The sequence below is a fragment of the Hoplias malabaricus genome, chromosome 6 (assembly GCF_029633855.1).
Source record: "Hoplias malabaricus isolate fHopMal1 chromosome 6, fHopMal1.hap1, whole genome shotgun sequence".
Classification (NCBI taxonomy): Eukaryota; Metazoa; Chordata; class Actinopteri; order Characiformes; family Erythrinidae; genus Hoplias; species Hoplias malabaricus.
Window position 1 is genome coordinate 22,789,735 of NC_089805.1, and position 113,773 is coordinate 22,903,507.

Genomic DNA, 113,773 nt, shown 5'->3' on the forward strand with positions numbered 1-113,773 from the left:
GATCAAATTTCATGAAAAAAAAAATTAAATTGATCAATATGAATGGTCCAATATGACTCTGGGGGAAATCCATCCATCTATTTATCTGACTGTCTATCTATCTATCTATCTATCTATCTATCTATCTATCTATCTATCTGTCTCACTTTCTCATATATGCACACAGTCATTAAAACTCCAACAGCACTGCTGTGTCTGATCCATTTGAAAATGATTCATACCTACTCTGTAGTGGTCCTGACCATTGAAGACCGGGGTGAAAAGGGGCAAACAAAGTATGCAGTGCAGCAGATGGACTGTCTGGAATTGTAGAATCACAAAGTGCTTCTGTTTTTTCAGGGGAGCTGAGATGGATAGTGAGTGTAGAAACAAAGAGGTGGTCATATATATATATATATATAAATTCTTTATCCCCTGTCAACAAATCAGTTAAACTATAAAAAGCCCACTGTCTATTAATATACAGGCCTACATAGCACACACTGACTTAATTATCTCTGGCATTTCAAACAAAGCTTGACGCTCAGGCTCCGGCTGCATCGCAAATCGATTCTTAGTTCTGTGGGTAGTGAATTATCTGCTGAACTGAAGAGAGAGTGAGCTGAAGAGGTGACACAGTTGAGGGAGCTGGAGGTCCAGCCCCCAAGGAAACCTGTGACATCACATGTAAACAATCATTCAATCGCTGCTCAGTCTGTAAACAAACTGCTGAAAGGGGGCTGAGAGCATATTACACACACCTTCAACACATTCCAGCCAAAAACTAAACCAATATGTTATTTGTCATGTTGTCAGTATCTGTACAACAAAACATTAAAATGATCTTCTTCTTATTAAAGTTAGGGTCCATATAATAATATTCATTTACTATATAGTTCTACAATTACACACTGTAGTCCATCTGTCTTCATACTTTATTTCTCACACTGTTCTTCATCAGGACCTCCACAGTACCACCACAATTTGGCTAGAGGCTCATTCTCAGAGCTGCAGTGACACTGACGTGATGCTGGCGTCAGACACAGTGGATCAGACACAGCAGTACTGCTGGAGTTTTTGAACATTGTTTCTACTCACTGTCCACTCTGTTGTTCCACCTTGTAGTCATCCAACAAAATAAAAAAGAATATAGCTATTTTTGAAGAAACCAAGCCTAAAATAATGTATCTATAAATTCTGGTAGCTTTGCAGACTTTAGCCTTTAGATTGTTATCCTCATTTAATGAGTCCATTCTATTTTTTGAGTAATCTATTCTCGACTTCTCGTCTTGTAATGATGATCTGAAAAAACAAAAACAACACTTATATGCCTTTACACTAATAGGCAGATAACAAACAATAAACATTTTAATACAATGTCTCATCCAAAAGCGACGGAGATTGTTTTTTTTCCCTTTATAGTTACAGCATCAATAGTTTTCCAAGTCTTTAAATCAGAAAGTCCCACTAGACTGGTTCAGCAGCATTGTAACCTCAGGAAAAAAGGCTTTGTCTACTGAGGCATAAAAAATATAAATGTGCCCACAATTTATATTTATAAAAATTATTGAGCCAAGACGGGATATAAAATGTAAAATAAATAAATAAAATAAAATTTGTAAATATTATCCCTGAAGACATACCCTTGAGTGAACCCCTTCAAGTGACACTTAAGTACCAATTATTTTGAGAGTTTGGGCAAAAGTCTGTCTGTGTGTGTGTGTTCGTGTGTGTGTGTGTGTGTGTGTGTGAGAGAGAGAGAGAGAGAGAGAGAGAGAGAGAGAGAGAGAGAGAGAGAGAGAGAGAGAAAGAATTTGTGAGTGTTATAGTGATAAAAGCAGCAATAAAACTACTAACATAAATTCCAGCTTTCCATTTGCTGAACAGAAAGGCACATCCATAATTCCTCTCCCTGCCCCGGCTTCCATCTTGAAGGACAGTGCAGTTCTCAAAAAGAGCGAAAAAAGTTTCAACTGGCAACTCCTCTAAAAAAGTCTGACTAGAGAAAGTTAGTCTACAAATCTGTGGAGTTCATGTAGCACAGGGAAGTACATCACAGTCTTTCATCACAACTTCACAGCAAGGATGTACTCAATCATCGTCAGAACATTGTACAGGTATATATTTATTCATCAGTGGAACAGTGTCCCCTCAGAGATGACACAGTGACTTTAAAGTCTAATTATTTACTCTGATGGTCACTGAATTCTCTTTTGAAGGAATATTGGTTAATGTTTGTATTGTTTTAAATACACTAATCAGCCACAACTTTATAACCACTAGCCGGTGAAGTGAATAGGAAGGAAAAATGGAGGGAAGTATAAAGCAAATTTGCACAAATTTGACTAGGTCCAAATTGCGATGGCTATACACAACTGGGTCAGAGCATCTCCATCTTTTTGTGTTGTGTTCCTGGTATGCTGTACACTAAACAATGTGGTCCATTGAAGGATAACTGGTGAACCCAAGGCTCACTGATGTGCCTGGGGAGTAAGGGTTAGCCGGTAGGGTCTGAAAAATGTTAATGCAGGATTTGATAGAAGAGTTTCAGAACACGTGGTGCAACGCAGCTTTTGGCATACACACCAAACTCCTCACAGACAGTCACCCAGAGCAGGACTTGATCCCACAACCTCCAGGTCCCTGGAGTTGTGTGCCTGCGACACTACCTGCTGTGCCACCGTGCCATCCAGATTTCACTATAAACACAGCACAAAAATTAAGGAAATTTGTGTTTGTGTCTTATTCTGCCACTGACTCGTTTGGTGTTTGGTGACTGAATGATTGAAGTTTGAAGAAACAAGACATGTTGGCAATTTAACAATTTATTAATTTAACTAACAGGGGCCTCAATAGTGTGTGGAAGAACCATACACAGCCACAACAGCCTGGCACCTCCTCCTCATGCTGGTCCTCAGCCTGGTCACACACTGCTGTGGGACGGCACCCCATTCTTCAACCAGCATTTGTCACAAGTCAGCCAGCGTGGTTGTGTTGGTCACTGTGGCACCAATAGCACCCAAGCTGATCCCACGAGTGTTCAATGGGGTTGAGGTCAGGACACTGGCAGGCCATTCCATCCTCTCCACTCACAAATTCCAGAGGTAGTCTTTTGATAAATCCTGCTCCATGGAGGCAAGCGTTGTCATCTTGGAGAATAGAGTTCAGTCCCAGACTGCGGAGATATGTGATTGCTACTGATTTCATTTCTCTGCATTGAGATTGCCTCCAATGTTGATAAGCCTAGTTTTTCCAGTGAGGGAGATGCCGTCCCACACCATCACACAAAATAAGCTGTTTGGAATCGGCAGTAGTAATGTGTCGTTCGCGAACGAACCGGTTCAAAGAGCCGGCTCTTGCAAGTGAACGATGAGAGCCGGTTCCCGTCTAAGACCGAGCCATTTTTTTCTAAGGCTTGTCATTCAACCAATCAGAGAACAACAAGCAATCTCCAACCCTCCAAGCTGAGACACTTAGTTTTCCTGAATGCCAATCTGCCTTCCAAAAAATAGTTGAAGAAAATGTAAAATCAGTTAAATGTTTGTTGACAGTTGTGGTTGTTTTAATCACTACCGAATGTTGCTGTTTTGCACTTTGTATTTGTTTATTTTATTACCCAGAAATGGATGGTTATTTAATTTAATAAACTATTTTCTAATACCTACCTTTTGGGTTCCATTGGCTATATTTCAGAGTTTACAAGTGATTTTTTTTATTAAGGTGTTTAAATAAAAATCCAGTTATTTATATGATTGAATGTGTGAGTGCAATCAGTGAGTTATTACAAGACAGCCATAAAAACAATTGGCCATTGCAACACTATTTATTATTTTTAATATTGAACAATATTTTTTTGTCCATATAGTCATGTAAAATGTAGGTAATATTGTTCTGTAAAAGTGGAAATAAGTGGTAAAACAAAGAGCCATTTAGGAGCCGAAAGAGCCGGCTCTTTATGAAGAGACGAGCCAAAAGAGCCGAAATTCCCATCACTAATCGGCAGAGAGGATTTGGCAAATTTTACATGGGACCAACCCACATACTCAGCTCTACTGCTCCTCCCACAAATGCATGTTCCTCATAAATGTAAATTTAAAAGGGAAATTAACAGGCTTTCCAATGGTATAAGATTTATTGCCAAGAAGCATTGTTACAACAAAAATAATCTACCAAACACAAATTTCCTTACTTTGTATGCTGTTTAGAACTGTGAAAAATAGAGGAACATAATATCCTGGAGATGAAATTAGACATATGAAATATACATTTTACATGAAATCTAATTTTTTAAATCTACAATTATCATAGAATAAGTTACAATTATGATCCCTAACTAAAGGTACAAATATGCACTCTTGTGCGTACCACAAAACTGACAACAAAAGGCACTACCACAATGATTGTTTTTCTGCCAGTGTATAGGGCTGTGCAGGTGCAGACTGGTCAGAGTGCTCATGCTGACCCCTGCCCACTGCTGAAACCTCTTACATTATGTGTGTGAGAATTAGAGCTGGACAATGGAGCAATGGCACAAGGGCAATGGCCCCTATACATTCCATTATTATTATAAGAATAACACATCCTCTGGTGAGTTTTCCAAGTCTTTACTGTGGAATATATTATGAGACTTCTGTTTTATACGTTCTTAGTAATTGGTATTGTGCAGGTACATTTGTGTGCATTAAGATATATGTAATGTAAATGTGCCCTCAGATAAATAACAATGGTTTGGTGCCTTGGGTAAGTTACATGTAGAAGTCGAAATGTCCGCAGAGTAATAAGAAACCACATTATGTCTTCTGTAGGCTGTATTATGGGAGCAGACCACCACATGTGACCACCATTTGGTGGCTGCCTTCTTTCCCGCAGGGGGGAGTAACATCCATAAGGCTGGTGCAACGCTCCATATCACCCCCATCTAACTCTTCCATCTCCACACCAGCCTGCTTCTGCCTGTTTCATAAGTTCAGAGCCATTTTGTGTGAGGACTTGGACACATGATGAGGATTTTGATGAAGGCCTGTACAGTTACAAGAAACAAAAATGAACAGCATTCTATGAACAGCATTAATTGTTGAACACCATGGAGTGTTAAATGAGCAGTGTTAACTCCTGCAGTGCTGAATGAACAGTGTTACGTACTGAATATGTATCCTTCAGGGTACCACCACAGAGAATATTTTTCTGAGTGTAGCTAGCATCACTAGTAACAAGCATCAACTAAAACGATATAAAACAGCCTCAGCACTGGTCTGTGGGGCAGTAACACTGGCGCCCCCTCCAGGGTGTATTCCCGCCTTGCGCCCAAAGATTCCAGGTAGGCTCTGGACCCACCGCGACCCTGAACTGGATAAGCGCTTACAGAGAATGAATGAATTACATTGTTATATTCTGGGGTCAAAAATGATGAAGACTGAGGTAAGGGATACTCTTTAACTGAAGGCAATTATAATGTCTTTTTGACAAAATGGCACCAAACAGCACAAACCCCAGGGAGGTCACTAAAGCTGCAGTCAGTGGAGACTACTGTCAGAAACCCTACCACAATCCCTGACTAACAACAATGAAACACTCCTACACTAAATAAAACAGAATATTTTACTAAATGCACACACTATAAAACATAATCTCAAGTAAATAACAATATAAACAGCCCTGTTAACAATATATGGTAAATGATATTATTTGGGGATTTTAGATTTGCGCGCTGTCTATCCCCTCAATATTATAAAAATATCATGCAGAAATGATTTCTGCTCACTATTAAACAGCGAAAACTATTTTAATGAAACATAACAGACCCGCCTTGATTTGAATGAATTGATTTGCAACCCATAACTCTTTACTTCCCTCTTCTGTTACGACTCAGCTACTGCACCGCCAGCAATTTTCATAACATTTACGGGCGTTAAAATTATGAGCGTTATTCGAAAGTACAATGCCATAAATCTAAATCACACGACTTTCCTGTAAACTTAAATTCCTTTTTTAATATGCATCTAGAACTAATTAGAATTAACATCTAAAGAAATTCACCCACAGCCCACGCAGCCCACCTTGATCTAAATAATAGTCCATGTAGCAAAACACCAAGAGCCCATCTTGAAATCAGCTACTCCATGTTCGAAACCATGTGAGGTCCAACAAAGTGTGCTGCCTGGATACTTTTTTTAAATGTAAGTAAATGTGCAGGTTTGGTCATATTGTGTACGAAAATTTTACTTTGATTTTAGAGAATGTGTTACTGCTCAAATCCTGAAATGAGTCATTTTCATGGAGTTGAAGTTGTTTGTGATCCAGAACTATCCTTGTAACAGCAGTACCTGACCTCACGAATAGTCTTGATGCTGACTGCCATCAGATCCTCACAGCTATGTCCCATTATCAAAGTCTAAAACCTTTACAGAAAAGTGGAGGTTTTACTGCAGCCGGAGTTCATAAACATTTGGATGTACAGTGTATGTATCGTGTGTCTTATATTGTCATTTAAACTTTGCTCAAAGAATATTTAGCCTCTTAAATATCTAGGAATGGCAATTGATCCCAATTATATGTATAGCACTTAAAAGAGCCTTGCAAGAAACATACTTAACCACATGATTATTTTGTATGTCCTTAATTCTTTCCATAGGTTACTTTGTTAAGTTGCCATGGAATTTCAAGGAGGAGTGATTATGCAGCCTTCAATCAACATGGTGCTTGCCACAGTGCAGGCTTCTGTTAGCTAACATAACAGAATTGTGCAGTGAGTGTTCTCCAAGTGTGTGGAGCTGTTTTAGCAGGCATTTGATAAGAAATGGTGGCTAGCTTCATGCTGAGTGAAGAGTCAGGGCTGTGTTTGGACGGCTGCAATCACTCCTCCATGATCTTATAGGCCTTGTAGAGGTGACAACTGCCAAGCACTGCAGAAGTCCTCTGAGCCGGTCAGAACATTGACTGTCTGAGGCATAAAAGCCTTGTATTTATGTTTATGTGGCAAGCATATTCAAAGGCTTATGCCCTCCCAAAAGAGCAGAGACTTTTCATAAAGACAGACAGAATGCATTATTAGAGCTCAATTTGTAAATTTTATAAAAAAAAATAATAAACTTCCTATTAATTTAAAACCCGCATAAATAACTGATATCTCATCTCGCCTAATTGTCTGTTTAATTCATTTCGGGGTTGCAGGATATTTTACATGTTTGCCTTCATCCAGCATGCACAGATTTTTGAATATGGTGCTCCTCACCCACCACTCACTTGAAGCTCGAAAATCCTGTTTCAGAATATTTATATTTAATAACTGTGGTTTAAAGGCAGAAATACTCAGCCATGGGTATTACATTGGGTGTGTAATTAATGGAATCTTAGGCTGTGAATTTGTACAGTGCTTATAGGGTACTTTTATTTTGTCTGCTCGGGTCGCTGTGGCGTGCAGTGCGTGATCTCGTCACGTGAGTCTTCGACGGAGTGTTTACATGCGGAGAGAGAGAGAGAGAGAGAGAGAGTAGGAAGAGAATGAATGTGAATATGAAGAGCGGGACTGAGGCGGGTGAGTTTACACCGTTCACTCTTCACTTTCGCTGTGTGAGAGAGGAGTGCGAGTGGAGACATGAACCGTTTTTGCAGAGTGTTGTGTGTGAACGGAAATGTGCAGTCGGCTTTTTAGGGAAGGCCTGCAGTCAGAGAGAGAGAGCAGTGGGATTTGATGGGCTCCCTCGTTTGTTCTGGTAATTCACGCTCAATATTAACACTCTCCTACAGCGACAGTTAACGTTTACAGTGTAACACTCCTATGTGTTCAGCGGTTTGTTCTTGGTTTCTGTCATTATGACATGCTAACAGTAGCATTAGCAGCAGTAAGGTTTTACTGCGCTGGTGCTGCTCGTGGTGTTACTTATACAACGTCGTATAAGTACAGTGTCTTAATATATGTTTTATTCAAATACCTTGTTTAAACCTTACTCTTTTTAAATGGCATCTGTCCGATATCCGTTGTAGGGTTGGGGTGTATGTAATATTAAGCCAAATTTAATTGCTCACGTTAATAACAAATGGCAACTTCCTCCCTATAGTGTGCCAAATAGGGCCTTTTACTGTCAAATAGTGCGTTAAATGAGTAAGGGATATGCAGCCTATGGCTAAAGCTCGAATGTGTCTCTGAGACCAGATAAGTTTATATATCATGAACCAAAATTATATGGCTGAGCATTTGTCACTAAAGTCTCTCAAATGGGCAGATTCAGATAACCAGGGCTTCTGATGTCATAAACCTACTGAGCCAATCCTGTCAGCTCACGGGGCAGGGCTATTGAGCTGCAATAGCTTTGGAGATGTAAGTGGCAATAGAGTCTGGGGCTAACTGCGTATTCATTGATCTGCTTGTATTGAACGGTGAAGTTGTAGAGTATTGTCTAATATGCGCTAATGTGCAATGACTACAGTCTGACACACTGACGAGCTTTAAGGCAGACTATGATTTTACAAGGAGCAGTGATCATGTAGTGTCACTGTTTGCATGAGCCTGGAATAAATACATGATGATGTTGTCTGTTATCTAATTAAATATTACCAGCTCTGTTATAATAATCAAGATGGTGGATTTTGTCAAAACGTCATGCCTAGTGAAAGACTTGATATCTGATGGGGGCATGCCACAATTCTAGCAAAACTCTCCCTATTCTGTACAGATGTTTGATATTTGGCAGCGACTGTGAAGCCACTTGAAGGGCCATTGGGTGTAAGGCTGGTATTTGCCACTTTTAAAGCCTTCGTGAGGAAGAGGAACAATTTGAGATTCAGCCATAACATGAAATCACTGATATTTATATAAAAGATAAAATACATTATCAAAATATATTTTTTTTACCTGGGTTTTATAAGCTAAAAGAAATGGACCACTTTTGGCATGTACAAAAAATAAAAAGGGCATAGACACATTTTGTAGTTAGAAAGTTAAGGCAATTTCACCTGTAGTTAACACAGGCATTCAGTTGCACACTCATAGATTGTATAATATCAGTTTAACAACTAAAGGGGATGTTCTCATTTACATAAGACTAATGTCAGTATGTCCAGTGATAGAGCTCTTGTAATGAGTGTATTCAGTGTATTACTTTAACCTTGGGTGAAGATCATGAAATAAAATGAGACACAGAGCTGCAGCATATGAGTTTAAGTCTCTGCTCAAAGCCAAGTGTTGGCTAGAGGGCAAAAAGCACCCACATCAGGGTGTGAAGCACTGAAACAGCATTCCCTGGAGTGATTGAACACCATGCTGTACCTTTGGGATGAGTTGTAGTGAAGTTTGTTTTCTACATGTTCTTGTCCAATAGTGCTACCTGTTTTCACTAAAGCCTTAAGATCCTCATAGGAATGTTTAAAGTGTAGGCTTCACAAAATTGTAGCTGTTAATCAGCAAAGGGGACAAACTAGCTATACTGAAAATAGACATAATAGATGAGCAGGTGTCCTTAAACTTATGGCAGTGTGTCACTGCAGTGGGTTTGCATCACTGCTCTGATCTAAGTCCGGTTAAACAGGACGGTGTGATGAGGAAATAAGCACTTAGTTTTCTTTTTTAAGTACTGGCCAAATATGATGTAATAGTGTAGATGTTCATATTGTACAGGCCTACTGCTTTTTTTTAGACAAGACAAACAGGACTGTTGTTGATGTTCTTCAGATTAGATTTTGTCAAATGGCAGATTTAGCTATGTCTTAATCTTTTGTGTGAGAGCAGGTCTCAACTAAAATTCTTTCCCATTGATGAAACCTTTCCATATCCCCATAATATCTGAAATTTCCCTTCATAATCTTTTGTTTTTTCAGGGGGGTTGCTGCCTGTTATCAGTGTACAGATGCTCCATATTACATGCTGTGCAAAAGTCTTAGACACTTAAAGGGGATATATTACATACAGGCTTTGGTACCACAGAATAGGATCAAACAAGGATCTAAAACGGAGCACCAACTGTAAACCTTCTTCAGTCAAAATGACAAATAAATCTGCACAAAACAGAACAGCTCATTTTATGATTTGGCACACTAGATCCTCAAATAGATAGGCGTATTATTTCCCTTCCATAATATATCTCTCTTAAGCAAATATTTGAAAGTTTTCAGACAATAAAATTTGTATTTAATATTTAAATAAATGTAGGAAAATTGACTAGTGTTTCTTGTTTAAAAAAAATACACAGGTTTAGATCCATTTTACCTCCAAATATTTCCAGTGATTTTTAGATTATGCAAAACAGTTACATGACGATTACTGGAATCTAATACTAGTAACAACAAAGACAGAAATGGTTAAATTAATGAATTTACATAAGTGCTTCTTCATTAATATAATTCACCACTTATTTTCATTTATTCTAATATTAGTGTTTCTTAAACACAGTCCTCAGTTAAGTAGCTCCTCTAAAAGGCCTTTCACCTGGGTGTGTAAAACATTTGCACAGTAATTTTCTTTGTTGTGCTTCTTCATGGTGCATCATTGTCTTAGCTTCAGTCACAGTGAAGTGGCTCTTGTAAGCTTTTCCTGGTCTGTTTCTGACCTCAGGGTTTAGAGTCAGAGCAACAAAACAATTATGGCTTGTAACTTCACCATCATAAGACCAGCCTCTGAGAGACACACACTGCTCACAAGGGATCAGAATAGATGACGTCTCTGTTGAAGTACAGTGTACATAAGAAAAAGCTGCTTGTTTGTAGGGGTATCAGAAAATATCACAATGTTTTGGGTGAGAAAATAGAACTAAAGACATCACAGATATTTACATCACATGCTCATATGATCATTGAAGGGTTAATCCAGTTTCACCGTTTGCCCCTGCCACTTAGCCCTCTCTGTTTTGCCTAGAGGTATGTTGTCTTAATTCTCGTTGTGATATAGGGGGTAGGATGTAGTGTTAGGGCGACATGGCCCTTTACGCAGAGGTTTTTCAGAGGCACATGGCTATGGCTGTGTTGTGAATGACAACCAAAAAAATATTTTAAAAACTATGATCACCCTTCTGTTATCTTGTAGTTTTATATAGTTTTGACATTTGTGACACTTCATAACAACATAAAACATCAGCGATTGAGAAGCTGAATTCAGCTTCATATCGCAGAAGAGATAGAAGTGGGTGATTATATGATTGTTGAGTGCTCCTGGAGGCATATGATTAGCTGAAGTCCAGCAGCAAGGTTGCAGCACTCTACCACATCTCTGATATCACTGGGGACTAGCAGAGCTGCTAATGACGTTTAAGGTTGAATGGTCATCCCATAAATAGGAGTCTATTTATCCAGTGCACTTTTTATTCAGTTCCATGGGGCTAGCTGACCAAATGGAGGGCTATATGTCAAAATAAGAAATGGGATTGGGCCAAAATATGAACATTTATGAAATGACATATCCTCGTCTCCAGAGAAAAGCTTTTACCCCCGTCAATTTTCTTCTTGATTTTATGTTTACTACATCATTTGAACACAGCAGCTGTCTTTCATATTGTGAACATTTCACAGTGAATTGACCAATAGAAATGCTTTGGAATTAAATCTTTGACATCGATTGAATGTTAAGGAGGTTGATTCCTTTAGGAGATACGTGTATTTTTTTAGAGAGAGACGCTACATGGAAGGCAGTTGCCGTTGTCAAATGCAGACTGAAGACACATTTCTTTCAATAGTACTTAAATCAGCACTTGTCTTGCACTTCTTAAGAGACTATAATTATACTTGAGGTGTCATTTAGATTCTAGCCTTTACAAGTTAGCTAAGAAAAATCAATTTGTTCTGAGTTGACACATAAGCACTTTTGAGAGTCGCTCTGGATCAGATCATCTGCTAATATCCCTAAATATAAGTGTAAATACTATATACCAGTAGCTTTCCTTTTAATCCACCTGCAGGATCTTGCATTTCTTATTGATTTCACGTCTGTTATCTGTAGAGAGGGAATTTAGCCCATATTCCAAGGATATGTTTGGGAAAACCAGTTTTGAGACCCATCATTTTGTGATTTGCAATGTGTTTAATGTAGATATGCGTGCTAGGAATGCATTGAATAGCAGCAAACAAAGCTTTTCCAGAAATGACATCTGTCTAGAAAATCAGAAAGATATGTCATATTAGCCTAAATTATTTGTGCAGCACTGAGTTTGGGCAAAAAGTTAATGTGATTTTTCTGCAGAAGGAGTACACTAGACCTAATGTAATTTTATACCTGTCCCAATAAGAGTATTGTCTGGTGGCTATTGAGGTACAGTTTTATTATTTTACACCAATGGTACAGACAGGAACTTCCAGACTTACATCTGCTTTTTACACTTCCCAATGATTGCTTCAGGAAGAAAGCTTGAAAAGAGATGAGCAGAGGACATATTCATTTGGTATCAGTTCACAGAACGTCATGTTTCAGTGCTATAATAAGAAAAATATTATTACTTATATAAAAACACATGTTAATTATTATATCATGCTGTAGAGGTGACTTCCCCCTCTGTGTGTTTAGTATTATTTCTTGAACTATTCACAAATTTACCCATGCAGACATTCTTTGAATTTTCTCATCCAGCAAACCTCCTGAGATTTTGGAAGGAAGTGCTGAGCCTTGGCTGTAGGCCTCCAGTACTGTGTGATAGACATAGTAGGGCTGTGAGGATTAAAGCTGGAAAATGGTATTACTTGGCAGTAATATTGTATTAATCGCAGGATTCATCTTCAGTTCTGACAAAAAACACATTTGTTTTGTTCAATGTAAAAGAAGAAGCGTAGGAAGAAGGTTGTGTTAATTATTATGCTGCACATTTTGCAGTCTGTATGGCATGAGTGTAATATTGGCTCCCAGAAAACTGCTACCAGTTTGCAGAATTCCTCAGGGTCATATGATTGGTGTGGGTGCCCTGCTGTCTAATTGGCTGTTGAAGTGAAGGCATGTGAGGTTATTTAAGAAGATTTAGGCTTCTACAATCAGAGTCCCTCTCACTTTCAAGCTGTGTGTTGCTACAAAGTTGTAGAGCTGTGATTATTTTATTTAAAAAATAGAATTCATAAAATGATACCATCTGAACAAATGAGAAATTATTAGTTTGTTACAGTTTTTAAATAATAGGTGAAATGTTCCTATAAAACTAAATATATATTTTTTAAGGTCTGGTGGGACACATTTTGAAATGATCAGAATTGTCATATTGATATCAGCTTGAGCCAAACAATAATTTGCATTTATTTCTATAGAAATTTATATTGTTCCAAATACCTTTTAAACCGTCAGGTTCACAAGAAAGCCCAAATAAACCAGCCTTTTTTATTATAGATTGAAGAATGTTATATTTAATCAGTGTTAATTTTGTAAATAAAACTATGACGAAAATTTATTTGTTGACAACTGAATTTTCACAATGAATACTAGACAAGAACTTAATTTTAAAAATAATGAATGAATTAATTAATTCATTCATTGTCTGTAACTGCTAATCTAGTTCCGAGTAGCAGTGGGTCCAGAGTCACTGGATGCAAGGAGGGAACACACCCTGCAGGGGTGGTGCACCACCATGCCACCCACTAATTTAAAAATAAATTATTAAATGATTAAAATGTCACTTAATTACTCAAATTACTAGAATATTCGATAGTGATCTCCTTTTTTTGCAATATTAAGTCAGGTTTTATTTATTTATTTATTTATTTATTTTATGTTCTTTGTATTCAGTTCCTCTTATTGTAGTGTCGGAGATGCTCATTTTCTCACGCAGCCTCATGGGTTTAGAACAAGCATAAGCAAAGTAAATGAGAACTGAAACATGGCTGTTGTACAGTGTAGTGTTAGTCAGAATGAGAGTTTCTTTGAGAGGAAGCTAATGGCAACCTTAAACATAAATGCCTCACTCTGCGGCCACCTCCTTTTTCACATTCCCCCAAACCTACCCAGTTTTGGAGCGTGTCCCAAAATTGTTGGCTGCATTTAAGAGCAGATCAAACCCTAGAAGCCAGACAATGAAGAATTTTTATGAGCCACAGTTCATTGAGAGCAGACGAGTTGTACGATTATAAACACACATATATTTCTGTGCAACATAGTAATTTTTACTGCATGTTGAAACATAAACAAATGTAAGTTTTACCTACGAACATTAGTTAATACATTTTTAGTAACAAGCCTGCTTTTACAGAGCACAATATCATTAATTATTACAGGGCAAGTGAATCACCATTTTGTAAGAAAATATAGTAATAAAATTTAAAACCAAAATTAGGGATCAATGATGAACAAAACACCTATATATTGCAGATGATATGGGCTTTTTTCTAGGCAATTTCTCTCATTTTTGAACACACTGATATTTTACTAATGTCTAAATATTATAGAACCTATTTCTAAATATTAGCAAATTATTATTAAATATTGTTTATAATTCATTCTAAACTTTAGAAATTCTGTTGCCCTGTAAACATCTTGGTTTAGTAAAGTGTGTAAAGTGTGAGATTGCTGACTCCCCACAAGGCAGACCAGGGTTCAGTTCAGAGTTATGTTCAACAGGGAACTGTAAAGTCTCACAGTCCTCCCGGAATTATAAACCCCGCCCACACTCTTTTGCAGGAAGTTTAGTTTGTGTGTGGCTGTAGCAATGACCACAACACCACAATGGTGACATATCAACCACATAGTGACTGTAGGATGATTAACTCAGCCCATGAATCAATGAGAATCTGAGTACCAGGTTTATGATTTGGTTTTCTAATGATAATATGAAGAAAAACTGAGTGAAAATAAAGGATGACACTGCAGAGTTTTTGACTGACACAGACTGTTTTAAAACATTGTTTGAAACAGTGCAGTTTCATTGGATTGTACAATTAGCAGCTTGTCCTTTCTCGCCAATGCACTATAAACGAAAAAAAAAAAAAAAAACAGGTAAAATCAACTTGAGGTTAATTGACCTATATCCATAAGAGGCATTATATAGACATTAAAAAGTATTTTGGACATTATAAATAGAATGTAACAAAATATGTGCAGTGAGTATTGTAAACATAGAAAGTCAAAGTCAATTTTGACTTAGATAAGCCTAGCACCTGTAAGATGCAGCAAACATTGTAAAAACCTCTAAAACTCAGGAAAATGTGATAAAATGTAAACTCAGTCAACTTAGTGGTAGAGTAACCTGACATACAAACACAATAGACAATATCTTCATAGAACCCACACAAATGTATAAAAATAATTCTTATGTATATCATATTGTGAGACTTCCTGTAAGGAAGACAAGTCGGCTCATTGTCACTCTGGTTTTAGCGTTGTTGTATTCCCGCATTTTGTTGAAATTATTGTCCTGCACAATTCACACAAAGCAGTGTTCTAATCTCAGATTTAGAAAAAAAATATATATGCAACCTTGTCACGTCCAAGACACAACTAACATGTTCAATAAATTTGGTTAAGGCAGGGTTTTTTCATTGTGTTTTCCTGGTGGTTTGCCTTTGCAGGAACATGGATGATTCTGGAGAACTGCTGTTCTTACAGCAAAACAAACTTCTCCTATGGCTTGCGTTCATTTAGAAACTATGCGTCTTTTAAGGTGGGATGGTATGTTTGAATAAGAAGCTGACTGTACCTGCTTTGTGGTTACACTTCAATATGTCTAAGTTTTTAGTCACTGTTTGAATAACCACAGAAACTCATTTGTAACTCGAGCTGTTTAATTTTTAGCCCTTTTGGTCTGTGTTTATTTTCATGTAAAGTTAGTGGTCAGAGTCAGTTCCAGTCAGTAATACACAGGAAACAGCACAGATAAATCAATATTACCCACCTAAAACAGATTTCTTATCGATGTTGATGATGTATCTATTGTGATGCATACTGTTATTGTTTTTTTGCCCAGGCCTAAAATACAGTAGTCAGATCCATCACATTACATGAAAACATGGTTAAACAAGTCAAAAACATAGAAGAAAGTTAAACAGTGAAAAGTGAACTGTATAACCTTTCTTCTAATTTCTCATATATTGTGTACATCTCTGCAATGTTTTATATCTTGATGCATTGTTACACTGCTACTATATGAAATGAGCTGACTTTAAAAACTGTGGTAACTGTGCTGTAGATGACCAGTTACAATTGCCTAATGCAAAGATGTGAACTCTCACCCACAAGCCCATCTTCCGGTGCTAGCACATATTGATAGCACCACAGCTTTATACATGTTAACGAGTTTTCACTCACATTTCCACCTAAGGGCAGGCAGGTTCTAGTATCAGCAAGACATGCTGGGTCTGCGGTGGTGCTGCCAGCTTTCCTCAGGCACATTTTGTGTTAAATTTCTTGCATGGGTTGGAAAGAAATTTCAGGATTGGACTGGACCATGTTCAAGTTCAAGAAGTTTATTGTCATTTCAGCAGTATACAGTGTTTACAGTACACAGTGAAACGAAATAGCGTTCCTCCAGGACCAAGGTGCTACATAAACCAATACACAACATTAAAGTGCAACTAGTGCAAGGCTAGTGCAAACATAAAACAGTGCACACACACATTAAAGTGCAAAAGACATGGCTAATACAAGACAATACAAAAACCGTAAGTAGTGGGGGGTGGGTTGGAGAGACAGGTTGTTGACTTCACACCAGTCAGTTAGCCGCTGCACCTCCTCTCTGTATGCAGACTCGTCATTCTTACTGATGAGACCCACCACAGTCATGTCATCAACGAACTTGATGATATGATTTGAGCTGTTCATCACTGCACAGTCATGGGTCAGCAGTGTGAACAGCAGTGGACTGAGCACACATCCCTGGGGGGCTCCAGTGTTTAGTGTGATTGTGCTGGAGGTGTTCCTACCAATCCGGACTGACTGAGGTCTCCCAGTCAGGAAGTCCAGGATCCAGTTGCAGAGAGTGTTAAGGCCCAGTATATTCAGCTTCCCGATCAGGTGCTGAGGAATGATGGTGTTGAATGCTGAGCTGAAGTCTATGAACAGCATTCGAGCATGTGTGTCTTAAGAGGAGTCGTGTCCGATTGCACAGTCTGTGACTTCATTTGTAATCATTTGTCAAATCGACTCTCTTCAAAATCTTCAGGAACCAAAGTACATACTTACATTAGTACAGTGTGTAGCTGAAGTTCTCCGTTGTCAGAATACAATTTAATCATTTATTATAGACTGTAGAAAAAAAAAGTTCCATTAACACACCAGGCTAATACATGACTAAACACACTTTTATTTTGACAGACTTGTTTTCTGGTAATTCATAGATGGACATTTGATTTAGGTTTTAGCAAAAGCATCACTTTATAAATATAAATATAAATTGGCAAAGCATTTATGTATTCTGCTGCCAATGCATTTATGCTGCCTCTCTCTGTTGAAGCTTATAAACTCTGTGTTGTAGCTTATCTGTTAAAGTTTAAAAAAAATCCTTTTATCCAACTTATTACTTTGCCAAAAGGGGGCACTTTTCACTTAATCAAGTGCCCTTGCTTTGCTTTAGGAATTAAACAATGGAAGCGTTGTTGTTGTTGTGGCTTTGAAAGAGCCTCCTCCATTGTTGAGAGACTTCCAGCAGTGCCAGGCACTTATTGATAACTTTTGTTGAAACATTTGGAACTGCAGTTCTGTATAAGACTCCAGTAAATCACTCATTTAGTTAATATCTAAAGAGCCATGTGACTATCCTGTGAATGTTAGGTGCTAAGATTTTAATGTATTGTTATTGCTTTAGTTTGTTTTTCCCCTTTTTGGTACTTGTGTGTGATTGTAGACTATAAAATTAGAGGTCGTTTAATGATCTAATAATTGTTATGGTTTTATCGTTGAATGAGGTATCGGCCTTTTTTACATGTTAACACTCCTTCCCTGTTTACTGTTAACAACGCACCCTGTGGCCTTAATGAAATATTGGTGAATACTTTAGTCAACTTATCACAAGGTTCAAACACCACAGTACCATTCTCACTCTGTCTAAACATCCCTGTTCAGAATCACCAGTTTCACAGCTTGTTCCTTTTTAATGATAATTAGCCGCACACAGCTCACCCCTGCCCCACCCAAGCAGCAGTGATAGGTGAGGCACAGAAGCTTTAGTTTTGCCGTTCTTGCTCAATTACATTATTTCTCCCCTTTCGTCATTTTTTTCTTCACATGGTTTATAAGGTCATGCCTTTGCACTTTCACATGAAAACAGGCCAGCCGCTCTGACTGGAGATGCCCAGATGAGGAGTGGGTACAATCTGATGATGTTATGAAGGAGCAATATCAGAACATCTCATACTTTCTGACATCAGGTCAAAACAGATTGACTTGCTTGTCTTATTTTATATTTTGCCTGTTAATAGGAGCTCCAGATAAACAAATGTATGAGCAAATTGTAGTGAAAATTATGTTTCCATAGTATGTCTCTTTGTATGAATTCAGAAAGGCCAAAGAAACCTGTTGGGAGATTTAAAATTGTGAATATTTTTAAATCAAAATATTTTTACAAATATGCAAGGCTATACATATCCCAATATCACAACTCAAGTGCCTTTCAGAAATAAACTTTAACCCTTCTGGACATTACCTGGAGGTGTTGTATGTTTGGCTGTAAACGTCTGAATTATTTGTACTGGACATTACCCAGACATAATAATGCCAGCCACCTTATACATAGTCCATTTCCTAAACTGCAGGGAATGTTGCCTGTAGCAAGAACATGTCTGACATGGACAATCCCCAGCTGTATGCTACATGTGTGAAAGGGCAATTCCTGAAAATATTTGGACCTGATTCTTCGAATTTTTTCAAACTTTATATATGAAAGCAGCTCAAGTTTGATACAATACAGTGGAGTGTCGTTTAAATGCATTTTCTTTAGAACAAAAATAAAGAGTAATGTGCAGTGTTGGAATATGATGTTTTGTGTTCTGGTTTATTCAGGGAGTCAAAGTTATAAACATAATACGAGACAGAGTTTTTCCTAAACAATTAAGACCGATAGTGTGTGTGTCTGTGCTTTTAATTCCTTGGTCTAACAGGCTAGCCACAAGCTTGTATATAGGAACGCTAAAGAAATATTTCACTTTTCAAATAGTAGCATGATATACACGATACTGTACATTGCATTGTTACCCCCTTAATATATTTGTTTCCACTATATCACATTGTTACAATTTTTAGCATTCTTGTAAATACAGTGCACATTATTATACATATTAATTGGACAGAAATAAATTTCCCTACATACTGTACATAAAAAAAAATACATACTGTAATTTTTTTTAATCCATCATTCAGTATAGTCCAGTGTACTATTAAAAAAAAAAAAGTCTGACACAGCAACTACTTTCTGTTAAAATTAAAATAAAAGATGAAGTTTCATTAGCAACCATGGTATAAGACAAAGAAATGGGCGTTATTCTTTGAACAATCATTTATTTGAGCAAGTTGTGAAAATCAATTAGTAATTTAGAACAATCGGTTATATGTAAATTAGATTTTCTAGCTTTCTTTTATGAACTGTACAAAGATCTCAACTCTTTACTCCATAAAGGGGAACTGTAACATGTAAGTCTTGACAGAGGCTATAGTCTGGTAAGCAAAGAAGAACAGAAACCTGGTTAGCTCAGTTAGCAGGTTTGCAGCTCCATACAGCTCCATTCTCCTCTGTATCTGGCTAACTGAGCTATAACTTCAAAGTCAACAAAAATGTGGGCCTCTAAAAAATGACTTATCAAGTTTGAATAAAATGCCTGATCTGCAGCAGGTACTTACTATTGGCACTTTTCAACTGCATGGTACTTACTCATCTCTGCTCTTCTGACTGACCAAAGAGACTTGTCAATCAGAACACAATGCAGGCATCCAGCACAAACTTATTTCATTTGTAAAATCTCCATGCTACAATAGAGATCATTTTAGTTTTTATCCCACTCAAAATTGCTGTTTGTAAAAGTACACCATGTTTTTTTTGAAGCAATACAAACTCTCCTTGTGTTTGTGGCAGACAAATAACTCTAGAGAGAGCTGGACATGTTAACATGCTAATGGAAAAGCTACCAGGTACCAAAAAGTTGAAGAGGTTCTGTAGATTGACACGGTATATATATATTGATTTCAGAAGTGTTGTCTTCTGTTAATTTGTTTCTTCATTTTAATCATTTGTTGTTTCTTGTTTGTCTTCAGACTAACAGTCACAGGACTGTGATTTCCACTGTGGCCAGGTCTATGAGGAGAACTACTGTAATCTAATAGTGAGTATTGGGTTAATTCCCTATTTTTATTTTTTTATTTTTTTAACACTTTCTCTGTGACATTTGCAGTCATTTCATTTCAATCGTTCAGTTCCTAGTTTATTCTTTGTTTGTATCTTGTTGACCTCCCATTTCTCTGCTCTTTTTGAGCAGTTTTTGTTTTGGTCCTTCACTAGTGATGTTGATTTATGCTTGTGTTACTAATGTTTCGGTTTTATGGACTTTCAGGTCATGCAGCACCCTAATTTTGAGACGAGACATCCGCTGCAGCCGGAAGAGCAAGAGACTGGCTACGACCCTTTGCACAACTATAACCGGAACAAAACTCGTAAGTTAAAGTAATTGTTTCATTACGAGTGGCCAGTATGTGAAATAAAGCTCCTTTTACCTCAGATATTTTGGTAGAGTTGAAGTTTAGCCTGTATATGTCATTGAAACATGTAGGTTTACATATCTATGAAAGCACAATTAAATGAAATACATAATACATCAGAAGCAGTAGGCTCAGCTTTCACTTCTGCACTGGCAGTGTGATACTTTTTTTTTTTTTTTTTTTTTTTTTAATATATAAATATATCAGTTGCTCACTGCTATGTCACATTTGGACTAATCCCAGATGAATGGCTAGTGTATGCTTTCTACATCAACTGTATTTTAGTCATAGGTTGCGGCACAATCAACAAAACACACTCCAAGATGAGGGAGTTAACATCTTGAAAAACAAGTGAGGGTTAATTACCACATAGTAGCTCACTGAGCAGGCAGAGTAAGACGCAAACACCCCGTAGTGACATATGGAGCAGGCAATATGAGATTTAGTCGTCCTGTGGAAGTTCACAGAATGATGTTTTATTTCCACATGGTATCTTACTGAGCGAGGTTTAATCGCCCCTTGGTAGCTGGCAGATTGAGGTTATTCGAGGTTTAATCACTCTGTGGTAGTGAAGTTGTATCACCCCATTTAGGGTTGCCAAATAGCTTTTCAGCATTGTCATCACTATTGTTGGATGTGCAAGTAGCAAGGTAATTGCTTGATAAAAAGGGACATTTATTTTATGTTGACATAAGTGGTACATGCAGACTTTGTATGCACAACAAAAACATCCGATCATATTTATTCTTTATCAGTTGACTTTTGACTTGCTGACTTTTGATTAATGGGAGAGTATTATATGAATGCAGTGGTGTCAAAGTGTAATAAAATACCAAATATCCCCTTCTAAAATCACCTGCTATCAAGCTACCAGGCATTCTGCCTTTTTTGCGAGAATTAAATATATTGCCAGAAATTGTATCGTTATATTTATTAATATAAGCCATGGCACTTCAATGTGTTTGGCAGATTGGACTAAAATGGTTAGGCACGCCAGAATTAACAGAGCAGAATTTAGTGCAAATTAGGCCAAATTTGTCCATTTTGAAGATCAATAGCACAGCACTTTATCTCTAGCCAGGGCTTCAGAAGTAATGCCCACCAGGTGGCATGCATATTGGCACTACAGTTTCAGCTTTTAAAAGACTTTCAAAATCAGCATGCAGGCAGCATCTGATGCAACTCTAGATGGAACTGGGACAATGCCTCTTGTGGTGTTTTGATGACACATGTTTGACTCCTGGTCACGTCATTCAGAGTTATTCTTATGGACATTAGATAGCTGGCTTATAAGAATGGTATTTGTTTGTCTAATGCTGAGAAATTTACAATAGTGGCATGACTTTCAGCTGTAGAAATGCTCATGCCCGTTCTAGGAAATCCTTATATGATGCTCTTTTAAGGAGTGGTTCACTTGTGCTTGAACAAATGGCAAAATCAGGGCACACAACCATTTTGATTTGGCAAGCTAGTGGTTTTATGTGATCAAATGTGTTTTTTGTTTTCCTAATTTTTTTTTTTTTTGGGGAAACGTGGGGTAAACAATGATTTTCACCTGGTTTGTGCTGAATAATGGTAAAATATGCGCTGGATATTGGGAATGTTATATATAACTGCACTGTAGATTTTACAGTGCATTTATAGGATTATTGCAGCTTGTTGCATCATGTTGTCAAAATATTGTTCTACACCTCACCGCTGTGCTGGGGAAGATTCCTCACTAGCGTTCCACATTTATTTGGAGGGACCCAGGAGTAATTCAAATGGAAAATATTATCATAGTCATAGACACAGTAAAGTTTAAACATTGAAGATGAAATAACAGAGAATGAAAGATGTAGTGTGTGTGTTTTTGTGAGTCGTGACTGCACAGTTCCCATCTATAGCTATTATTAACTCTGGAGTAAATGGGTGGACCTGTCTGTCATTCACTCAATCATTCATTCTGACACTCTCTTTCTCTCTCCCTCTCTCCACCTCACACACACACACATGCACACTTTCTCTCTCACTCTCTCCTGGTTACACACAGCATGACGATGAAAAGAGGTAAAGGTTAAAGACAAGGGTCAGCATCTTATTCACATTAAATCCTTATTTCACATAGAGTCTTTCTTTCTATTATAAACCTTTTCTGTACATTTTTTTCAGGAGGATTGTCAGACAGTGCAGTTGAGTCAACTTTCCAGTCCTACAGGTTCATAAATTTTACTTCTCATAAACCACTTTTATGTAATTTGATTTTGTGGTCTTAAGGGTGGGCGAGATATGGCAAAAATATAACCATGTGGTACTTAATATGAAGACATATGTGGACATAATATGAAGAAACCATGTAATATAGTTTAATATAGCCATTCATTCATTCATTCATACATACATTCGTTGCCTGTAACTGCTTATCCAGTTCAGTGTCACTGTGGATGGGGCGCCAGTCCATCGCAGGTCTTAATATAACCATGTGGCTCTTTTTCACAGTGTTATATTTTCGCCATGTCTACAACCCTTATTCAAAAAGCCCACAAAAACGAATTATTTTCACTGTGCTTTGTATTTTAAAGATGAATTATAATTGCTTGATAAACATCAGTGGTTTATTGTGGGCAGCCATGGCCTAATGGTTAGAGGGCCTTGAGCAATGCACTGAACCCCCCAACGCTCCCCAGGCACCAGGGATGGCTGCCTGCTGCTCTGGGTTTGTGTTCACAGCCCCTAGTGCATTTCTGCTTGTGTGCGTGTGTTCACTGCCACAGGTGGGTTAAATGCGGAAGACACATTTTGTGTCAAATAATTGCACGTTATCATCATTATCATTATCATTATAATGCATGATTATTTTATTCTACTGTAAAAGATTAGGTATTGCTGGACTTTGGATACAATGTCTGCATTTTATTTTAACCTCTAAAAATAAGTAAGTGTCTCTGGAATTCTCTTCAAAATACATGAAGACCCTGCTCCTGCCTTACCCAAATGTTTATTTATCAGCATTGGCAAATATTTATATAAAAATATCATGTATCACTGCATCTTTCTAAATTTATATATTTATTAATTTTTTTCACTCACTATTTGACATGTTGTTTGTTTCCTGAGCTTTTAATACACAGTATGGCAAGAAATGCCACATTTTAAAAAAAGACTGTAAAAATGTTAAATATCAATCCTTTTTTTTTTCCATTTCCTTTTCTGTAACTGCTTATCAAGTTCAGGATTGCGGAGGGTCCGGAGCCTACCCAGAATCACTGGGTGAATAAACACACAGGCGTGAACACACCCTGGAGGGGAGCAATATTAATACATATTTTATTAAAAATAAAAATTTAAAGGAACAGAAATTCAAATTCAGATATTTCGAAGTAATAAAACATAGGCCACTATTCATTTAGCAGCTTGTTACTATAGAGGTTATACATTTGATCTAAATCTTTATTTTTATGATGCAAGCCATTCTGGAAATGTTCTAGAATTACTGACCCATGGTTCTGGGAGTACTAACCCATATAGAGAATAGTAAAATACTTCTTTGCATGTTGCTTTACAGAAACGAGTGGGATGACTTGTTCCAAAACAGTAACTACTTGGCACGCATCAAGCAGGCAGGCATTAATGGCCATTTACGGAGCAGCAGATTTCGCAGCGTATGCTGGAAGGTGAGCCAGTAATAATGCCTTAATTACACATTTGAGTACTGTGCACAAGCTGAGAACCATCCTTAAAGAAGTACATTTCCAGCTAAAACACCCATTAAGTACAAGTTAAAAATATGTCAGGATGTAGTCTGAGATTAGAAAGAAGATGTAATTGAGAAAACCAGCATTAATACCGGAACTCAAAGGATTAATAACAGATATAGGGAAATTGTAACTCATAACAACCCTGCAAGATTTGGTAGACTTGGGGGGAGAGAGATCCATCGATTCTTGGGCTGCAAGGATAAAGTTCATGTAATAAAAATGATTTACACATTTGCGTTCACACATGCAGCTCTTCTGGGTAGTGTCTGTGAAACTTCTGTGTCTGAATATCAGAATGGGCCTTGAGGTATCTTTGCAAGTTTCTGTGAAAAGCAGAAAACATGTCTCCTGAAAAATGGACAAAGGGTGGAAAAACGATTTAAAAAATTTATTTAAAGGCACCTTTGACTGGAAATGAAGTAAATATGATTTTTACACAGTACTTCATATCTGCTTTTGAACTACCCCCAGTAATGACATTTAACAGGCAGGTATTGGTTTGACGCCTACAAATTGTATTTAAGTGTATCATTGGTCTCTCAGCTCTATATAGAAATCCTGCCTGAGGATAAGAGCAAGTGGATCAATAAGACCAAGCAACTCAGAGCTCAGTACGAGAAGATCAAGGAGACGGTGAGTGTGTATGTGTGTGTGCATATTTTCATATCATATTGTGCTGAACACAAGTGTACAAAGAACAAAATTTCTAAAGCTACTTTTGAAATTCCCTCCTCTCTAGCATATTACTAACCCACGCAAAACTGCTGGCCAGCAGGACCTAGTGGTGAACAACCCTCTGTCTCAGGATGAAGGGGTGAGTGATACAGTAGTTCTTATTTGTCAGCTGTCTGATGGCAAAAACCAAATTTGCCAGAGTAATTTCCACTCATTCAATGCCAGGTCCGTATCTCTTTAAATGCAACATTCACGATTTTGATTTAAAAAAAAAAAAAAAAACACACAATGGAGTTTCCTCACCATTAACTGCTTTCCAGTCTGTTTGCGTGCTTGAAACCAGTCTAATATGCCTACAAAGCCCAGTGTCTGTAAATGGGTTAAAAAACAAAATAAATAAAAAATGGGTCTCTGTATGCTAAACCTCCTCTCTCTGCTCATGGAAGGACAATGAGGAGCTCTCCAAAAGTCAAAAAAGCATGAACTGAGATGAGGATATTGGTCTGTTCCTGCTCCTTAAATGTCTAATATTGATGCATTTTTGCTGTAGATGGACCTGACTCTAAATTTGGTAGTGTGTTATCTGCATGAAAGTAAACACAGACTGAAAGTAGTACAAAACTAAACAACTCAATTACCAAATATGTGTGATCATTCAAAATGTCGTTTTTCACCTCAAACTTACTGTTCCACCTTAAAAGATGCAGAACTTGAATGTAAACAAAGTAGAGAACAGCATTTCCCCACAATCATAGATATTGCCTTTATTTTCCCATAATTTTTTTTGACCAGTTACCATTTTCCTCCTTTGTAATGTCCTTTACTTTTTTTAACCCACAGCGTCTTTCTTTCTCTCTGTGCAGAGTCTATGGAACAAGTTCTTTCAGGATAAAGAGTTGCGGGGTATGATAAAGCAGGATGTTCTAAGAACGTAAGTTCACATAATGCATCCAGGTACACACATGTTCTCATTCATTTACTAAGTAGGGGACATTATTTTTTTATTTATTTTTTTATACATTTATTTTTTGAGGTGTTAGACTGCATGATTATTAAATGTTGAGTTAAGTGTTAAAAGGTATGGACATTTAAAACTGTATCCTGGAACTCTCTGTTGCTTCCAAAAGGAAAAAATAAAATGCAAAAATATTTCAGTGTTGTAACACCTAAAATCTAATGACTCTCCACTGCAATATTGAAAATCATATGTAGTCTGCAAATATGTATATGTTTAATTCTGGGGTAGAGGTGCCAGTGGAAAGAGAGGACCACAGAATCCTAGGTTATGAATTTTGCTTTCTCCAGCCTTTAATTAACTCTGCTTATATAAGGCATATTAGCCCTTTATAAGGTCTTCAGTTTTGAAATTTTAGCTTAATATAAAATTATACAAAAAATATTTTTTAAAATTTTAAGACTTAGCTCATTTTCTGTGAGGAATATAAATCAGAAAACATTTTCAATAACAACCCCCTCGTATACCCCCACCCACCCCTTCACATTTATATTACATACAGGGTTGCAAAATTGTAGCACCCAACATTATCTGAAACCACATTCCCAACACACATTTCACCCTCTGTCTTGTGGGAACAAATCTTGGGCACCTGACACTATAAATAGCTCTGTCAGTGTGCTCCCATAACACAACTGATCAAGATGGCAAAGCTATTCTCTGTTCAGACTGCTTACGGTTGATATTGGAAGAGAGGATTTTGATGGTGATGCAGAGGAAGAGGTTTCAGAATGTGAGGATCACATTTCTGAAAATTCAGAGTTTGACACTGATTTTGAAGAAGAGGATGAGCATCGGCTAGTTCCAAAGCGTAAAAGACCCATCAGCCAGCCCTGAAATGCAAGCGTGCCTCTGGACCAGCCTACCAGCAGCCAGCTCCAGTGCAAGAACTACATATGTAATACAAAACAGTGAAATTCTGCCCCTTGTGTGTGTGGTATAGTCTGGTGTGAAAATGGCCATGTTCAATGGGGCTAATCTGTCTGAACAACACATGTTATGTGTAAACCTACCTGAGTAAGTTAAATTTCTAATGAAATTCAAATAAACAATACATTGTAGTTTTGGAAAAACTTGCTTCATTTGTATATTTGTTGATTATTTTCCAGTTATGCCTGTTATGATTCATTTCCTTATTGTGCTACATTTTAATAAAAAACAAACAAACAAAAATCAGTGGCATTTCTATGCATAAATGTAATTTAACAAAGGTAAAGGGAACAAATCTAACATGTGTATTGTTTATATTACTTGGGATGTTGGGATGAAGTAAATATTTGCTGAGTATTTTAACAAAAAAAGTTAAAAAATGATTATCTTGAATTATCTAGACCCAGCAGGATTCCCTGTGTAACAAAAAATCTAAGACCCTATAAAGGTTAAAGCTGTCTTGTCTTCACACAAGGTATAATATCAGTGCCCGTTTAGAACTGAAGTTTGTGGTATTAACATTAATTGATAAATATGTTTACATGCTCATAAGTATGTGAGTGAACTTAGTTTAAAAGTTTCAGCTGTTAACTTATTATTTTGGGCAAAAAATAATAATTCTGAATAGTATGATGATGACAACAATGATTTGTATTTGTTACAGTTCACTTAAAATTCAAAATGTTTATAGAATAATTTATAGAATATAAGGAATATAAAGATAAACACAACTTTTTCTTTTAAATAAAAATATGTGCTTAAATACATAATACATTAATCATTTAATACAGTTTGGTATGTGTCTGTGAAGTTGTTGAACTGTGGTGTGGTTTCACTTCCTTACCAGCAGTTAACACTAGTAGAATGACATGGTGCTGGTATAATTACCCCTCTGATTTTGTGTCAATATGTTTATGGTTTTGGGGCTATGCAGGTTTCCAGAGATGCGGTATTTCCAAGAGGAAGATGTTCGTAATAAACTGACTGATATTCTTTTCTGCTATGCGCGAGAGAATGAGCAGTTACTTTATAAACAGGTAATTCACACAATTTCTCAAAGCAGCTCTTAGTGTTCAACCCTATATATGAGCAATGTGTTAATCTTTTCTATTATAAAGTAGTAGCTGTTAATTAATTTCACTTTCTCTTTGTCTGTTTTTTGTTTTGTTTATACTATGCCCACTTCTTTCCTCCTGTGTTTTGTAATATTTTTCCCTTTTTTCCCCTCTCTCTTTTCTTCTCTCTCTTTCTTTCTTTTTCTCTCTCTCACAATCTCTCCCCACTTTCCTTTCAGGGGATGCATGAGCTGTTGGCTCCAATAGTTTTTGTCCTCCACTGTGATCATCAGGCATTTCAGCATGCCAGTGAGACGGCCAATCCCAGGTTATTTCTGCTTACTACACGCTCCTCTGACAGCTTCATCTTAAACCTTATTTGATTTCCAATACTTGCACCTTAAAACCTAAAAGTCTGGAAACCCCAGAATGAAGGTTTTGCTGTTATATATATAATCTTGAGTTTTTTGTTGCTCATGTTCTATAGCTGTGTATTATCTGCTCCTCTTTGTTGAGGCAGTGTGTAGCTCCTCCTCTGGTATATGTAGAATTTAGCCAGCTGCTGAAATGTTTTATGCTACTTTCTCTGGACCAAAAAAAAAAACAAAACGAAAGGTTAAAATACATGTGCTTTAGTACAATCTAGTAAAGTGCAGAGTTTGGACAGGGCATGATTCTTAGAATGTAAACTAGAGTCAAGCTAAATTGCTTATCCAAAATAATACGCTAAAATATTTGTTTTTTGTTTTGTGATTTTATTTTATTTTTTTCCCCAAACTTTTGAGACTACTTCAATTTTTAAACCATTGGACACTTCCACATGTAATGTGCTTTTTTGTGTAGACCACTTATTTAATGTGTCAAAATGGGGTAAGAGTACTGAAAATGCTTTTTATAATCACAGTTTACAGCTAGAGGAACCCTTTAAAATATCCACACATTCAAACTTAATAACACCAATCAGTTGCCATTGTTGTGAATGCTTGATTTAAATGTGTACATTTTTCAGTGAGGAGATGAAGGTGCTTCTGGATCCAGTGTTCCATGAGCATGATGCATAGTGAGTTAAAACAATTAATTAAAATTATTTGTATTGTGTCTTTCCTTTTCATTTCACTGATCTAACATGTAACTCCTTTCTCTGTATTATCCTCCAGTGCTATGTTCTCACAGCTCATGGAGACAGCTGAGCCTTGGTTCTCCAGTTTTGAGAGGGAGGTACGGAGGGTAAGTCCCATATTCACTTAAAGTTTCTCAACTACACTGTTTCTTCATTCTGTATCATAGGATTGATTACCAGAGATTTTGTAAAATGATGGAAAACCATTGTAACATGGTTTAAATAAAAGATAATGGGTAATGTTTCAGATTTGGCACTTTTGCATCAGATTCTATTGTAAGTGTGTTTAGAATCAAAGTCTTGTTAATTTTTTATTTATTTTTTTCAAAGCGAAATGAAGTTGTATATGACTGTATGCAATATGATGACTGGTGTATGACTATGCTGCAGAGGTTGATGTTGTTTAAATAGACTTATATAGTGTGACTGTCACCTGTTATGCTTTTTCTGTAAGTTATTTTGCTTTTGCAGGGTAAAGAAGAGATGCTGACCAGCATGCCTTTTGCCAGACCACAGGACTCTGGCCCTTCTGTTGCCATAGTAACCAAAGTAAACCGTATCCAGGACCAGTTGGTGAAGAAGCATGATATTGAACTGCACATGCACCTTAACCGCCTGGAAATTGCTCCGCAGATATATGGCATGTGAGTCGCTGTGCATGTGTGTCTGATTATGTACATTCTGTTTGATGTAATTTGAGTGTAATGTGTACTGTGTGCTTTGTCTTGGGTTGCAGTCGTTGGGTGAGGCTGTTGTTCGGTAGGGAGTTTCCTCTGCAGGATCTGCTGGTGGTTTGGGATGCACTGTTTGCAGACAGCATCACTCTGGACCTGGTGGACTATGTATTTGTGGCCATGTTGCTCTATATCAGAGATGCATGTGAGTTCCATGTGTTTGCCTCTCTGTAAGTCCCAATGTGAGAAATTTAAGCAGACCTTTTCTGGAATGGTTCCCCCCACTGAAAAACTGTCACTGTGGTAGTACACCCAATAGTACATATTAAGTATATTTAGTTAGGGAACATGTTTGTACCATATTCTATAATAATTGTAGATTTAAAATTTGGGTTGATTTCTTTATGCCCCATCCTATCTCCAGGATATTTATTATGTTTCGTTATTTTCTGCCAGTCTATAAGGAAATCTTACAAATATTCACCCTCTCCTTCTAGAGAAGAGAATGTAATGTACCTTTAAGGAACACAACTGCAAATTAAAACCACAGTGACAATAATGTGCCTGTGCCATATATTTTTCCTGACAGTGTAGGCCCAGATAAATGAGGTAGATAAACTGTCTTAAAAGTTCTAAAAAAATTTTTTTCTTTCTTTGTTCTTCACCCCATCATTGAAGGATAAAATATTTGAACCAAAGTAGTGAAGATTAAAGTTTCAAGATGCCTCAAATTGTGGTAATAAATATTATTTTCTGATTCATATCTCAGTGATCGCAAGTAACTTTCAGACATGTCTTGGCCTCCTGATGCACTACCCCCCTGTTGGAGACATCCACTCACTTCTGCAAAAAGCACTATTCCTAAGAGATCCAAAGGTATTCTCATTGAATTTTCTCTGGTTTCCTCATTTCTATATTTTTCTAAGGAAAGGCATACTGTGTCCCAATTGTGCACTTAATATTAATTCTAACTAGTGTTTATGTATATGTAGTGTGTAGTATAGTTATAAGTGTCAATGTTAAGTGGAAAAATCTGAAAAATCCACAGTGTAAACTTGGAACCAATCAGTTCTCAAGTATGGTAATGATGGAAACTAGTGTCCCACAGTCCAATGGGAAACGTAAAGGGAGGAGCTTCTCATGTCTGGAAAATTTTGGCTCAGTCCCTACATAGTGCATGTCACAGATGAATAAACTAATACTACTACACACATATAATGCGCTTAATATTAGACAGAGGGATGTGAACATAATTGGTTTTATTATCCAAAATACACAGCTGAAAAAAAAACTTTAGTTTTCAGTGGAGATCAGTATAAAAAGATTTTATTCCAAGTAATTTGGAAACATTTCTATTGGTCCATTCATCATGATATATATAGTACACACACACAGTTGCACCAAACTTTAATAATCAGGGTTACTAGATACTATAGTGGTTACTAGTCAGGTCCTTAAAGTAGTTATCCAGCTTTGTTTGTTAAAATATGATAGATTTAATCAACTTCAAACTCCATCATGACTTCTGAGTAAGAACAATATCAAATTTGGTGTGTTATTGTTTTCTTTTTTCTTTTGCAATTGGCAATCCCAGTGCAGCCATTTGGAAATGGAATAAATCATCATACAGTAATTTCTCTCTAAAATCGATTCCATGAATGGAATACAGCAGAGTCCATGTGTAGCTGATGGTTTTGTTGCTGTTTTCATTAAATCTTTTTTTTTTTTTTCCTCATGATACTCACATTCAGAATAACCCAAGGCCAGTTAACTATCAGTTCCAGCAGAACCTTGACTATTACAAAACCCGTGGAGCTGATCTTGTCAACAGGACACGGTATGTTGGACCTCTCTTATTTTGTGTTGGCCAGTATTTATTTGCCCTTCTGTGCTTAATTCTGTATGTCTTTCTCTCATTTTTTAGGGCTAGCTCTAAAGCACAACCTCTCAACATCAACAAAGTGTCTAGCTCTCTGCTCAGCTTCGGCAGGAAGCTCATTGCCCCCATGGGGGTTGGCTCCAGTGGCATCTCTCCCATCAACAGCGAGGTGCTATCAGCGCCTCCCCCACAGCATCAAGTGCCTCGGGCTTTGGTGGAGCATGCGTCAACCACGACCTCGTCTAATACACAAATGCAAGCACAGACTCAGCACCGGCTGCTGAAGTCTGAGAGTATGCCTGTGCACCTTAGTAAAGGTGAGCTTCTATTTCTGCGATTATTACAAAACAAGCACGTGGGCCTCTGGCACATGCTCTCACAGATTAAACTGTTTACTACTTGGTATTCCCTTAGGCCTTGCTGAGACAGCTGTTCAAATCATTTTTCCCGACATGTCCCATTTAAAGAAGGAAGATTTTCTCAAGCGTGAATATCAAGAAATTATACGAAATTTCACTTTTTCCAAATTTGTTTCAAACCTGAACATGCAACTTGACGAATCTGTGTCATGGCATTTTTGACATCAGAATGTGCGACAAAGCAGTGAATATTACACACAAATATTTTCTGGCTTTAACATGGAATGTTCAATATTTTAATAGACATTTAGGTAAAATATGTTTTGCATCTAGAATTAAAACCTGTCTGAAAAAGACTGAAAGTGCCTACTTTCACCTGTTAGCTAGATTTTTTTTTCTTTTTCCCTTCAAGTTCTGATGAAATAAGAGAATAATAGGCAAACAATGGTATTTAATTCCGAGTCACTCATTGGTATACGTTAGCATCTATAATCATAAGTGTGAACAAATGCCACTAAACTCTGACTATGTAATCAAATGTGGTCCTTGGACAAATCTTGTGCTCTGCTGTGTGAACAAGGCCTAAATTTCTCTATTAAGTAAACCCTATGGGTGCATCTTGTGTTTCGTAGCCTCACTGTCCTATCTGTTAGATATAGGTTCTACTGGAGTATCTCAGATCTCTCTTCCCACCCAAATACTCTCTGACATTCAAGGTAACAACTTGCTTAGCAGTTGCATAAGCTCTGGGGTGTGTACATGTTCAGCTGTTTGCACCCGTGCTATTTAGCATGCGCATGCATGTTGTCCCACCTGTGATTTTGTGTGTCAGTGCTTGTTTCCGAATGATATGTTTGCATGTGTATTGTAATCATGTGTTTCTTCCCTTGGATTGGGGATGTGGAGGAATCACATTTTACTACACAAATGTGCTTTCATGTAGCAACACATGTAGCAACAATAATAATATACACACTATTGCTATAGTGTAATAAGCTACTGCATGGTTCTTAAGTTCAGCACCGTTCGATTTCACTGCTCAATCACTCTTGTTTCAAACTGTCAGTTATTGACTGAGTTTAGGTGGTGTGTTAGAGCAGAGAAATCCCCAAACTGTGGTGAACTCTGACCATTAAGAATCTGTGTTGATGTGCCATAGAACTACATTATACTAATAACTTCCTCCATTCTCAAAAAATGCATTTTGCTCTATCTCCCCTACAATAGTTTGCTCCTTTTGCTTTTTGTTTCTTTTCCAATCTAAGCATTTAAACAGCAATATATAAAGTTATTACTTAATTATGAGGTGTAAACCCATGTTAATCTGATGTTCACTGTTGAGCAAAGGCCTACTCCTATTTCTCAAATGTGGAGGTGATGGAAACCAGGGCTCATGGTGTCTGCAAAGCAAATATAACAACATTCGTTTATTTTTTTTAAACAATGGGTGACATTCCATTTTTTGTGAGATTTACATATTCATTATATTAAATATTCATCATATTTGCAATGTCAAATATGATGGAATATGTGAAAAAATACATTTTCTTTGAGGAGGATTCTTCCTACAAAAAAATATAAAATACCATAGCAAAAAATAGCATTAATAGCATTAAATGATGCTGAATTTAATGATTTCTGATTGTTAAAATGAGGTTTTGATATAAAATATATTTTTAACATGCATTAATGACAAAAAGATGCATGAAGTGTGCATGAACAGCCATAACATTTAAAATGTATTTTTCTACCAATGAGCCAGTGCAAGCCCCCTTGCACACCGTTCTTTAATGGCCAGGACTCCATGCAATTAATGAATGTTAAATATATGTTATAAGCAAAAATCTTATATTTTTTTATATTTACACAATAATATTTCAGGCATTCAAATATATTTTATATAACTCTTTGAGCACTAGATTTTCTGGTTGCTGTCATCACCACTGTAAGCCTGTCTGCGCTTGTGAATTTTAGAATAGATTATGATTTAGAACCATGTAATTCATTCATATGTATTGAACTGAAATCTTTGCATTTTATACTAATTGACAGCCCAAATGATCCAGTTTTTTACATTTAGGTACCATAATTCAGGAAACACCAGCCAGGCAACGATAGTGTAATCTTCTAGTCAAATACGTTTTTTTTACATTATGCACCAGCCATAATTTATATACTCATTTATGTCAAATACATCAATTGTTCTGAGAACACACCTTATTTCTGAACACTGAACAGTGTGTATTTCTAGCATCTCTCTCTCTCTCTATATATATATATATATATATATATATATATATATATATATAAAATTACATTGAAAAAAATTATGACAGATCATAAACTAATTGAGTGTAGTATAATTGGTACAATTGTGCCCCTGAATCAGATCAGGGCTTCACTATTTTAAATCTGAATACATAATCTGAATAATCTAACTGTCCACTGCTCTTTTGTCTGTGCTTCTAAATGTTTGTAATTGTACACTAGCATTTTTGTTTTTAACACTGCACTTTACATTTACGTTGATCTGATCCCTGAGTTGCTCCTTTTAATTCTCTGACTTACATTTGCCATTTTTAGGCCCGAGTTCCAGGACTGTAAGCTCCTCCCCAAGTACAGAGAGCTTGTCTGGCGGAAGGGATCATGCAATGTCCTCCCCTCCTCTTTCAGTCTCCAAGGGACCGGAGTCGACCACATCATCTCCGCCACTTTCAGCCACTAAAAAAGACTCATTCTTCAACATCAGTCGCTCCCGTTCACACAGCAAATCAATGGGCAAAAAGGATATAGTAAGCAGCATTTAGCTTTCTAAATTCTTAGTCTACTAGTTATGTTTTCTTTGTCATAAACCAAATATTTTACCTTGCTCTGTATGTCTCACAGCCCCAAAATCCAGCTTGATCCTTTATGAATCAATTCAGAAATTGCACATTTTTAACAAAATCGCATTGCATCTAAGAATTATTTATTAATTTATTTTATTTCCTACTTCTACTGTTTTAAATGATTATACTAGGTCACATTGGAGCATAACAAATATGTACCTAAACTACTGTAAACAATGATGAAATCACAGTGAACTATAAGCAGTATCATCATATGCAATATTTGGTTAAGCGTCCAATTTCCTGGATCACAGACACGATTCAGATTACACAATCTCTTGAGTTCCTGTAAAAAAAAAAAAAAAAAATCATCAGTCCAAATGGGAGGTATCCAACCCTGCTGGTGTTATTAAAGAAAGGGAGGGAAGAGTCTAATCATAAATGGTCATAAATAATTCTAAAGCACTGTTGAATATTAACATAAAACTAATTTTTTCCAGTGGCAGCATAATAGATTTAGTATTACAGAATTTTTAAACGAGCCATTTTGTAGAATGTTAAACATCACATAAAATAATGCAATCTGAAGGTATTGAATTGGTTTTTTTTGGGGGGGGGGGGTTGTTCTTTTCTCAGTTGTAAATGTCTCTCTCTCTGTTGATGTAGGAAGAGTTGGAGGCCCAGGTTTCATTCCTGCAAGGGCAGATCAATGATCTGGAAGCCATGAGCAAATACTGTGCTAAGATGATGAATGTGCATATCTGTAAGTCATTCTGTTAATCTGTAATGCCCTTGATGAAAAGAACGAAAGCAATAAAATAATTTCATTGAGTATAACAGTTTTTCTAACTGACGGACAGGCAAAATACAGGATGTGATACTGCAGGAGCATCTGGAAAAGGAAGATGAAGTTCTTGTGTCACTCGCAGGACTCAAACAGGTGTGACACATGCATCACTGAAATGCAAAATTTTCTAAATTAATTTTAATGTTGTATTAACATTTTACTTTTTAATTAAAGCATAAAATGGAACATTTTGTTTTGCTGTGAAATATTTTCAGTGAATTACATAAACATTAAAAAGCTTGTTCATATAAAAGCCACCCACTTTGTTTTATTTAGCTATAAAATTAACATTTGCCAAAGGTATGCATTTGTCTTTTTTTTTTTTTTTTTTTGGATGCTGTCAAAAATCTATATAACTTACCTGCTGAAGGATTTACACATAGCCTTGAATATGATTTCCTCATTCATGCCTCTCTCTAGATCAAGGACATATTAAAGGGGGCTTTGCGCTTTAACCAGAGCCAGCTGGAGGCTGAGGAGAATGAAGAGATCACTATTGCAGATGATCACTACTGCTCTACACACCGAAAACAACAGGAAGTCTCCACAACTGCTGATGTTGGTGTTCCTGAACCCACTCCTCAGCTGGACCCCAGCCACCTTCCAGAGCAAGATAAAGAGTTGAAAACATGGGAGAAGTCTGTCCCAAGAGAGGGAGCACACACAACACAGTCACAGGTTAGAAAAGAATGAAATACATATATCAGGACTAATGAAGGACATTTCTGGTTACTACTGCATGTTTGATTCATGACTTCTATTCAGGCTATTTCATACAGATTTGTGGGTAATTGTCAACAATTAACATGGCCTGTTAAGCCACTGCTAATTGTTTGAACAAAGAAGCATTTAACAGCGTTATCCTGTTGTGAATTAAAATACATCTTATCTCTAAAGGTTATCCAAGTTTTGTTTTGAGGATTTATTACCTGGGATAGAGGTGGGTGTGATTTAAACGTCGGCTTTGGTTCAATCAAAATGAGCGCTGGTGGGATTACTTTGTTAATGTGGTTAATTTGAGTAAGTGTAAACACGTTCTTTTAAGTTCTGGTGTGCAACACACAAGCAGACAGAGACCATCTGAGCAGGTGGGTATTGGTCTGTTTCTAAATTAATTCTACTGTGATTCATTTCAAGTATGAACACAGTACAAACCAAAGGCATCTGAACGAACCTAATACAGTACTTTCCAACACTGCTTTGACTCCTTTATCTATTTTACCACCACTTCTTGCTGTGTTTCCAATTGGTATAACACCATGTATACACAACCCGATGTACATTGCATTAAACCTTGTCTGTGATTAGGTTTTTGTGCATGTCAGCCAAAGTAAGTGGTTCACGGTCATCTTAAAGAAGAAAGAACACTGTAAAATAGTCAGTAAAGAGGCCTGGCTTGTGAGACTTAAGCTAAAAATGTAGCCATAGACATGATTTATTTTCAAAAGTATTCACATTAGTGTTAATGATGGTGCCAAGTATGCCAGATAAGGATTACATAGGTTAAGATTTCCTGTCCATTTTACCCTAATCTCACAGTAATGTTGGGCTTTATATGCCTGGGCAAAATTAGGGATATTTCCAGATTCCAGCAAACATGAAAGAACACTGCTATATTTAGATAGCAGACCAGTTGGCATTTTTTAATATGAAACAGAAACTGAAATGCTGAAATAGGCACACACAAACTCTAAAGTGCTTCCTGTTTGTAGATAAGAGTGCTATTATAAGATTTCTCAAGAGTCTTATAATACTTTTTACATAAAAGGTCCTGCTTTTATAGTAAGGGAGAAAAGTGATCCTATGAGCTTAGGAACATGTTGCAGGTTTCAGAGATTCAAAAGTATAATTGCCAGTAATGGCTTATTAGAAATTAATTTCTTTTCTTTCACATTAGGCTGCTGAAGGCAGGAACTGGGATGATTACATTCTTGTCTCACAGGATGGAGAGCTCCAGCCAAATGAAAGCGAGGAGCATGGAGGTCCAGCTGTCAACCCCACCTTTAAGAATGGCCAGCCTTTCAACAAGGCAGAATTTCAGGATCCTCTTATGGGCGCCACCTCTGGCTCATCCAGTCCTGATGAGGGCAGTACTAACAGCAAGGACTCTGATTTTACCATCGTCAACCCTACTGACATTTGAAAGATGCAGTTCAGTCAGCCTGTCCTGTCTTTGACATTTGAAACCTTTGTGGTGGATAAGCCACTCGGCTGGACTTTTGCACATATGAACTCGGGCTGATTGCCCCAAGAACCCATACCCCATAAATCCCATTCCATAACCTTTTCCTTTGACCCTCTTCATGTTTCCTGTAGACCTATATCCCAGATCTTACCTGGATTCTATACAGCTGTATTCTCCAACCCACAGCCTATATCAGCACCCATGATCTAGCTCTTTGGTTGCTCTGTACTGTAATTTACCTTAAAACACATTTGCACCCTAAAATTAGGATCTTAAATTTCTCTTGGTGATTCTTAAAACGATGACATATTCTGCACACTGAACTTACTATATTAATAACCCACTCATGGACATGCCATACATGCAGTGTGGATCTTACTACTGCTGTACTCTAGTAAGGCCATTATGCTTTTCCCTGACTCTCTGTAAACTGACTAATAGTTAAAGGCAGTTACTTAAATGAACTATATCTCTTTAACCTGACAGAAAAGGGGGCCCATAATCATCAAAATTAACTGCATCAGTTACCTCTAGCTCTCTCCAGCATTGATTGTTTATTATCCAGTGCCTGAATACAAGTCCATTGATGTATAAATCAGGTTCATCTGTTTATTTCCCTAAGTTTTTAACCCATAGATTTGCAATTTATGGTTTTGTTAAATTGTGTTTTTTTTTTTTTCTTTTTTTTTTTTTCTTTTTTTTTTTTTTAAATCAGTGATATGTAAAAACTCTATGTTCTACTAGTTTATGTTCCTGGTGTCCTTTATCTGATTACTCTATTTTCCCATGGTAGCTGTGTATGGCATTGCACACAAGGGATGTCCTAATATTGAGATGATATTAACTCCAGAAAAATAAAAAAAGGCATTAATTCTCTTGCCAAAATCTCCTGTAATGTGCAGTAAAGTTATCAGTATTCACTGTTGTAGCCTTTGTGTAAAGGACTTGAAAATGTTTTGTTATTTTGTAAAGATATGAGGCAACTATTAGGAACACCAGGAAAATCCCTGATGCCAGGACTTGCACAATGTCTAGACCCAACATAATTTTACTCTGGAACTAAAGATCTTGGTTATGATTCTTCAAAACAGATTCTTAAAAACAGAGCTGAAATCACACTAACCAATCTCTCTACTAGGTAGGATCCTTTGATGGAAACTGGGCCCTCATTTTGTGGATTTATTATTCACGAGGGAAGAAGGCTGGTAATCTAAACAAATATTTTGCTTGGAAAATTAGAGTTGATACTGTGGAATCACCATCCACACAAGCCTCATTGTCTTTATCAAATCTATAACTTGCCACTTTTCCTCAAATAGTTTCACAGTGATGAGATATTGAATTTAGACAATGTAGAAATCTAGACGCCTGAGAATTCCTGCATAGTATTTCAATCACATTTGCAAAGGGAGATGTTTACAGGCTGTGAACACAGAGCCAAATTGTAAGGCCCACCAGGTAAAGTCTCCATTTTACTACCAGATTTTGGCAGTATATCACTGTTAGTTCAAATTTGAACTACAGGGTGGGGTTGGCTTTCATTTCTTATGTATTTTTGGTGAACTAGGTAGGTAGAAGATACAATCCAATAACATTTATGGGTTTTTTTATTTATCCACCAAAAACAATTGGAATTTTGTCAACACTGGTTTAAATTTGGTTTCAAGTTTGCTCACATGGCATTATTCACTCAAGTAATCCTTAGACTATGGCTGCCAAATTTGGCCTGCCAGAAAGTCACCTAATTTCTATACTACATACAACTTAGTTAGTTTCAGAAAGCTTTTTTCCCCAATTTAAATTATATTCAAAACTTGTTTCTTGGTTTATTCTGGCCCACCATTTTGCTGGTACACATAAACAGGTATGGTACAAAGCAGCCCAGCTGGAGTTTTTAACCATCTGCAGGCCTGAAAATAGGCCAGCACAATTATATAGCCAACAGTATCCTGTGACCATCGATGAAGTACTAGTGGATGTCCAACACAAACTGTGCAGCAACAGATGAGCTTCTGTCTGTAAAGGAGCACTGCATCATATTTTACCTTACATTTACAGCTTTAAAACAATTGTGATGGTTCACTGACCTGTAATAGGGATAACAGAGCCCCTGTCACTTCTATTCTGGGTTCAGCACTGCAGATGCTGCACTATGTAAAATAGGTAACCACTGATTTCAGTACAGGGCTGTAAAACTGAACTAGAATAGAGGAGCTCCAGGAGCAGAATACCTACGTCTTACATATAGTTCCTTTAACTTAACCTGTAATGTGGACCACAAACATGAAATTTAAAGGAGTTGACAGTGAGCAAGCAGTGTTTTAAAACTCATACAGCTTTGCTGTGCATGATCATTTGTGTCGGCACAACACACACTAGCCCACAAACACCACCACCGCTGAGAATAAACCAACAAAATAATACCTGCTCAGGGTGAACGCGGTTATACTGAGCAGATGGACCACACTCTGTAAACGCAGAAGTACACGTATATGGTAGATGACACTAATAAATTGGACAATGAGTGTAGAAACAGCGACGTTTTAATGTAAAGGGAGATACCTAGCTCCACAGGGAAGTGTGTTTTTTTTTTCTCCCCCAATTAGTGCTGAACGGAGGCGTGGCGTTTCTGAGTTTGCCTTGTCTTGGCACCAGTTCAGGTTTAGATGGACAAGTTCAGCTGAAACGGGAAGGGTTTTGGGCAGATATTAATTTATTGTGATATTTTAGAGGTTTTAGACATGGTAAGTTTAATGAAGATCCTCTGGTCTAAAGTACAATTCTTTTCCTCGGTGACTTTATTACCTTTACTTAGAATTTTAAAGTTAAAATAGGCCCCTTAGAATAATTATCTTTGGAATAGGACTGACAAGCTGCTTTTAACGGTGTCAGTTTTTTGGCTATTTGGTAATTTTTTGATGTGCTCAGTTGTATCTTGATGTAGCTACGTGGGTCGTGTCGCCGTTTAGTTCGTTCGTTTCAACTAGAGTTGGTTGAATGTGAGGCTAAGCTAGCTAGCATACCACTCTCGAAGAAGATGGTTGTACCACCGTCGAGTGGGTTAGTGAAAAAAAACATGGCTCCTTTTTTCCTTACACGGTGTTCGCTCAAATGATTTTCTTTCACCAGAGTTTAGAGTTGACATGTCTACAGTAGTCACATATCCGTGAATATTTTGACTAATTTTAAAACTTCTTTATATGGAAAAAAGGGTTTAATTTATAGTTCTGAGAGCGGAGTTAGCTTCACGGCTAACGAGCGCCCCTGTGCTCCTGAGGAAACGATAACGCACTAACCTCGAATTACTCTTTAAAAATACAATTTTAAAGCAAATTGTAATTCATGCAATGCAAGCTTTGAAATGGTGTCTTGTGTAAGTCAAGTTTCAATGGTTTGGTGCTCACAGAGCCACAATTACAAATATATTTGCAGCATTAAGGATATTTTCTTTTTATCGCTAACGGTCATTGACTCTGGTCACCCTGGAAGGGGTCGCTAGATTTCAAATCAATTTTAAAAATCTTGTTTTATTACTGTTTCATCCAGTGATTTACTAAAATATTTCACGAGTAAATTTGAACAGAACATGCTGAATGTATCTAATAATGTACACTGGTCGGCAATAATATTAAAACTGCCTCATTTCTAAATTTATTGTCCAAATTTGATCTCGTCCATTTTTTATTTAGGTAGCACAGTTCTGCATTTACAGACTAGACTGTTTGTTGCTCAGCATAATGTTTGTTCCCTTCACTCCTCCACTTTTCAATGGCGTGACAAATCAGACACGGTACTGGATGATTCTCGGCGCTGCAGTGACACTGGTGTGGTGGTGTGTGTTGTGCCGGAAAGACTGGATCAAATCCAATAGTTCAGAAGGGGTTTAAAACACACCAGTGTCACAGTTGGACATAGCGAAGTCCACCTACCAGAAATATTCAGCCACCATAACGATGTCAGGGTCATTGCAGTGCTGAGAATGATCCACATATAAAAATAAATAAATAAACACCTGCACTGGTGGTTCTGTTAAGGACATGATCATACAATAATAGAGAGAAAGTTGGAAGAAGCTAAGGTTATATGCAAAGAAGTAGGTGAAATAGTATGTAGAGCTGATAAATAGGACAAGGATGTAGCTTTTAATGTTATGGCTGGCTTGTGTATAGTATAAAACTGTTTTCCCCTTTGTTGAAGAAGTGGTAGTTACTTAATGTTATTGAATATCAAATCTATTAACTTCAAAATACATTTTCTGTTCTTCAACTGAATGACTTTTGAAAAAGTCAATAATGTTATAAGTTTTACTGTCTATAATGTGTTTTTGATTGGTTTGTGGACCTTTTTGGACAACCCAGGACACCCAGAAACAACTCCATGGATTTCAAACATCAGCTCTAAAGCTGTCTAATGGTTACGTTTTACCCGAGGGAAAACTGACCCCCAATACACTGTTTGTGGGGGGCATTGACATGAAGGTGAGCCCAGTCCTGCAGAAATGAAATACACAGAAATTAAACAGATGTTAATGCTGAGCCTGTGTCCCTCTCATCAGGTGGAAGAGGATGAGATCCGAGACTTCTTTGCTCAGTATGGTGCTGTGAAGGAGGTGAAAATAATCACCTACCGTGGTGGCATCTGTAAAGGGTGTGTGTGTGGAGAGTTAGAGGTCAAGCAGAGCCACTTAGACTTTGCACATCATCATAATTATGGTTATCAGAAGTTCTGTAGTCATTAAAATATGTCATTGCTAATGGGTTTCTTTGTATTGATTTCGTTTTTGTATAGGTATGGTTTTGTTTACTTCAGCGAGGATGTTGATATCCAGACTATTGTTGAAGTAAGTTCACTTTTAACAAAAAATATAGTGTATTTTCTTCATGGTGCGATGAGTTATGAATCTATAAAATGAGTGGTAATGCAGGTACTTATTTGGGTCAGGTATTCCTTATCTTGTCCTCACAGCCCTAATGTGTGGCTGCATGTGTGTGTCTATCTGTCACAGCAACAGATCACTTTCAAAGGGAAGAAACTGAAACTGGGCCCTGCCATCATGAAGGAGCGCACGTCTCGTGAGTCTGTTTTGTTGGTTTGTTTCCCCCCTTCCCTCTTGTTTTAGTAGGCTTGTATGCTAAACAATAGTGTAACAATGCCAACATATTCACTAATAGTTTTGACCTCAATTGCATGTGGTATTAAAGGAAAACATTTTCATGCAAACAGAATTTACTCTTGTAATTTTGTTGGTATTTCTAAAAGTGTCTGATGTTAAATCTGAAATTTAATTTAAATTTTCTTTCTATTTCTATTCTTCCATGCATATATTCCTGGATTCTTCTTTATATCCTTATTATGTGAAGGAGCAGATTCGAGGGCAGTGTGGGTTGGATGCATAGCTAAAAACTATACTTGAATGTTTGAGATCACTCATGCTTGTCTCCATTATGTATTAAAATAGCACAAACTTAATATTTGTACCATAGATTTACAGCTTTTAAACTGTTGTGATGTTCTCTGAACTGTAATAGTGAGAATAGAGCCTGTCGTTGCTACTCTGGGCTTCCTGTCCTCCTTCAACTGTTGAAGAAGTGTAGGAATATATGTGCATTTGTGTGTTCATTTGGCATGTTCATGTATTGACAGTTCTTTCTCTCATTAGTGTCGTTTCATAATCCAGGTTCTGTCCAGTCCCCACTGCTTGGTCCATCTCAGTGGATAAGTCCCTCTCCCTACATGGTCTGTTCCTGTTGCCCTCCTGGTCTGGCACCACCTTCACCTGTGCTTGGTGGAGGTGGTCAGTATCTACAGGTAAAAATACAGTTATGCTGTTCCTACTACATTGACAACATAGGGTTTTTCCCCCATCCTGGTTAAGGTATTTAATATTATAATATTTTCAGTGTGCTATAATGCATTTGTTAATTTTTATCTACATATTTTATAATATTTAAAACATTTTAAAAGATGTATACACTATGAATATTGTAAGAACAATGTTTTAATTAAATCTGTAAAATGACTGTATTCTGTTTAGTAAGATGCATTGACATATCTCATATTCATATTATATTAGAATGCAACTAAAAGTTTAGTGAATAGTGCTGGGTGATATGGCCAATAATGTTATCAGGGTAAGTTTTTCTATATTGATTGAACTTGATATTTATCACAATATTAACATTTTGTCACACTGTGCCAAAGGACTTCCTTCTAAAAATGTAAGCTGAATATACCAAATATGTGTTACTATACAATATTTAAGTTTGTGTGATTTGCGTGCACACACATTACTCAAATTCACAAAGATTTGACTGGAACAATAACACATACCTACCACTAAAATGTAATGATATCCAGGTCTTGTGTCATGAAACATTCTTAGGGCATTACCACCTGAAGTGTTTACATAAGCAGAAAGAGTAAATATATAGATTAAGAAGAGTTTAATATAATAAATTACTAAATAAATAAAAACTCCCTAGTGTTAAACTGTAAACATATTACACTTAAACCATTAGGAGTCTTGGAGCAATACTTGTAACTGTGGGAAAACCTAGAACGCTTATCCAGTTCAGGGTCACTGTGGGTCTGGAGCCTACACAGAATCACTGAGTGCAAGGCGAGAACAGTTCACCACTTGGCAGTGTTTATTGAAGAGAAGCAGCCTGACATATTGCTTCAGATCTAATACAAAACCCGTGACCAGAGAAAATAATTTTGTGTGAGGAAAAACATGTCAGGCAATGAACTGTGATTTCGCGGATGGGAGAACTTTTCCTGTGAGAGAAAAAAACACTTTGAGTGAAGATAAACCCACTTTGTGCGAGTTAAAATTGTGCCATGCAAACTCTGCTCTTGCATTCTCCCTGTGAACGAGGGAAGGATTCTGCGCTGGTTTGCTGACAAGGGGTCTCCATTCCAGACAAAATACACCCCAAACCCCCAGAGGGAACAGGAGACTATAACTTATTTAATACATACTCACAAGCACTTGAATTAAACTCATTATAGTCTTGTTTACATTCTCACATTCTTGCCATCTCATGCGTTCATTTGCCGTAATAGCATGTGTATAGGCGTCTGATAGTGTACGGCTCGCACAAAACAAATCAATGTTGTTTTATCTCCCAGCACTAAGCCTCTATACATTATGAAGTCTTAAAGAAAAAAAAATATATAAAGTAATTTGCATTCAGTGTATATAGCAGTGTATAGTCTAAATAGGCATTTACTACGGTTGACACTAGGCCCAGCGATGTCTTCTCTTTTCACTCCTAGCCATATTCTTACTCCGGCTTTCCAGGAGTAATGATTCCTCAGGTGCCTATGAACTATACACAGTCATCCTATGCATACCCGGTATGTATTGACACCTTCAATTCACCACCAGGTGGCCAGCATTTATTTTTGTCTTGTTATAAATACATGTATATTTTTCACATGTAGTTCTTTGACATCACATAAATGGGAAGGAATTTAATTTGTGTGTCTTTTTTTTACTAGTATACCATTTCACCCCAATGGTGTGATCAGCGGGCAAGGCTTGTCAGTCAGGTCAGTCTTTTGCCTCATTTATTCTGCATCTTATTTTAGGCATTGAAAGAAATATGTTCAGTGATGATATGTTGCAGTGAGGTGTTTTTAAATCCTTGTACATTTTTGGTGCAACTGAAAACCAATGCATAGCTAGATGTATAGTGGCCTCTGGTTCATATGTTGCAACCTGCTATAGAGTTTCCTTTTTTAAGTTTTGTATTCACTTGTTTTTAAGGAAGTACATAGACTGTTAATCCCGTCAAATTTCCTACCTTGTCATTCATTCATCACAAGTTCAGCAAGTAAAGCTAGATTTGGCTGCCAAATCCTGTGCAACCATTAGATGGCAGTGCTGCGTTAAATTAAACATTAAATTGAATTGTTTTGTTTGTTAGTCCTGTAAGTTTTGTACTGTTATTGTTCAGTGCTAAAAGGTGTAGAATAAGCAGTTTAACAATTGGTTTATCCACTGCTTTGATATTTATTTGAATGTGTGTTTCAGAATTATGTGGATTGTGGGGTGCAAACTTTGCTGACTCTTCTGTAGACATTGACTATTTCAGGTGTGATCTGTCTTATTGGTAAGAATCCTCTTTTACCTTTTCTGATAACTACTACTAAGGAGAGTTGATATTTTCAGCTGAATTTTCTCCAGTTATCCATCTCAGCATGAGAGGTGGAAACATATTAGTTATATATGTTTAACATATTAGAGTGCATATAAACTTAGGGTGTACTCACACTTGGCCTGGTTGCCTTGTACCATGCCGCTATGTTTGTTTACAGTGAATGTCACATCATTGACATCATATTCAATTACATGCCTGGGCACAGTGACTTCACACTACAGGAATACTTTGCGGGCACGATACTGCAATATCACATTACTCAAACAAACTGGACTTTTAGGTCTAACATGCATGGGCAACGTACATATTACCTAGTGTTAGTACACCTTTATTTTGTTCTTTACCTGGTATATTATAATACCTAAAAAAAAATTGTGGGTTTTATCACAGAAATCCTTTTCTGTGGGTTGGTCTAGTCTAATACTTCACAGTATTATCAGTACTGGGCTCATACAGGGGGCACAAATACTGAACATGAAGGAAAATTTAGCAATATTTTAAAACATGTATTTTTTCAGTTATTTAAAAAAAGATAAGGTCCATTATTTTATTACTGCTGCTCTTTTCAGTGAGAAATTTTGATTTGTTAATCTTACATAGGGTTACTCAGTAGGTATTTTGACATGGAATTTTTCAACATGGTGTTGAAAATAGACTGTATATTTTCACTGTATTTAGTTTTCGAAAATGTGCACTATTTCTACTTTCATGTCATTTATCAACATGTGCCTTGTCAGAAGTTGGTGTTATGGCATATATATATATATTTAATAGAAATTCAAAACTTCACTGTTGGTCTGTTGACTTATAGATTTAGGACATGGCACAGACGAGCTATTGCTCTTTTGAAATGAGAAGTTAATGCCCTATCATACACAGTTAACGTGCTTGTGTTTTGAATTTTGTGGATGTCATTTTTCTTAATGTTCACACAATGTTCTGAAAAGAATGTTTTTTTCCAAAAATGTTCTTGGTGACATTTATTATAGTTTCTTTATGCAAAAACAAATGTGCTGGACAAAATGACCAAAAACAAAACTATTTTAATTGTTTAAAGTCAGTATATTAAATATGTTTGAGCTTGTTTGGGTTTATATTTCTATGCATCTCGTATTTAATGTTACACTTACATGATAACAGTGGTCTTGGAGAACCTACATGCTAGAGAAACAAATTTCTAATTTTTCTCATGGATTTCACCCGTTTTTGAAATTATTTTCATAATTTTAATATAATTTGAGATTTAAATGTTTAAGATTGCTTTGCTTTCCAGTTGTCTCATGTTGTATTTTGGTGTCAGGGTGAAAACGGAAGATGACAACTTCAAGGAAATGGCAGAAAACCTGAAACATTTGTGAGAAACATTCTCAGGATTCTACCTCTGTTGTGCTTTCAGTGTGCGTGTGTGTTTTCAGATTCTTAAAGAGCCTGTGCTCTGTGACGAGTCAGTTTGACAGCAGGTCAACCAAAATCATGGTCATGTGGTCAAACTTCATACTGTAGGCTGCACAGAGCATAAGGGTGCACATGCCCTTTTCTTGAATACCCTTCACGTCACCTTCTTTTGTCAGTTTATTTGTATTGTATATTTCTCTTTTTCATACCAAACCTTTAAAAAGACACTTTTAAGAACACATGTGTATTTATATTTTAGGTTAACAGATTTATGTTGGCTTTGTTTTGGTGCACCTCTGTCGCTCTCCACTTTGTTGATTTTGAGGGGAGATGACTGTTCTCAGGGCTGCTGTAAATTGTTCGGCAAATTCAGTTCAGGTTTAATCAACTTTTGTTTAAATATGCATTAAGGCTAGCAGGGGTCTGTCGAATTACTTCTTATCTCAGATTTAAATAATTCTGGATTTATGTAATTTTTTTAATACATGTATTTACCTATTTCATTTGTTGCAGGAGCTGCTTGGTGTGACCAAGTGCTCAAATCCCTATGTGATTTTGTTTAGCTTTATTTGGCTTTGTTAATCTGGTTATTAGATTTCATTCATTCAAATAACACTAAGGTTTGTGCAGTTATAAGAACAAGGGGGAAAGAAAACAATCACTGCATTAATTCAGACAATCAAATATGTTTTAAACTCTGCCCTGTAACAGTAAAACAGCTCATGGCCTTGGGGTTTGTGATGTTTTAATTAATGGAGTAATGATGTACTAACGCCTATTCACGTTCTGTCACTTTTTGTGGTAAAGTTTAACATGGTGGTGGTTTTCTTGTTTAATTATTTTATTTTTTTAAATACTCAGTTCTTTTTGTATCGCCCTCTCCATCCTCATCTTTACTATAGTTTTTGCACGGAGTTAAAGTTATTGTTATGGAAAAAAAAACTGTTTATATTGGCACTTGTTTGAAGGTTCATGTTTGAACTTTGAAAGGTTTATCAGTTTTTGCATAGTGTTTTCATTCGCATCTGATTTTCTCAATCAAATTTCTCGCAGATTTAAACACAAATTATTATGTATCAGTGAACATTATTTGCCAAATTGGTCAAATATATTATATTTTTTGTTTTGTCTTGAGCATCTCCCCTGATAAATGGGAACAGCAGTTTCTGCTATAATTGACAGCACTTGGTGATCACTGTCCTTCAGGTTCAGATGTAAACTAGTTTAATGTGTTGTAAGGTTTGGTGTCTTGTTTAAAATTAATAAAGTAAATTAAAGATTTCTCTGGTTTGCCTCATTACATTTTGTAGTGATTCTGAAGTAGTTTATGGCTTTGTTTGTATCCCATATTTTTCTACTGTACACCAGCAATCTTCAAACCTTCACAAGGACATGGTAGCGTAGTAGTAGTTTTATTTTTGCAATGTGTTACATAATTCAATTTGTGTTTTTGGTATTGCTCCAATCTTCATCTTAAATGGGGACTCCATCGAATTTTGTGAACTTTTGCAGTTGTTTTTTATGATTTGGTGTGTGTGGCTGTAATTTCAGGTTATATGTTGTTAAGGTTTTGTGTCCTTTTCAGTGTCTGACCTCTCACAGACTATTGAATTATGCATTTGTCTCGCCTGTGGCACATGAAATATAAATTTAATACTGCCCCCCCACACACACACACACAGGCATTTGTGTATGTAGACTCCCTCAGATATCAACAGAACCCACTAACCTTACACGCCCACACAGGCACAGCCCCCAAACAGTTTCAGGTTTATGTGTTAACAGCAAGAAAATACAGAGAATTTTTAGGCTCATAATGGAAACTTAATAAACTCAAGCTTACACAGTTAAATGCAAAATGTACCCAGAATCTGGTCCATCAGCCGTAAAAAGTTTTTACATTACATTTAGGAAGCTTATATGCCTTCTCTAACAGACATACTTCTGGTTACTGAAACAATGTTCTACGGTTTGTGTGGAGCCTTCTTGAGGACAATTTTTTTCAAATGTTTTGCATATAAATAGTTTTATCATATACATGACCAGTAAAGTGTTGCTTTTAAAGCTTAACACACTGAATATATTTCTTCAATATATTTTGTCTTGTGATATACATTAAAATTATGTACCCATTCATTATGTCATGTCAGTTTTTCCTGACTGTCTAACAAAAACTGCGCTGCTTGATCATTTGTTGCTGTATTTATCTGTCTGAGCTGTCTCCACATGCTGCTGTTGGTGTAAATGCAGGAGAAAGCATGTTGGCAGCGCTGGAGTCGGCTGCCTTCACTGTTACGCACAGAGAGGAGGGGGCTTGATTACACACTCCCACTTTATCGCTGGGCAGAAAAGACGACACGCAGAATAGAGTGAGAGTTCTCTTTCTTCCAGTCTACACTGACAGAAGAGGATAGCAACACAGCAAAAACGTAGAAGAAAGTAGGAGGTGGAGTATTGACAGGGAGAGACGTGAAGAGTTGCTTACATCTAAAGCAACTACTAAACCGGTACTGCAGAGCACAAGGTATGTTTATCATTTTAATGTCTGCAGACTCCTTGTATTTGCTTTTTAGATTCACTTGTGGAGCTTTGATTCCACTTTTTATTTTTGCAGTTTGCAGCATGGACCAAACTTTAGTTCTGTAATAAACAAAACAAAAAGGTTATGTTAATCTATTAATATATTAGAGTAGCTGTCTATCATACATCCTCAAATAACTCTTTCCACATTCTGATTCTGGTTGTTTCTCTTTTACTAGGGATCTTTGTGATGCTCTCACCTGTTTGCATTCTGGGTATAATTGTGGTTTAGCAGGTCCTCATGTAGTGCTGATTGCTGGAGTGGACAAAACTTTAAACGAGTTAATCTTTAAACAGTACAATACAAGCAGTAAATGGTACAAAAGCTATATCTCTAAACTGTTTAGGCTCCCGATGTCTTGAAAGATTGCAGCTCTGTATTAGGGTGTGACCAAAAACTTTGATATTGTTTTTCTAAATATATATATTATATCTCTGAAACTTTAGAAGCAGAGGGTTTGCAAGATTTTATTCTAGTTAAATCCGGACCATTTCAGTTTGCCTTGAAATGTTCACTCTCTAAAGGATAGCTGTTTTACGCACATGGGAAATATAGGGAAAAATCATTATATATTTTTCATCATTTTGAATAGAGTAATGCAGCAACTAGTCAAAGTCAAAACCAAGTGAAAGATAATAATTTTGTAAGCAAGGAAAAATGTTCTGCTTAACAGAAAATCACAAAGAAGTCACAACATTTAATTAAATCAAACCTATCAGGTTTTTAACATTTGTTTAACAGTAGTGAGTCGTGCTGTAACTTTTCCATTCCTTGTAATCTTTAAACCAGTGGTCCACCTAACATAAGCATTTCTCAGAGTTGTCACTGACCATGTTACGTCTGGGAGACACTAAGATTCACACAAGCGAATACACAAAGGCACCATGGCTGCCTCTTTGCACATTTTTTAAAAATAGATCTAACATCATTTGTTTACAAAATTTGGCCTGATATGCCCATCAAAGAAGAAGAAGAAATTTAATGGAGAAAAAAACAGGTAATTTCTGATTTCTTGTTAAGTGCTTGTTAGACCGCTTTCATCTTTGAGAGATTGGAGAAAATCAGACTGCACTCTTGTTCAAATCTCAGAAAATTAAAGGGTTTTTGTTCAGTGTTCCACTGGAAGACGTCCTCTTATTGGTATGGCTCTGAATGGATGCAAAGCTGTAAATGTGTAAATTAAACAAAGAAGCTGGTGGTCTTCCCAAAGCATGGACTGAACATCCCACATCACAGACCTCAACATCAATGAATGTTTGGTATTACAACAATTGCAACTTTTAAGACTGAATCTTGTAGGTGCTGAAAAATCTGTAACTTACCTGGAAAGTAAATGGATGGTATGGTGGTCTCTGACTTTTGCACAGTACTGGAACATGCACCACTGTATTGTATGTGGCTTTGTTTCAGAAGGTGAGGGTTCACAGTAATGACAGATGGTGTGCTACCTGTAGTAAGTTTTTCTGAGGTGTGAGTGGGTGCTCATGCATTAGAGGCAGATGAGAGTGACAGAATGCAGTCTGGTTGATGGAGCGACAGGCTTCAAAGAAGGATGCGGAAGAGAGTGATTGAGACGATTGTTGATAAATGTGAGGAATGTTTGCTTTTGTTGCTACACATTTCTTTTAAGTATAATTCTGCTTATAAAGACACACTTCCCTTAGTGGGAATGTGTTGGGTAAATCTGAATTTGAGTGTGTGTAGATGATGATTTTTTTTTTTTTTTTTTTTTTGCCTGATATAAATGAATTATTATAAATGCACTATTTATGTTGTAGTGCCTAAAGTAGAATGCAGCATTAGTCTATTAGAAATGTTCAGTACAATTTATTTTTAAGGGCGGCACAGGTAGGGACCTGGCGGTTGTGGGTTCAAGTCCCACTCCGGGTGACTGTCTGCGAGGAGTTTGGTGTGTTCTCCCCGTGTCCACGTGGTTTTCCTTTGGGTGCTCTGGTTTTCTCCCTTGGTCCATAAACACACATTAGTAGGTTGATTGGCGACTCAAAAGTGTCCAGAGGTGTGAATGTTACACTTCTAGGGTGTGTTCCTGCCTTGCACCCAGTGATTCTGGGTAGGCTCCGGACCCTCCATGACCCTGAACAGAATAAGCGGTTACAGACAATGAATGAATTAATTTAGTTTTAGTTTGTTCTTAGAAATATAACATTTTTAAGAATGAAAAATAAAGCATTTGTTTAAAAAAAAAAAAACTAAATTCATTCGTTCATTCGTTGTCTGAAACCACTTTTAGTTCAGGGTCACAATGGCTCCACAATGGCTTTAGAATCACTGGGCGCAAGCAGTAACACAACCTGGAAGTTGTGCCAGTCTTTCGCAGGGTGACACAGGCTGACATCCGTTCAGATAATTCCTTTACACAGCCTTGGAATATACCCTAGTTTTTGCTTATAGACTTAGTATAGTTTGTCTAATTTTGATTAGTTAATAGTTGATTGGTTAATACCAAAATCACTGAACAGTAAAATCATGTGCCGATTGCACTTGGATCACAAGCTCTTGACACATTGCCCTTCTTTATCAACACACTTATATTTAGCTCTATGTATTCCTTCCCTCACCACCCCACCCTACCTTGTCAGAGTGTTTCTAACTCACCCAAAATTGTAATCTGCTTGTGTGCATGTGGATGTGACAGATTTGGATATGTGAAGGTAGGTATGTGCTTGAGAGGGTGTCCCTGTAATTTTTGTCTCTGTCCAGTCAGTTATTAACTTTCTGTTAAATAAAGGACTTCATTCATTCATTCTCTGTAACCGCTTATCCAATTCAGGGTCACGGTGTGGCCAGAGCCTACCTGGAATCATTGGGCACAAGGCAGGAATGCACCCTGGAGGGGGCGCCAGTCCTTCACAGGACAACCCAGACATACACACAGACACATGGACACATTTGAGTCGCCAATCCACCTGCAACATGTGTTTTAGGACTGGGGGAGGAAACCCACGCGGACACGGGGAGAACACACCAACTCCTCACAGACACCCGGAGCGGGAATCGAACTCCAGGTCCCGGGAGCTGTGTGACTGCGACACTACCTGCTGCGCCACCGTGCCGCCCTTAAATAAAGGACTTGTCATGTTTAATGAATGTGATTTAACCATATTGGTCAAAAGACGACTAAAATTAAGGACAGTTTAGTATGTATATAAAAATGACAGAGCATACAACATACATTTAGGCACCATTTTTAAGGGTGAATAGAATGTTTCAAATAAATGATGAATATTAAGACACTTTATTTTCATTAGTGGTAGTACCTTACACTTACCTTGCCTTTGTCGTTTCTCGCCATTATAAAGCTTAGACATTTTCCTTAACACATTCCTGTTTAGCGGATTTGTGCGTTTTGTCTGTAATTTTTCTGTTGGAACCCCTCTTAAGTGCTGTTTAAGGTCACCAGAAACAAACATTCATAGAAGCTCCCAATTTGTGCTGAGGTGTAAGTGTTTGTCCAGACACTTGCAATCATACCCAAGTGATGCCACAGCTATGTTAGGCAATCCAAGAGAACACAATTTGCCTTATTCTATGGTTGAATAGGATGATCTTCCCACTCACTCAGTATGAGGCTAGCTAGTGCCAGCATCTGTTAGCTAACAGACCTGGGCATAAGAGTTAATGGCTATAATTGGCAGTTACTAATCTGGGATTAAAATTGGGTCTAATAAACAAACTAAAACAAAATTCAAAAGATACGTTCAAATATTTGATCTATTCATCCTAGTTATTTTTGGACAGTATGTATTTTCTTTAAGCCAAAATAGCCCTTTTGAACATTACTGTCCAAATATTGCTGGTTGCTGAAATTTCTTTGTCACTATGCTTGTCCAGCTTTTGTAGCAATAGTCCTGGTTATCTCTGAAACATTAAACTAGCCCTTGATCTGGGTTTAATATCTGTTGCCAGGCCAATTAGTGCCAGTTACAATGTGACCGACAGTTTAGCAGAAAGGGCAGAGCAGAACAGAGTGGTTGACTTATAGCATTAATTTCTTTCCTTCTGGCGATTTTATATATGGATGCATATTCTGTCAGTATTCAAAAGGCTAATTGCATCATGAAATAATTTTTATATTTTGGGTGAAAAGATTTTTGCAAGCAGGATTGTTTTTTGCAGCTGTATTGTCCCTTCATAGGAACCTATGGCCCTTACTTATGAAGACACCTCTTGGCAATTATTTACTGTCAGAGGCCGACACTGTAGACCTCAGGGATCACAAAAATTCCTGCTGATGAATTTCTTCATCTACAGCCATGTGGAAAAACAAAGTAAACCCTATTTGAGTCCTATGGTTTTACAAATAAGGACGTCAAAAAACAGAATCATCTGATATCTAGCAGTTAAACCTCAGATGAACAACAACACAGCAGATTCTAAGGGGTTGTAATATATTTTATTAAAAAGAAGCCAAAATGAAGTTTGCGCGTCTATTTAGGTTAATTTCGGGTTCTCCAGTTTCTTCCCACAGTCCAGAAATATGGAATACAGAACTGGATACCCAAAAAAAAGTCCTGGTGTGTGTAAATAAGTGTCTGTTAGTATGTATTCCCAGATATGGAGTGACACACTATCCAAGATTAACGCCCTGGTTTTCATTGCAGTCCTTCAGGAGGATAGTCGTTTGTAGTTGAGAGTACGCTATACTTATAGTGGCATTTTTCTGCCACTTCTCACCAGTGTGTGTTGATTGAGTGTTGAATGGAATGGCATTCTGTGCATTGTTGATTGTAAAGCATAATTGGGTGTCTACAAAGGCACTATAGAAGTGTATAAATAAATTAGTAATTGTAGACATTTAAGGACTGGTTATTATATTGTATCCTTATACGTAAAAGTCCATAGAATTTAAAATGGTTTTACTTCATAACACATGTCTATTTAAACAAAACAAAATCAGTAACATTTCAAGCATAGGTTGGGGAGCCAGATTAAAATGCTAGGTTTGGTGTTACCCAAATGACACTGGGAACTGGCTGTAATTGCTTTCTGATGATTACCCCAGACGTTTTAAATTACAGCAAAAAAGAAAATGACATGGCACAGCACTGATTGCTCACACTCACACTTACGGACACTTTTGAGTTGCCAATCCACCTACCAGTGTGTGTTTTTGAACTGTGGGAGGAAACTGGAGCACCTGGAGAAAACCCACACTGACACAGGGAGAACACACCAAACTCCTCACAGACAGTCACCCGGAGCGGGAATTGAAATCTGTGTGACTGCGACACTACCTGCTGCACCCCCGTGCTGCCCACAACTACATATCCTGTAATTATAATTAGGGAACATAAACATACCTTATTCTATTATGATTGTAGATTTTCAAATTATTGGTTCATAAGCCCCATTTCATCTCCAAGTCTTATGATGTATTATTTTACATAGTTCTATAATGAAAGTTTACAAATTTTCAGCTCTTTTTTTTTCATGGAGAAGGGAATGTAATGTACCTTCAGGGAACACAACCTGGCTCCAAAACCACCGTTATACCCTTTTAAAGGTCCATTTACACTAAAGTTTGTACCTTTAGTGACAAGTTTGTAGAATGCAGGGTTACTTCTAAAATGTACGCACCACTGATTACTTGTTGCAAAATGTAATGTGTAAAGTAATCTTAATGTATACTATATTGTAATTATGCTGTCATTCATATATGTGATGATATAAAACTTGTAACCATGGAGACTGTAAACAATTTATACAGTTATTGATAGACTTTTTTTTTTTTTTTTTTTTTTTTTGGATTTTAGCAATCTATGCAATAATTTCAAACATAAAGATGACAAACTCATCAACCCAACGTGAGCAGCATGAGGATGTGTATTTATGACCAGAGAAACAGTTTAAAAAATCAAGGCATACAAGGTGAAATTTTAGTGATTGGACAGGACAAAGGAAATGTCTTGGTCATTGACTGTAAACACACTGAGACGTAATGCCTGGGAAATATGTACTTGCTTCTGAATTCAGTCCTTTGAGCTCAGCACATCCCAAATGCAAAACTATACACTAATGCCAATGTAACCATCTGGTTGCACCCACAGGCAACACTTTTTTATGGTCCTATAGAATGTTTGGAAATGTAAAAATATAGATGCATTATATTAACACTTCTAGGAAAGACAGTTAAATGTAGAAATGTCTGTGTAACAAGCTTCAAGTTGGCTTGCCAAAGCACATCACAAAGTGTTGTAGTGCTATAATACAAGGTGTCGTTATTACATTTTTGGGTATTTGAGTATAGCCTGAATATTCAAGATGTAGTGAAATGTGTATGGATCTGTGTAAGGCTCAACAATATGGAGGGAAATATCCAAGTGATTTTTCTGACCAATACTATAACTAATATATATATTTTTTGTCAGTTAATGAGCTTTGTATAGTCAATATATATTCTTCCAATTCATGTAGACTATAAATAAAATATTCTACACATTTTTTTAATTAAAAAAATATGAAATTGTTTATTTTTAGCTGAATGGGGATGAAAGGAGTAAGCAGTTAGCATGAAATACTGTTTATATCTTTTTAGTTGTACGTTATAAAACCCAATTTCCAGAAACAGGTGGGACATTTCTGTAAAATGCAATGCAAACAAGAATGTCACCGTCACACCTGCCACACACACCCTTTAACCCTTATTTAACTGATGAAATGCAGAATAATTTCCAGTGATTTCATCAACCAAGAACTTGAACACACTCCTAAAACATAAGAGTAAAAAATAAATAAAAATATTTAAATTAAATTTACCTTTGCATTTCAGTTATTGAATTTTATAAAATGCCCAGGTATGTACTCTGGGTGAGTAATTTTGATAGCTAGATTAAGGCTGTATCTTGAAGATGAGAATCAGCAGGTTTCTATGAGAATAATAATAATAAAAAAAAAACTAAGGATGCTGGATATGTGCTGAGTGTGAAATTAAATAGGGTGTTGGTGTTTAAACAATCATACTTTATTGGCTCTAGCATGAAACATCAAGAAATTGCAAAACCAGTTGGTTTGGCTTGTATGGACATATAAAGGGCTAAAGTAAAGAACAGCAGATTTACATCAATTAATGTTATCAATATGCAATTTTAGTTATTAGCTTTTGGCCATGGTCTGCAATCGTGGTTCCAAAGCCACTGTCTATAGCTTGAAAAATCATGGTCAATCACAGTGTGAAAATCAATGTGGTCGATTAAAGAAACGACTGAATGCAGGATTAGACTGAATGCAGTCAGATGTATTTGCTGGCTCTAGCTTGGAAACGACAACTTGAAAATCAACAGGTTTTCAAGATGGAATATCCGTATATGTTTAAATATATCACAGTTAATTCTATTTATATTCTAAATATATGGATATCCTTGGGCTGGGAGAATGAAAAAAATGATAGCAAGGTTAAGATGACAGGTGCTGTCAGTAGCTATGAAATGCTTTATGCATTTGTCTAAAACTTATATTGGTGCATTTCTTTGAGGGGATAAAGGGAAGCCAAGTTAATCTTAAAATAAGCTAATCTTAACACTGCTGTGAACCTCTTCTTTCATGAAGTTGACCTCTCTATTTTCATTTTGATCTGATTTGCTAACAGAAATCCCATAGCCCTTTCTTGGTCAAGTGTGTCTGCTTTGTGTTTCACCTGTTCTGCCTCATCAAAGCCTTTGCAGAGGGGAAAAAAAGCTATTGTTGTGCTGGACTCTGATAGTCCAGCAGTGGCACCACTGTCACCTTGTGTTAGGATGATGTTTGCCATGGCCTTGCGCTGGAGATGTAACAGTCATTAGAATTAGCCACACGCTAATTCACCAGCCTCACGCTCAATTCCACTCCATAATTGGATCTGGCCTCACTGATCAAATATGATTTCCTCTGTCACTGTTATCTGATAGCTAATGCTGGGATTGTGTGCGTGTGTGTGTGTGCTGATAGAGGAAAAGTGTAGCTGCAGGTGAAGTGAGGCTTGTGTTGGGAGTGGGGGGGCGAGATTAAGTTCCAGAAAATCTGCTTAGCCATATTATGCATGTGCACATGAGAGCAAATGTCTGAACTCATTTGGCTGTGCTCATGCCCTTCTACTCTGCATATTTATGTTCAGTTTCAATTTGAATGTCAATCAAACTTAGTTAGCATGACAATTAGTAATTGTACTGCCAAGACAATCAGGTAAATCAATGAATAAATGAATATCTTGAACAAATTATACATATTCATTCATCCATATCTATCTATCTCGCTCCTCTTCCTGTTTCTGTGTGTCTGTTCAGGTGTGTAGAAATGGGCTGTAGGCTGCCTAAGCCCCGTGGTTCTGATGAAGCTCCAGGGAAGATCTACTCAACCCTCAGGAAAGCCCAGGTGGAGACACAGACTGGAGTGGGCTACACATACCATTACCTGGACTTTCTGCTGGGAAAAGAAGGTACAAGCAAGTTTTCTGACTTTAATTGATGAATATTTGTGATGCACAGTGTATCAACTGATGATTGTTTGAGATCTAGGTTTTTGCATTTTCTTCCAAAAATTAACTCCTGATTGTGGCCCATATTATAAATAATATTTATTTAATAATAGATTACGTATTACTAGTATTTTCCTATCATGTCCTTGTCATACTCTGGACGCTTGGAGCACTGTCAGGTTCTAAATATGAAAAGCAATAATTACAGTCCTTGCAAACAATGTGATTGACAGTGAGCCAGTAATGCACCATAGCAAATGACTTGGCAATGTCATGGCAATGACAAATGAAATGAAATGAGGAAGACTCTGACATGGTCTAATAAACCATTACCACAAGCTTCAAAGGCCAAACACATTCACCTGGAGCACATATAATGCATAACAAATTCTTTATTTTGTGGTCTTTAAAAACCCTCCAGTGAAGAACTGGTTTGACTTTAACACCATGTCCACATTGTTTATTGTAGATGCTCAAAATCATATCATTTGAATTCAGTAGTCAATGCCAAGACCATCATTTCATTTTCACATTGAAATAGCTGTGTTCCAAAGTTTCAAATGGACAAATTCATATAGCAAGGGTTTCTGAGATCATAAAGTTGATGAGCTGCAAAATGTTGGTTGAAGATGGAGGCGGTGCCTGAAGCAGAGGCAGGCAAATCTGAGCAGTTCTTGTCTCTGTGTAGTTGTGAACAAGCTATCAACTGTTTAATTATTTGTTATACCCATTATATTTGCTCAAAACAAAAAAAAGTTAAGTTAATTAATAGTGGAACAAGCCCATTATTTAGTTCATGATTGTCATCACAATAGGATAAACCAAATTTAAATATATCATGTTCAGTAGGCAGGATTTTTAAGAGAACACAATTGGCCTCAGTCTCTGTCCCCTCCACTAAAATCGAGGAAGGATGTACATACACACTGTTCATCTGTATGACACACAGTAGTACTGTGTACACAAACATAGTATAACGAGTGTCACTCGTAGACTCATTCTCACCCACACACATATATAATGTGTGTGTGTGTGTATATATATATGTGCTCTCAGTCTCAACAGCACCTTGATGTAGCTTTCAGAAAGGCAAGCTGAAGGGTGTCAAAGAAGTATCTGAGGTTAGTCTCAATGTGAAGGGTTGAGAGAGGAGTAGGAGTGTGTGAGAGAGAGGGATACAATCGAATGCATGTGTATTCCCTGAGGGCTTATGTTTCTAAATATATTAACACGGCTTTATTTGATGCAGAATTTTGTCTTGAAAGAGTCAGTAAGTGGCTCGTAGTGAATTCAAAGTAAAAGAGGAAAAAAGCACGGAATATCTGGCACAGAGAGGGAAAACAGACTGTTGTTTAATATCTTAATATTGTCTGTTTTTTGTGCATGTGAGGGAGTGAGTGTGAGAGAATATACTGTAATCAGATTACAGAAGACATTACAGTATGGATGGTACAATACTTGTATACACACATTTGGCTGCATGTGGTGTTGTGGCATGATGAGTTTAGGTTTATATTGATTAAAAGTTTGTTTCCCTTTTCTGCAGGAAACCTCTACATATCTGGGAAGGCTTTAGACTATGTTAGAACTTGTTTTGATAGATTTAATATTGTTCATTCACATAAACAAATCAACCATATCATTATGACCACCTCCTTGATTCTACAGTCCATGGGTTGCTCTGTTTAGATTGTTTGCCCGCTTTCACCCTGTTCTTCAATGGTCAGGACCACCACAGACCTGGTATGATTTGGTGGAGGACCATTCTCCGCGCTGCAGTCACATAGACGTGGTGGTGTTGTGTTAGTGTGTGTTGTGCTGGTGCAAATGGTTTAGACAAAGCATTGCTACTGGAGTTTTCAAAGCCTTCAGTGTCACTGTTTGACTGAGAATAGTCCACCAGCCAAAAACATCCAGCTAACAGTGCCTTGTGTCCACTGATGAAGGATTAGAGGACAACCAAAACAAACCATGTATCAACAGATGAGCTACTGTCTGTGACATAGAGGGGACACAGAGCTGTGTCTGAGCCACTCACACCATCCTTATTGACCAGAATTTTTAATCATACCATTAACCAAATTATGATCAACTATATCATACGGAGGTCGTGACTATTGCAGAACAGCATGTAAGGGAGCAAACAGTCTGTAATTGTAAAACTGCTTAAAAGTTTTTCTGTATTGTCAGTGGAGCTGAGAGAATGGGAAGTGAGTGTAGAAACAAGGTGGTTATAATGTTATTGTTGATCAGTGTTATAGCCCACTAACAAATACATGGCATTGAGAATTATGACCATCAACTAATGGCGGAACAGTTATAATTTAAGGATAGATAACTCGAATAAACGCTTCTTAAGAATAACCTTTGTAATTGCTTGTTTTCTCCCTATGTTCCCTGCTAAAAATAAAAGACTGAAGAAAATTACCCAAAGGACAGTCAGTCTACCAAGATCTAGCTCTAGTGCTTTGTTGGGCTGAACACATTGGTTCTTGAACTTTTTTATCTCAACCTAACTCATCAATCAAGAATGGGTTTCTGCCACATTTGACATAGAAGTCAGTCATTCTGTAGCACTGGGATGTTTTGTGGGCTCTCAGGCTGAATGTCAGGGCAAACCACCTCATAGAAAGAATTATGGTGTGGTTTATTTTAAACTCTTCACTGCTGAGTTTGGAAGAGTAGAGGCAACTATATTTCACTGGCAAAAGAGAGCAAGACTGTTTCTTTCAAGTGCTTATCAGCATCAGACAGGCAGGTCATTTATATGTAAAACTCACTGATTCCTCTAAAGCCTTAACAGTTTGACGGCAAGATGTATGAAATAACTGCTGTGACTGTGCATAAATGTCTGAAGGTTACTGTTTGGTTTGGACAGTTGGTGACCATGAAGAAATAAGTATGTGAACATGTGTTTTTAGAGCACCACTGAAAGAGAAGGGGTGAGGTGAGAGGCAAAAATGGAGATAAAGCAAATGAAAAAGTGGCGAGAAAGGAACAAACAGGCAGCCATCCTTAAAGGATTATCTGATGGCTGAGATGGAGTGTGTTCATTCCTGAGCCACAGGATTTGTGTGTGTGTGTTAGTGAAAGAGGGAGAGAGAGGATATCACTACCTGTCGTCTGAGTGACATTGAGCCGGATTCTCGGTCAAAATCTCACTTTAATTTAATTTTGTCTCCATCAATAATATAATTCCACTCAGTGCCAGGGTATTACACACTAATGAAAAATAGATTAAGTGCTTGCTTACAAACACACCACAAACATACAGGTATAAGAAACCCAAATCTCCCATTTGCGAATCATAAACACACACTTTAATATTTATGTCCTATCAATATTTAGAAGATGGAGGCCATGGTGTTCTAGGATCCAAGATAATTCCTATTTTCTGTGATAGGTAGAATTTTTAGTGGACTCTGGCAAGTTTATGAATGGCAGTTGGTCAGACTGAAGTTTTATAAAGACAGACATAGAATGATATTTCATAAAAAGTAAAGACAATAGTTTTGTGAAATTTTACTGGATAGCAGGTTAAAAAATTGCCTTTTTTTAACGATCAAGCAGTAGTTGACCATCTATTGTCAATAGTTGATCAGTAATGCATTTGATCTTGAAATTTTGCTTTTGTACTAAATGTTTGCGTCTAATGTAGCAGGGTAATTTGCGTTTACTACAGCTGGTACGGTACCACATTTTCTTTTCTAATATATTATTTTCTGTTTTAAAGCTTTAAAATGCTTTTGATTCCAGTGATTCGCAAAGAACCAGGCTCCAACTCATCCACAGACTTATTCCACCTTTTATTGTAAATGAACTGTGCCAACATGTAGTTTGTTCCCTTTTTGCTGCAATAAAGAGGACATTATGAGGGGAATTAAATCACCTTTTCAGTGCATTAGCACATGCATAATTGGGGAAACCGGAGTGCTTACCAACCCATCAACAGTGCCATATCACCTCCTCATCAGTTTTTTGTGGGCTGCCTAATTTAAGTCAGAAAATATGGGATAAAATGTGCCATTCGGATTTTGTGCTGCTTCTTAACGTAGAGTGCAGAAAATTGTCCTAGCCCCTGGACTCAGAATCGCCTATTTACAAGGCTACATAGGGTTAAATGGAGCAAAGAATAATAAGTCCAAAGAAATATTATTATTGATTAAATTTGGCAAGAAAGAGTACAAAAACAAAATGTCTATAAACAAGAACTCCTCACTCATGGGCTATTGCCCTGAACTGAGCATAGGTCTGTGCAATTTGGACAAAAATGTTATCACAATCAACTTTTATATTTTTCTTGATAAAAATCGCAATATACATTTTTTAACATTTTTTCCACAGCAGATCATTTTAATGTTTTTAATGTTTATGCTTTTCTTGTCATTTTTAAAAATATTTATCAGAATACATACATGCACAGTAAGCCAGTTACCCAGAGCCACATCATTCTGTGTGATTCTGAATTAGTGATCGACCGATAGTGCTTTTTTGATGGCCGATGCCGATTTTTAGACAGCAGTAGTGGCCAATGGCCGATATGTAAAGCTGATATTCCCATTCCTCAGGCAGTGAATAAACTAGAGGCATTTTCATGATTTATTTTTACAGAAAACCCTTCAAATTTGTAAAAGAAACCATTTAGAGGTCCTGAAATAATATATATGAAGTGGCCAAAAGCTTATGAAAATCACAAATAAATGTAGGCCCTTGTCTTTTTTTTTTTTAAATGTTAGTGACTATAAACTGAAGAGTTCATGAGTCCCATTGCTTTTTTCTTTTTACAATTGTGTCTCCAGGGGTCTACTTTCATCAGGTAAAATCTGGAGTTGATACCTCCTATTGATTTGAAGTTATTGCAGCTGGAGCAGACAGTGGACAGATGGCCTCTCCAAGTGTCTCTTTAGACCCCAAGCTCTCCATAAGGAAAATATTATTTTACTGCAAAAATACAGTGTATATACCTTGTCTAGACCTAATGTCAACATCTTAGTTTCTTTCTTTGAGAAACTAGTCTCCTGTCCCTCACCAAGTGGCCATTTACCCCTCACCAAACAGTAAAAACCTTTAGTTATGGTGTGTTTTATTCTGATGTACTGATGTGTTTTTTACTGATGTTTACATTTGTTTCTCACTGAGTACAGTGTTCCTTTAAATGACTGACGTGTTAAAAGGTGAGAGCTGCACTCTGATTGGCTGTAGAGCAAGGCAAAAAGTACTGTTTTGAAGGTGACTATATAAGGTAAGCGCTGCTATGCCAACTTTGTGTGTGAGCTGCTTGTGGGCTCTTCAGGCTTCGAGAAGCAGCAGTTTTGTCATTGATGAGGAAGAAACCTGAAGTTTGGAATATCTTATTCTTTCGGCTTTAATTCATTTGTCCTACATTTTAGCGTATAATGATCCTGAGAGTCTGCCCGTTCGATTCGTGTATTATATGTATAATTTCCTGGCAAGTTATTTTTCGACCAAAATTACTTATTTATTGAGTGGGATTATATATAAAATGATTAAATCAATAAAAAGCAGTGACTTGATGCTTTAATTTGATATATTGACTGTCGACTTTGGACCTGTAGTACTTGAGATATACTGGTGAATATAACAATGAGTGAATTTTTTTAGGCACCAGTGATCAATGAGTGAAATAAGAGGCTAAATAATGCTGGGTATCTAGGTTACAACTATCAAATAACTGTGTGTTCATATATTGTCCCCTTAAAACCACACTACTGTGCAGAGGTGATTATGCCCCTTCAATCCACCACATGGGAGCAACTTGGATGACATAAACAGAGAGGACAACAGAGTAACTTATACCCAAAAAAAAACTTTGAATTTAGTGATGTTGACATTAAGCATAAAGAAGTCAAATATAAACACTGACAAAAAAAGAAAATCAAAGTTTCAGCAAACAGAGGTAATACCATCAGTGTGTTTCAACACTTGAAGCACAGTCACATCACCAAATATGAATAGTGCATGGCTCAAAAAAGTAAAAGACTGACAAGCTCCCAGTATTATTGGAAAAATTATCCTAGCTTTAATAATTTTAGCATATTTACAGTACAAGACTTGTCAGTGAACTATGAGGGCAAAAACAAGATAATCATTCATTAAAGGGAACATCTATGATTATGGGGAAAAAGCTGTACTCTGGTTTATTTACATTCAGAAGCACTGCTTCTTTTAACATGGAACAGTATATTTGAGGGAACTGTGGCTGATGTTTAACTTATCTGTACATTTTTTCACAGTTTGAATAATCACAAACTCATTTGTAAATAGAGTTGTTTCCATTTTTAGCATTTTCGGTCTGTTTTTTGCTTTCATGCATTTGGTGGTCTTCTGAATTTAGAGTCAGTCCCTTTTACAGCAAAAATAAGGAGCTGGAACAACAATATCCTCATCTCAGTTCATGCTTTTCAAAGTTTGGGGGGGCTTTTCCTTCCCTTGATCAGAGAGAGAAAGCCTAGCGTACCAGACTGAGAAAGTTTTAAAAAATTGCTTAAAAAAAAATTAAACCTTTTACAGACACTAGGTCTTCGTAAACACATTTGACCAGTTTCGAGCTCAAAACTCGACTTGAGAGCAGCAAATAGTGAGGATTAAAAAATACTTTATATATATATAAAAGGCGTAATTACTTGTCAAGGTAAAATGTTTAATCAGTTGATATTGATTTTTAGTCATATCGCCCAGCACTAAACTGAACACACAATCACTCTACTGGGCTCATCTTTGCCAGATAAACACTTTAATGACATTATTTACCTTATAACATTAAACAGTGGCTTTTTGTAATATCAGGTATATTTTTTATTTATTTATTTATTTTAACACATTTTTTTTGTTTGTTTGCTTATTTAACTCATAGACAAAAGCTCCAGATACATCACACTACAATTTTTTCACCACGAACAACACAGCACAATATTCCCTTATTTTATATTGTAGCACTGTCCAGTGTGGGAACATGCTTGGGGTATATCCATAAAGCCGAATCTTGCGTATTTATGTGCTTTCCTGGCAAGTTCACATTTCATGTATTTACATGTATCAATATGTGTGACTAACAGCTGTTTATTTCATTACCATGGCAACACACAGCTTTGAAATTTAAAAACTTATCAGCACATTTATAGATTCAAAACATAATGGCGCTCGTGGGGAGACTTGGGGATATACAACCATACATGTGTTGGTGAAATACAGCAGACAGACTTAATAGAAGATGTTAACAAGGACTCATTTATTAATTTACAATGTGAGCCCTGAGGAGCCGGATTAACTTAATTAGAAAGAAAACTTAAATTCCTGGGACTTTTAATGTGAAATGTAACAAAATAATATAACATGAATATTTCATAAACTTTTCACTCATATGGAGTGCGTTGCAGGCATCAGTATTGTATTTTATTATTTAAAAAATCAAGGTGGTCTTTGAAAACATTAGAAACATTTTTGTTTGTCATCAAAATGGGGGGGGGGGGGGGGACGGGACTTAAAGAGAATTACCAAATCAGAGATTCTTGTTTTTGTTACATGCGCAAAAATGTCAACTTTGCTGAAAAAAAAATTTTTTTTTTTAATACTATACTAATTATGAAGAAATTTGGTTGTTACTTTAGCTTAATCAATCTTTGCAACATAGAACAATGGAGAAGGCATTGAAGCAGGCTTTTTTTTTTTACAGTATGCAAAGAGGTTTTGGCACATTTGTTTTATATATTATTACAACGCTCACTTTGGGTATTCCACATTGTGCAAGGCTCTGCAGGATTGCCACATTTCCACATATGTTGCTGTGGTTTGTCTTATTACCCACAAAAGCCCAGTATACCCAAGCCTGGAATAGATCCAAGCTCATTGACTTGAATCTTTGAGGGAACCAGAAATAGAGAGGTGTGATGACACTGTATTCTCTAAACACTTTTTTTTTTTGCCTGGGTAAGGTGTTACTTTCTGCCATCTCGATACATAGTGGAATGTGTGGGGTTGTGGTTTACAGTAAAATGAGTTTTTTTTCCTTTTATTTCTAGAGAAGTCAGTTATGACAGAACATTCTCTTGTATGCACATATCACTACAAAAATGACCCAAGGCCTTTCTACTTCCCAGAATTTGCTGGTACCACACTTTCGCGTTCTATTTCTGCTTTTTGGTCACTATAAAGTATTTTAATTAAGACTGTAATATCTCTTAATTATGATCATAAACTTTAACATGCCCAGTTTTGCTGCTGCTTAGTAATTATATAAAAGGTTAAGGTAGTTCTCCTTCAGAGACTGCTATGTCAGTGTACATTTGTATATGGCTTAATTAGGCTTGGTTCCTAATAATTGTGTTCTCAGTGTTACGGAAATACATCATAAGAGCACGGCGTGTTTGAAAGTGCTAAATGTGTAGGATATTGCTATGGCTGAAAAAAGATTCTAGTTTGTGTCACTTCTACTGTGGTTACTGGGTGATTTTACAGTTGTGGTGGAAATTATCTGCACCCCTGCACGTCTTTCTGAAAACTGCTTCATATCAACTTGTTTTATGTTTTATCTTCATTGATACAACTAAACATTGACTAAATGGAGAAAATTAAGTCAGATTTCATCTCCTTCCACATAGAAAAACGAACTGGACACAATTATTGGCACCTTCGACTTAATATTTGGTAGCATACTCTTTGGAAATAATAACTGACTGAAAAGCTCCGGGCGGCACGGTGGCGCAGCAGGTAGTGTTGCAGTCACACAGCTCCAGGGACCTGGAGGTTGTGGGTTCGATTCCCGCTCCGGGTGACTGTCTGTGAGGAGTTGGTGTGTTCTCCCCGTGTCTGCGTGGGTTTCCTCCGGGTGCTCCGGTTTCCTCCCACAGTCCAAAAACACACGTTGCAGGTGGATTGGCAACTCGAAAGTGTCCGTAGGTGTGAATGTGTGTGTGTCTGTGTTGCCCTGTGAAGGACTGGCGTCCCCTCCAGGGTGTATTCCTGCCTTGCGCCTGATGATTCCAGGTAGGCTCTGGACCCCCCGCGACCCTAAATTGGATAAGCGGTTACAGATAATGGATGGATGGATGAAAAGCTCAGTTGCTTCATGTTTCTCAGATTTTTAAAGTTATTTATTTATCTATTTTTAAAGCTGTGCATTGTCCCAAGATTTCTTCGAGTTTGTAGGTGAATTACATCTGCACTCACTGTAGACCTCCCCAGCTGCTTTTTTCACACAATTTCTCTTTGCTTTTGAAATATGATTTGGTGCTTTGGATCATTGTCCTGCTTGGAAGAGGCAAGTCCAGTGCCTGTAGCAGAAAATCAGCTCGAAACTTCTATGCAACTCTATGACCATACATGTTTGAGTATAGGGAAGGTGTTCTTTCCTTTAAAGACAATTTTTTTGGTAAATGGTATATTGATGTGGCTAGGCCTTGGCAAACGTTCAGTCTGACTTTTTAAATGCCACTAAGTCAGCAGCAGGATCCTCTTGGGTCTTATACATCGCTTTTTATTTTCAGGTGTCAATGGAAAGTGAGAGCTGACAATGCTGTACACTGTCTGCAGGTCAGCTTGAACGTTTGGTGCAGGATTATTTTTTTAATTCAACTTATTTGAGGTAAAGCAATACTTTGAATAATCATTTGTAAATTTCCATCATTTGTAGTTTACAAATGATTGTCAGTTATAGTGCCTTGGCCTGCAGACTTCCTTATTGTGCACAATGGACACAGAAATGCTGAGGTTTGAGATGTATTTGTATCCTTGAGATTGTCCATGCTTTTCATCAAAGTTGGATCTCTCATCCTTGTACAATTCTTTCTTTCTTTTCTCCATATTCCATGTGCTGCACAGTCCCAAAGACTGAGTCAACCATACTCTTGCTCTGACTTTCTTGCCAGAATTTCTTTGGAAGAATAAATAAACAATATAACTTTTAATTTTTGTTACTGTACACTTGGTTCTGTTTCATAGTTAGTTAGAAGTGTTCCAAATTGCATTGTATAACATTCTGCTGCTTCCTTTGAGGCAGCAGTTATAACGCAAAATGCAGGAAAGTACTTCTTCAGAATCTGCCCCAGTCGCAGCAGAACATTCTTCTGCTTCCTCAGAGGCACAAAGTTGCATTATCGTCCATTAAAATCTTTGTCTAACAAATTATGAAACAGAATTAAGTTTACAATATATTGCACATTTATTTCTTCCAAACGCAAGGATCTACGTAGAGCTTTATTGGATTATAGTGCCATATAAATATATCCCAATTCATTTTAACCAATCACATTCATCCCCACCTGTTGGCTGGCAACCAATTACGTTCCTTCTGCCCTGAAGGCAACACTACCTCCAGAACCCTTTTGACTGGAGATTTTACATCAATATTTTTGGCTGTGACTGAATAAGAATGCAAGCTTGTGTGATACATATGCAATATTATGCTAATTCTGGGCATGCAACAACATATTTAGTTCCTTTTCAAAATTAAAAAGGATTTTAAAAATTCCTTCAGCAAATGTTTTTTTTTTAAATAAGAGTTTTCTGGAAATTTAATGTCCATTTATTTTATATCTGATGCATTTAAGAGACATAATTTTTTTGACTTGTGCAAAAATGTGGACACATTTGTTAACAGTGCATTAACATTTACAGAAAACGTATTTTAGTTAAAATATTTGCTGCAGAGGTTATATTTACACTTTTGAATGGCTGGCCATAATATTGTTTTACATGCTTCAAATACTTCATTATTTGCAAAAAGTATTCAAATATTTATTATCTGTTCAAAAGGCCCAGTGTGTATAACAGACTTATAGTCGTTCAGTACATAAAAACTTAAATATGTATGTTAATATTTTGTTTTCTTTATAAATGTATAAATGTGCATTTAGCCATAGTTATTTCTCATTGGTTGAAGCTCTGTCACATGACTCACGTTAGTTTCCAGCATCATCTACTAGGGGAGCAGTTGTTAAGTGCAGCCACCATAGTTCCTTCTCAGTCTGCTTTGTGTTATTCAAACTAGCCGATGTGCATCATTGATGAAACAACACACACATACACACAGAGCTCTCATTCCTCATGTTCATGGACTAATAAATTCTTGAATTAACTCTGGCCTCAAGTGGTGTTCTGGCCGACACACTGGATTGAACGCAGGACAAACTACGTATCAGTGGTAGCCTCCTAAGATTACAGTGTCTCCACCACATTATCAGTACCACCCTTAAAGAACTGTATCAAAATATATCCTAGTTTAATTCTTAAATTGTTAATTTCATTTATAATGTCAATTTTTCTGATGGATGTGCTGTGAAGTTATTTGACTGCATTTTTGTTTATTAAAAATGTAAATCTTTTCTTTATTTGATATACATTAGATGTTGGTTAAAAAGTTTTGGTTAATATTAAGTTAATGATCCAGTTAACTTTGTGCTCCATGTTTGAATTCCATCAACAGTTTAAAAAAAAAAAATTAAATACTTTGAATAAAAATATTCTTCAGAACTGAGGACTACTAAAAGTAGAGGTCTAAGCAGTGGCCCAATCATGGTGAGATCACTGGTTTGATCCATTTTGATGTGACAGTTTTCTGAGGCTGGGTGTCCTAGAGAGCACAATTGGTCTCTCTCGTTCTTGGTGGGTAGGATGGCAGTCCCTTCCCCTCATCACAAGCACAGTGCTACCCAGACAGTTTTACCTCTTTTGTTTATTTGACATAACAGATCTGGCCTGTACGCATTTTCCTCCTTGTGATTTTAACTGTTTATTAGGATTGTGTTAGAAGCAGTTTGAAAAGAAGCAGTAGTTGACTTGTTTGATTCAGGGCGTCCTCTTTAATGGGTGGCATTGCCGATGACTAAAGCCTTGGATACACTACACAACATTTAATGTCATGGCAGATTATAAAAAGACTGGGTATATCACACAAAACGATTTTCCCCCGACTGACACCTGTTACTGCACCAGAGTCTGAAGACTAAAGTCAGCTAACACAGACTAGGCCCTACTGGAAATCTGGGGGGTAAAATATGGCAAAAATCATGTAGTGTAACCCCAGCTTAAGAGGGCAGACCAGAAATGATCCGGAATTGCTTGGTTATATAATGTATTAATAGGGGTGGGTGTGTTTTTACCCCCCTACGATCACAGACTGTAGTCCATCTGTTGACCTTCATATTTGCTTTACCCCCTTTCATCTACTTTCACAGCAATGCAGGTGGAGTTTTTAAACTGTATCCATCCACTGTCCACTCTGTTAGACACTCCTACCTGATTGGTCCACTTTGTAGATGTAAAGTCAGAGAGGGTAGCTCATCTGTTTCTGTAAAATCTATTGTATAGTGTTGGTTGTCCTCTAGTCCTTCATCAGTGGGCACAGCCCAGCGAACCCTATTGGCTGGTTATTTCTGGTTGATGGGCACGTCCCCATCCAGAAGTGACATCACTGCTGTGTCTGATCTACTTGTAACAGCACAGCACACATTAACACACCACCACCACCACATCAGTGTCACTGCAGTGCTTAGAATAATCTGGGGGTCCTGAATAGTGACAAAATGGTATAAGGGGGCTAAACAGGGCAGGGAGTGAAATCATCCGGGCCTTTACATTTTATAAAAGCATAAATCTCACTACATATTCATTTAAGATTTTAAGAACTTGAAACAGTAACTAATTGTGTGTAGCCACTATGTTTCTGGCAGGTTTAAAAGTGTTTTAGTGACAGGCTTCAGTGTGCAGACAGTACATTCTCAATCTGCTTGAGACTGTAGAGATAGCATGAAATACTCAGCCAGAACTTTCTTGCAAGTCTTCTCCAGTTTGTTTGGAAGTTCATTTTGGAACTGCTGGTGAAAGCATGCAAGTGCTTGCATTTGTCTCAGAATCTGTGTGAGTGTGTGACAGAGACAGTGTGAGAGCGTGTGAACAGATTAGATGATTTGTTATTTGGCAGAATGTACTGAAAATGAAACGGTTCACACCTCTCTCTCTCTCTCTCTCTCTCTCTCTCTCCTCAGTCTTCAGGGAATGTATTAGCTGCATTTTTCCCCACAGAGCCATGCAGATGAGATGAGAATCGCAACACACACATGCATCAATCCTCAGCAGACTTATCAGTTGATTAACCTTGCGTATACTTTGCTAATCTACTGATTGCTTACGCTTCAGCTATAATAGCTATGCTAACTACCTGCAGTCCCACTCTGCTTTGGGAGTACAGAGCTTAAAAAAACTCTTTATTTCTGTGTCTCTCTCCCACATTCACACTACTCACTCCCAAAGGGGTTTCCATGGAGATGTGCCTTGCCCTGTGTGGCCGTAATGGGGAAGCTGACACACGAGCTACCCATGTGTTTGTGTCAAGTTGTGAATGTGCAACTCCAATGTGGCCCCTACACTCACCACTTTTTTTTTCTCTCTCTCTTTTTAAAGAGACATCTACCTAGCACATCAACTCACTAGCCACTGCATGAGCTCCAGCTACCTTATATAGAACACTATATTCATTATAACATTTAAAAACCTATGGGGTTCCCATTTTTAATTAGACCAATTTCTAAAAATAACACTTGAGATAATGGACGTTTTTGTTTCTCAGGTTTCATATTCAGGTATCTAGAAGAAAACAAAAAGAGATTGCATGAAATCAAAGCATTTTTCTAAACATTTTCTAAATGTTTAAATGTATGGATCGCCACTGTAGACGACAACGCTTCTTGCACCATTAGTGCTACTGATTAATCCAGCACTTTGGCATGCACAGTTTGATAGCACAGATTAAAACGATGGGAGTGCCAAGAGTCCAGCAGAACACATTAGGCCTTGGTCTCTATGGGAATAGAACGGTCCTCCCTTTCCCCTTCTCACGAGCACAGTGCTAGCATAGGAGTCTGTTAGCTGGCAAAGCACTGTCTGGACATTTAATGTTTTCCTCTAAGCATGCTGATCTGTTCAGTGGTGGAGCACATGCTTTCCCACATCCTCTTGAGATTGTGTGAGAATGGGGATGTTTTAGATTATTATTTAATATTTCATATCAGTTGTCCTCATCTCCCTTGATCATAACAAATTTGCCAGCTTTATACTTGGTGTACTTCCACACCAAACTCTCTCATCCATGTCTTGATGGACCTTGCTTTGTTCACTGGTGTTCAGTCATGTTGGAACAGGAAGGGCCCCTCCCCAAACTGTTCCCACAAAGTTGGGAGCATAAAATTGTCCAAAATCTCTTGGTATGCTGAAGTATAGAGTTCCTTTGACTGAGACCCACACCATAATCCCTCCTCCTGGCAACTGTCAAACCCAGACTTGTCCATCGGATTGCCAGACAGAGTCAGTCCAAAGAACGTCTCCACTGCTTTTATGCAGCTGCTTGGCCATGAAAACCCATTTCATGAAGCTCTCTATGCACCGTTCTTGAGCTAATCTGAAGGACACACACTGCAGAAAGTTGGCAACCTTTGTGTACTATGTGCCGCAGCATCTGCTGACCTCGCTCTGTCATTTTACATGGGATATCACTTTGTTGCTGAGTTGCTGTTGTTCCCAATCGCTTCCTTTGTATAATTCCAATGACAGTTGACACTGGAATATTTAGTGGCAAGGAAATTTCACGACTGGACGGAACTATCACGGTACCATGCTGGAATTCACTGAGCTCCTTAGAGCAACCCATTCTTTCACAAATCTTCGTAGAAGCAGTCTGCATATCTGTGTGCTTGGTTTTCATACCACCTGTATGTCACTATATGTATAAGGCATTGAAATGGATTGTGGAAGACCTTCCTAACTCCAGATGAAGTGTTAAGATCAGTGTGTCAATTAATAAATTAATGTTTTAATCACATTTTGTACTTTTACTCTCTCTCTCTCTCTCTCTCTCTCTTTCTCTCTCTCTCTCTCTCTCTCTCTCTCTCTCTCTCTCTCAGAAGTGGCTGTGTCCTCATTGTTGTGTTTGTCTTCTGTGAGGGAGTTGCCAGTTCAGGTGTGTGAGTTGTATCAGCAGGGTTTTATCCTGGCTGCTGTTCATCCATTCGTTCACTCGTGTGGTCCTGCCAGAGCAAATCTCCAGAGACAGCTACACCGTGCCGTACTCATCCGAGAGACAAACAGGTAGAATCTATCACATACATTTTTGTTATATATATATATATATATATATATATATGGTGTTTTGATACCTAATGATCTGCCTCTCTCGCTATTGGCAGCTGTATAGGTACAGAGCATGTTAACCAATATCAGACTTGATGAAACAGCTTAAATAGTCACTCAAATTAAACAGGGATTAACCTTTTCCTTCTGCTGACATTTCTGTGGAAATAAAGTTCAATAAAAAAGACTTTACAAGTAAAGAGAATTTGAAAAACTTAGCTAATTATTCAGTTAATGAGGCAAAACTAGCTTAACATGGCAATCTACAAACACATTGGATCCAAAAATGATTAAAATTAAATAAAATAGCATTTGTGGATGCCACAAAATGAGTAGCATTGAAAAACATTAAAGTGGTGGTGGTTTTATACCTCTAATGTTTTAGCAGTGGAACTCTGCTCTGAGATGTTCCATCCACCAATGCCTTCAGGTCCTCACAGAAATATACTGGCATGTTTAAAGCCTGCAGGATTAAGGAGTTCCCATGATTAATAACTTGATTTCAGAAGAAATATAGCAGTCTTATAGTGTTTGTTCACTTAATCAGTTGACCCTCAAATGATTTGTAAAAAACTGTACCACTGTTTTTATGATGTTGCAATCGGATTGCATCAGTTTTATTAAAAACTTCATTAGCATTCATCAAGATTGTAATTTCATTAACAGCTGTTTTCATAGTAGTTTTAGATGTGCGTCTTTTTGGGGTTTGTTTCACAGCTGTTCAGAGAATGGCGTGCTGAAATGTGTTCGACCTCGCCTGGAGACAGATGTTTGTTTCGCTGGGCTTCAGGCTCCTGACCCGGAAGTGATTCAGGGCTATGTGAAAAAGGTCAGTCTGTTTCTTTCTGTTTTTTATTTACCAGCCGATCATTTTCTTTCTCTGTTCATAGGCAAAAGCCAGTTCATTATGGTTTACATGCAGTTGAGAACAGTGCAAATAAAATAATGAAGCACAGGGGACCACAGGAAGTGAGTGACACCACACATTCACTGCCTGTGACTGCCATTATTCCATGACCTTTCTGCCATTGCGGTAATGACATTTATACAGAGATAAGCTATGTTTGACTATGCGTGTGCTCACTTGTGAGGATGTTTAAGCCATGTGACATTTACTGATGGTTTTACTGTGTGTGTACCAGGAAGATAATATTTAAAAACTGGTTTGATTACCCTTTTCTCTCACTTTGGCGAAAGTCCTACTGAAAGAGTTTGCCAAATTCCTGCTGCTGATTACCTCCAGATACTACAGGAATGACCAGCACTTTCTGAGAAGTACTAACAGTGTAAAAATAAACACAGAGATTTTTTTCCCCCGAAGATAATGGACAGTTATTGGATTATAAACAATATGAACTCAATGAGCCCAGTGTTTCAGTACGGGGTTTTTTTCCCCCTTCTTGATCATGCATGCAAATGGAGAGCACAGTTCAGGCCACAAAATGCTTATTATTGTGCTTAAACGGTACCTAAATCCTGTTTAAAAGTTTAGATTCTGACACAGATGTAATACAAATCACAGAATTTTCACGTTAAGATCAACATTCTTTACATATCAAATAAAAAATATTCTGATATTATGATATTAACAGATTGAGTAGTCTGACCGATTTTCAAAGCCATTGTACAGCCATGTTTTTGTATAACTGACAAAATAATCAAATATCCAATAACCAAATATGTCCATTAATTTTTTTTATTAATTGTTTGAAAAGGGACACACACCCCCTTTCCCTGGTGCCTTGATTTTTCCTTTTTGGTGTTCTCTTTTTGGCAAGGTCTTGTTTTAAACTTCCATGCATGTATAATGAATGATAAATAAATTTGTTTTTAAAATTGTAAAAGTAAAAAAAAATGTGTACTTTTCCTCAGCTGTTGACATCTGAAATGCTGATGAACAGTTTAGTGTTAAAACAGAAACAACGGCAGCAACCTAGTCACAAATGCAGCTTCACTAGTTTTGGAACATTTCAGCTTTCATCAGAATGAGAAGGAAGAACCAGACAATTTATTCAAGGCAATATGCAAAATCTGTGCCAGAAAGGTCACATGGAAACGGGGAAATGGGAATTTGAGAATCTCATCTAGTTACATATCATCCAGCTATTGAAGCCCAACTGCGTAACCAGCACAGAGTCGTGGAGCAGCCTCAAAAGGTTCAGGCTGGTTCCAGCCAACAGGTGTATAGCCCTAGAATCAGTATAAATTAATTAATTTGGGGTGATATCGCAGTGTTGAGCCCTGTTAAATAACTGCACAGGAAATCATTCCACAGCAAGAGCTCTATGTGACATGCTTTAGTCAAAATACCACAAGGATCAAACAACACCACCATTCTCCCACTGTCTAAACAGCCCTGTTCAGAATAACTGGTTTCAGCTCTTGTGCCTTTAAATGAGAATGAGCCTCAGCTCAGTTCAGGGCAAGTGTCCAGGAATGTGGAGCAAGGAGAAGAAGCTCTGGCTTATTACCTTATATGCTTCATTCTCTTCCTTCTCCATTCTCAGTTTGTCATATTTAATCAGTACTCTTAGTTCTCCAGGCTTGTGGTGTTTGTTTTGCTCTGTTTAACCTAGTCTTTGTGCTCTCACATATAGCCAGGTTCTCTGCGGTGAATGGAGAGACTCCGACAGTGAGGGAGGACATCTATAAGTCTCTGCACTTGACATGAGAGTAGAGCAAAATCTGTGCAGCTCATTTTCTCACGTTTTCTCACTTACAAAAAACTGACTGGGTTGTTTTATTTTTGGGCTAGTATGCACTCCAGATGCCCAAATTACTGTGTTAATGCACTGAAAAGCTTTTCATAATGAGAGTTCTGAAACAGAACAGAAACGTCTATATTAATATTGGTGTCTGCAGGTGCAGGATCTGGCTGACTCTGGGGTGCTGTTTGTGGGCTTTCTGCAGCAGCCTGGTGGGGGGCCTTTTTTTTGGGGGCATGGTGACACGGAGGAAATCTCGTCCCTGCACTCCAGCCCATCCTCCATACATCAGCACACAGGAGCACCAACACTCAGCCCAACCAGCAGCAGCCAGGACCAGGACAAACGGAACCACCACTGCGAGAATGACAATTTGCCAGACGTACAAAAAGAGAGCTATCCGAACAAGAACTCTCCAAATCAGGACTTTGGAAATAAGGCAAATCAAGAGAAAGAGCAAGAAAACTGCCAATTCCACAACCACCAAAGCCCATTTGCTGATACATATCAAAACTCAGAACAAGAAGAAATTGAGGCTGGTGGACAACAGACACGAAGAGAGTCTGGATCCAGCTCAACGGAACCACATCTGGCTGATGGGCATTACATTCTTCAGGTCCCAGAGCAGGTCAAAAACCCTGACAAACCTGGAAAACGACATGGGGCCACCAGTCCCCTCACCCGTAAGCTAGAGTTTGATGTTTTGATGGTGGTGTTTGCTTTTTTTTTTTTACAATGTTTTATATTCCCCTTCATAAATATTTGCACTGTTAATCAGGATGGTCTTGTCTATTGCATTCAAATGAATTTAGAAGAAAATAATGTCAATGCACAAAATAAATTAGTAAAAACACAATTTTTGACACACTTCTTAATTCTCATTTTTATTTCCATTTCTCATATTTTTAAAAAGGAAGACAGTATATACAGATATGACAGTACCTTCCCTGTGTGACCTGGAGTCTCTGTGTTGTGAAGGTGTGCAGGTCTTTGCTCTCTATAACCACGCTGTGGTGCTGTCTGGGTCACCAAGGTTCTACTCTGTAAGAATTCCACTGCAGGTGCACAAGGAGGCGGGGCTTATCACAACAGTCGACACCCATTGGCTGGATCACATGACCCAGCACTTCAGAAGTGGTGCCCAACTTATCGATGGCTATTTTCACCTGGCAGATGACACTGGTACAGCAGCTATATGCATAGAAAATGAGTAAATAGTTGCATATAGTCACTGTCCAAGGATTTTTCTCTCCTCCCTTCTCCCCTCATCTTTTTTGTTGTCTAAAACATTTCACGCTTTAATCTGGCCCCCATTTGAGATGAGGGCAGGACCTAGTCAATCACTTGCTCCTGGACAAATCCTTGATATGTTAAATGAGCTCCCAGTTAGCATCTCATTCAACATCTTTATGACATAACCTGGTTTATTTAAACATATAACTCCTATGCTATAACAAAGAGACAGATTAACTGTTTGCTCATTGTTTGTCATTTAAAACTTGCTTCTGGTACTTACACAGCAGGGAGTGTAGATGGTAATCTGTGAGCTGGTATTGCTATGATGTGTCAATCATTTGTTCATTAGATAGATCCTGCTTTCATGTCAAAAAGGAGTCAAAGCTCAAGCAAGTACATCTTGAAGTGAAAACTAGACAGATGCATAAAATAGAACGAATCAAAGAAAAGCAAAAAAGTTATTTATAAAAATAAAATACAAATATAATTTACATTCCTCTCATTTACAAAGTGTTATATTTTGGTTATAATTCAATATTTTAGACTCTCATAACCTTTGGGCTTTTAATTGTCGTTATTAAGCGCTATTTATGTTTAGTGAACATGTCACTACAGATGGACTGATGTATTATTTGGAATATAAAGCTTTTTACATTTAATTGAACTTTTTTTAGCTTGTCCTGGCAACTTATTTTTTTTTACATGATATTTATGTTCATTTGGACAGCAAAGATTAAGGCAAAGAGCAAGGTTTTTTCATTACAATTCTAGGTAGTTTAGGAGGAAATTGCTCTCTTTCAGCAGGTGATCATTTCTTTGCTTTGTCTTTCTAGATTCGTCCTCCACCATAGAGAGTGTGTTCATATTCCAGAGCGCTTCTGATGACATCATGACTGCCACAACCTATGACGCCATTGTAGTTGAGCAGTGGACAGTCATTGACGTAAGTCTTGTAAAGATACGTTTTCCAGAATGCAAGTGCTACTTTAGGATTAGGGGTGTGTGTTTTATTTTACGGTTTTCTCTTCCAACCCTTTTCCCCTCCTCCACAAGCAAACAAAATGTATTTCCCCACAGGGTGTTGCAGTAAAAACGGATTACATCCCTCTGCTCCAGTCTCTTGCTCCATACGGCTGGAGGCTAATGTGTGTGCTGCCCACACCCATAGTCAAAACTAATAGGTAAATATTTAACCTGAATTTAATTTTAATACTGTTGAGAGATGAAGTGCAACCTGTTAATACGAGATGTTTTGGGTTTCTGTCTTAGTGATGGCAGTTTAGCCACAAAGCAGATCCTCTTCCTCCAGAGACCTGTTCTGTCCCGCAAGAGGAGAGACTTCACGGTGTGTATAACACACAAAACAAACAATTCTGGATTATTGGATGTATTAGTTTTACATACGAATCACCAGTGTTCAGATAACCAGTTTATCTAACATGAGTTTTTTTCAAAAGTTTTTTTTTTTGGGAGATTTTTAAATGATTAATTTAGTTTGCATCTATTGGCTTAGGGTTGATTAGAATTGGGTAGGACTAATTTTCACTTGTGTGATGTCAGGTCTGTCACAGAACCTCAATAAAACACAGCTTTCCAGTGCATTAAGACTCTAAAACCCTGTTGGGATTGAAGGAGTTCATCAGGGTGGTGGATGTGATGAACATTTTAAACATAACCTCACTGATGAAACTCCAATATATGCTGCCACCCCCAGATTTTAGCCTCTAAAATCTCTCTCCTACTGTCAGGTGTTGTTTGGCTGACCAGCCTTTGACAGCAAAGCACACAGGTCTTCTGTGCAGTGTCACAGGGGCAGTGTGTGTGTTCTCCAGGTCATAAACTACAGTTCCTTAATCACCCACCTCTGAGCTCGTTTGCTGCAGTGGCATAAAAACCCCTACAAATTTTAGTATTTTTTTCCACTAAGGTTCCTGCTAGCTCTGGTGTGCTATTACTGATTGTGTTGTTTACATTGCCATGGTGATGCCACTGTCAGTCATTCTGCAATTTGACCCACCCTCTCAGCTCACAGCATGCAGATGATATGGATTTGTGAACCTTTTAACTTTTATTAAACTGATTAATTATTACTAATAAAAATTATATGGGTTTGTGCAGCAGGTAGTGTCACTTTCACACAGCTCCTGGAGTTGTGGGTTCAAGCCCCGCTACAGGTGACTGTGAGGAGTTTTGTGTTCTCCTTGTGTCGGCGTGGGTTTTCTCCCACGATCCAAAAGAACACGTTGGTAGGTGGATTGGCAACTCAAAAGTGTCCATAGGTGCGAGTGAATGTGTCGCCCTGTGTGGATCTGGCGCCCCCTCCGGGGTATGTTCCCACCTTGCTTCCAGTTATTCTGGCTGGGCTCCGGACCCACCACAACCCTGAATTGAATTCACAGACAATAAGCATTGTAAAAATAGTATGGCTTCTGTTGAGTTCAGAAGGTAAACTACATATTACTTTTGTTGAAATATAATTTAAATATCGTAAATATCACTCCTACCTTTTCTCGTCCTCCTCACGTGCACACACATACATACACACACATGCACAGAGTCCCTTTTGCCATGTTTGAGCCATGCGCTGAGCTGTAGTATTAATTTTCTCTATGAGTTTTTGTCCCATTCTGAAGCTCTCCCTGAAACCTTTGCTCTATAAATAAAGAGATTCTAATTCAAAAAGGATCAAAGCAACACTGACATAATAATCATAATCATACACAAGATAAGATATAAAATATCCTATGCCAATCCATTAGAGCTTCACATAGAGCCCACCACACTCTCTTCCTCTTGAACACTAAGGTTGCAGTGACCAGTTATCCTTAACAACTACGGTTACTCAATGAGTCCAGCCCATGAGTACACAAACCAGCCCCTGTATCACCAGCTCTTCACAAGGGTCATCAGGCAGGCACCTCCTCTCGTTACTGTTTAGCTGAATTAAGCCCACGACACCTCCAGATGACTCAACAGTAAAGTCTGGCATCCCAGACCCACCCCCCTCCAAGCCAGCTTTACAGTCCTACCTTACCCTTTACCATCAACAACCGTAAATCCACACTGGCTTTTCTGGTGACTAAGACTGTACCCAGCCCTACTGGCACCGTTAATGCTTGCTCAGTGCCACCAGTTCCATGTTAACTTTACTACATCACCAACAATCTCGATAGAATCTCAAAGCCGTAGTAGCAATCTTATATTATTTTTGTGTTTACATCTTTTTTAAATGATGACACTACTAATATTAATATATTTCTATAGTATTGATCCTGCATTGTTTCATTGATTTGGTTATTTTAAATTTAAATGTCCTTTATCAAAAGCATGCACTCTACAGTGCAAGTAATTGCAGTTATTTGCAGCGAAATGATTTTTTTTAAATCAATCAACAGCACAAATAAATATACAGGGTGAGTCAAAAGTCGCAAGACACCCTTAATTTCTTTGAAATGCAACATGACCACCTTCCCATTGGAAACGACTTGCCCTGATCCAATATGGCAGTTTTGAAGATGTTCCGGACATTACTTAAAAGATAGACCCCCTCACCTATTACTTTCTAAGGTATTCAGATAAAACGGTGCCCTGCGACCTTTACTCACCCTGTGAGTAAATATATATTTTATATACTTTAAAATGATTGGACCGTGGCTTTCAGCATCATTGAGAATATTATGTTCTTTTCCCCTTTGTTTAATTAAGAACAGATATACAGCATTATAGTGTAGTAGCACAATAAAGAAGCACATTTTTCCTGATGGTGTCATGTGAGCTGTTGGGCTGCTCCACTAGACACAAATGCACAGTTTATTTCTGGCCACAGATAAAGAGGCTACTAAAATTAGATGGAGCTGTCCATGACAAACGTGTAAAATAGAAGCAGTGCTGGCAGTTTGTTCATTTGAGAAGCTCAGAAGAAGACAGGCCTTTAATTGGGGTGTGCATGATTGTGTGTGTGTGTGTTTTCAGAGGCTTCACCTCAAAGGTCGCCACAAAAGGAACTTGAACAGTAAAGAGACAGTGGGGAGGGAAATACTGAGTGTGCCATCTCCAGCTGTGACAGAGGAAACAGAGAGAATGGTGAGAGAGACTGAGAGCTGGATGAAAGATGAAGAGGAGCTGGAGAACAGACAGAGTGTGGTAAAGAGCCTGGAAATGGATGGCGAAGATTCACTGACTTTGCAGGTCCTTCAGAATGAAGATGAAGCTCAAGAAAAAATGGCAGAGGTCAATAATACAAGCACCAGTAAGGCAGAAAAAGACGGGTTCAAATGTGGCTTACAAGAAGAGGAAATGAGGCCGCTGGTCCCAGAGCGAGCACTGTTCTCTGGAGTTTGCTGAATATACAATTTGTAATGTTATGGTTAAGTTTCCACCAAATCCAGTTACAATCTTAAGAAGGCTTCATCAACTTGGCCCTACCTTTACCCTTAGAGAGACCCATAGTGTCATTTACAAGGCTGTTTCATTGCTACAATGTATTAGTAACTCAACTGAAGTGTTACAGGAGTCCTAAGAGCAACAAGGCATTAAGTGAACATACTCCATGGTCAAACATCTATGCACACCTGTTTATTCCATATTTCTTCTGGAATTAAGGGTATTTTGGTCCCCTTTTTCTGCAGTGACACCTTCTCTCCTGGGATGGTTTTATAAAAGATGCTGGAGCATTTCTGTGAGGATTTGTTTGCATTCAGGCACAAACTCCTGAGTGAATTTATCATGACTTGATGCATTTCTCTTTACTTTCAAAGATTTCAAAACATTACCTTTAGTTTGTCAAGATGAGACCGAGACCTGTCTGTGAGGAGTTTGGTGAGTTCTCTCTGTATCTATGTGGGTTTCCTCTGGGTGCTTCGGTTTCTTCCCATGTTCCAACAAAAAACACACTTTGGTAGGTGTATGGGCAACTCAAAGTGAATGTGTGTTGCCCTGTGAAGGACTGGCTCCCCTCTAGTGTGTGTTTCTGCTTGTGCCCAGTGATTCTGGGCAGGCTCTGGAGCCACCGTGACCCTGTACTAAATAAGTGGTTACAGATAATGATTGAATGGTGCCCCACCTTTTGCAGCTACAACAGCTTCAAATCTGGGAAGGCTTTCCAAGACATTTAGGAGTGTGTTTATGGGAATTTTTGAACATTCTTCCAGAAGCTCACTTTTGTCATCGGACACTGATGTTGGACGAGGACTGGCTCACAGTCTCTAATTCATCTCAAAGGTATTATATCAGGATGAGGTCAGGACTATGTGCAGGCCTCCATTTCCATACCATTCTTCCATATCAGACGCACTCATTAGGCACAGCGGTGTTGCTGTATAAATTTATTGGACATTTTGAGACACCTGCATTCTTAACCCTTCATGCTAAGGTATTTAAATGGTTTGTAGCCTCTCAACAGCAGGATTCCTTTCCAACATTAACCTTTTTTGTTGTATGACACAGTAAATTGTGATTCTAATTATTTTACATCATTCTTTTTATACCTCTATCGTCACCTGGTTCAACTTCGCTGAGTTGGCCTAGGGGGCTGCAATTCTGCCGTTAATGCCATTAAACATGGGGGTTCCTCAGGGTTTGGTCCTTGGCCCTTTTATTATTTCTTAATGATTGACCTGTTATCCCTTTGTCAGATCATTTGTTGCCATGGTCTTCATTTCCACTGTTATTCTGATGATACTCTGAAGTATGTGTTCACCAAATCTGCAACTACACAGCAACCTTTCCCCTGTATCCTGTATTTGATATAATGGATTAACTATGATACTGGGCAAAAACAACAAAGCCAAATTCTCCAATTGGTAAAATTGGTAAATGGTATTAAAAGTTCCATTCCGTTCCATTGTGTGAATGTTAAACTTAGATTTACCTTTTGATACATGTCTTTTTTTAACATCTTTATAATAATGCATATTTTCACCCTGTGTCCACACTGAATGATAAATACTGGAGTTCTGCTGGTTTGTGCTTTCATATTGTAATATCTAGACTACTGTGGTTCCCTCTTCATTGGTATTCCTCACAAAACCATCCACTCTCTTCAGATTGTTCAAAATCCAGCGGCTAGATTTCTCTCTCATTCCAAAAAGAAATCGGGTGACATCACCCCAATTCCATTTCATTTACACCAGCTACTCATCTTGCTGTGCATCCAGTTTAAATTCATCTGTTCTTCACATGGTCTAGCCCCCTCTATTTACCTGAGCTGTTGCACGCTACTGCCCTATCCAAACACTTAAGCCTTCAGACACTGGACGTCTCTGCCCTGGAATATATATTGGTCAGTACTGGGGGAGAGCATTGGGTATCATATGCTTCTTAAATTATGGAATACTATTCTTTATGGAATTACTGCAGGCTCTTCTTCTCTGCTTTTATTCTCCTTCAAAGATCAGCTGAGAAATCAACCTCTTCTCTGAAATATTTCTGTTTTTCTATTCACTTTAGTTGAGTTTTCATCTCCACTTGTTATTGTTGACATCACCCTGATATTTATTTTTATATTTATGCTTCTTCTGTAAAGAGAAATGCTTTAAGAATTGTGGTCTCCATGCCCACTGCCAAGCAATGACTAGAGGTGTATAAAGCCCCAGCCATACACTGTGTGCTTTTTTTAAGCAGAGGAAATGCTTTTTTAGGATGATGGAGAACCAATAGAATGAGCTGGCAGTGGTGTGTGTGTGGGGGGGGCCTACTCAATACCTGACTTCACTAATATTGATGATGACAACTATCAAATTCTTATGAGCAATTTTCCAAAATTTAGTGTAATGCCTTCTCAGAAGAGAAGCTATTATTGCATGCAACTACTGTACTTATTTATGCAATTGATAGCACCAGTAGCTGTCTTTGGTGGTAAAGTGTGTAGGGTTGGTATAGAATAAGAACTGCAACCAGAGGTGAGAGGTTGATAAGAAATCACTATCCACTGTGCCCATCTACAGTGTTTGGATATTTTCAGCCTATTTCTGGATTTTGTAGATACTTTTAAGTTTTTGCAGGGTATGTGTAATAGCGAGGGGCTTGTTATGCAGGCACTCTCCAATTCTCTCAGATGTAGAAAACCTCAGGCCCTGTCCACACGGATACATTTATTTTTAAATACGGAGAGTGTCCTCACCGTTTTTGAAACATCTCTGTCTAGACACATTTGAAAATGGCTGTATTATCATACCAGTCCAGTAGGGGGCCATAGTACCTCTTTAAGAGGGGCATCAAAACACCACAAAGCATGAGAGAAACCAAATCACTCCATACTCCCTATGTAGTGCACTATGCAAGTCATGAAATTACTGAAACTAGGTCTTGTGTATTATAGATTTTTAATACATCATTTATATGTACTCATTTGTTGGAATCTTGTGATATTTGAAAAGTACAAATTGTAGTTTTATGACTTCTGTAATTCACTATATAGTGAGAGAGAAGCTGTTTGAATTTCAGCCAGAGATGGTCCACTGTGTGATGACAGCTTTTCCAAAAACCTGTTTTCTTTCACCCACAGGAGAATGGCGTTTTCAAAAAGAACACGAGTGTTTTCAAAAATGTACATTTTCCTGTAGATGAGAGGCGTAAACAGACATTTTTATAAATGGAACCATGTGGACAGTGCCTCAGTTGCGTGTAAGCTGAGTGAGCCTACAAAGTGATGTAAAATCAATGTTCAAGGTACATATTATAAGGTGAGATATCAATCTATAAACAGAAATTGTACTTGTAAAGATGTCTGTTAGTGTACAGTGTAATTAATGAATTTAACTTGTAATAAATATTGAAGAAAATAAGTGGCTGGGAAATGGACCCGTTTACAACTGAGGAGAAAAAAAACAAACACAATTTCAATAAAATTTGATTCAGCACCCGCTGTTTAGAATGCCATTGTTATAATGCCGTATAAAACACTGGCGACTGACCTCACACAGAACAGGGGTTACTTTGGACCCCACTTTATTATTTGGAGTCTATTACTCACTTGGTTAAGCACACCACATTACAATATACATATGTCTTTAAGCATAACTCTAATACAGTAATCTACATAATGTTGCTGTCCAAAAAAAAATTTCTCAATTTTTGTGGATGTTTAGTTTACTACATTGTTTGAACACAGCGGCTGTCCTCTACATTGTGTGAAAATTTCATAATAAATGTACCAAAAGTTATGCTTAAAAATTACTTGGAATAAAATATTTTTACATTTACTTCGATTGACCCTTAAGTCTTTTTTTTTCCTTTGAAGTAGCTATTTTCGAGATACATGATTTTATTGGACAGCGATGATATGTAACAGCATAAAAATTAAAATATTTAACAAAATTAATTGTGCAAATTGATAAATATGAGTAAATAAATAGAGAAGAGTTTATTTATTAATATTATTTTTCAACTAGAGGCACACATTGCAACAAACACGCTTTTGCTCCATCTCTTTAAAAAAAAAACTGACCATGATCATGTTTCTGCTGCAGTTAGCATCATGGTTAAGGCCAGTTGATGTTGGATTCTCGACACTTCCCATAATTCCTTTGCAATAAACATTAAACCTCTTATAAAAAGGTGCCATTTTCAGTTTGTTTTTCCAGAAAGGTGGGCATATTGTTCTACACATTTTATGGAAACTGATACAAGCTACTCTTATATAAAGTCAAGTTCAACTTTAAATATTGAACAAACTTTGTGCTGTACAGTTATCAAAGCAACCATTTTCTTTTCAGCAGTGCTAACTGAACTGGTGAATATAATAAAACCTAAAGCTAAAGTATATACAAAATGTTCTTTTAAACTTTAAAATCACTAACCCTCAGTATCTATCTGAATAAATAAGCTGCTGCTTGTAGAAAAAGATGCTTTTCACAGTTAACAAATCTCAAGTTGAATGTAATTGTGCGTTTAAAATTAAGTTACTGGTCTCCCAGTCCTTACTCTGACTGTTCAGTTACTATGTGGGCTGTAGACATCAGAGCCCAAGGCTACCACCACTTCTCAAACAGAATTTTGTTTTCAGGGAGGCCGAGTTGCTGTAAGTATGTGCACACACACTCAATCATGGGTGGGGGGCCACACAAATAACACAGGGTACGTTCAGGATCTACATGACGCCTCAGCACCTCTTCTGATATCCTTCCACCTAGGAACAAAGTTATAAAGTTATAGAGTTCATATATTCCAATAAACAGTGTATACTTGACAGAAAAATATAATAGAGTTATGGAGACGCACTAGTCGTGTAGGGCTGCAGCTCCTGCTCTATTTCAGAGTCCTGCTGGCTCACATGGAAGTTACAAGACAGTTTATCTGGAAATTCATGGCAAATTTCTATGATGCTGTCCTGGAAAATAACAAGCAAACAAACAAGATGAGCATACATTAATTTGACATGGTGTTAAATGTACATTTGACAAAGCATAAAAGTACAGAGAAAATTCAAGCTTCAAGTAAACTGACTGCTCCTATTCTTTTTTACAGTGTCCATTGACTCCTGTCCAGTTTAACAGATAACACACACTCTTTGGTCCGGAATATTTGCCCTCAGTCCTAAAGCCCTCTGTGAAGTGCACTCTTCTGACATCATCAAAGGGCTGTGTCAGAAGTTTGAAAACAGACCTGGGACACACAATCCCTCCCTCAATCCCGCTAACATAATTCAGTATATATATATATATATATATATATATATATATATATATATACACACACACACACACACACACAGATGCTGTGTTTTCCTTTGGTACTATCTGCTCAAGTTGCTCAGTCTGCCTCTGTGTTTAGGTTTTCCACCATGTTGCAGATAGCTGCAGAATCATGTGACTACAGTGCAGTAGTGTGATAGTAAAGGGACAGCACATGAACACACAATGGGACCATAACAGGAAAAAAGAAAAAAAAATGTATATAATTGATATAGACAAGGCTATGTCTATTAAATCTTCTGAATGTCAATTTACATTAATTGCCCAGCCCTACTTTGTGTTACCATTTTAAAGATGATAGGTTTTGGTCCTGAAAACTTAAAAAAACAACTAGTTGTATATGTTAGTTAATTAAATATGATCAATAATATATAATTATTAATTTCACTAAGTGCATTTACATGCATTTAATTATCTGTTCTTAGTCTGGTTTCTGCATTTATCTCATTATTCAAGCAAACATGTAAACAGCAAACTCTGGTTCCACAGACCGGTGTCTAGAAATCAGATTAAGAAATCAGTTTAAGAGAGCAAGAATTTTAGCTCAGTAATCTCAGTGTGTGTGTGTGTTCACATGCCATGATATCTTTTTGATTCCTCTGTCTGCGCAGGCACACAAACGTAACCAGACTGAGTGTAGAGCTGGGTGCAATGCGTATATTGAAGTTCTCTTATCACATCATTCCATATCTGAAAATTCATTAAGTACCACTGGCTCTCACAAGTCCTTACTGTGAACACACTTCTAGCAGCTTGGTCTCTGATGGACACACGCTACATCCAAGAACAGACACTCGTTTAAAAAAAGCTCACCTCCGTCCCAACAGCAATGTGGAGAAAGCTGTGAGAAGGACAGGACTTTGTAATAATTGGAAGTCATAAAATCCATATTTGCCAGTAAATTTCATCCAAAAAACTATAGCAGGAACTTTATTTGATGACTTTCTGTGATATTCTTTCATTTTGAAAAGCAGATATCTGATTATTGCTGGATTCATGTTTTCCCATCATTTGATTTCTCCAGTGCATGTAAACTCGTTGATCAGATTTGTCATATAATGTGATTTTGTGCACTTATCAGATTATTAAGTGCATGCAAATCCACGTATTATCACTATCAATAAAATGTATAAACCTGAAAATGCACAATTGTTCTGTATTTCAGAACAAGGACATAACTACTTGGTGTCATTATTATTTCACAAGTTTTTTTTTTGGCCAAGTTCTACACAATTTTAGTCATAAGTGAAAAACAGCAGTTCATATTTTAGAGACACTCACTTTGAAAAGCAGTTCCCTTGTGTTTTTGGCGCTGTAACAGAGGTGTGTATGTCCTGGAGTGTATCCATGTGGCTGTTTGAGCAGGTCAGCTGCGTGCATGAGGATGGAGTACAGGGGGTTAATGCCCACTCCACCAGCCACCAGCAGTAGGTCCATCACAGGATCCGACGGGCTGGGGTCAAAACAGAACTCACCGCCCACTCTCACTGCCACACGAGAATCCACTTTGCACTAGATAGATAGATAGATAGATAGACAGATAGGGGTCATTCCTCTTTTAATTGCAAATATATTGTTATAAGAAAATAAACAATGTGTGTTCTCAAGCCACTCACACTTACCTTGGTGTGTATCCAGTGAGCAGGTGGGTGTTTCGTGTATTTCACTGCAAGCTCTATAACTCCCTTTCTTTGCAGAAGGCCAGGGCTGGAGCACACAGAGAAACCACCCACCTTCTCCATACCTGAGATGAAGAAGTCCACCCTGAACACACAGGCAGCTCTCCATCAGTTCACACTCATTAAGGCCATAGATAAACATTACACTGACACTATTATGTAGTAAACAGAGATTCAGTAAAACACATTCTTGATGATGTAAAGGAGAAAAAATATTTTCTGAGGTAGATCTTCAGGGAGCCATTCAAGAAGTGGTGTACACACACTGCCCTTAGTGGGGTTACTTTATTTGGCTTTTTTTTCTTAAATACTGAAGGAAGCTACATGTTTCTGACCTTACTGTGAGAAAATAAGCCCTGAATTTCTGTCTAAACTAGATCACAGTTGTGGTCTCTGACCACCACCACAGAGCAGGTATGATTTGGCTAGCTGAACATTCTCAGCGCTGCAGTAGTGGTGTGTGTTAGAGGGTGTTTTGCTGGTACGAGTGGATCAGACACAGCAGTGCTGCTAGAGTTTTTACAGCCCTCAGTGTCACTCCTCAACTGAGAATAATCCACCAACCAAAAACATCCAGCCAACAGGGTCCTGTGTCCACTGATGAAGGTCTAGAGGACGACCAACACAAAACGTGCAGCAAGAGATCTTCTCTGACTTTACATCTACAATGAGGTGGGGATTTCCAACAGAGAGGACTCCAGCAGCTCTGCTGTGTCTGATCCACTTTTACCAGCGCAACATTCACTAACACACCAACACAATGTCAGTGTCACTGAAGCACTGAGAATGATCCACCATCCAAATAATACCTGCTCTCTGGTGGTCCTGGGAGGGTCCTGACCATTGTAGAATCTGGGCAAACAAAGTATGTAGAGTAACAGGTGGACTACATTTTCTAAAAGTGCAGTGGAGCTGACAGAATGGACAATAAGTGTAGAATCAAGGAGGTGGTCATAATGTGCATGGCAAATATGACCAGTGAGCAGTGAACTCCTGAAAATTGGTAAATACTCTTCCAAACAGCTTGGCTTCAAACTTCACACCAAAGCATTTACCGAACTTTACACCAAGTAACTGAAGCTAATTAATAAATCTGCATCCATCCGCCTTTCTTAGAGTACAACTTCATGCAGCTTTATGCAAATGTTTGATGGTTTATTCATACAATTTGCATAAAACAAATTGGTGGAGTATAGGCTTTACTCTTACTTTCCTTTTACCTACAATGGCCTCATAGCTCCCGTCTTAACTTAAATTCCCAAACTTCACTACACAGGTCTTGCCTTATGGGCTAGATTGTGGGCGTTATTTTTTTTTTTCCACATCATCCAGTCTGATTTGTCACACTGAGCTGTGAATCCTGTTTACAAATGCCAAGCTCCCTATATGAAATCCTGTTTTGCATAAAATCCAGGCATATTTCATATTCACCAACTCTGAGATATTACAGCTAAAATCTAGGGACATTTCATAAAAGAATATTGTAATAGGCATTCACAGTGCGGACCTCATTCTGACAAAAATATCTGACATTGCAACAACTCCCAACTCCAGCGCAGCATCATATGCCCAAAGTGGCAACAAATCACATCAAGAGCAAAGCTGGAAAGAGACGGACCTGAAAACGCAACATTTCCACTGGTTGCTCTTAGCCATTCTTAAGTTTATGTGCAACACAAATAAGTGCTAACACATATGGTACCCACCACGCACGCCCACTCTCTCACTGGCCTCTGAATTATTTATCAGCATCAGAAGAACAACAGTCATATGGTCCGGAGGAGTTTCTCCGCATGAATTTACATAAATCATCCACTGACTTTTTCACCTCTCTCCTTTTCCTCTCGCTCAGACTAGAAACAGGCAAACACTCCCTCTCCCGCTACCCTTCTCTAAGCCAGTCATGACTTGGACGGCACTTGTGTCTCTTTCCTTTCGACAGACAAATGTTCAGTTTCGTTCTACAGTGCACAGAGCTAATAAAGTGGCTAATTCCAGAAAATATATAATTAGTTATTCAATGTTTCCTGTGTTCTGTTGTGAGATTAAAGCACCAATACTCCCCCAGAGCTGTGTGCAATCAGGCCAAACCTTACTAGTCTTTTATTTCCACTTCACATTATACTTTTATTTGTTTCACACCCAAGTTCCAGGAACCCACCATAGTATCGGCACCACGCTGAGCTAGAGCTGTACTTAAACCATTTCTTCCACTGTGTTTGCCCAAAGGCTTGAATCAAAGCCAAGGAGACAAAAGCATTATGCAACTTTTAAACATTCACACTGCCCATACATGACATGGAAGCTCTTTTATCTTCCTAATGTGAATTATATACGTGCCAGTTTTTAAAAATAAGGTATATTCAACCCAATGTTCTAATACACTTTTTAAATACAATCACTGCATGCAAGGCAAAGCAAGTTACATGCACCAACTGCCCTGTCAAAAACTGACCTCTGCCTGAAAAGGAGTGCCCATGTCTGGACATTCAAACTGTTCTGGAATAGAACAGGGCACATTTCACTTGAATTAAAGGTCTGAGGACACATTTATCTCTTCTGAGAATGCTTCACAATAGATGTTTGAGCATTTCAATAAGGATCTAATGGCCTTCAGTCACAGGAACATTAATGAGCTCAGGTACTTAGGTTGGATGATTAGTTGTGGATCATAAACTCTCCTCCAGTTCATCTGAAAGATACTTGATGCAGCTCCACCACCCCAAACAATGCATTCAAAACAATGCACAGGGAGTTTACACCCCTCTAGCCAACATGTATTATTGGGATTGAAGAGCTTAGGCTCATGTGGAGTTGCTCCAGCAGCTAGAGGGTTATTGCCAACAGTCACAGCACCTGAACAAATCAACTAAACATGTTTGAGCCTTGCCAGTACTTGGAAGGGAGACATCCCCCAACAAATTCATGGTTGCTAGTGGGGCTAATAGGGAGAGATGCCCCTGTGTATTTTGTGGATCCTATGACCAAGTGCAAGACAGGGATACTCTATTTGATAATTTGGGATTTTACTTCAGATTAGAGGTACTAAAGATATCCTAATTTTCTGAGGTCCCCGGGCATTTTAGTTAAAAATGTAGGGAGGTTATGAGCGGTAGGTGGTTTTAATTTTATGACTGATTAGTGTATGTTCCCAGGGACTTTAGGCTTAAAACTAAATGAGTAAGATCTCCACATGCAGGGTCAAATTGCCCCGGACTCTTTTGATAATGTGAAAAATGGAAAAAATCATTTGGTACATCAGCAAAACTCACAATGCGTCCAATTTTGTTTGGCCTCAGTGTATCAGTATTGTTATTCTGCCTTTATTGAAGTTGGGTTACTAGATATTAATAAGCACTGCAGCTTTGAAAACCTAGCTCAACTTATATATAGGATACAGACCAAAGGGAAGGAAAACTAAGCAAGGCTTACTTTGAGTCATTATAGAGACCCCTTACATCCTCATATTTAAAAAAAAAAAAAAAAAAATCACATAGAACTGCTCTTTTAATTAAAACAAGCTGAGGATCTCAAGAATTTATTAAACAGGAAAACTCCAGACGCGAGTACAATCCTTATTTTAATTGCAACTATCTGTGAAAAAGCCTGAGGTACTAGATCTCCTGTAGGTTCTAATGCTTTTATTATTTACGTATCACTTTTAATTATGTTTAATACTGGTTTTAATAATATATATATATATATATATATATATATATATATATATATATATATATATATATATATATATATATATATATAATTAGTGCAGTGTTTGAAAAGTGCTACATAGGTGTGGGCATTTTCAATCCTGAAGGGGTAGAGACCACTAATATTTGATGATTTTCCTGCTCAAACCTATTTGATCAGTGTATTTATTATTAGCTCTGGCTTTTCTAGATTCCAAACTGCCCACACATGCCCTAAACTCTGTTCTACTTTACCCGTTTCAATTTTTCTGCAATATAGGTGTAACATTTACATGCACGACATCTATTGCCATGTTTTTACATCACCTAACAGGTGCTGCAGAATTCTTGCTTGACATGTAAATAAAGTGACATCCATCATGGTAATCTCATTGTCTCCATCCCTACAGGCTAGTTGCGTTAAGCCTTCTATCATTTGAAAACGTCTGTTACTGCAGGCTGCATGTCCATCATCCAGCTTCTGAATAGAACACATTTCGTTTTTATACTTATAGCACCCTCTCCTGATCTTCTGATGCAAGCACTTTCTTTCTGCATTATTTGCCCGCAATATAAAACAATATGTTTTCATGCTGATGTAATGTATTTTGCCATATTCTAGTTTAAGAACAGAGGAATTCTAGGAAATTGCTTAAAAAATATATATTGTATTAAAACATTTTTTAATAAAATTATTGGCTTACTATAATATCCACCGTTCTTACCACTGTCCAGCGCGAAAGCTGAAGTCAGGATGTGGCACTTCCAGCTTTAGCCTCTTTACGGTGTCAGACTCGTTTGTGATGCTACAGACTCGAGCCGAGTACAGGGCCTGTAAACACACATATATACACTTCTGAGTGAGCAAATAACATTTACGACAACAAAGACAAGCTAATGAACTGATTATCAACGTGTTCAAGTGTCATGCACACATGATCACTATACAAAACACGAGAAAGCCACAAAAGGCTCAACTGCAGTTTGGTAAACATTCCCATAATACTCACACACAATGATAAAACGGCAAAAAAAAATCTATAAAAATGAACATGTAACAAAGCCTGCCATTTAAATCCTCCACAGTCACTGGATGGTAAGAGGACAGCCAATATTCTGCAATCAATATTCTACATTTCAAGCCTCAATACTTTAGTACTGGGAAGGCACTCCTTCCTGTGGCTCAAAAATATACATCCTTTGTATTAATTATTATACTTGTGAGTAATTTAGCTTTGTGTGTAATGTCGTGTGCTTCATAAATTAGCATAAAATGTGACATTTATTACGTTTCACGCAACATTCTAATGTGACACTGTCTAATAAGGAACAGAGGGCTTTTCTCTGTGCGTAAAAATGTAGCTAGGCTTAACATGGAGAAAATATATGATATTCTGAAGAAGCAAACCATTTTATATGTCGTGTTTTGATGTTAAATGGTAAAACTTTCATATTTTATAACGAATTTGTCATAGAATGAATGTATAACCAGGAAATATTTTTGATTTAAATTTTTGTCATTTGATTTTAAATCATTTGACCAAATCAATGGAAAGAATGGCTTCAAAAGAATGAGTTGTTTATTACTGATCAGTATTCTGCACATCAGCTTCCAAAGAGACACCAGTTTTTTATAAAGCAGTTTTCCAACATTTAAATCTAAATAAAATTCAAATTAATTACCAGTTTTCTCTGAGTTCTCAACTAAGTATTAACTCAATCATTATACAGTTAAAGAGACAACCATGGAAACAAAGTCTTTTAATGTAAGGGTTTTATGGACCAGTGAAGCTGTCAAACAGGCTGTTAACACTTGTTCAGCCCACTCAAAAATCTACCCCAGTACAATTCAAATTAATTTGGCCTGCTCCAAAAGCTACACTGGTGTGATTAAAACTTGCTTAGCCTACTCCAAGAGCTACAGCACTGTGATTAAAGCTCTCTCTCTCTCTGTTATGTGAGCAACCATGAGGCAATTAAAATTTGCTTAGCCAGCTTGACAAGCTGTATTGGGGCAATTAAAAAAAAGCCCAGCTCAATTTGAGAGTTACTCCAGGGGGATTTTGCCTAAACTTCACACAAGTTCAGCTGTAACACACACCAAAAACAAATGTTTGTACCAGAAATAGAACCAGAAGAAAAAATATAACGTCACTCTCCAATTAAAAACGTGTCTCCATTTTCGTTGATTTTTAATTTACTACATTATTTGAACACAGCAGCTATCCTTCACATCATAGAATGCTCCAAAATTACTTGGAACAAAATGTTTTTGCATTTACTTCCATTGAAAAGTTAAGAAGTTTATATGTACATTGCCGTTCACGGCTAAATGTCATCCAATCATGGCAGAAGATTGCCATCTAGTGTCAAGCCTTCCCAAAACAGTTAAGGCTGTTACTGCAGCCCAGGGAAAACAAACTCCTGATTAACACCACATTCAGAAGATATGTTGGAAGAGCATGTGTCAATAAAAAGTTGGCCATACAGGTCATGGTTTTCTGCTCCAGCATATCGTGTGAACTTTCACCCAAATAAATTTGCACGACCTCTCACCTAAATACATTTTATTGCAAAAGATCTGAGCTAAGTGAAATAAGATTAAAAAAGGAATTATCATACAGGAACACAAAATAGTAGCACTCTGTAATATCCACTTATATAAGGTCTCCAATATAAAAATAGCAGGAAATCATGTGTATTGCTAAGTTTTCAACCTACCGTTTAACTGTTAAGATCTTTCGTCTGTTAATACGGATATTACAATCATTCCTGACCAAGCTGAATATAACATACACTGCAGATCTAACAACAACAACAACAAAAATCAGCATTAGATATAATTTTGGACAATGTCAGGACTCACCTCTTGCCTTACAACTGTAGCTGTCCTTTCAAGGTGGTCAGCTTGTCTGGACATTTTTCTTGAATATAAAAAGGACACAATAGAGTTCAGTAATTTCAGCAGGCGTGACCCTGAACTGGATAAGTGTTTACAGACAATGAATGAATGAATGAATGATTTCAGCTGGTTTAGCATACAGGGACATTTTATATTTGCTGTGGTCTTAACATTTACCAAACTATACAAATGATAAAGAGACTATCAGACTGAAGCTGTGACACACTATATAGGTCATTAAAGTAGTTATAGGGTTTAAATGATATACTGAAATCACTCAATGTTAACTTCAGTCTATTTTAGAGCAGTAAATTACTTACCTCACAGTTTCAGATGAGCAAACTCCTCCAGTTCTTTTCAAAGCAGAAGTGACATTCCCCACCACACTCCTCAGCGCCGTCTTTAAAACCCACGGGCCTGTCATTTCACTGGAGCTGGAGTTTGCACTCGGAGATGAGGCTCTCTGCAGTTACTGGATAACTCAGGGCCAAGGAAACTTAAATGTGGGCCAAGAGAACAGCCAGCAGCTGATATTTCCATATAGTCCACAGCCCTTATAACTTTAAAGATGATAAACAGAAATTCATTAACGAGAAGCAAACGCACAAATATCCTACACAACTGTAAAGCAAGCCCACATTTCCGAGTGTACACACATATCCTACTGGTTACAGCTCTCTATCTGTCTATCTGTAGTTATGAGTCTCCCTCAGACCGGGCTCCAATCCTCCTGCTCGTCTCCTCGGGCTCTAACTAGTGCTCAGAACGACGAAGATACAACTTACACAAAAGACCTGTTTGTATTCATAAAGTGACATTTCTTTTAAAAATAAAATAGATAAAGATTTACAGAAAACAAAAAAATACTGAAAACTTTGTATAGCATTATTCTGGCCCACTGTCGTCTAGTTGTACACAGAGGACTTGTCCTCCGATTTGAACACGGCCGTAGATCCCGACCGGTAGCCTGCACAGGAGGCGTATGCTTCTGATTTGCAGCATTAAAAATGATCCTTTACTGTTTATATGTCTAAGTGGCTGTCGCCGTGCTGTGTTTAAAATGAAACACCTGTTTTTTTTCCTGCTCCTCTTCAGTAAACGGTATTAATCCAACCGTTTAACCTCTGGTCATGTTTTCCGAGACACGTGACAGAGCTGGAAGTATTTCCGAGTTACATCTAGGTGTGGCGGAGTCTCAAATGTCTCCCTACTCCCTCTGTAGTGTACTTGGTGTGTCCTACAATAACGGCTTATACAGTGAAATAACAGCACACTACTGAACAACAACAAACAACACTCAACAAAAGGGTTATAACCCGTACTGAATTTTAACACACGACAAAAATGTATAGAGGAATATATGTAAATTCAGATGAAAAAATAGTGGCCAAAAAATAAAACACGCATAACTGCACTCTGACCGCTCAAAATGAGCAACAGTTTTTACCAGTTAATGCGGAGTATCTTCCAAAAAACCGAAGAGCTCAGAATTCACCCGAAGCTTCACGTTAAATAGCGACACCTATTGGACTCTAGTAGACATTGTGAACAGGAGTTTTTTAGAGCTGGATGAAGCTTAAATTTATTACGAGGAGACGAGAAAGAAACGGTATGTGCTGTTCAGTGTGTTTAACCACATTATTATATAATATTAGAATACTATGTTATTTTATTTTTTTAAATAAAAACATCATTTCTATTAGTCTAATGAGATATCCCAAATTTGGGATGTAATCGGAAGAGGTGTTCATCAGTGTATTGTGGAAAAGGAGTTCTAAGCCAAATACATTATTCATGACTTTCAATTAGTGTTAATAAACTTTTTTTTTTGCATTTTGTCGCTGCTCAAAATAAAACATTCTTTGTTATTTTTAGTTTACTACATCATTTGAACACAACAGCTGTCTATCACATTGTGTGTGTGAAAATTTCCTGATGAATGGACCAACAGAAATGCTCCAAAATTACTTGGATTAAAATTTTTTTACATTTACTTCCATATATATATATATATTTTTTATTTTTTTATTTTTTTTTGCTATGATTTTAAATTGACCTCCCAAATTTTTAGCGGGGTGGGCCGGGACACCAGACTTCACTGTTTAGCCTTCTGGAGGTGTCGAATTACTTAAAACCTAATAAGTCAGCGAAATATTCACGAGGGGAGGTGCCTACTTGATGACCGCTGTGAAGATCTTGTGATGCAGTTGGTGGTTTGTGTACTCATGTGATGGGCTCAATGAGTAACCGTAGATGTCAAGTGTAGCTGGTTGCTGATCAGATCATAGATGGCCACAGCAAACTTAGGATGTATCTGTAGGATTGGAACAATAGAAATTGTGTGGCTGCCGGCAGGAAGAGAGTGTGATGGGCCCTCTATGAAGCTCTAATGAATTGGCATTGGATTTTTTACGTCTTATCTTATATATGATTATAATTACTTATCTAGGTTATCTAGTGACTGTTGTGAATAGAGCAGTTGACAACAGGCGAAAGACCTTGCTTGGAGAGACTCCTGACATAGGGGAATAGACCCTTGTGGGGCTGCCATGGGCTAGCAACCCATAGCAGCAGCAGCCAAGGTGTGGTCAGCAATGTGGATGCAACCAATAAAGGCTACTATGAGACATATACATTAAATTCCCCTTGAGTCTGCGAGAGCAGGGGTGGACGATGACTCACAGGAGGATTATATGGCTACGGATAATGTAACGGAATGGAAACATAGTGGCGACTGGGGTGGTAGGAGAAGGAAAGAGGTTGCAGGTGTGTGTGAGCAGATGGGAAAAGGTGACAACAGTAAGAGGTCTGAGGATTCATCAGGGAAAGAGAAGGTGCTTGGATGAGGGAGCACAGGGGCCCCGCATTGAACAATACTTGTTACAGGGTTGTTCAAATCAGTCAGTTGAAGTCCAGCGACAGGTTACTCACCACAGTTCATGGGATATCAACACCTCTCTTACTACTGAGGGGAACGCCAGCACAAGTGTACAGGAGGGTGAATCTGATGTTAACCAAAGGAGTGGTGGAGAGCAGGAGAGGGTGAAGCAAGGGGTGAAAGAGAAAGGAATTGGGCAGAGAATAAAAGTAAAATGGCTAGCTGCAATATATAAAGTAGGGTGGAAGTGTATAAATGATGATTTGAAAGGTATATTGGCTGGTCTGGGATCAGCAGAGAGGAAATTGAATAGTTTAGGTAAAGATAATTATGAATATGGAAAGTCTAGGTTTGGTAGATTGCAGAAAAAGCAATGGAGACAAGATATAGTGAAGTCAAGACGGCTAAACTAATACAGGAGTTGAGGGCTCTTAGAAAGCAGTGGAGGTGAGTAGGGCAAGAGGAAAAGAGGGCATTAAGGTACTACAGAAAGAGCTTAAGTGTAGGTTGGCAGTGTTGAGAAGAGCACAGAACTTGAGGAAAAGAAGGAAAAAGAAGGAACATTCAAGGGCAGCCTTCTTTAGGAATCCTTTAATTTTGTGAAGACCTTATTTGGTAAGGAGAAATCTGGGAGTTTAAAAGTTGGAAAGAGGGAATTAGAGGAGCATTTCAATGACGTGTACACTGATAAGGATAAAGCAAATGAGCTAGAGTTGCCACAAGATATTCCACCACTAGGTGAAATAGAGCAGCAAATGGAGGTCAGCCAAATGGAGTGAGGTTCAAGATGTAGGGCATCATGCAAAGGCAGGTTCTGCTCCAGGGCCTAATGGTGTGCCGTATTGTGTGTACAAGTATGCACCTTAGGGCTTGAAGTTTTTGTGGAAGTTGATGGTCATAGTTTGGAAGAAAGGGAGTGGAGAAGAGCAGGTGGTATCCTTATCCCTAAGGAGAAAGATGCTGTAGGTATAGAACAGTTTTGGCCTAAAAGTTTTCTTAATGTGGAGAGTAAGATTTTTTAAATTAGTAAAACTGTACAGGAACATTTTTAGATGGAACTAATAGTAATTTTCTCTTGAAATAGGCAAAGAATGTTTTGTTGTCTACAGTGACAATAAAATGCATTCTGTTAAATTGCTATCACTTTACCAATGGTCATATGTTTTCTATGTGGACTTTCTCCTTAAAAGAATGCATTTCTCCATGATAAATTGTAGTTTCCTCTTTGTGTAATCTTAACTCTTCACTTCATGCTGAAGTTCACTTCCTCACCGCACCAGTTCAGTTTTATCCATTGACAGAACAGGTCTGGTGATGATAGACACCAGAAGAACAAAGTATTAAATCCATCTAAAACTGTTTTACAACAAGTCTTCACATAGAGTAAATGGCCAAACCTATATCCTACCATTTTTAATGTTATTTAAGGTAAACTTTTATAAAATACATGTTTGATGGCAAAATCAGAAATATGTTATTCTTCATTTCATACGACTCTGAAAAACTGAGCTAAGAATTTTTATTGAAATATCAGTGGACTTCAGTTTTAACCATAGTTTAAACCTTAATGTTTGATTTCAAACAGAAGACTATATTCTTAAATACACACTGTAGTTGTTAATGTAAGCCTCTTGAATTTTGTAAGCCCTCTCGATTCCATTGTTATTTTTTGACTTATTCTAGCATCCTGAACCAAGTGAAGGAACCTGAAGCAGCCATCTTAACAAAGAAAATTCTCCATTGTAGTTAATATCTATAGTTTTACATATGCTCTACAGGATAAAAAATGCCCGTACTGGAGCATTTTATTAAATGAATGTGAGTTAGATAGTGAGTGAGTGAGAGTGGTAGCCTTTTCCATGATGTGATTTGCATCTAAATATTGTCTGATTAATCATTTCAAGTGTTGAAACACAACACATCACAATGAAAACAGACTAAATCTAATTTGTGTATAAATGTTAATGGTAAAAAATGTAGCTGAGTAACTAATAGATTTATTTCCTCAGAAATAGACTTGTTCAGCCTATGAATAAAAAACATCAGCAGTTAAAAAAGTCTAGTTCAAATATATCAAATGGTTATTTACACAATATATTACAAGATATACAATGATATTATTCAGTGTAAACTCTGCTCCACATTTTAACCTTTGTGTGTGAGGAGAGGAACTGCTGTCTGCTCTAAATCACAGGTTGGATAATTTTGTCCATCTCATGATACATGATGGATCCACTTGCCCAACACGAGTCTGCCATAAGCAATGACGCTGCAAAAAGCTGTTCCTTATTCTGCACTAAGAGGGCTTCTGCTGATAGGTTCGGTTACAAATTTACTGATCAAAAGAATGGGATTAACAAGTCCATTCACACCACTTGCTTTGATATTTATTCAAGAAAGCATTCCTGTTTATTTAGACCTATATTTGCTGTATAAATAAATATTAGAGCTTAATACAATTAAAATTACTTCATTTGAATGAAACATTCTTATTTGTAAAGTAAACTGAAATATAAATATTTAAGTTGCTTGTTACCACCTGAAGCAAAATGTTGAGTATATTTATAGCTATATCTGGAAGAACCAATTAATTTTAATACCAATGTCAGGTTTTAAAAACTGATTTATAATTTCTGGAATTCAATAAACTGTCAAGCAGACTGAATGGTTAAAGGATTTAAATGCTAATAACAAGAAAAGACTACAGAACATTTGCTCTGGCATTCACAAAAACTGACATTCTGAATTTGTGATGCATTATTCACTTACTCCTAAGTGCTCTGGTTACTAGAACTGGGAAGTGGCAGTCTGCAGTACTTTTCTACCACAAAATTGTTATTGTTATTATTAGTTATTATTATTATTATTAGTAGTAGTAGTAGTAGTAGTAAGAAATTCAGATAAAAATATCAGTATGTTTTCCTGCAATTAACCATCAATTAACCATTGATAATCTGCATTTATTGGGGACTATTTTGTCATACAATACCCCTACAGCCCAACTCTCTGCCATTAATATATTGAAACAAAAATCATGACCATTCCTTAGATGAATAAATAGAAAGATCATTAAATAATATTTCAAACATATAGCGGTGTATACGTTTTATTTAATGTATTCATGTAGCGTTCATATGTACCCTTCTGGTTTCATTTACCACCAGTATGAAAGATTCAGTCATGAGAAGCTTATATAAAATAGACCTATTTATGTTTCATATTGAAACACTGTGTTTAATATGTGACTTTTTTATATATTCACCATTTAATTATAGGCAAATTTTAGTCGAAATAATCACACTATAAATAGCATAGTTGTGTTAATAGTTTTATTTTAATAAAAACAAAACAAAACAAAACAAAAAACTTCAAGGCAGACACCTGCCAGACGCTTTTGAACTGCGAAATTCTCTTGGCATGTGGACCCTCTGGAGCTGGCTGTTTATCTGTTCCGTGCTCGAAAATAACGAAACGTTGTATTCGTAAAAATGTCTGAGGTAAACACAACGTCTGCAACGTCCCCATGGGGGGAGTCTAGAGTCTCTCACTAATCAACGATGAGATGCGTCTCGTTACGAAACGTCACATGATCGCGCGGCCGATATTAAATTATGGCGAGAGAGAGAGAGAGAGAGAGAGTCCACGAACCTGGGGAAATTATCAGTCTTTTCACTCTTAAACTCGGGCTGTTGTGAACATGGCGAGACTGGAGGCGGCTCTCGCGTTGATGTTTGTGGTGTTATCGGTGACAACAGACTGCAAGAAATGTAAGTATAGGTTTTCTTTGACTAATCACACGCTGATGTTTCCCTGCAGTCATTTATGCGTTCAAAATTTTTATGAATTTTATGGTAATTAATTTCTAATATGTGAATATTAACTTCTATATTCCTTCCAGAACATTTTGTGTGCGTAAATTAACGTGCTTCTAACCCCTGTGTGTATTAACCTCTGTATCTCTTTCTAAACCTTATATATCCGTATAAATTAAACATATCCATATACATCAATCAATCAATTAATCAATCAAATATGTACAACTGTTTAAAACACGTGTATCCTTGTATTAGCTTTTGTAACTCCTGTTGTAACCGGTATATTCATATATTAACTTTCATATTGGTTTGTAAACTGTGTATTAACTGTTATAATTCCTATATATCTGTTAATTCTGTGTCTGAGTGTTAAACCATATAATCTATTTCTCTGTTTTAACTTCTATATCTGTTATAAACTCTGTATATCTGTTTATTAATCTGTGTGGACGCTGAATTGTTCTCTCCTGTTGTTTTCGTGTCCTGTTCTTGCGCGCGAGGCACGCGGATTTAGTCCCATGAACTCAATTAACCACGTCAACGTTAAGCGCGCGCTTCGGCAAAACAGATCCCGTGAAGAATATTTGATATTTTTGTCTGTATGTTGCACTACGTTGTGCGCGCTGTGGGCTCCGCGCCCTGCGTCCATTCTGTTCCGTTTCGTTTATAGTGATAGGCTAATTATGTAAACGGATTAGGATTCAAATCAGGACTGAACTAAAATAATTAAACAATTTCCGAGATATGATTTAAAATTTTGTGGCGCGTGTTTATTACACGGAAATATGAGTGTTTTTCATAGTAGGCTTAATCTGACGTCTCTTCTATGAGTTATGAAATAGATCCTAGAGACATACGTCAAAAAGTGAAGAGAACTGAAATAGTATCAGAAACAACAAGCTTCTAGTTGACAAAAATCCATCATGAATCTTTGTGCGTTGATATATTTTAATTAAAAAGAAAGAAAGAGAGAGAGAGAGAGAGAGAGAGAGAGAGAGAGAGAGAGAGAGAAAGAATTCGAATATATTAAAAATGCAGTTGAGAAGAAAACTGAATTTAATTTTAACTTAAAGTTCTAAGCGGTCGCATTTTAGAATATAATTTTGGCGATATAATCTTTCACTGCTTTTATAAACAGACCCAAAATAAAAACAGCATTAATTAAAACATTTCATCAAACAACTGATTATAATGACGGAAAAACAAAGTCACATAGAACCATCCAATAATTAAATAACACATACGTCAAGAGAAACATTCAGAAGATGTTTATGGATGTGACTGACGCCTGGGAAACATCGTTTAGAGAACAAGTGTCATATAAATTGTAAATAATACACAACTAATGTTAGGGCAGTTCATCAGATATCTATCTAATTTAAGCAAATCTCTCTCTCTCTCTCTCTCTCTCTCTCTCTCTCTCTCTCTCTCTCTCTCTCTCTCTCTCTCAGCTTATGGAGACATGTTTCCTCACAAGCACAAAGCTCCGTCTTCCTTCCAGATTCCCAGTTGGGAGCCGGACACAAACTCCTGGGACGAGTCTCTTTACCCTCCTTTCACGGTCGATCTCGGGCGCAGGCACGGTAAGGCCATATGGTTGAACAATTAACGGTCCTGAAAACGGAATCTGCCCAATTTAAATCCTCCCACCCCTCTTTCTTTCGTTCTTTCTCTCACCTCAGGTAAAGCGCGCGTGCGCCTCACAAGTGACAATCCCGCTATGAAAGGCTCAAACATCACGTTCAGCGCGCGGCTCGAGTTTCCCTCGTGCCAGAGAGAGGACGCACGGGGAGAACTGGTCTACGACCCGCAGTGTAAGGACGCGGCCACCGAGGCCTCGGGTAAGGCTTGCCAAATAATATCAGCTCAGTGGTGGTCCTTTAGGGGTCCTGACCACTCAAGAACATGCTAACAAGTTACACAGAACAACAGGTGGACTACAACATACTATGATTTGGAAGCTGATAAAAACACAAAGAATTTAAAAGCAGAGTTCATTTAAAAGTTATGGACAGACACAGGTGTTCAAACAAAATGAACTTATTTATACTACTGCTGACACATTTGCTACTTCTAGAATATTACAGCCTGTGTAAAAGGAGTGAAATACCTAAAATGTCTTTATATCTAGTTCATTCATTCATTCATTCATTCATTCATTCATTCATTGTCTATAACCAACTGTCCATTACAGGGACACCGTAAATCTTTAGCCTATACACAGAATCACTATGTGCAAGATGGGGACACACCATGGATAGGGCACCAGTCCATCGAAGGGCACCACACGTTCTCACATTCACTCAAACATTCACACCTATGGGCACTTTTTCATGGCCAGTTCACCTACCAGCGTGTGTTATTGGACTTTGGGGGTAACCAGAGCACCTGGACAAAACCCATACAGACACAGGGAGAACACATGTAGTTAACTTAATTATACACACGTGCATAAATACTCATCCAGCCACCACAGTTATCGATAAAGCCCCCCAAAAATATTGTCCCTGTTAAACATTCATTCATTGTCTGTAACTGCTTATGCAATTCAGGATTGCGGTGGGTCCGGAGTCTACCCGGAATCACTGGGCACAAGGCAGGAACACCCTGAAGGGGGCACCAGTTCTTTGCAGGGTGACACACACTCTCACAATCACTCAGACATTTTTGAGTCGCCAATCCACCTACCAACGTGTGTTTTTGGCCAGTGGGAGGAAACCGGAGCACCCGGAGGAAATCCACGTGGGGAGAACACACCAAACTCCTCACAGATAGTCACCCGGAGCGGGACTTGAACCCACAAGCTCCAGGTCCCTGAAGTTTTGTGACTGTGACACTACCTGCTGCTCCACTGTGCCTCCCCACTGTTAAACAGAACTGCATATTTGTTATTTCCAAGACAAAAATCCCTTCATGTTTAAGCTACAACTTTTAGCTCTTCACATTCATTTATTACTTGTGGCTCTATTAATAATGAATTAGTCCTTGCTTCTATCTCCAGCCACCCCTCTGCTTCTGGCCTACCCCACCCTGCAAGTTGATGAACAGGTGCCTGGCTGTCTGAATTCGCCTGTATGAGACACTCCAGTTTAAAATTGGAATTGCTAAGCCATGATACTGACTGCTTATTATGAACATGATATGTCTTCTACCGTGTTTCCCCGATAGTAAGACACCCCCGATAGTAAGACGCAGTGTGGGTTTTAGGGGGGTCGGCTAATGTAAGACGTACCCCGAAAGTAAGACATAGTAAACTGTACGTTGGAAAAATATAAGCCATAGTACCGGTACCTTTTGCTGCATTAACTGCGGGATGCGGAATGATCTGGAGCGGAATGAGCGGAGGGATGTGGAGGCCGCGGGAGCAGCAGTAATGTTTTCCGTGGTCCAACACCCAGCCTCAGTGCCCTCGTGCAGCCGCTGGTGGCCGCTCTGATTGGCATGGCCATGGAATAAATCTGTTTTATCTTCCAGTATAACATATTCAAACTGTTCGTTCTTACCGTTTTTCATTGTTTTACATGTTATACATGGAAATACCGTCATGATACAGTTGTAACAAGACATTCTTGGCACTTGCTTTTATAAAACTGTTTTATGGTGAATACCATACTGTTCAGGTTGTTAATAAATGTTAATTTTATGGTTAAAACAAAAATCGACATTTTTTACCAATATAAGACATACCCCGAAAGTAAGACATAGTGGGACTTTCGGGGGTAAAAAGAATGTAAGACACTGTCTTACTTTCGGGGAAACACGGTAGCACATAAACATTCATTCATTCATTATCTGTAACCACTTATCCAGTTCAGGGTCGCGGTGGGTCCAGAGCCTACCTGGAATCATTGGGCGCAAGACAGGAATACACCCTGGAGGGGGCGCCAGTCCTTCACAGGGCAACACAGACACACATACACTCTTGAGTCACCAATCCACCTACCAACTTGTGTTTTTGGATTGTGGGAGGAAACCAGAGCACCCGGAGGAAACCCACGCGGACACGGGGAGAACACACCAACTCCTCACAGACAGTCACCCGGAGCAGGAATCAAACCCACAACCTCCAGGCCCCTGGAGTGACTGCGACACTACCTGCTGCACCACCATGCCACCCAGCAAATAAACAGCACCAGGTTAACAAAGTCAAACACTCCAAAGGTTAAACCCAACAATATTGTGGACTTCAAAATGTGTATATGTACACTGTGTATTACCCCTGTATCACAACAATGATCTGTCTAAATTCATTTCTGACTCTGTGTTTTTCCTGAATAAATCTAAATGCTTCTCTTATGGGTTCAGCTAATGGACAGGTGCAGTCTGTGTATGTTTTTAACTGGACCTCCTGGGTGGATGATTATGGTTTTGGGAAGTGCACTGATCCGAAGCAATGTAACGTGTTCCCTGACGGCAAGCCATTCCCTCAACACAGCGACTGGAGACGCAGGAACTATGTCTATGTATGGCATACTATGGGTAAGGGCTGCAATGCTGTGTTTTTCTTACGACATCTCATAAGTCTTTCACATTATCTACATTTATGATCCATAATCTCTTCTAACTAGCTGTTTTCTTTCAATTTCTCAGGTCAGTATTTTGAAACATGTGATGGCTCTTCCTCCAGTCTGACACTCAATACCACTAATTGGACAATTGGAGCTGATGTGATGGAAGTCATGGTGTACCGTAAGCAAGAGCGCAGGAAGTATAGCCCCCTCTCTACTGATAGCACTGTGTTCTTTATCACAGGTCAGTGGCTCGAAACAGTCCTATAAAGACATTAATAATCAGTGAACCACATTAATTGCATCTCACTCACAATGGGTGTGAGTGAGATGCTGAACTCACTCAATTATTCTCTGTTTTTACTGTTAACAACCTTCGGTGTTCCAGGCATTTCGTTTGCTTAATTAGGATCTACCTTAAAAAACTGTCTTCAGATGTAATCCATTATCACTTGTACATTTTCCATCATCGTAATCAGTGGAGTCATTGTATCAATGCAAAAGGCACAGCTGGAAACTCAAATGTGTGCTCTCTCTCTCTTCACACACAGATTATATCCCTCTGGCTGTGAATATTTCACAGAAGGAAGGCGTAAATATCACAGAGAGAAATGTCTTTTATAAGGGGTTCAACATCATCTTTAAAGTACAGATTCATGACCCAAGCAACTACCTGAAGACAGCGGCTGCGGTTGATTTTATATGGGACTTCAGGGATGGAAACCATTTGGTCACCCACAGCAAAGTGGCAACCCATGCCTACAGCACACTAGGCAACTTCACAGTGAAGCTGTTAGTGCAGGCAGCCTTCCACATACCATGTCCTCCACCCACAACTCCAACCATGCACTCCACACAGCCATACACTACAGGTAAAATATACACACAACATACTCATAAACTATATTATATATTGTATTATATTATCAGTTACATTGCTAATTAATAAATTTAAAAAATAAATAAATAAATAACTTGTTGGTCTTGGAATTGTTGGGCTGTGAATGCAAACTGTTTTCTTGTTTTTTCATGAAAAGCTCATGCCACCACTGCGACACTCGAAACCACCAAGGGTGAGATGCAAATCATATGACTGATGACTTAGCATTACTGCTAAATTGGGTTGAAAATATCAGAAGTATGGTGAAATTCATTATCGTTCTTTCACATTTCAGCTCCAGTTGTCACCACTCCATCCGCTACCACTGCCCAGAATTCATCGGAGACAACTCCTGTCACTTCAACTGAGCCTTTCCCTACTGACCCTGAGGTGACCACTAGTAGCGATCCAGGGGTTAACTTCACCAGTGCTGAACCCACACTGCTGCCCTTTCTGCAACACACACACTTCACAGAATCTGAGTGTTTTCGTTACATATATGGAACGTTTGAAGGCCAGATTAACATAATTGGTAAGTGGCACCATGTGGTATTTATCTTGTTTGTTATTCATACTTTAAAACATATGCATTCATTTATTATAATTCTAGGAAAAATGCATTTAATTGTTTTAAAATCAAAAGAGCAGTTAAGAATAGCACTGATTTATTTTGAGGGAATAAAGTAAAGAGAGCTTCAACTATTTTTTTTCAGTATTAAGTGTGGGGTGCTAGACTTTTTCCTTTGCTACAGGCTACGTTTCTATAGCATGCTTTTTGTTATTCTAACAATCTACATGGATATTTTTCTCATGATGCATGCACATCCAGTGACGTTTATCGCTGTGCTATGCCATCGTCTGTTTTTTAACTTGATTTGCAACATTGTCTTGAGTTTTAAACTATGTATTTGCAAGTACATATCTTTTCACTTGGCTATGTTGAACAATATTTGAAGAGTAAAGTCTCAGCACACGGTAGCTACTGCAACAACTTTTATTACAGATTGTCATTTTGAAGTTTTGTTACAGTTTTCACAGCTTGTACTTTACTGATTACTGATATTAGAAACTCTTAGATCCACCTCAAAATTGGTATTATCAAGCCCCATATGTAACAATCATCTTTTCCTCCCAGCCAAATTGGGCTATGACCTACCCCTAAAATCACTGTTTGACAACATATTAAAAACCTCTCCTAAATCCAAAGGGTTAATCTCAAGGATAAATGACATTATAACCTCACTTAAAAACATATCCTAAACAACAATTAAAGAAGATTGGAAAAGAGAACAAGGACTGATTATAGAGGAGGATTCTTGGAAGAACAAGTTATAGAGAGTTAATAATAGTATTTCCTGTGCAAAATTAGGAATAATACAATTTAAAATTTTACATTGTGCACATTTGTCTAAGGTAAGGTTAGCCAAAATGTATTCCAATATTGATCCTCATTCTAATTGATGTCATAACACCCCAGCTAGTTTGACATCACATGTTCTGGTAAGCCACTTTTTTAGCTTACAATTTTTCACATCTTTCAGAGTCTCTTGATTTTCAGCTTAACCCATTAACTGCTATATTCAGCATTTCGGACTGCAAAGCGTTAAAGAGTCATAAAAATAGCATCGCCTTTACAACTCTACTTGCTTGCAGAAGGATTCTACTCCACTGGAAATCACAACATCCTTCTAAAGCTTCTATGTGGCCAGTGATCTGTTATGACTCATACAACTGGAAAAAATATTCATTCATTCATTCATATTCTCTAGAAGGAGAGGTGAACATTTTTAAGATCTCATTATAGAACTGTCTCAAATAAAAAAACAGAATGTAAATCCTGGAAATGAAACACAATTTTAAAATATGCAATTATAGTAGAATAAGGTACAGTTATGTTCCCTAACTAATGGTACTGAATATGTACCACAACAGTGACAGTTTTTCAGACTGTGTATTAGAAATTACAATTGACATTTAAAAATAAATATTAATAATAAATAAATATGAAGCATTAATATGCTATGTTCACATTTGCTAACAAAAAATTTGCCATCCTTGAACCGTTGAAACTCTAACTTGTAGTTTTGTATACAATAATAGAACAAAATGATGCATGTGTTTTTGCAGCACTTTTTCCTTGGTGATACTCATTTCTTGCTTGCCAATTTCAAACTACTTAATTTTTAGGTTTCATTTTTATTAAATTAAATAACAACTGTCCTTATTAATACTGCCCAACAGTTACCATACAATGACAAAAATGAATGTTTAAAATTTGGGCTATACATTTTACAAAATTAATCAATTAATTAAAAAATGTTTACAAATAAATCTCACCATAGTCTTTTGGTGTATTGACTCAGAGCCTCATCCTATTCTGCACAACTTGCCACCTCTTATTGTGGAAGTGACTGCTGCAAAGGTGAACAACAACACTGTGAACTTTGTGGTGAGGTGTTCAGACAGGTGAGCAGCTCTCACACACATCTTATAATTATACACATAATATTTAAAAAAGAAAACACCTACCATTTTGGAAAAAATTCATAGTGTTTGTTCTTTTTTTTTTTTGGAAGATAACAATAGAGCACTTGACACATGTTCATGTACATGTTCATGTTTCAAATGTTTTGATGTTTTTATCATTCACCTCGAATAACATATTTATCATCGTCTACTTGCTCCAGTGTCCCTACTGCAGCCTGCACCACCGTGGCTGACTCTACCTGTCGCCAGGTGAAGAGCATTTTGTGTGATGATGTGCAACCATCTGCTGAAGATTGCCAGGTCAGTCTGAAGCGCACATTCCAAGAACCAGGTACCTACTGTGTCAACATCACTCTGGGAATGTCTGGTGGCCTGGCACTTGCTACCACCACCGTAACCGTTGGTGACCACCCTGATAAAGGTATGTAATGGGATTTGTCAAACTTTATGAAAGACCACTGTGTTAAAAAGCAAAGGCATTTTTTACACACATACTGAATGGTACCAACAACAGCAGAAGCTGAAACAATGTTATATTTTCTGACGGATTAAAATGGCACCAAATCTCGGCAATTATTTAAAAAACATAGTTAAATTTTCTTCTAAAGTTGTGCACAAGATAGTTATATACAGACACCTCTGCTCTAATTGTGTTGTTTTGGTGTTTCTTTTAAGCACTTCTATTCATATGAATGTGCAATTACTGTTTATTTGCTATTTTTAAAATTCAACATGATAAAGTCATCAAATAAATAAACCGTTGAAAAGCCTGTTAATTTTCCTTTTAAACGGTGCCACATCTGTAAGGAACATGCATTTGTGGGATGAGCAGTAGAGCTGAGTATGTGGGTTGTGCCCATGAAAAATTTGCCAAATCCTCTCTGCCAATGCCAAACGGCTTATTCTGCCACTGAATCGTTTGGTGTTTTGTGACTGGATGATTGAAGTTTGAAGGAACAAGACGTTTGGCAATATAACAATTTATTAATTAAACAAACAGGAGCCTCAGTGGCGTGTGGAAGAACCATACACAGCCACAACAGTCTAGCACCTCCTCCTCAAATTTACTTACTTTTTGTGCTATGTTTAGAAACCGTGTACTGGAAACTGCAGAAATTAGAGGATGTGTTAACGTATTTCTCTTAAAAATGAAAAAAGATGTCATTTGACCAGGGGTAAATCATTTCTAGATGCAAACAACTGCTACAAGGAGTTCCATACAATCAGTTTATAGACTTCATCAAAATTGCAAACTGTATAGCCTTAAACAACTGAACACTTTATAGAATATTTGCAATTTTTTTGGCCTCTGGTTTTGGTTTGAAATAATCACTGAACCTAACAAGTACATGGAAATTTCAGCAGATTTTAAATCCGGTCTTTTTCTCTTCTAGGCTTGACTAAATCTCCTCGTGTGGCTGAGATGGTGCTGTCCTCCACTGCTGTGATAGTGGCCATATTTGCCTTCATCGCATTTATGGTGTACAAGTACGTAAAACATGCGAAGGGGTAGACCTCAAACGAGATCCTCTATTAATCTGCATTAATGTTTATCCAAATGTAATACCAAGTTATTTCATTCATTAAAAGCAGTTTAACATGGTCATTGTTTTCTCATGAGCTGATTTTGAAATTTGAATTCCAGTCTCAATTTTGCCATAGACTCGTTTTAAAGGGCAGACAGGTATGTTCACCAATATCTTTTTTCCTCTCTCCTTTCAAAGACGCTACAAGGTGTACCGTCTAGTAAGATGCTCTTCGCTACAGAATGCTGAAGGCAGCCATGGTGTCAGCAGTCCTATGAGCAAACTGAGAGCAGCCCTGTTCCCAGTAAACGAGGAGAGAAGTCGCCTGCTGGACAGACATTTGTAAACTCAGAATGATGCCTGATGCACGCTGTATGGAGGGAGTATATATGCATGATTTCTGCTTTCAGTGGAGAGAAGAAAAAAAAAAATCTGAGAAACAATTATATTCAGAGTATGAACCTGCTATCTAACAACTAAAAACAGTTTTAAAGTTATTAAATTTTTATGGAGGGCTGGAAAGTGTAAAAAGTCATGAAATGTTTTAGGGATTTTTTTTTTTTTTTTAAACGGCATGTTTGCTCTAAAGGCTCTAAAATCTAAGATTAATAATTTGCTGTCTTGCGGTTTTGTACTATGCCGTATTAATGAACTGATTTAAAAATTGCACTACTGTTTGAAGTGAAAGTAAAATTATATACAGTATATATACACATACATAAATTGCCTATTAACTTTTGAGAATGTTTACAGGACCCAGAATTCAAATGTGACTAACTTACTATAATAAATTATATATACACACACACTTAATTTGTCAAGGCTCTTGACTCTGCATTTTTCACCCCTATTCAGACAGAACCAGTTTGTGTATTTTATAAAATTCAAATGTGTTTTTACCTAATATGCCTTCTACTGACTAACAGTTGTAAACATTAACTTGTGTATTAATCATGAGGCAGAAGTTTGTATTTATAAAAAACACCCCAGCAAAAGACAGGACTCCAGTTAGCTGTATATTTTAAAAGTCTGTGCTAGACATTGACTAGTAATTAGCACACAATACCAAATGCCCCAAGTAGATCAAAAATGCAATGAAATTTAATTGCTCAGGATGTATACACCTGTACACCATTGTTTTTTCACAGAATACTTGTTTTTTTTAATCCAGATGTTGCCTTGAGGTATTCTGCCAACAGACTGGCACCTTGTAATTGTTAAACCAGACAAACAGACAAGGCAGAAATCACATTAGAATTATATTTTAAAACTACATCTGAAGCCTTGAATTTCACTGTTGTACAGCAGTGAGTAGTGAAACAAGACAAACTAAATTGCAGGGGCCAGAGTCTCCAACTTTATTTTATAATCTTGTTTTAACCCCCGACTAAACCAAGTTATTTTTATTTATGAATTGCACTCAGACCATTCAACTTAGCAGAATAGCATCATGGAGCACAGAAAATGCACTGGTACTAGCAGTGACTACAATACAAACTTGTCAGTAAATAAAGAGCCACCAACAGTTGCTAGGAGCCATGTTGACTTTTTAATTCATTTTTCAGAGGCATTTGACAAGTGGAGGTGTGTGAGGGCACACGAGCACGGTCGGAGGGTTTGCTGCTTATCATGCTGAAATCAGACCACTTTCCTCAAACTCCACATCACATTCCCACTGAAACACGACTCACCACACAACACAGCCAAGAAATCAGATCAGATCCCAGTTGAAAGAGAAGGAGGGAAAAAAAAAAAAGAAAACTAAATGTAGCATCCTTTAAGATATAAGAATAGGGAGAAAATTCTCATCGACTCATTCATAGTTCATTAATCAGAAAGAAGGCAGGCCCATCTAAAACAAACAAAAAAAAAATCCATTATTAATCAGATCGCAAATTAACAATGTCTTGTTATACCTATGCATGAAGTAAAGCCCAATACACTGAAGCCACACCACCAAAACCAAGAAGCAGAAAAAAGCAACAAGTTGAGGTTTAAGTCAGTTATCAGAGAACACAATGCAGGCAAAATGAAATATCTTAAGTCACCCATCTTTCAAATCTAAGCATACAGGATTTTTTTTTAAATTAATTTCTCTCTTATTTTTCTGTAGGAAAAGGAGCTGAGAGCTGTGACTAGAATCTAACATATAGTAATATGCCTCTAATTCAAATA

General features: G+C 37.6%; 5 protein-coding genes across 17 annotated transcripts; 4 read left to right on the plus strand and 1 right to left on the minus strand.

Moving 5' to 3' along the window:
• Nucleotides 1–6,077: 6,077 nt before the first annotated feature.
• On the plus strand, nucleotides 6,078–38,741 carry tbc1d5 (TBC1 domain family, member 5). 8 transcript variants are annotated; one of them, XM_066674514.1, is made up of 24 exons: nucleotides 6,078–6,155; nucleotides 20,108–20,175; nucleotides 20,404–20,503; nucleotides 22,700–22,745; nucleotides 23,756–23,797; nucleotides 24,093–24,201; nucleotides 24,829–24,918; nucleotides 25,025–25,099; nucleotides 25,824–25,891; nucleotides 27,840–27,942; nucleotides 28,200–28,288; nucleotides 28,970–29,020; nucleotides 29,118–29,187; nucleotides 29,552–29,724; nucleotides 29,817–29,959; nucleotides 30,524–30,630; nucleotides 31,506–31,591; nucleotides 31,679–31,950; nucleotides 32,625–32,708; nucleotides 34,576–34,784; nucleotides 35,487–35,583; nucleotides 35,681–35,760; nucleotides 36,088–36,345; nucleotides 37,565–38,741. In XM_066674514.1, exons 3-24 carry the CDS (start codon nucleotides 20,407–20,409, stop codon nucleotides 37,808–37,810), a joined length of 2,595 nt encoding a protein of 864 aa, XP_066530611.1. In that variant the 5' UTR covers nucleotides 6,078–6,155; nucleotides 20,108–20,175; nucleotides 20,404–20,406; the 3' UTR covers nucleotides 37,811–38,741. The 8 variants fall into 8 exon arrangements, with proteins under 8 accessions (XP_066530611.1, XP_066530610.1, XP_066530614.1 ...); XM_066674513.1 differs by lacking the exon at nucleotides 6,078–6,155 and adding an exon at nucleotides 7,400–7,513; XM_066674517.1 differs by lacking the exon at nucleotides 6,078–6,155 and adding an exon at nucleotides 7,400–7,513 and having other exon boundaries at nucleotides 32,646–32,708.
• Nucleotides 38,742–40,393: 1,652 nt separating this feature from the next.
• Nucleotides 40,394–48,683, plus strand: dazl (deleted in azoospermia-like). 4 transcript variants are annotated; one of them, XM_066674436.1, is made up of 10 exons: nucleotides 40,394–40,596; nucleotides 42,211–42,330; nucleotides 42,408–42,499; nucleotides 42,641–42,692; nucleotides 42,858–42,924; nucleotides 43,512–43,660; nucleotides 45,131–45,211; nucleotides 45,356–45,406; nucleotides 45,891–45,969; nucleotides 47,318–48,683. In XM_066674436.1, exons 1-9 carry the CDS (start codon nucleotides 40,594–40,596, stop codon nucleotides 45,933–45,935), a joined length of 660 nt encoding a protein of 219 aa, XP_066530533.1. In that variant the 5' UTR covers nucleotides 40,394–40,593; the 3' UTR covers nucleotides 45,936–45,969; nucleotides 47,318–48,683. The 4 variants fall into 4 exon arrangements, with proteins under 4 accessions (XP_066530533.1, XP_066530536.1, XP_066530535.1 ...); XM_066674439.1 differs by lacking the exon at nucleotides 40,394–40,596 and adding an exon at nucleotides 40,793–40,912; XM_066674438.1 differs by lacking the exon at nucleotides 40,394–40,596 and adding an exon at nucleotides 40,991–41,225 and having other exon boundaries at nucleotides 43,530–43,660.
• A 1,181-nt stretch (nucleotides 48,684–49,864) lies between these two features.
• rftn1a (raftlin, lipid raft linker 1a) lies at nucleotides 49,865–82,111 on the plus strand. The gene is made up of 10 exons (XM_066673579.1): nucleotides 49,865–49,936; nucleotides 58,273–58,424; nucleotides 73,376–73,559; nucleotides 74,319–74,430; nucleotides 76,464–76,989; nucleotides 77,285–77,488; nucleotides 78,376–78,485; nucleotides 78,620–78,723; nucleotides 78,812–78,887; nucleotides 81,515–82,111. Exons 2-10 carry the CDS (start codon nucleotides 58,283–58,285, stop codon nucleotides 81,884–81,886), a joined length of 1,830 nt encoding a protein of 609 aa, XP_066529676.1. The 5' UTR covers nucleotides 49,865–49,936; nucleotides 58,273–58,282; the 3' UTR covers nucleotides 81,887–82,111.
• A 1,703-nt stretch (nucleotides 82,112–83,814) lies between these two features.
• On the minus strand, nucleotides 83,815–96,968 carry oxnad1 (oxidoreductase NAD-binding domain containing 1). Of its 3 annotated transcripts, none has more exons than XM_066674534.1 (8): nucleotides 96,952–96,968; nucleotides 95,825–96,064; nucleotides 95,469–95,526; nucleotides 93,328–93,434; nucleotides 88,857–88,998; nucleotides 88,516–88,746; nucleotides 86,762–86,870; nucleotides 83,815–86,669 (listed from the first exon to the last, which is right to left on the minus strand). In XM_066674534.1, the coding sequence occupies exons 2-8, from the start codon at nucleotides 95,926–95,928 to the stop codon at nucleotides 86,512–86,514; spliced, it is 909 nt and encodes a 302-aa protein (XP_066530631.1). In that variant the 5' UTR covers nucleotides 95,929–96,064; nucleotides 96,952–96,968; the 3' UTR covers nucleotides 83,815–86,511. The 3 variants fall into 3 exon arrangements, with proteins under 3 accessions (XP_066530631.1, XP_066530629.1, XP_066530630.1); XM_066674532.1 differs by lacking the exon at nucleotides 96,952–96,968 and adding an exon at nucleotides 96,574–96,731; XM_066674533.1 differs by lacking the exon at nucleotides 96,952–96,968 and adding an exon at nucleotides 96,161–96,416.
• A 5,059-nt stretch (nucleotides 96,969–102,027) lies between these two features.
• gpnmb (glycoprotein (transmembrane) nmb) lies at nucleotides 102,028–112,364 on the plus strand. Its single transcript, XM_066675733.1, has 12 exons — nucleotides 102,028–102,149; nucleotides 103,649–103,780; nucleotides 103,880–104,038; nucleotides 106,503–106,676; nucleotides 106,788–106,949; nucleotides 107,257–107,577; nucleotides 107,743–107,778; nucleotides 107,881–108,117; nucleotides 109,949–110,051; nucleotides 110,273–110,493; nucleotides 111,467–111,560; nucleotides 111,797–112,364. The coding sequence occupies exons 1-12, from the start codon at nucleotides 102,080–102,082 to the stop codon at nucleotides 111,942–111,944; spliced, it is 1,857 nt and encodes a 618-aa protein (XP_066531830.1). The 5' UTR covers nucleotides 102,028–102,079; the 3' UTR covers nucleotides 111,945–112,364.
• The last annotated feature ends 1,409 nt before the right edge of the window (nucleotides 112,365–113,773 follow it).

What these genes read in the sequence shown, in the direction of transcription:
- tbc1d5 (XM_066674514.1), top strand. Translation starts at nt 20,407, where the DNA reads ATGCAGCACCCTAATTTTGAGACGAGACATCCGCTGCAGCCGGAAGAG. An exon ending in TCAACTTTCCAGTCCTACAG is followed by an intron (nt 22,746 to 23,755) that starts GTTCATAAATTT and finishes CTGCTTATCAAG; the next exon opens with TTCAGGATTGCGGAGGGTCC. An exon ending in AATACTCTCTGACATTCAAG is followed by an intron (nt 32,709 to 34,575) that starts GTAACAACTTGC and finishes TGCCATTTTTAG; the next exon opens with GCCCGAGTTCCAGGACTGTA.
- dazl (XM_066674435.1), top strand. An exon ending in CGTGGTGGCATCTGTAAAGG is followed by an intron (nt 42,500 to 42,640) that starts GTGTGTGTGTGG and finishes GTTTTTGTATAG; the next exon opens with GTATGGTTTTGTTTACTTCA. An exon ending in GAGGTGGTCAGTATCTACAG is followed by an intron (nt 43,661 to 45,130) that starts GTAAAAATACAG and finishes TTTCACTCCTAG; the next exon opens with CCATATTCTTACTCCGGCTT.
- rftn1a (XM_066673579.1), top strand. Translation starts at nt 58,283, where the DNA reads ATGGGCTGTAGGCTGCCTAAGCCCCGTGGTTCTGATGAAGCTCCAGGG. An exon ending in CTCATCCGAGAGACAAACAG is followed by an intron (nt 73,560 to 74,318) that starts GTAGAATCTATC and finishes TTTGTTTCACAG; the next exon opens with CTGTTCAGAGAATGGCGTGC. An exon ending in GGCCACCAGTCCCCTCACCC is followed by an intron (nt 76,990 to 77,284) that starts GTAAGCTAGAGT and finishes TGTGTTGTGAAG; the next exon opens with GTGTGCAGGTCTTTGCTCTC.
- oxnad1 (XM_066674534.1), bottom strand. Translation starts at nt 95,928, where the DNA reads ATGACAGGCCCGTGGGTTTTAAAGACGGCGCTGAGGAGTGTGGTGGGG. An exon ending in CTACAGTTGTAAGGCAAGAG is followed by an intron (nt 93,435 to 95,468) that starts GTGAGTCCTGAC and finishes GTGTGTTTACAG; the next exon opens with GCCCTGTACTCGGCTCGAGT. An exon ending in AGCTTTCGCGCTGGACAGTG is followed by an intron (nt 88,999 to 93,327) that starts GTAAGAACGGTG and finishes CTGTGTGTTCAG; the next exon opens with GGTGGACTTCTTCATCTCAG.
- gpnmb (XM_066675733.1), top strand. Translation starts at nt 102,080, where the DNA reads ATGGCGAGACTGGAGGCGGCTCTCGCGTTGATGTTTGTGGTGTTATCG. An exon ending in CACTGTGTTCTTTATCACAG is followed by an intron (nt 106,950 to 107,256) that starts GTCAGTGGCTCG and finishes CTTCACACACAG; the next exon opens with ATTATATCCCTCTGGCTGTG. An exon ending in ATCGCATTTATGGTGTACAA is followed by an intron (nt 111,561 to 111,796) that starts GTACGTAAAACA and finishes CTCCTTTCAAAG; the next exon opens with ACGCTACAAGGTGTACCGTC.